The sequence below is a fragment of the Daphnia magna genome, linkage group LG2 (assembly GCF_020631705.1).
Source record: "Daphnia magna isolate NIES linkage group LG2, ASM2063170v1.1, whole genome shotgun sequence".
Lineage (NCBI taxonomy): Eukaryota > Metazoa > Arthropoda > Branchiopoda > Diplostraca > Daphniidae > Daphnia > Daphnia magna.
The window spans coordinates 137,914-273,232 of record NC_059183.1 but is presented as its reverse complement, the minus strand read 5'-3'; the positions used below and the strand labels follow the sequence as shown (position 1 = coordinate 273,232).

Below are 135,319 nucleotides of genomic sequence, written 5' to 3'. Positions count from 1 at the left end.
ACCTGTCATCATCAACGTTGTCATTGTTAACGTCCTCAGCGTCAACGTCGTCAACGTAATCGTTCCGGTGAATCCAAACGAAAAGGCCAGAACACCCGATACTTCCATCGACGAAGACTCTTACATCGAAGCTCTCAGAGAATCGCAAAGAAATCGCAATACAGGCTCAACTCTGACGATGACTCCACCGCATCCGCACAACCAGGACGAGAAACATGACGAGGCCCAACCGCATGACGGTCCGCACGTCGTCGGTCAAGTTGCTACGACGCAACAGCAACTCAACGGGTTTTACTTGACCGAAGTGCCAACGCACGGATATGTTTCAACAGACAGACCGTTGATGGCCATGGAAAAATATTATTTGCGCAGCTATGACGCTGATGAACTGCCTAAACAGCAATCAGTTAACACGGCCGGTTATAAACAAGAGCACCCCGATCGCAACGCTGGCATGGTTCAATTAGCAAGCGGGCCGTACTTTACGAATGCAGCCGACAAACCAGCCAAGATAGAGATCCTTGATGTTAACAAGGTTGCTGAAACCGGCGCTAAGGTGCGAGCCACTCCGAAACCGGAAAACAGGCCGCTTAAGGTCAGAGCTCCGGGAGCGATAAGCGCCATGACAAACAAAGCGACTAGCGCCGTCAGGAATCAAATCCGAACCATTGGCTTCGTCGCCATTCCGATACTAGCGGGTTTGGCCAGCACAGTCAACGCTTGGCTGCCAGCCATGGCGCAGCTCGGCCGTCGTAGAAAGAAGCGCTCGATGGAGTATGAACAATTCGAGGAGGAATGGCAGGCCAACCCGAAATTCGTCGGTATCGATGACCGCAGACGGGCCATACAAGACGCTCAAGTGCTGGCTCTTTTGATGGGCAAACGCTACATGAATGTCAGCAAAGAATCGTTGCAGGAATCTATCGATAATTGGAAAAATCGCGACCAGGAAGCAGCGGCTGGGATTCCGCCTCACACGACCGATCCCAACAAATTGGCCAGCACCAATCGACCGTTGTGGTTTCAATTCCAACGGCCCAACAATCCTCCAGTTGCCGCCGACTCGACCGCCATCCCGTCTACAACCACGGTAGCGCCATCTACTGTTAACCGTCCGATTTACTATGAAGAAGAGGATCCTCCGACGCAGAACAGCAACAACAACGAAAACGATTCGCCTTTATTCTACTCGGCGGCCAGCGCATTAGAGGACATGGTGGAAAACAGGGAGATTGTGGAATACGACGACACGGACAACGTTGGGCCATCCACCTCTTCGTCAGGTAGCACGGCGACCGAAGCGGCCGACTATGAAGAAAAGGAGACGCAATCAGAGGAGAATGTAGCAACGACATACCAAGAACCAGTGACGCCGCATATTCACATCCTACCCGACACTTCCCCATCCGGCGATGATTTCGACATAGTGGCCAATTTCGTCCAAGCGATGATGATGAACGGCAATAACAAGAACAATGGCATTCCACCGGCAGATGGACCGCAAAACAGAGAGGACATGGATATGGATGGACCGCAAAACAGAGAGGATGTTGATGGGCCGGAACATAGAGAAGACGTGGATGGACCGGAACACAGAGAGAACATTTTCTTCGTCAAAGCGGCGTCTATCGTCAACACTACGAAGACCAGTGGCTCCACCACGACCAAGCCAACTATAGGAGCTACTCGAATACCACCCATCGGAAGTGGAAGCACTCTTAGCCTCTTCGCGGCAGATCCGATCATGCCCAATTGGACCAACACTAACGAAAGAGTCACCAACAGTCCAGTCACTTACGTGGCCATCAGAGCCCCGCCGGTTCAGCCAGCCCCGCCTGTTCTTTCCAGGTTCCCGAGTCAAGGCACAACGACGTCCACGCAGTCGTACGATTACGACATTGGCGATGTAAACGATGGCAACGATCAAATGTCTAACGAACAAGTTTCGCCGCCACTTCAGTTCCACGAAGACGAATCGGGTATTACGTTCTTTGTCTCTAAAGACGTGCCCTCGCGGATTACCTCAACCGCGTCGTCAATCACTGCCGGATTGGCGGAAACGAAACCAACCAGCACCGGTAGGCCATCATCGCAATGGTTTAGCGATCCTTTTGAAAATGGACTTTTTGTTGGATCTGGTACGACCAATACGCTCCGGCCGGCATCATCATCTACGACTTCGACATTTCCTACCCAACCGGCCACTCGGCCGTCTTCATCATCGGCCGCTCCAACGACCACCTTCCAGTCCACCTCGCAGTCTACAATCCTGCCCACGTCCTCTTCGTCCATCACCACATTTCCACCAGGAACAAGACCAACATCGCCGATTTTCCAGTCACAGTCCAGTACTTCAACCCGCCCAACGACGTCGAGTCTCAATTCCCAATCCAGTAGTCCATCCGCAAGCCGACCAACGACGCCCACGTTCAATTTAAATTCGCAGTCTGCGACTCGTCCTGTTGCGCCGCCGCTCAAACTCAAACCCACTTCGCAATTTGGAAACCGACCGTCGGCATCCGTGTCGCCGCCATCCAAACCCCAAGCCGGACGACCGTCTTCGTTGCTGACCATGGCCAGTTTCACCGCTCCCCCTCGGCAGAAACCAGCGGTCCCTCCACCCGTTGACGTGTCCAATGCCAACATGTCGAAATACACCAAAGTTCCCAGCGCTGTGACGACTCCGCCGCTGCAGGATTTGAGCACTTTGACGGCGGATTCCTCGCTCGTGTCTGCCACCGTCGATAAGAACAACATTTTAGCTGGAATAGTCAAAGGAGCTGCACTGACTAGTCCGCTACCTCAGCAGTCAACCGGCCGACCGACGACCACCAACGCGGTGGGTGAGACGAGTGACGTCAACCAATTGTTTGGTAGTTACAGTAGCACGTCGAGTACCAGCCGTCCTGTTTCGACGACAGGCGTCTCTTCGGAGGAACTGGACACTACATTAGACAATTTGGTGTCACAACTGGAAATGGATGCGTCCGGCTTGGTGTCGACCAAACGACCGATTGGAGGACTCCATTTCGTCAACACGTCGACGGACGTGGTCATCATCAATCCTTACGACGTGACGCCGAGTTCCATCTTTTCTCCGCTGCAAATGGAATCGGCTGAAGCTGAAACGGATGAGGACACCAACGAATCGTCTGACGCAGTAGTCGTCGATGCAGAGGCAGGAAATCAGCCGGACTCGGTGCCCGCTGTTTCCAATCTGGCCAATTTCTTGTTCGCGCCATCTGGCAGCAGCTCGTCCGCATCGTCCGGTTCCTCCGCATCCAGTGACGGTACAGTAAGCGGGGCAGGCGTTACGACCAGCTCCACATCGGCCTCGTCAGTCGATCCGTTTGCTCTTTTCTACACTCTCGGATTGGCCTCGGCTGGCATTTTGGCTTTAACGTTGCCCATCTGGGTTCCATTGGTGGTGGCCAAGAAAAAGAGACGTACAGGTGCCTACGGGCCGACCAAAAATAAGGAGAAAAAGAAGAAGATTAAGAATCAATATCCAGCTAAAAAGAAGAAAACGTCCGGTTACGCACAAAAGAAACCGACCTATGGAGAACCACCTCCCAATCATTACAAGGATCTGGATGAAGACGTGCCTTATGAACGACGACGGTTATCCAGCCGTCCCGCCGAATCATCCGACGTATCACAGCACGACCGTCGAAGACTTGTACCGCTCTGGCGGTGGAGTCAATCCAGATTACTCTGACACGGACGTCGATCATTATTCGACCTTGTATCGTGATTTGTTTTCGTCCAATTCGGACGACGCTTTTCACGATCCAGGACCGTTGAATTCGGAGGACGTTTACGGACCTTCGACTTCCACTTACTACGATGGCAAAAAGGCAGCGCGACGTAGGCGCAGCATCAGCAGCAAAAAGTTCAAGCAATCATCACATCAAAGATTCCATTAAACCAACTCGTCTTTCACCAACGTCAAATACAACAGCCCATTTTTTATTCTTGTACCTCTCCTTCACTTGATAATTAGGTTCGCCCTTAACCCCTTGCACAGCCCGGCTAAAACCCTTTCCCCCAATATTAGACGTATATCTAAAGACTGTTGTGCATATATTTATTAAAAAAAAAAAAAAGTCTGATATTTATACCTGTACATTAATACGCCCCTAATCTCACCCACATGATATCCGACACCATCCAATCATTCGTGATACCTGTTGTTTCATTCATTATATTTTTCCATAGATTTTTAGTGACTTGATGACCGACGGACTGCTCTGAACTATATGCATGTCTTTTCGCTTTCATATCGAATAAACCCCATCGTATTTCGAATTCATTCCAACGATTTCATTCCTTTCCGCAGCCATTTTCCTTTGCATAATAACGCTGTATGCTAATGATTTGATTTTTTCTGATATTATTACCAGCTTGATCAATGGGAACAAGAGACTAACTCCCACGTCTGCCATTGCTGCAGTACAGAACGCGCCCAGTGAGGTGGAAGACACTACGGAAATGTTTATGCCCCAGTTGACCAATCCCTCTATTATTCGATCGGCGATTCTTTCTTCATCCCTTTCTTCTTCACCTGTCCCACCTACATCCTCCGCCACTCTTACCTACACTCTATTGAATCGCAGCAGGACACCTATGATTTTCTCGTCCGTTTCATCATCTTCGTCCTCAACTTCGACTACTCCACCGAAACCCCAGCGTTCAGCAGCCGTTGTTGTCAATCTCAGGCCAATTCCTTCCACCACATCTACGACAATACGACCTTCTGTACCTAATTCAACTGATGACAAGACGAACCCTACTAAGATTCAAACAAAAAACAATACGCTACAAGAACCGACAACGACTGCCAAAAGTGTCTTGCTTACTGGTCTTAATCAAACGAGTAGCAACGTCACGTGGATAGCCAACAACAAACTGACGTCACAACTCGTGACGAGCAATGCAACCTCATTTGACGACGCTGATTACGAATATTACGACTACGACGAGACTACGTTACAGAAAACATCACAGAGTACAACTGCGATTGCTAAGAGCACAACGAAGACTTTGACTTCTACCACTAGGGCTATTACTAGCCCACCGGTACAGGTAACTACGTTGACTTTACGACAGGATCTAGTACGACAAGCCACCACAGCAACGACCATAGCGACCACGACGACACTGACGCCTTTCCTTACCACTTCCACAGCAGCGCCGAATGTCGGAATCTTGAACGGACTGACACGGGCAGGTGGAGCCGGAATCAGCATCGGAATCGCATCGGCAGCTTATGCAGCTATTGCTCTCTTTGGAATCCCTTTCATAGGTCGCCGGAGGAGATCAATCAATGAGCGCAATTGGCTGTTTGCGTCTGATTACAATCCCGGCTATCGTCGTCAGTGGTTGAAGGTGGTGGACAACTAAATTTTTTTGAAACGACCGCTTTACTTACACGATTCAATCTTATGACCATATATGACCTATTTTTATTTTTGTTAAAATTTTGCGTGTGTTGGATCATTTTTGTGTAAAGTTGATTGTCATAAATGTATTAACGGTGGAGAGATCAAACTAACGGGAAAATACAGTAATTATATCTATACAGTATATATATCGAGCAGTTTGAATACCAAATGAATATTCACATGAACTGTGGCAATCTATTTTTAATTGTCAGTTTTGCTTGTCGATTCTCACGCCAAACAAAACCAGAACATTAAAGGAGGAGTTTATATCCGTATGTTTGCACTCATTGTTGAATTAATAAATGGGGATGCGCACGGTGAGAAATACACCCAGCTGGTGTGGCGGCTAACGTCAGAACTATCACCGCTCCCGCATGATAAATAATGCGCCGTCTATAACATCGGGAGCGTGGAAATTCCCGAAAACGCTACTTCAATGCGCCAATGAAAATTCTGCGAATCCAGTCACTTAAACGCTTGATGGGTTTTTAAACCTATGCACCCAAGCAAGGGCATTTACCTTTGTCCACAATAATCGCGGAAAGGTGCACAACCTATACCGTCGACTATATATCTGTACCGTCGTTATTTAGATGTTAAGTGGCCGAAAATATTTGTCTGACAGTGTAGGCGTATGAAAAGTTAACTCAATTAGGGAGCATTACGAGTTTAGAAACGGAACCAAAAAGGCGATTGAAAATCACAGATGAGCAGCAGCAGCAAAAAACATAAGAGCCAACAGCAGGTATTAATAGCGTGCCGGTCATTTGGACAGCGATACCCGGTCACAACCGACTGAACGCGAATTTTTACATCCAGCGGAGAGAATCATATCAGCAGTGCAACGATACATGTATCGTTGTATGCAGTGCCTATAAACAAAAACCTCCTGGTTTATAAAGTACAAATAATGCTAACGATGTTATAGTCACTATAGTCAGTCCCCCTGATTACCGTCTTACAACAGGTGGTTGACTGTTAGAACAAAACATCTCTTCCCTAGTCTTCCCCCCACCGGTCCGGAAATGAATCCTTTTTATCCATTAACCCGTTATTATTATTAAATTACTACGAGGAATCACAGCATAAGCGTAACATATGCGTGTGTTGTATACTGTATATACATGTGATGTAGCGGTTTCAATTGCTCGTTCTCTCTCGTTGGCTATGGATTCAAGCTTCATATCACCACCAGTGGCCACCACTATCCCAACAACATTAATTCGCGCATCATCGCCGGAATTTTTTTTTTTCGTTTTTTTAAATAGGCACTGGAGAGAAGCGCGTGAATTCAGGCGTGTCCTTACATATCACGGGGACGAACCGTTCATTTGTTTGGGAGCTTATTGTGTCCCGCGTTTAATATACAAGAACAAGGAGAAGAGGTGGCGGAATGGACGCGCGGCTGTGGGTGCGTTCCGCACGCAATCATTGAGCGTGTAGTTGTCGCTTCGTCATTGAAACATTGTGAAAATGAACGGAAACTTTCGATGCTGGCGGTGGGCCATGTTCGCCTCCTCTATGAGAGATTTTCTTGTAACTTTCAGTTTTTTCATGTTCGTTTCCACCATCCGTTATTTTCTTGCACCTGTGGAGAACTGTGAACGCAGGCGCGTGGCGTCTCTAACCGCTTCGACGACACAATCTTAATTCATTTTTTTTTTTTTCACTTTGTCTTTTTCTTTACCTTCCTTCTTTTGTTTTTGTTTTTTTTCCCTTTCCTCCCTCCTTTTACTTACAGTATCTTTGTATTGCCGCATGACCATCCCGGAGGAGGCAAACTGATAAAAAGCGAAGTGATTCCCTGATCGCCCGTTTAGTCGTGTCGATGATCAAACAGCTTGTCGTGCAGTGCAACAGCAGCAGTGCAGAATAATCCTTGCAACATTGTGCGTGAAAAACTAGCAACTTGACAAGGAACGCCGATGATTGCGAGTTGTGTCGTGAGGAGTGAAGTAGCAATCGAAGGAATTGAATTGCTAATACACCTTCTACTCAAAGTGTCAGACTATCGATAAAATTTCATCGTTTGAAGGCGGAATTTTAGCAGTGCAATGATGCTGCCACTGATACGGCCATTCGTTGTGACTCTGACGATGGCTGTCATCGTCTTGTTGTGTTTGATCCTGGATCCGACATCCGCAGCGGCTTTGGCACGGATCGGATCCCTTAAAGCCAAAATAAACAGAGACAAAAGTAATCCCGCCTTCAGCAGTACAAAACCACCGACAACTTTGCCGAAAGGTCCCGACACGACAACTCGTCTTTTCTTACCAACGTTGCACGTGCTGTTGGACGACGTGCCGGGATCGCGAGAATTCTCAAGTCCTTCTATTCAAAAGGAAACGTTTCGTCCCACCAGTTTACCGGCATCCAGTCGAGCTCCCCTTAAAGGTTTCAATTTGATCCTGGACGATGCTTCTCCTCTATGGCGAAACACGCAAGCTCCTGCGATGAAGACAACCCACCGATTTGAAAATGGCAATTTGAACGCGAACGAAGAGCGTTCAACAAACTTGGCCGATTCACCACAAGATGGCATTCAAATCACCAAAGGCCCGTTTTTTACCAACAATCCAAAGATCGAACATCATCATTTCCAGAATATTGACCATCTCCCCGAAAAATCCGACACGTCGACGATGAAGAATGTTGAACAAACAACGACCCGTCCATTCGCCCCTACGCTGAACTTGGTGATGGACGGGCCGCAGGATCTTTCTTCGCCAAAGGATCGTATGAAAAGCCCCACCACAACTCGAAAGCCGCTTCTTCGGCCGATCGATTCCTTGTTGTTGCAGTACCAACGCGAAGAAGAGCAATCCAACAAAAAGAAGAGGCCGCAAGATAATCTTTTGGAATGGCTAGTGATGATGCAACAACCTGTTACGACTCCCGTCGAGCCGGTCAAGAGTTTCCCGATCGAAGAGGTCAAGACATCCGTTCAACCAGTCAAGACTTTACCTGTTGAAACTGTGCTGACACGCGTCCAGCCGGTGAAGACTTTTGCTCTTCACGAAATGCCACCGATTGAGTTGAACCGTGACAAAGAAGGCCAGAAGAATGACGAATATGAATACGAGTACGAGGAAGGTTACGACGAATTGTCGGAAGTTGAAGATCAAACCGATGTGAAGCTGACGAGTGTCAACCTGCCAAGCAAGTCTGTGAACGAGGTGAGCCAATCCAACGATTGGAAACGAGTTGGCAGTACGTCAGGGATGAACGATCCTGACGAGGACTTTATCGGACCGGTCGTATCGCAACTGATGAAGCCAATCACATCTCCATCGCCTTTGAACAAAAAAACAGGAACTGCCTGGCCGACGACTTCGTTTGGAACAAAACAGGCCAGCAAACCTACTGTGACAGTTGGCTTAAGAGATTGGCCGGTCCAGGTGGGACTCCAGCGGCCGTCACCACCTGCCCAGGTCGGTCTACCAGAATGGCCCGTCCAGGTTGGATTGCAATCGCGTCCCAAACCGACCAAAGCGACCGTCAGGCCGGGCGAATATCAAATGGGTAACGTTTACGCCACCTCTGTGACGACCCCATCTTCGAACGGAATCAGTTGGCAGGAAAAAAGAAAACCGACCGTTGCAGGTGAATATCAAATGGGCAACGTCCAAGGTAATCAGATACTGGAACGTTTCAACTTGACATCTGCGGCCACTCGACGTCCGTCTGATAGTTCACCGGCAACGCGTCCTTCAAACATCTACAAAAATCAACAGAAACGTCCGCCGTTGACGTCACTGCCATTCGCCGTCGTCGAAAAAGAAGACATCAAAGAAAATGAAAATAGAAGGAAGGTCGTCAACTCGTATCAGATAGACGCCCGCGTTCCGTCCTACGGTCAATCGTCGTATTACCTGAATAACAATTCCCCGTCGTTTGGATCGTCCGGACAGCTGAACATGTACCAACCGCAAAAACCAGCTGCACTGGATATGAATAGCTATTATGGATATCCATCTAGCGGTGGTAATTATAAGCCCATGAAACCTTCCACTCCGAAATCCGGGAGATCAGCCATCGAATTTCGATTACACAGACGAAGAAGCAATAGGACCCATTAAGCCATTCATTCCTGGAATCGGGTTATTCGGGGACGGAGCCAACGTCATTTTGATACCGAAACCGACAACCACTGTTCGACCACCGTTCTTCAGCCCTACTGCAACTTCGAATCCAACAGGTCAGTTTAGCACGGAACGTCCTGGCGCGAATCAAATGTCGACCTCTGCCCCATTCCAAATGGAAAATCAGCAACAAATGGGTGGCTATTTCGGAGTGGTCACGTCTGGCCCATTCTGGCCACCGTTTATCAGCACAACGAAGAAGCCGATTCCGTCAGGAGAATTCTCCACCAGCCGGCCTATGAATCAACAACAGATCTCGACGTTTCGGCCTTTCGAAATGGATAATCAGCAACAAATGGGAAGTAATTTTGGCGTGATTACGTCAGGCCCAGCTTGGCTACCAGCGATGAGTACCACAACACCAACGCCCTTCACAATGGAGGAACCGAGCACAAACCGGCCGACTTTTCGGCCTACTAGACCCACGAGACGGCCAACTATGCGACCTACCGTGCGACCTACAAGACCCACTAGGCCGACAACACCAAGTACAACTACCAGTACAACTACTACCAGTACAACTACGACGACGGAACCGCCTGAACCGACCGACTATTTCGATGTTGAGGAAACCGACCCCGAATTCGGGATCGATTATCCAACCACCCAAGAAGAAATAGCCAACATTCCGGGTTTCAACCAGGATATCATAGGCATCAGTAACATGGGAAACGTTATCGTGGTCATGAAACCATCCACTGCTGGGCCGGGCCAGCAAACGGCCAGCACCACTGAGACAACTACGCCGTCACCCGTTCAGCAAATGATGAGTTCCAGTAGGCGGCCATCGACTGAGAGCCAAATGGGCAATTTCATCATCCCGTCTTCCAGCACAGTTGAGCCTCCATTCATCCCTGTTGTAACTTCATCTTCGACTGAGCAAACAATGGCAACTAGACCCACGACAACATCTACGAGACCTCCAACTACGGATGGAGCATTGCAACCTGACCAGATGATTGGAGAAATGATTCCAGAATTTGAGATCGATTACCCCGTACAAGAAGAAATTGCTAACCTCCCAGGAATTTAATCAGAACCCGATAGGAATCAGTAACGACGCCAACGTCATAATAGTTCCGAAACCAACCACCGCCCGCCCTACCCAGCGGCCACCTGTCGTTACGAGCTCATCAACCACAACATCCAGCCCGTCTGCTTCCCAGCAGCCATCCAATTCCAGCAATGATTTGAATGACTTTATGAACGCAGTCGGGCAGATCGAAGACCAACTCAATTTCGGTTTAGAAAACATTGACGTTAACGAAAACACTGTCATCACGAATCACCCTACTGCCCGTCCACCTAATATCATTTCAACCACACCGACCAGTCCGACATTTCCTTCGAGTCAAATCGGACTGACGTTTATTCCCAACAATATGCAAATGAATAATCAGCAATCTACCCCTACTCCGATCCGTCCGCCTGATTCGTCAGTGACATCCGGACCGTTGAATAACAACATGATCCCCACTGTAAATCCTATAAGGCCATCAACAACAACGACGAGTACCACCACGAGGCCCAGCATTGTCAGTACAATAGGACCCATATATTTAGGCCCAGATTTCGGCTATCCAAACGAGCCGATTTATTTTCCAGAAGAAATATTAAGACCTAAGCCAGACACTCCTAAACCTTCTTATGGGGTTCCACCTACTCGCCCTTCGTACGGCGTTCCACCAGTTCCGACGTCAACGATCGGTACCGGCAATGAGCAAAACACAACAACGAAACCGGTGATCAAGCCACCGTTTTTTGTGTCTACCACCACACAGAAGCCGTTCAGTTTCCAGCCGATCAATTTGGCCCAACCGACGGACAGACCGAGCGCAACGTTTGAGAATCAAATGGGTAACTTCAACGCGAGTTCGATAGGCACAGGAGGAAGTAGTTCAAACGAGGGCTCGTCGATTGTTGTCATTATTCAGCCACCTTACCTCGGCCCTTTTTTCCCACAATTTAGCCCAAACAGACCTGTAACAACAACCACCACTCCGACGACGACCACGACTCCAACGACTACAACGCCCACCACGACGACAACTCCGACAACGACGACAACTCCGACAACGACGACAACTCCGACAACGACGACAACCCGACAACGACGACAACCCCGACAACGACGACAACCCGACAACGACGACAACCCCGACAACGACGACAACCCCGACAACTACAACTACACCCACAACAATTCCTACGACAAGCGAACCTTTTGATTTGTTTCAGCAACAAATCAAACCGATTCTACCAACTGATTTTCAAATGGGAAATGGTTTCATTCCACAACGTCCTAACAACCAAACTCCATCCGCTTCGGGCGGATTCAACATTTCCGCTTTCTTAGATTCGTTCGCCACCTACTATGGAATACCTTCCTTCTTATTCCCCGGTTATTATCAAATGGGTAATTATTATCATTTTTCAACCACAACAACATCAACAACAACAACAACAACCAACAACAACAACGGAGGATAGCGATTCAGCCATTTTGAGTGTCGTTTCACCATCACCCATTTCTCCGGACAACAGCAGCCTGCCTTGCATTCAATTGTCAACCTCAACGGCCACAACCGAACCAACAACACTGGACAATCAAGCCACGTCGACAAACGAAGTGGAAATCGATCAGGAATCACCTCAACTACCAGCAGTTGTAGTTTCATCCCCACCAACGCTACCCCCAATAGCTCAATTCTTCGTCCCCGTTTCTTCCGGATCGTCTTCATCTTCATCTTCGTCTTCATCCGATGGATCCATTTCGTCGGGTGGCATCATCGGCGGCGTGTCTTCGTCCGGCAGCTCCATCAGCCTCACCGGATTCTTATTGTTCTTCTTCTTTATCGCATTGCCCATCATCTTTGGCTGTTTGACTCTCTTGGAAATCCCTTACATTGTCAGCGGAGTTTTGATACTGGCAGTCGCCCCGCTAACCCTCTTACTATTCTTCAAAGTATCGGGCGCCTTTCACGGACGCAATCATCAAAATTGGCACATCGATTGGCGTCGGATCATATCGAAACCTGATGCTGAGCTGCTTGCAACTTGAACAGGACGTCCTGGCCATGCTGGATAGTTATCCTTATCGGGAGATGGAGACAACGACAACTTACCATTGGGATCATCTCGAACATTATTCTTATGACCGTTAAAATTATAAATTCAAGGAGGAAAAAAAAAAGTGGGCAGTTTAGATATGAGAACTAACACACACACACACACACACTCATTGTGCTGGGAACTAGTCAGCTTTGAAGTGAAACAACAGAAGGAAAAAATCCAACGTAACAACGTCGTTTACATAAATGGGTGGATGCGTTTTCAGGTGGTTGCATTTTGGGGTAAAAAAAAAAAAAAAATAATTTTTCGCTTTTGGGTTTGCACGCGCGGCTTGTATTACTATGATTTTTGTGGGGAGTACCAATAAGTCACATTTGTATAATATTACAGCACATTTCCGTTTGATTGGCAAGATAAAAAACTAAAGCACAGTACATCTTATCAAATACAACATTTAAAAAATTGCATTCGCACATATTGCGCAATATAGGGCGTGACATGAGACGCAGCGTCAAAACAGCAGCACCTGAATAATTACATGGCAAGTGTATCAAGATTATGAATAAGTAGGTTACTGAAGGTTTTCATTCCAAATCTAACCGACATGTAATAGTTGTTGCTTATTGCAGTGATGTACTCGGTAAACTCTCTCGCATTCTGTGTTCGTATATAGTTATTATAAACGATATCGTGTTTTTCGATGTTATGCCGCATGAGAACTTGCTGCTTTTCCTCTATAACATCGCATTTCAGTCTGTTTCGACTCCATATTTTTCGAGTGTGCGTGTAAAATTGCGTCGTTGAGGCCATTTACCTCGACACGACTCGAACTATTGCAGACAACGGCACAACAACATGTAATGAAAAATGCAATGAACATATTGAAACAATCGAGGCAATACAATATCTAAAATTCGTTCACATTGCAACTCTCTCTCTTAAATTGCATGAAATCTAGAATTGCAATTCGCCGTTTTCCCCCTTTTTTTTTATGTCCACTTCACATTGGCTAAAAAAACATAATGGCGAAACAAAAAAAAAGGACAATGGAAAAGCGGAAAACAGGAGAGCCCCGTCGTGTCACAGATTCATTCGAGACAAAGCGGAACACGCGGAAAAGAGACGCATCATAGACGGAAAATAGCCAATTATCTGCTGGCATTAGACATGATGCTCATCACAAACAAAAGAATGTTGTCTTAGTAGCACGCAGCTGATGGTTATAGTTGTTATAGGCCGTTTAATCCAGCAAAGAAGGCCATCAGCCCAATACACTTGTTTCAGCTTGTTTGTTATCCATTTGTAATTAATTCTAGTTCGGCTTTTCTTTTCTAGTTATCTATAAAAGAAACATTCTTGTGGCTTCGTTTCACCATTTCAAATGAGTCGTTATTATATATCCAACCACAGCGTGCACCAACGATTATAATCAAGCTTCCCGTTATTAGAAATCCGCTGAATCTATTGAAAAAAGCGCATCTCTAAATGCTGTATGCGAAGCGATGTTGATGTTGAAAAAAATCGTTAGTTTATTATGTCTCATTCAGTGTTTAATTATAACTATGGGTATACTATTCGCGTCCCTCTGCATTCTGCTCTACTAAAACATAGTTAGCGATTTCTTATTTGAAAACAATTTCTAGTTCATGGGGTTGGACCATTTAGCAACAGCAAATTGTATGGAACTCCTTTCTATCCTGGCCTGATTTTGATTGAAATCAAAAGAAAAATTCAGTAAAGTGTATAGTGCTGCTGCTGCGTATGTACATCTAGATGTTCTGAGAGCTCTCGGTTAGCACCCAACGCTGCACATAAACCGCAAAGGTCTTTTCCCCTCATAGCTCATCGTTATTCTTTTTTAGCATCGTACATTATTGTTGACTGAATAGCCGTCAACAGCCAAACATCATTTCGAACAAACCGGGTGAACGAACAAAGAATTGCACCACAACGACTATTTGCATATTATGCAGTTCAAGAACGTCTGATTGTTTTGCATTGGAAATGGAGTCTCGGTCAACTAGTTTTACGCACATCAATACAACCCAATACTACACGCACTATACACAATATACCATACAGTGTTAGTGCGCTCGTTTGGTGGAACGTTTTGAAATGCGAGTTGCGCAATTCTGAGTAAACAGCGTAGGAAATGCACAACACCATCGGTGCATCCCATCCCGTCTTACACCTTTCTTATGTACGTCCAACCGCAAAGTCCGACAGCTTCCCCTCTCTTATCTTTTATTTATTGCGCATTGCGGTCTATTTAGTCTTTTAAGGCAGATGTCGGGCATGACTGCACCGCTCCATGCTGGTCTTGGCGTCAAAACTACCAAAGTCTTTAGAAGACGATTCCGTTTTTCGTCTCCTCCTCCCTTCGTTTTTTTCTCTCTCTCTCTCTCTCTCTCTACATGTTATTATTTACGCCACTCTGTCGCGTTTTTACTTGCATCGCTGATGCGCTTGCATTATATAGGTAGACGTCGTGATGGGGCATATCTCATTTGTTGCATTTCTTTTCTTGGTTGGCCATCCGTTTGTGGTCGTCACGCTCGGCCCCTTGCCGGTTCCTTCCTCTTTTGACAAGCCAACAAATCACTTTAGCGTTTCTGCTACAAGCACATACGGAAGCAACAAAAGAAGAATGATTAAAAAGGATGTTGCAATGACGAAGGCAACGGGTTCGTCACGAACGCATCCGTGAATATAACTATCAAGTTTTATTGTATCGAACTACGTGGCGACGTCATAGATTCATAACTGCCGCTTTTCACCACGGCAATTCGCCGAGTGACGAGGAAGATGTTTAGCCATTGTCGCGTTCTAGTTTTCTCCTCGTTTTGTGTCAGTGAAAAATTCATTGAAACGATTACGCGACAATACCATCATGGAACAAAAAAACAGCAAAAGAAGACGCTGGTTATGTAGTTGCAGACACACTCCAATCGTCTTTTCTCTCGTTTAGCTGTGGATAATATGAACACCACCTGTGGTTTTTTTCGGGCTGTTGTTGCAGGGGAAACGGCCGGATGGTGGGGTCAAACACCGTCCGGAATGGTGTCGTCGTCGTCGTCGTCGGCATCATTATATATTTTTAAAAAAACTATTATCGAAGGATGTGTGAATTAGGCCGTCGCATTAGAATGCTGACCAAACCGACCGCGTCGTTTCCGATCACTTGCTGCGCCACCACCCACCAAGTGTCCAACTATATACACATCATCCCCCCTCCTTTTAGTCCAACAAAACACTTTAGCTCAAATGCTAAATGAGGTCTTTTGTCTCTCAGAACACGTTTTCTTTTTCTACATTACACGAAATAACACAAACCTTTTTTGTTTTTCTCTCTTTCCCGCGGGTCATCATCGTCCGTTTCTTCTTTCTCACAAACTGGACTGTGTGTACATAGTACTAGAGTGGGTGTAGTCCCCTCGCGGGAATGATTATTTGCCGATACTTAAAAAGAAAAACAACAAAAAAATGAGCTGCCAGTGTGGTGGTAAAACGAGGAAAAACGATAAAAGGAAAGAAAAACGAGGAATATTTAACGACCTGCTCGACTGTCGCATGCACTCGGGGACATGGAATATGAGGTGCATCAGGATATAGGACGACAAAGTATGGGAGAGAGAGAGAAATAGAATAACCATATACACCACAGTAGAGTATATGTAGCTATATGTTAGTTTGAGAGCCTAATAATTGCGCGTGCTTTGCTTCAGGTGTTTTACAAAGTGGATGATACTACATCAGGGACAGAGGCGCACAAGTCTCAGCAACGTCGTCACCGTCACAGTTCCGCCGTCACGGCTCGACAATTTTCCCTGTGTTTTTTTTTTTTTTTAATCTCCATAGATAAAGGTATATACAGTAGATAGACTTGTAGAGAAACAGAAACTAGCCGTCAGTTATTCCTCAGAGAAGCGGAGCACTAGTGAAACAGCGGGGAGTCTGTGTGTAGCATCGAATTTCATCAGTGAGTGGAGCTTCAGGCCAGTCGCCGCGTTTCAGTTTTTGTGGCTGTGTGAAAGAGAGATCGCCAGATCGAGATCACCAGCAGAGAAAGCTGATAGACCTTTTGGTAGAAGTAGAAGGCAGACTTCAGTCACGATGGATCTGCACTGGTGAGAAGACACGCAAGTCTCTTGGCCGCGTCCACAAGCTCTTTAGCGCCGTCTCAACTGTCTAACTGTATAACCACCGCTAGTGATCGTCGTCCAAAAAGAACTTAACTGTTCTTGCACGCTTCTTGTTGTTGATTATTGTTAAATTAGCATTTTCACATTTTTCTGTTGAACCCTCCCGAGTTGATTTCGGCCGAATCCCGTCACACAAATAGCCGAGAAAAGACAGGAATCATGGGCGCTCCTGGTTCGAAAGCCACCGCGAGATCCTTGCTTGTGTTCTTCTTCTTCTTCTTGTTGGCCATTGCTGCCTACGCATGGGCCGATGAATTCGCCGTAGAACCGGCCAACGAAGACGATGCTTACGATGCTTTAGTTATGCAAGAAGAACAAGCGACCACCGAAGCCGGACGCGACGATGGCCAAGGAGATGCCGTAACCGAAGACGAAGATTTCCATCAACCGACGATGACCGGCATCGACAACGACAAGTTTTTGCGCCGTTTGGTACGAGTCCAGGCATTCTCCCGACCGATTCGGACCAAAACACGTCCCGTCTGGTACAACGGCCAATCGCCGGTCTCGTTCAAATCCTCTTCGACGACTGCATCGACAACGACCAAGCCGTCGACCAGCGTGCAACCCATTTCCGAGACGATGCCGACCACTGACATCACCACCCCTCCGTCGGCAACGGAAGAAGTTAACAAGACTGCGGAAGCGACCAACACGACGCCGGTCGACGACAACAACAGCACCGCAATCGAGTTGAGCCAATCGCAAGAAGAGAGATGGCTGATTGAAACCTTGGAAGAAGTGGCCCAAACGGTTCAAGATTCTCAACCGTCTTCGGATGATGGGTCTCGAACAAACGGCGGCCACCGAAGCGCCAAAGGTCCACGAAGACAAGTTGAACGAACAGCAGAATAGTTTGTCGTATTCGGCCGCCAGTTCGCCTGAACTCATCGTGCACGACAGCGTTACTAGCACCCCGGTTCCAGCTACCATCTCTTCGGCTCCTGTTTGGATCTACCGGCCGACATCGGCGCCCAGCAAGGAACCGGCTAGTGTCCTGAGCCCAGCCAAACGTGGCGGAACTCAGCCTCCCGCCAACACCAACGGATTGAGCCGATGGGGCGTAACGGTGAAACCAGGTGTGGCCGCTACCGTCTCGACGACGGTGCGCAGTTTGAAACAGCCCAACCCCATCGGGTTAGTCACGGCCTTCTAAACCTGTCGCCGACGTTGAACGGCTGACGACCACTGCCCATCACAAGGTGCCCAGATCGACGTTGGCCAGCCAAATGCTGAGCAAAACGGCCATCCCGTCTACTCAGCAAACAGCAGATTGGTGGGTCACCAAACCCAATTTCCAGTTCGACAATTTGAGCGTGGAAGAAGCGGATTACGGCCTAGGTGAAAGCAGCCAAACAACAGGCACATCAGCGGAATTGGCCGAACCAAATGCCGAACTCCCGCCACCGAAATCGCCACCTCATTTCAATATCTTTTACGCGGACGGACAAGAAGCTCCGAGTAGCATCAAAAACCGACCTGCCACCTTTTACCAATCGACGCCTCGTCTTCCGCTGTCTGCCAATCCTCTGGTTATCAAAGCGCCTCTGGCCACTAGGACGTCCACGGTGAGACCCAAAACGACAGGTAAGCCAACCACAACGACGACCACTAAACGACCGTCGACGACTAAAAGGGCCGCGCCAACAACGACCACAACAACGACGACTCCAAGACCGAGGACGTCGAGGCCGAGGACGACGTCGACTACCAACAAACCGAAATCGAAACCGACGACCGTGTCGACGAGGAAGCCGCCCGCCACCATCCCGATCCGACAGACGAGCAACAGGCCGGACAGTGTGCAATTTGTTCGCGTGCCCCTGCCCAATCTTCGACCGCCTTTCCCGGTCGATTCGGGAGTGACGGACGAACCTGGAAATTTCCAAGAGTTTGTTCGCACCACAACCGAAAGCCCTGAAGATCCGTCGGAAGTGACGGACGTGTTTGAAATCGATGTCGGCGGTACAGAAATCCGGCCCGTATTTCCGCCCGAATTCGAAGCAGAAGAGGAATTTGGAGCCAACGGTGATCTCAGCGATAACACGGCTGAAACGAACACCAGTACGACGGACAGCAGCAGCAGCAGCGGCGGCAGCACTGGATCGAGCGGAAGCGAATCAAACAATAACGGTTTGATTGATGAGCAGCAAATTCCCATCAATTTCGTTGTTGTCAATATTTGGAATTACGTCGGAGGGCAATTGACTTTGGTTGGCCAGCAAGTGGTTCCCGCTCAAGTCTTGGCCGGCATCAACATCACCAATGGAGCCACCATCCAGTCGTCCAGTTTGCCGGAGACCATCCTGAGTCAGCTGACTAATCTTTTGGGATCTACGACTCCGTTGACTACACCATCGACTACGACGACAACGACGACTCCCAAGCCAACACTACCTCCTCGTCCTTATGGCGGTGTAGGCAATCCTGCTTTAGTGGGAGTAGGTCCATCCGTCGTGAAAGGACCAGACTACGGAAAACCCAGTCAAACTTACGGCCCACCAAAAGCCCCATCGACGTCTTACGGCCCTCCACCCAAAGCTCCGTCAGCATCTTATGGGCCACCTCCGACAGCTCCCGCTCAATCGTACGGGCCTCCACCACCTTCGTCGTACGGACCTCCACCTCCGGCTCAATCGTACGGACCTCCACCTCCCGCTCAATCGTACGGACCTCCACCTCCCGCTCAGACGTACGGACCTCCACCGCCATCGTCGTACGGACCACCTCCGTCTTACGGGCCTCCACCTCCGCCATCCATTTCGGATCCTGCCCAATATTACGCACCGCCAACAACCACTGCAGCTCCATCGTATGTACTCGCTGAACAGTCGTACCAACCACCGTCTCCAACTCCGCTAGACTTGGAAGCCAACCAATATCCGACGACGTCTTACGGCCCTCCGCCAACCACAAAAGCTCCCCCTACTTCTTATGGTCCTCCCGTTATAGCCGCTCCTACCATATCGTATGGACCTCCACCCAAAGCTCCTTCCACATCTTACGGACCACCACCCAAAGCTCCTTCGACGTCTTACGGAGTGCCTTCCGTCCTGATCGGTCAACCCATTCAAACGTCGTACGGTCCTCCACCTACACCGAAGCCAATCGATCTCGAGTCTTACGCCGAGAAACACCATCACCACCATCACGATTATCATCACCATCAAGCTTCCAACATGGATTATCATCCTGACCACCGCACAACAACGACCACAACAACCACAACAGCATCGCCAGTGACGATCTCCGCATATCGCGCGCCGTTGGGACACAACCACCAATTTTCATCGGCTTCATTTTCTCAGTTGCAAGTGAAACCTCCGCAGAATCCACCAAACCCACCCGAGATCAATAATCACGTGATCGTCAAAGGAATCGCCAACGCCAACCAAATCAACAGCAACAGCAACAGCAACAACAACAACAAGAATACGGGCAAAGGAGGTGGTAGGAGGCCGTCCAACAAGAAGAAGCAGGGAGTCAAAGTTGTTAGCACGACCTTACGCACCCCGCAAGGCAATTTGAATTTTGTCGACATCAACAACGGAGCTAGTCCAGGCCCGTTTGTCAAAGGAGGCAATCCATTGGGCGCACTTTTACCTGATTTCATTCTGGAGAGTCTTGGCCATCCCATGTCTTTCTTGCCGCACGAATTTTCGCACAGATCCGGACACTTCGCCCCACGTTTCGAGGACTCCCCCCCGCAAGGTATAATTCACCATCTCTTGTATTAGTAGCTTATTAGGTTAAACGAGTCCTCTTTATGGTACCAGTCATTGTTCCCTCTGTTTAAGCTACAAAAGACAAAAAACAACCTACTTACAAAAATTGTTTAGTGAAACTTTCCCCAGCCCCAATTGGTTTTTTTACCCGTATCGCTGCGTGTTTTTGAACTAGAATATCCGGCTAATTGGTTGATGTGAACAAAGCACAAACAGTCTGGCCATTTATTTGTTTTCATTCTTCTTCTTCTTTTTTTAGTCGTTCATAACTTGCATCAGTCCAATTCCCGCTCTGACGTTGTGACATCAAGCCGAACTGGAAATGACGGAGAGTCGATTACTGGCCGCAATAGAGCTCAACCATCCATTCAAGGTTATTTTAGTCCCATATGTTTACTATTACGCGCTATTGATTCAACAACCCACAAGAAAAGAACAAAAATGAAAAAAAAACAAAAAACGCTCATAAGGAAAAGACGAATTTTCGGGAAAGGGGGAAAAACAAGGAAGACAACAAAAAGAAACCGGAAAAAGAAAAAAACAAACAAACTACATGATAAATATCTTTGTATTATGGCTTGCAGGTAGCAAAAGTAATAACAAGGCAAAGAGTCCCGTTAGCGATGGCGTCACCAGCAACCCCACCAACAAACAATCCAAACATTCGTTTGACCCACGGCCGCCATTTACCATCAGCCGGCCATCACCGTCTGCGATGGGTACGTGAAAACTCGTTTTATCCACGTCAAATGTAGAGTGCGAAATGATGGCACAATGTTGATTGTATACGGTACTATACGGTCGACATTTGAAATGTTTAAAAATGATTTAGATCGCACTCTACCGTGTCTCGAATGATTTACAGTTAGTTCAATTGCGCTGTGCAAAAACGTTAATTGCATGTACATAGAAGCATATAATCTCTAGAATGAAAACGAATTGAATTATTATTATTAAATTGAACGCGCGATGGGACGCAGAAATCGCTTTCGGTGATGCGGTTGGCAAGAGGTTAACGCCAGTTGCCCATTATTCGTCCGCGCAACAGCCGTCTGGACATCCGTTAGATTTGACCCACGGCAGCCGTCAAGGTATGTTAGCTCCTAATCAAAAGGATGATTGAGGGTGACTTCGAGCGACATCTTAACGAACTGCTCCCTTGTTTTCTTCTTCTCTGTCCCTGTTTTGGGATGAAACAATTCAGGAATTGCAGCTGCCGAAGGCTCGATGAGAACAACGACAACTGAATCAGCCAAATCGGACCGTGGACGATTCAACTTGCAAAACGGAATGAAGTTCAACCTTCCGGCCGCGGCCATTTCTGCTGCTGCCTTTTCTCTGCCGATTTTAGTTGGCCGCAAACGACGACAAGTTGAGTCCAGAAGAGGTCCTTATTGGCAGTTGAAAGAAGAAGAAGAACATGACCACGAAGCGGAGGATGCGTTCGTCCGACATTTCACGGCTGAGAACGAGCGAGAGATGCGCAAAAAGAACATTGCCTCGTACAATTGCCGACAGCTATCGGTGAACGATGAAAGTGCTGGCGCTGCTGTTCCCGGCCGTAGCGTCGCCACAACTCTTCACCATCTGCTCGTTTGTCCCGGTCGCCAATCCCGAACGCTGAACATGATCTTGCTGGACGGCTTGACCATTCGCTGAGTGCTGCACGTCATCACCGACGTTAAATAAAAATCGCTACTTTTCCCGTTATTTGACTATTATCTCTGGCCATAAGCTCCTTTTGAATTGCTTTCAATCTCTGTGAGCTGGCTCTCGGAGAACGAGAAAGAAAGAAGCTGAAGACGAGATTAAGACTTACTTTATTCCTCTTTGCATCCGTCCTCCCATTTCGTGCGTCGTTACAACTACTTATTAGAATTCCTCAATTACAATTAAGAAGAAAAATGTCACCATTTTCGCATTTCTCTTTCATCCTATTTTATTTGTTGTTTTGTTAAACTGTTGCTTTCATGTTTTATAATATTATTTTAATATACATACATCATTTAGAAAATGTATCGATTCAACATCGTCCATTCTTGTTTTGTTTGAGGAAGCGATCGATTTTGCAATCCACTGAAATAAATCCTATTACACAATTCAACCAAATAACATCCGACTTCTTTTTTATATTCTCTTATGACAATCACAATTTGTAAGCGTGGCGTTAACATTTATGAATTGTATACGTCATGCCATGTTGTTTCTTTCGTTTTTGTTCTTCTCTTTCTCGGGACATTCCTTCAAATAAACACAATCAACATTGCACCAATGTGTAATCATAGACCTACTGTTGTGAGGCAAAAGGTCTGCTGTGTCACCTCGACGCCTTTCGTCGTATGCGCGATAGACCGTGTGAAAAATGTTTAAGCAACCGAGCAAAAGCTCCATTCTGTATTCATTCTCAGACCATTGAATTATGATGGCGGTCTCGCTGTGTTGCGCAGGAAGAATTGCGGAGCGAACGAGAAGATATCGGTCTATAACGGGACTTTCCAAAGAAAGAGAAAAGAACTTTCTTGGTGCATACGACGAGGACGTTCACATCAATTTATCGCCATTTCCAAAGAGGCAGGTGCAGTTACCTGAAATGGCAGCCTCAAAGATCGGCAATTCCCTTTTTTTTTTCTTAATCACAGAACAAATAAAACAGAGAAATATCAAACAAACAATGCAATAAATGCAATCATGTGTGTGTCTTTAAATTATACTTTTTTTTATTTCAACTCGATTTTTATGAATTTTTGATTTAACTTTCATATTGTACGTGCGTTCGATGGCGGGAACGTTTGGCTGCCGTGAATTTATTTTAAGAAAGAAGTAAGAGTTAATAAGTAACATTCTTTTCCCTCGGTTTTATTAACTTAGCCCAGGCTCTTTACATGCGCGGGCCATCAATGCATTCGGCACGATTCGGCCCACTGCATTCCAGTCAAGGCACTGCGAAACGGCACAACCAGCGGCACACGACCAAAGATATTAAAGGTACAGATACCATTAGTATCCAAATGCAAAGCCATGTGTATATTTCATAGCACGCACGATATTGGGCCTACGCACTGCGGTCAACAAGACATCGATGGCACATGGCTGCTCTATTAGCAGGCGATTCGAAATGGAGGAGAATGTGTTTGAAACACTGTTAAGTGGTATAGCTACTACGTGATCGTTAACAGTATAGGACCTCGATATACCCGCAAGACAATATAAACGAGACCTTGTCATTGGCTGGGAGTAATTCTCATACGAGTAGTAGGGTATTTATCGACCGTTGGAACAGATTATGACGTGGTGGGAATACCGTTCATCGCCTATTCTGATTTTGTCAACCGTTTACTGTTTCCTAATTACAACAAAAGGAAAAAAAAGAAGAGAATTAACACTTCCGATCAAATAAAATCTTTTTCTTTTTTTTTTACTGCTGGGAACTTCCTTATATGTTTCTATAATTACACGAATCGAGTTACGAGATAACGGGATATATATCGTTTCCCCATTACACAGGTTTTTCACGCATGCTCGTCTTGTTTCGCTATTCATGGCACCTGAACGGGAAAAGGAATCCCTTCTTTATTGGATTAGAATTATTTTGAATATTACAACAGTCCCATAATACCTACATCTGTAATAGCATTATCACCCGCAAGCCAAATCGTAATAATGTTTTCTCGGGGCATTTTAAGAGTTCCTCGGTCGTATCTGTCGTTGCTATCAACGAGAGTCATAAACCAACATCGCCGAAAATGTTCTTTTTTAATGGAGAAACAAATTTACTGCAACTTTATTATTTCAACGATATTAAAAACCCCCATTGGAATACAATTAACAAATCCATATGGCAAAACAAAAGGTTTTTTAAGAGCCCATAATTTCACCTGAAGATTTGGACAAACCAATGAAGCTCAAAAAACAACAACCGAGATTATGAAACTCGTTATTTCTCACTTTTATAACCATTTTTGCCATCCCGACCTGAGAGCATCTACAAGTAGGATTTTACTGCATTGTTGGCATTGTGACTGCAGCCTGCGTGTGGGTAACATCCTGTTCACGCCACATTTGGGTTACCGTTTTCAGCTGAGTGTAGAAATTGATTCCCTATGATGAATAGAATTTGTTTTAAATGTTAAAGCAACTGCTTATTACTAGAATAGCAAAAAATCCATCTTACTTGTTTGCCGTAAAAGTTGGTATCACCGCGGAAAGATCCACGTGAACCAGTGAACGAAAACATGGGCAAGGGAACGGGAATGGGAACGTTTACTCCAACCTGTTTCGATAAAAACAAGTTTTAAAAATCTTTCTTGTTAGATGAAACTGACTGTTTTCGGTACCTGACCGACGTCAATATCTTGAGTAAACTTCCTTGCCGTGGCTCCGTTAGTAGTGAATATGGCCGTACCATTGCCGTACATGTTTGAGTTGATTGTGTTGATGGCATCATCCAAAGTGTTTACCTTGAGAATCACCAATACGGGACCGAAAATTTCTTCACGGTAACACTCCATAGAAGGCTGAAAAATCCATAAATTATTATATATTTTTTTTTTAACAAAAACAAAATGTAACAGTTTGATTATACCGTGACGTCAGTCAAAATGGTTGGCCCAACAAAGTTGCCTTTCTCGAATCCCGGAACAACAATATTGCGACCGTCCAAGATACAATGGGCTCCCTCGTCGATGCCGGATTGAATCAATCTGTGAATACGATTCTTGGCCTCAGGAGAAATGACTGGTCCAAGATCGGCATCCGCAATGTGACCTTGGTTAAAGGAAACAAAAGGAGATTAAATAATTTGAAATGCGTTTTACAAACAATTCTAACAATGAAATATTCATCAAGGCGGGAGGCATAGAAGCCCTTCCAGTGGATTTAATTTCATCCCAGACACATTCCAAGGCATACCTGCATTGACTTTCAGTCTCTTGGCTCGTTCGACAAGATCAGGAATCCAATTGGCAGCATCGCCAACAAACAGAGCCGTACTTAGAGCCATACAGCGTTGGCCAGCAGCGCCAAAGGCGGCACCGACCTAATCAACAGAAGGATAAATACGTGATCAAATATAGAGCAATTGCATAATCAATTTACCAACTGGTTGAGTGTGTTCTCTTTATTCGCATCAGGCATGATGACTCCGTGATTTTTGGCCCCCATATTGGCTTGAACACGTTTGCCATGTCGTGATCCTCGTTCGTAAATGTATTGACCCTGTACAACCGACGATTATGATTTCTTTAACTTTTTTCTTTAGCGAAAATGAAATTGGTCGACATACGGCTTGGTCGGATCCCACAAAGGAAATGGCTTTAATGTCTGGATGGTCGCAAATAAAGTTGACAGCATCGTGGGCTCCGTGGATAACGTTGACTACACCGTCGGGTGCACCGGCTTCTCTCAGCATATCAACAAGCATCATGCAAGCGCCAGGATCTCTTTCGGACGGTTTGACGACATAAGTGTTGCCACAGACGAGGGCAACCGGGAACATCTATCCAACTTGCAATTTAAAGTAGATATTCGTTTCTCAATTTCTGCAATTTCGTACCCAAAGTGGAATCATTGCAGGGAAATTGAATGGCGTGATTCCTGCACAAACACCCAAAGGAGTCCGGAAAGATAACGTGTCCATGTCTTTGGCAATGTTTGGCATTGTCTCTCCCAGCTGAAGACTTGTCACACTGCAGCAATGCTCAACAACCTGAAGTCCTCTAAGTACATCACCTTCTGCATCCACCATTGTTTTGCCTTGTTCTGTAGTGATGCTTTTGGCCAATTCTTTCTGCAACAGACATAAATGGAAATCCAGATTACCCAATGTATTTCAATATTATTCAATAGATAACTTTATGCATACCATATTGTTTCTAATGATGTGTTGGTATCTCAACATGACTTGCTGTCTTGTAAGAATGGAAGTTTTTGACCATGTTTTGTAGGCCGCTTTAGCTGCTTCAACGGCATTTTCCATCTCTTCCTGAGTTGCCTTGGGAACTTTAGTAATTACCTTAATTTTCATTCAAGTTATTATTATGAGGGAAGAAGAATCTAAACAGCTCAAAATAGTACTTCATTGGTGGCTGGATTACAAAGATCAATCCAGTCATTGGTCTTTGATTCCACCATTTTGTTATTAATGAAGAGTTTTGTTGTGGGGACAGCACAATGGTTTCCTCGTAAACTGACATGTTGAAAAGACTTTGGGATCTAAATATATCAGAATGACAAAACTGTTTGGTTAAACATCCAAACCGAAATATTAGAAAAACATTACTGCCAACAGCCCATTATCTCAACACAACTGATTATGTAATGTGATTTCATGTCTTAAATTAAATTTTTTTTTATTTTAAATAAAAAGTGAATCAAATTTACCAAAGAGATGTTGCGCAGCATGATAGCAGCCATATTAAACCAAATTCTTTCTATCACGTCCACGAACGAGATGCTGACCAAAAACAGTAAGACTAAAGATTTCGTGTAATGCGATTTAACAACAGGATTACACGAGTGAAAACGGTACCGCCATCTAGCGATCAGAAACAGAGTTACAATAATATAGATGAAACATCTGGTTGGCAATAACAACTTGGGTTGGCGGTTCCAAAACCCGATCTTCTCATCATCGGGGAAACAATAAGTTCAAAAATAAAAAAATTTATAGGAATGAATATATCTTGATAAGATCTGTACATTTCTGCAAAAATGTGGCTTAAAAAGTACTTATTGGAAGAGTAACCCGATTTGCCATTTTTCCGGTAGATCGGTGCGGTTTAGTGGGTATCCGGTAATCCCCCCCCCAATAACACGTAATATTTAAATAATTTTTTGCGGGAAAACTATAAGACCAAAAATAATAAATTTTACAGAAATAGATAGCTCTTCATAAGGGCTATCCATTTCTGTAAAATAATTAAGATGATTTTTATAAACAAAAAAATTTTGGACAAGAAGTTTTTTTTAGTTTTTGCGCTCTAGAGATATACTCGATCCTATAGACTTAAGTAACAATTTTCATTGTTTTTGAAACTTTTTTGGGTATGAATATTTTTTCAAAAATTATACTGAAGTAGATAGCCCTTATCAATAGCTATCCATTTCTATAAATTTTTTTATTTTGGTCTTATCGTTTCTCCGCAAAAAATTATTTAAATTTCACGTTTTACTGGGAGATGGGGGGTTACCTTAGACCCGTTAAACCGCACCGAACTACCTGAAAAATGGCGAATCGGCTCCTCTACGACAAATGCGGAGAAATTCTTTCTCCATGCCTGTATAGGCTGATAACCGATCATCGACTAACAGGACCAGTCCACTTTGATTGCTCGAATAGAGCGAAAGAGCCATTCTTCCAATTTTTCTTGAATCTCCTTCTCGGCGTTCTTGATCGAATTTAATACTAGAAACAGGTAAGACTGAATTTCTGTTCTTTTTCCTATTGTTTCAGCCCAATAGACCAAGATCGGATGCTGAGTTGCCAAGGCTGAATTCCGACCTGCGGTATTTGTCCTCTCGGGCCCTATAGGAGGGAAATGAAAAATAATATATTTAATTAAGTTGTAGTTAGTTTTATTACAAAATCTTTTGGAATCGTGTACTATACCTCTGTGCTGATATAATACAAAAAATTTCATCTCCAAAAAAGCTGTTATTTTTCCAGGAAACTTTTTGAAAGGTACTTGTTTACCTTTCCACAACACCCCCCCCCCTCCCCGTATTACAACTGTAGAACAAGAAGCAGACGTTTTTCTAAGTAAATTTCTGTTTCCTTATGAATAAGTCCTTTAGCATAATCAGATAACTTAAAAAAACTAATTGTGTCAAATAACTCATTACCGACATCACAAACTACACTACTCATGACATAAAAAACGAAAACAGTTTGACACTACAGTCACTAGTCACAGTCAATCACTTAACGTCTGCTACAGTACATTGTAAACAAGTGCCTTTCAAAAAGTTTCCTGGAAAAATAACAGCTTTTTTGGAGATAAAATTTTTTGTATTATATCAGCACAGAGGTATAGTACACGATTCCAAAAGATTTTGTAATAAAACTAACTACAACTTAATTAAATATATTATTTTTCATTTCCCTCCTATAGGGCCCGAGAGGACAAATACCGCAGGTCGGAATTCAGCCTTGGCAACTCAGCATCCGATCTTGGTCTATTGGTTTGTCGTCGATCCTTCATTTCTTCCAGTTCAGCTTGAAGCTTGAGTAACGATTCGTGTGATGCTTTGTTTTGGTTTTTCTCTCGAACAAGCCGTAAGGCGTAGTTGTTGCTCGGCAAATTGGCCACATCACCTGAATGGGCGTGAACTTTCCGACAGAGTGGACATTGGATCTGCCGATTCCGTTGAATTTCCTGTGTTACATACAATTATTATTACTCATTTTATTATTGTCATTTCAATTTGAATACTTTCGACTTACCGCGAGACACGTAAGACAAATGGTATGTCCGCAAGGTAAGAATTTCGGTTTACGGTTAGCGTCGTCGAATTCGCATAAACAAACGCTGCACGTAACCAGATCTAAAACTTCGGCATCATCGTCGCTAACGACTGAAGACATGGTGCATCACGCCTTACACACGACTGTGGGTGAGACGAGAGTACATGCGTTGCCCTATGGGATGCTAATAAAATTTTTTATCTGCAGGATATCATTTGATTTTGGGGTCAAAAAGACAGATTTAAAAAAAATTCGTGATAACGCTGTCACTTTATCTACTCAAATTAAATAAAAGTACCGTGTCCATTGTTGTCAATTTTTTTTTTTTGCTATGTAGCGTTACATCGCTGAACCCGACACAAAACCATAAATAAGAAACGGGAGGTAATAACGAGGATTTGTCGTTTTTACTCGACATGCCCACGAGTGTTTTCAGCTAAAACTGTCGGGACTAAGGGAAGCCATAGTGTGGCAGACCGGCATCGCCGATGCACATTTGAAAACTATACCGGTAATCGATAGAATTGCTAACTTGCTTTACGGTTTTGCAGTCTATACTTCAAAAACTGATGCTCTGTTTTCATCCTCATGGTGTCAATGTAAAATGAAACTATATTGTAGGCATACTGATAAGGAAAACTCATCATCAGCTGGCTATTGGTATGCATACAAAGTACTTTGAAGAATGACCGATTTCAAGATGTCGTCATTTCGCTTTTGTACGTTTGATAGAAAAGGCCAACGGGACATTAGTAAAATGAAAGTCATTTTGAATATTGATCAAATTAATAGCTGCACAGATCACGCACGCATTTGGAAGTTAGAGAACATCGCCGACAAATAGTTAAATGCATGTATTCTTCGTTTAAAATTCGTGTTATGTAGGCGAAATGAAGAGCGGACTTTTTCGGTTTGTGCTATACCGCATGGTCTCTATTGAATTCGGATGCTGGATCAATATGCTCTAGATGCAACGGTTGGAAAGGTGAGTAAAATGCAAGATAAATAGCACCAAGGTCTTGAACATGCGATGCATTCGAAAACAACAAACTTCTTGAGGTGTGTATATACTGTAGATTGGATTTTATGTGAGTTTACATCATGTTTCTATTGACATTGCTGTGTAGGTGATGCTATGGGCGATCGCAGAAAATGAGATATATATTGGGTTAACCTAGTGACAGCGTCTTATTTCTTCGTGCCCATGGGTCACTGAAAGGAGTGCCCCATCCGTTAGATTCCCAACAACTACGACAATTTGGTGAGCTGCAATAGACGCATAAGCCAATTATCTCCGTCCCTTCTCGTTCTCTGTAACGCCTGCATTTTCAGCGTGATTATTCCATTTGCACTTGTACGACAACGTACCTCGTCACAGTCGCCCCCTTCGTCAAGAAAACCGGACAGTGCAACGTGTGCAACTCGATTTTGTGTTAAGTCCGCCAGTACAGTTTGGACATCTGCATCGGTCAATCAAAACTCTTTGTCCTCCGTGAATCTGCATTAAGGTATGGTTTCACTAACACAGATGGTTGTCTTTTCATCAATTTATTTTTCTCCTTCCACGTAGCTCATCGATCAAACTCCGATTTGAAACCACTAAAATGGTGAAACGCCAACAGAGCAGCGGAAATTTATTGCCAAAACGTTCCGTATCTTTCGATCATGGGATCACGGCGGCTTTCCTTCTCATTTTTGGTTGTTTCGGTTTAGCGCTCGGTGGTACCATGACGGGACTGTCCTACGGCTACGAAAAGAGAGACGGCTTTACTTCAGTGGTACTTAGCTGTTACGTGGATACCATCTCGATTTGCATTTTAATTTTACATTTCATTGTTACAAAAGGCCGAGTCTTATAACCTGCGTTGTGACATTGCCGGTCCGGTCCTATTGGCCAGTGGTGGAATCGGCGTTCTCTTGGCTTTGATTCTGATCTCAGTTTTTGATGTTTGCTCTCAGCCGGAATGGTCAAGTTGCGAAGCTGCCCCGTCAGTGCCTAGCGTCTCGCACGGTGTTGAAATTCATGTCGATGGGAATAACAGCACATCAGGTGGACGCCGATCATATTGAAAATCGGTTCTCGGTACCGGTTGATTATGGTCTTTTATTATTGCAATTGAAAAATGTCTGCCCTGTTTGCAATGTTTCGGTAATTTAATTAATTAATCTCCTTTATTTTTTATTGCCACTAAGCGTAGCGCAAGAACTCGATTCCAAGAATTAAAGAAAACCTGATTTCGTTATAGTTTTGCCCAAAAACAGCAGAGAGAGTGGTTAATTGAAAGATAAATAAATGGAGAATTTGTGTATTGATGGTAAATTTCTTTCAACCATAACAGTATAGTACAGTATGCTGGGCATGGGAATGAGTTGCTATAAGGTGGGGATTTAACTGTGCATGGTTAGAAAAAATGTCATAAATCAACCCAATTATTAGACCAATGACAACAATTTAACTGATGCCTCACAACTAAATGAAGGTAACCAGTATATACGCAGAAATACTCTGTAGATGGATTGAAATTATTGGTTAATGTAAGTACACACTGCTTCGGACGAAAACTGAATAACAAAATGAGAACGAGAACCGAGTAGCTCGACTAACTGGACGTTTAACAAATATAAAATCAAACTAAACCGAATCCTTCGCTGCCTTCGTTTATAGCTATCAACAATGCTTTTTCGAATTGTTCGTAGTTTTCGTAGTCAGGCAGACATAGCTGATTGAAACTAAATTATTAGATAAAAAAGGTGTGAGTCACATATAACTTGAGAATTATTAGGTAAATGGAATGTTACCAAGTGTGAGCAGTAGGAAGAGTACCAAAACAAGGCGAAGCTGCGATTTGAAGTTTGGGTGAGAGTTCTGCCAAACCACCAGGAGGTAGCTGCGAAGATCCCGTGGTGAATTGAAGTAATCGTGACATTTCCTCCGTACCAAAATTGGTGACCGCCGTCCAAAACCAACAAAGGACTTTCTGGAATTCCGGGGAAGAACCAATGGCTGCATGGTGAGCCTTCATTTCGGCAACGCTATAGTCACTTGTGCCGCAGACTAGCAGCTAACGAGCAGCACACAATGACACACAATGAACATCCAGTGATGTAAACGGTTGCGATTTGGCAGTACCTCAAGTTCGTTTTCATCAAAGATGCTGAGGAGGTTATCCGGCACCAGTTCAGCCAACCCCCGGGTAAAAGCATCTACTTGATCTCTGACGGAATTTACTAACCGATGCTGAGCTAGAGCATCAAGATATCGATGTTTGTTGGCGTTGTCTACGGGTATCCTTGCGCCACCTGGGATCAACTCCACGGTCTATAGAAGAGAAATTCTTAACGAAAGAGGCCGGACGAAAATCCAAATATCATTGGGTAAAAAGGCCAGGTACCCTCAATAGTTTCCCTTGTTCGTCATACTCTTCTTCGGCGAATACAAGTTCCATATCCGAAACGTCGTTCTCTTCGATGTACTTAATTTTCGATAGGAACAAAGGCGGATCGTCATGCTCGAAATATTTGTAATTTATGCGAAGGCCTATCAATTGGGCAAGAAACGATCGGGTAAAACGCGCTTTAATAAGCTGGCGATACGTCGCTCCCTTCATCAAAAATAGTTTTATAATAAGTATAGATCTAGCTACGTTGATGATTTATGTTTGACATTACCAGAGACGACTCATAGAGGCATTTACCGACCAGTTTGCCGGCAAACTCGTAGTGCTTTAGCTTACAAGACGTGGGTATCGTTGGATTGGGGTGAACTAAGGCCTGGCCATCGTCAGAAAAACTTGTAAACATACCGCTCTGTCTTCGATCGAAAATGGAAACACACAACAGTTCGATCCATTCACGACGTAGTCCTCCCCAGTCAAGTCCTAGTGGGAGGAACGAAAAGGATAAAGGAAAAAATGAAACGAAAATTGTATAACATTTTTACCTTGTTCACCGATGAAACTAATTTCAAAGTTTCTGCACCAGTCAGTTATACTGAATGACTTGGTCAGTTTCATCGACTGCAAAAGAGTTTTAATTAGGAAACCAAATTGCTCACGGTGTGAATTAAACTACATGTATCAACAATGGGATTCAAACCCAAATGAAAACAACGCACCGATTCCAAGATCTTGTCTCTTTCGACGCGGAGAAGCAACTTCTCGTGGGGCTTCTTCTGGTGAAATTTTCGAATTTCTTGATAGAAGAAACCTTGCTTGTCAGTGAAAGTTTCCGAACCACCTGCAAAGGAGAAATTATATTGAAAAAATCCAGTTCCACATCCAAAGTAAAAAAAAGGCAGGTTGACCAATATTTTTCAACAGATAATGGGCAAAAGATGCAGCCATGAGATGAGCTTCTTTGCTAGACAATTCCACGACAAACTGTGCCCCGTCTTCAATAGTCAGCACAGGGAACTCCTGTTTATTGGTACTTTTAAGAAATGTGACCTTAACGAAAAAAGGGGTGAATAGTTTCAGTCACTCAGCGAAACATGATAATTCAATACTTTCGTTGCTGGGCATAAGCGAAAGGTGGCCAATCGTTTTGGAATGATTCCAAGAATATATTCTTTTAAGGCGATTTGTTTTGGTGAAATGGCACAAAAGACTTTCTTGTTCTTGGTCCATTTTTCTCCGTTGATGGACAGCAATTTCGTTTCATACGTGGCGGTCCTCGCTCCGAGAGCCTTCTCGACTTGAATGGTATCACTCGTCGACAGCGCTATCATATTGAATTCTCCTTTACTAATCACACTATCGTCAAGCTTAAGGCGAACTCCGTAAATGCCTTCTTCGTTGAAAGTAACATTGATGATGAGCCGATGCATTAACTCAACCCAGAGCCATTGAATAAGAGGTCGTACGACGTCTGATGAGGTTATCGAATACGCTTCACATGAGAAAGCGTCTAGAGCTTTTTGCTGCTCCGGAGCATCATGATTCCAAGAGCAATAGTTGCCATATTCATCGCGAGGTTCTAGCAATACCTGGTGAGGGGATCTGGCAGTGCATACCACCATAGATGTCGGACGAACAAGAGTAGTTTTGGAGGGATCAGGTGGTCCTGGTCGGACGTATTTGACGAATGGACTACCACGGATGGGAATAGACCCCAAATTCACATCGATATGATATTGCCCAGCTCTGCGAACAGTAAATGTTGCTCTGACCAAATTGGCATCAGTTTCCAGCGAACCCCCAATCTGTACTGCAGCAGCAATTTTGTTGGCTCCCTGCCTGATGTTGATACGTATAGAATCGGCGTCGCTAACCGGATATGGCCTTCTACTCCAGCGCTGAAAAAACTGTCGATCAAGGTTTTTTTTTAATCAACAGTTGAATTCGCAGAAGCAGATATTAATTTTGAAACACTGTACCTCAACGGTAAAGGAAACTGTGCTCCCAACCATCAGAGGCTCATCCCAATAGAAAACGATTCGAGCACTTTTGGCCAGTGCCCTGTTTCCACTAAGCCACTGCAAAAATGTTTGTCTGATATCCGCATCGATGAAAAAGTCGATTATTCCATGAAAAAACGTGCAGTTCAAAGAGACTGGACAAAAAGCTCGAGTCCAACCACAGCTTATGGCCAAACGGCTCACGCCCCAAAGAATAAGTAGTACCACTGCGACTTCTTTCACTATTTTTGAAATCAAAGATGTATAGTAGTTTTGAATGATCAAAGTGAGCCTAAACTTATACCCCATTTCCAAGCTGCCTGATGCGCAGACCCTATCAGGACTTTTTCTTTTAGTACCGGTAACTTTTGTATATCATCGGGAAGAGTACTCCGGGCCAACAGCCATCGCTTTGCATCGTCAGGGCCGAGAAGGGTTTGAATTTTGAGATCCTCTAATTTGTAGACATCTTCTAAGTTTTTCACTCCCAATTCTGGCAATCTAACCATAAGTAACAAGAAAAATATTGATTAGATAGAATACAATAATAATTGATAAATTCAAAGATGAAAATAAAATACTCTAGAAATTTACCTTCCAACAAGATCAAGAAGTTTTGAATCTTGTAGCCACATACAAAGAACATTTGTTTCTTCCTTATTGGTCCCTTAACCAATGAGATTATAAAATATTGGTTAGTCAGATGGCATAATAAAGGAATACTTTCATTACAGCCACATATTACCTTGGTTCTCAGAACACTTAAAAAATAGGTTATCCAGGTTATTTCTTGTGTTCTTGTTTGCTCCAAAATAGACTATCACTGCAACTATGTAAGCCACTAATATCCACCAGCCAATGCAACGATAGTCGAGCGGCATATTATTCCGTTATCTAGCTTATAAATTTCATGCAATGAAAAACTTTTCTCCACTCTCCATGTTCTTTCAAACCTTGAACATTCGTCACACTTTTGTACGAACGTAAGGAATTCGCTACATTAACTAATGTTGGACAGTGGCACACAAGTGCAAATGTTAGAATTTCAAGAACGTCTATTTGGAGAAGACTGCTGTTGAAGCATAAAATTTAATATAACGGAATGATAATTTCAGGAATCAAATCAAGTCACTTGTTGTACAGTACGTCTACTTCGGACTTGGAACATCCAGACGACAAAGAGATGTTTCTATTTGTTGTCAAGTTTAGTTCAACGCGAATCCGGTAGGAGACGGTCTCTCTGGCTTCACAAAACCACATAACGGCACTATCTAATATTCTTCTAAAGGTAATAAGAATTGTTGTCACGTAAACGCCTCGGATTTTTTATAATGTTTTTGCATTTTTTGTAGCTTAGAACACGGCCGATGACTTGTTAAATAGATGTCAAAGAAAGCCGCAAGCTACTCATAGCTCTACTTGCTGCAATCCGGACCAGGGCCTTTCGTTAAAATTTGAAAGAATAAAGGCAAGAAAGAAAGTAGGGCCATAGCTATGCTGAATGTGTACCTTTTACACATTTTAACAAATATCTCTTAGCTTAAACCTAAGTTCTAGCTTTCGCTACACGTCATTTTTAATCGAAAGTCCTTTATTTCCATGAGCAAGGTAAACTTACATTTTGATAACACAGTAAAATGGTTTTGTTACAACGATTTTGGTAGCATAGCTTGCATAACACAACAATGTAACAAGCCGTTTAAAATATCTTTCATGAGGAAAAGTCATAAGTTTGGCCTCTTTCGCGGTTGGTGCCGATTACTCTCGTTCAGGGAAAGGTTTTTAAATTCCTAAGGTGAGCTTCCGCAAAGTTTGTGAGTCGTGAACACTATTCAGTGCAACATTGCCGAGTCTGTCAGTATTTTCATGTGATGGTCCTACCCCAAAGGCCCGAATTGTCCGAAACTCATCTGATTGTTATTGAAGCAATCACAACTCGAATCCCATTTTTTGCAACAGTTACGTTAAGAGAGAGTCACTGGCAATTTTTTAGTACAATTTCTGTGACGTGAACCTGCGTATTTGCTTCCTTAGACTATTGTCTACCGTTATCGTCCCAAGAGTAGTAATAGTCTGCTGCGTTCGTTAAAACCGCGATGAACTTGGAAATGAGAGGTGTGGCTATTTCTTGTCGTTAATATCTCATTATTGATGAATATTTATTGCCATGTATTTTCAGTTTGCTATTAGCTGTCTGACTGTTTTAACAATTTGGTTTTTGTCCATGTGCCTCATAATCCAGCAAAATGAATAAGCTTCTTTTCTGGCCTTAAGTGATCAGCGTCTGTCATCTAATGGCAAGAAACCTCTTCAATATTTGGTGCTTGTGTTCATGATTTTGGATCACATTGAGCTCCACCAAAGAAGATGTTCAGTAAAAAGGCAAGCATAGATGTCAAGAAATCTACCCAAAAGTTCTTGGACGGGAAACGTGACATTCCTACAAGGTTTAGGCATCTGAAAATTGTTTTGGGTAAAACCTTATATCTATGGAAGTGCCACATAAACTGATTTAATCTTCCCTAATCAGATCATGCTGAACCGAATGAAGCAAAATCACTGCTTGAAACATACTACAGTCCAGTTTTTCACATTTTTTATGATTCTTTTACTACAACTGAATCAACCCTAAAGCAAAAAAGTAAGCTTCCTTCAGTTGGTTAAAATATCAGTTTCTTCTAAATAAAAGCTTTGCAATAGGCCATAGAGTACAAAGAGAGGAGGTGGACGCAGTACTAGTCTTGCTTGAAAAGATCTTATTGCTTCTTCCAGAACTACTGCAGAAAAGATGGCAAAAACATGCCCTTACTCGCTTATTCAAGCGTCTTTTGCATCCAGCCAACTATACGAAACTCCGGAAAGATTCAATGAAGTATTGATATAATCATTTATCTGGCTCTGAATTAATTTTACAAGTTTCTGACTTTTGTGTAGATTATTTATTTTGTGGTATCAGATCCTTGGGGATCAAGCAGATGCTGGTGTCCATTCAATGTTTGCCTGTTTAGTTCCTGGATTTCCTCATCAGCCTGCTTGCTCTTACCCCACCAGTGCACCAAGTGAGTACTTTCTCTGCCTTGAATTTATAGCCACATTTATTTGATTAACCTTTCTTCTTTTGTAAATAACGAAAAACGTAGGCGTTGCAATTGCGACAGAGCTCTTACCACTCATTCCACCACAGGCCGGTGAAAAAGGGATAGACGACTCTTGCAGATTTTATTTGGACTCGTTAATGGAGTTTATGATAACCCAGGTAAATCTTCATCTCTCCTTTAAGGAAACTGTGTCAAGAAAAGCCATATATTTTTTTTTAGGTAATGCGGATCGAATGGAGAGATAAACATCTTGGTCGCCCCCAGCGTTGTTTCTCATTTCTGCTTCAAAAATTTCAAACATATTACCTTCCACATATATTTCCCGAAATTTCTGAACGTACTAACGTCTATCGGCCTGATTTGGGTGAGTTGGTATATCGCTTATTACGCAGATTTTTTTTTTTTTTTTATTAAATAAAATTTATAAAGTTTTTATTTATCTATTTGTGTGTTTGTTTTTTTAGACATAACGAATCTTCGGCGCCTTGGTCCTAATGACCCAAGCAGCAACGCTAAACAGCCTTTCATATGCTGTCGGGTTGTCGTGCTGAAATGGCTGGCAAATCTCACCCACGTCCCTCAATCAACTCATCATCAAGATGCCCCCTTTGCAACTTGCACTGCAGTTCTTCCACAGCATCTCGGTTCTCCCGCTATGGAATCTTCTTTCTACAGTCAAATCTCAGAAAAAGAAGCCCCTTCATACATGAGGTAGATTTGCTTTGTTTAGTTTGCAGGCGCAGACTAAACAATATTATAAATTTAATTTTTCTTATGCCAAAATCAGTGAACAACACCGAAACGAAGTAACAGTTGTCCAAGATGTACTCTTTGGTTCTCGAGAGAACGTTAATCTTGTGGTGGAGCTGTATCGGCAGGCATTTTTATTGCCTTTACAACAGTCTCCCAGCATCCGAAAAATTCTATCTTTGTATCGGGATTGGATCCACAGAAAGGTCTAAATTTTTTTTTTTTCTTTCCTCAATTGAATAATTTTGACGCAAGGATTTTTGGTATAGGTTGATGCTCCTCCTTTCATGTGTGAGCCGGTAGAAGATTTAGGACCGAAACGCAATATTTCAAGAGAACAAACACATGTTTATGCTGGGATGCAAGTATGAAATTCGCCAAAATTCGAGTTGTTTTAATACGGCCATTAAATTGTATCGGTGTTTTTTCTATTTCAGAATGTCCTGCAAATTTTCATTACGCAAGTGGCTAGTGTGTTTATGAGTTGGGTACCTCAGGGGTCTTTGGTTTTCCTGGAAGAGCAGGTTGATATATGCAAACGGGTTTTGAACATATACCGCTATATGGTCATGAACTCTCCAATGGAACAAAAAACTTGGTAAGTCCAATCTAATATTTTGTTTACCTATTCTGAAAGAGAAGTAATGCGCGTACCGTTTCCAGGGAGCAATTGCTTCTCGTACTGCTACAGGTCACCTCACAAGTACTTGGTAATAAAGTACCTGACAAAAAAGAAGATACACTAGGCAATCGCCTAGCCCCGGCATTGTTCCAGACGCTCATTGTCACCTGGATACGCGCCAACCTTAATGTCATTATTACGGTAGATCTCTGGGATCAGTTCGTCCAGACTCTTTCAGGACTCACTGTTTGGGAAGAACTTATTCGTGAATGGGCGGTAAATAATTAGACCAATCTAACTAAGAAACAAAAGAAAGTTTTTTTTAAATTATCGATTATTTATATTTTACTATATTTATTTGTTACTATTCAGAAAACGATGGATATTCTAACAAGAGTTTTGGCAAAAAATCTGTACCATTTGGACCTGAGTGATCTTCCGTTGGATCGACTGAGCGAACAAAAAGCCAAGAAGAGAAGAGCTGGACGTGTTGAACTACTCTCTGGCTTAGGGCCGTTTCCTCAAAACATTGTGCCCCGGAGCGGTCAAGTGAATACTCCAGCAACAACTCCAGTGTCTTCGCCACCCACGACAAACGTCGATGCAACTGGGCATCATTCTGGTAATGCCAATGCAGCACAAGAAGAGACACGATCGGCAAGTGGATCCGTTAGGTCACGAAGTTCCATCATGACTCCCGGCCACTTTGCTAATCAGCAGCGTACGCGCCATAGCAGCTCGGGCGACACCTCGTTAAAAACTGCAGACATGTGGAATATTCCTCGCACTGCTAAAGTCGAGCGAAGTCGCAGCGAGGGCAATTTCGCGCGCAAACATCGTGTTGGTGGAACACGAAACCGTTGCAAACGCTACGATCACATCACAGTTCCATGTAAGCCATCATCCCTTCATTCAAAATATTAATACGCATTGGTGCTTGTCGATGAACGGTGTAGTGCCAAGCCATTACCTACCCGTGACAGACAGTCACCTAGAACATGGTGTTGAAGCTTCCGAATTGTTCTCAAGATGTAAAACATTTTGGGCCGAGAGCAACCGACAAATTGTCATTATTCTTCAGACAACTGTTTCCTTATTTTTCTGATTTTCAATTTTCAGCCTTGCCTTCATCCGTGGAAAATAAAATCACGCGCATGCTGACGTCAGAATCTCTCTCAACGGCACAACTTTTGCGGCGTCCTCTCCAGCCTCGAAAACAGTTTCTTCGTAAGCGTTCTCGCTCGATGAATTCAATTAAGCATTTAAAAGGTGAAAAACAATCCTTATGAACCGAATTTAGTTCAATGAATTTCATTGGCCGTTATTTTATAGGATTCGATGAAAGTGCCCGGTATTCAGATTCTGAAACTGAGTCGCGTTCACCTTCACCTTCCAGTGGCGTCGAAACGAATTCTTTCAAAGATTCGCCAATGCAAATTGATGTCATGGGTTTGGATCAAGGATTTGGCAAGTTCATTAAACCGTCTGTAAAAGCATGAGTAATTTATTTAGTTTTCATTGCTTCTTGTACGATTAGACGGCGTTGATGGGGACGCCTCACACACTCGTTCGGTTATGTTCGGCGGAAAGGCTAAAGGCTGGCTTCCAGATGTGGCTGTGGTTATGTGGCGTCGGATGCTTGGGGCTTTGGGCGATCCAAATGAAGTCCGCAACCCTCATATCCACGCTGCTATATTTGATTATTTGGTTGAATTGGGGTTGTATCCTAATTAAGGTAATCACTTGTAAATCCTAGCTTGATTTTTGAGGTGCGTAACGTCGTATTTCAAACATGGATTCTTGTTCTAGATTCGCCAAAATCAAGGTGTCAGCCTGGACAATGTGTCTACGCCGCCTCTTCCCACTTTCGTTCCACCCGTCTTAATTCTTGTGCCATGGTGTCAAAAGGTGCGTCTCATAACGTGCCATAAGTTAATACCTCGGTTAAATTTTACCTTTTTTTTTTCTGAATAAACTACAGGCGCTGGCATTACCGTCCTCCTATCATAAAGGCAAGACATTAGCACTACGTCTACTTTGCACAATAGTAGTCCGGATTCATGATATTCCTCTTCCACGGAATCAACTGTTGCTCTTCTATCGGGCTATCCACCATGCACTCGTTGGACAAGATCAGGTAAACTGTTTCTACCGGTTTTAATTTTTAGTTATTCATGGCGTGAAATTTCTGTTTGCAGGATGCCATCAATACAGTTCTCAAATTCTGTGGGGCGCGATTCTTTTCACTTCAATTACCCGGTTATTCGTTGCTAATGTTGGATTTTCTTCATGCCGCAAACACCATCATTTCTAACAACGACCTTAAGGGGGTAAATGTTACATTAATTTTTTAATGCTGTCTATCAACTAACAGTGAGAGATTTCTTGATCCAGAGCTCGCGCGTTGAGGCTATTTCGTTAGTTGGCTCGTTGCTCTTCTTCCCAGAGACTCTTCCCGATTCACCGGTGCTTCAACCGATTCCCAACGAGTACAACCTTGTCAACTGTAACGATATCAAAGTATAGAATGATTTAGTGCCCAACAATCCAGCTTTATTTATTTATATTGTAAATGTATGTTCCCGATAACAGGAACATGTCGTGGCTTTGGTACTGAAATCGGCTAAACGCGAAGCCACAAGCGTCGGCCGCTGCGTCGCCATATCCAGTTTGGCTGTGTATATTTACTGCCAATTGGCTCATGGCACAAAGCACGCTAAAGTTAAGGAAGCTATTGCCGTCCTTTTAGCTGTGCTCAAGGTAATGAAAATCATTGGCACCTTTTTTGTTTCTGATATTTCTAGTCTCACGATCAGGTGCCTTATTTGCACCTTACTCATTTTATTTCTCAATTTGGCTTGCTTTTTGCTACGCAGATTAATGCTTGACTCATTGTGTTTGTCTCCTTGTGGCTTTGATTGATGAATTTTGTTTTGTTTCGTATCCTTGCCCACCTATGTGTGTGTATTTGTCCGTCGCCGTATATGCGCAGCAGTGCATACCCACTACCCAACCAAAGTCCTCCTCAAATTCGGAGGTTTGTTCATTATTTTCATATAAGCATCTAATCCTCAAACCAAATTTTTGGGGTTTTTTGTTTTCATTTTGAGAACAAACACCCAATTAATTTGGCATATATCGAGTCATTTTTTCTTAGTTACTGTGATTTTGAGTTAGTTCTGTAGTCTGCTTGTGTCACGTAACTTGATTCACATAATAACAGCTAACATTAGTAAGCTGCTATTAACCTTTCCCAAACACGGCATTTATGCGACTGCCGCATTGGCCAATTTCGTCAAGATCCTGCAACTAAACAAAACAAAATATCCCGTACAAGTTTAATTGATAATCTTTCTGTTTCTATAGTTTAAGAACCGGCTTATAGGACAAGTGGCGTGTGATATGCTTCTTCTTCTCTGTGACCATGCGGATTATCTTCTCGAGCAGTATCCGGATGTTCCTCGTGCTATTATTGAAGTAAAAAGACGTTACATCTAAATTGTTCCGTTTTGAAATGAACTAATTTCATTTTTAACTTGTTTTGTTCGGTTAGGATTTGTCTCAAACGTTGTCTGCACTAACGGCGAATCAAGGCTGTAACGACCAGACAAAGCGATTGTTGTTGTCCTTGTCCATATGCCTGGGAGAGTGGTGCATGCGAGTTCCAGCGGAATCCTTGTTGAAACCGCTTGTCCAGCCGAAATCCCCGTCTCTGTTGGAAACGGTTTTTCGCGTCTTGAAATCAGTAGCCACGGGAAGCAATGTTGGTGGTGGAGGGCATGTAGTGGAAAATCGCCCGCTGGACATTGGTGATGCTGATCCAAGCATTGATAATGTAGGGGAGCATCTGTCTACGCTTAGCCCGTCTCAGTCTCCGCTCTCTAGTCCGACCAAGGACGGGTACAACTTTAGGTCAACCAATGCCAAGACAATCCCTTCTCCCGGAGAGAACGAAGCAAATATTCGTGCAGTTCGATTAGCTGCTCGAATGGTTGGTCAAATTTCGTGTGGAAAACAAGTGCTAGATAAATGAATTGAATTTCTTTAACGGTTGGACTGCCAGGTGATGGACCATTTGATCAATCACATCGGACATTTCCCAATGGGAATCGGTGCTGCCCGATTGAGTTCCATGGTCTGCGAGCATGACGACTTGCCACACTTCCAAGGCGATGAACTCTCAGCGGAACTCTTTCATTCTCCGTCTGTCCAGTTCTTCATGTTAAACAAGGATACGTTGATGTCGTTGGTGGAACTGCCCACGTTAGAAGCCACCCGTGGGAGCGCAATGTCCGGTCTTCGAACGGCCCATTCTCAGGTAAATTATTTACCCACACATTTTCCTCGCAAAATTTTACCAAGTTCGATCCCTTTCGTCTAGGTGCGAATCATTTTGAGAAACCTTGGTGGCAAATTCTGCTGGGATTCGTCGATATTGTATTCACTCAAGGATGATTCAACTCTGACACGTTCAACCAGACCGCCCCTACCGCCATTTTTTACCGCGCGCCCTTACCAGCGCGAAGAGTTGATGATATCTTCATTCATTGGAGGAGATGGAGCCATCATCCAGCCTTCTCCTCCGCGGCTTTCAGTGCGGCATCGACCTCCTAATTCCATGCCCAAGTGGGAGGACACGGCGGAAGATATGGATAACCTTGAAGACCTTTTGCTGTTCATTGGACACACAAGTCCTGAATGTATTCCCGCCGGAAGGCAAGCAGACACGTTGACTACGCCTCCTCCTCCTCCACCGACCATGTTGCCCGAGCAAGAGGAGGAAGCGCTAAATGCACTGCTCCATCAGAAACACATTGAGCTTGATTTTTATCAAAAGCATTCAAACGAACAGTGGTAGGAAAACATGGCTTTCGGCAAAATATGATGACAATGAAATTTATTGAGCCTTGCGGGTGTTCGTTTTCTGTTTTAGGATGAGAGGACGTCCGGTTGAGGAGCCTATACCGGAAGATCCGCAATCCCCTTTCCAGTTCAGTCGGATGCTCTTTTCCCAGCTTGGTTTAACATCGTGGGATAAAAGAGGACAAGTCCAACTATTAAAGAAATGTGATAAACTTCTTCGCGAGTTAAAAAATCTCGATAGCCAGGTACAATCTCGTTTGTAATTACCAAGTACCAATTGAATGAAAGAGAATAGACATTGTGGCTTTCTATAGAAATGCAGAGAAACGCACAAGATCGCCGTCATCTATGTAGGTGCCGGCCAGGAGGACAAAAACTCAATTCTTACAAATTCTGGTGGGAGCCAGGCGTTCGAAGACTTTGTTGCTGGTCTGGCGTGGGAGGTTAGTCCTTTGGCAAACACACAAAAAAGGTGAATGACCTTTCGATTGTGGTTTAGGTTGAATTGGAAACGCATACTGGCTTTCTTGGCGGTTTGCAGCGGAACCGTTCCACCGGTGAAACAGCGCCGTACTTTGCCACTTCGTTCACGGAAGTGATTTTTCACGTATCGACTAGAATGCCTTCGCACAATCAAGATGCCCTCCTTCAAAAAGTAAGCGGTTGTGTTTACGAGAACTTGGGTGAAGCCGTTGATCCCAAGTCTCCGTTTCTCTCTGGTTGTATAGACGCGCCACTTGGGTAACGACGAAGTTCATATTGTTTGGTCGGAACATTCCCGGGATTACCGCCGAGGCATTATACCAACAGAGTTTTGCGATGTTCTCATCACCATCTATCCACTGCCGAATCAACTATTCCGCATTCAGATTACACGCAAACCAGACGTCAGTAACAAAAATCGCATGCAAAGTCAACAATGAATTTATGTGATTTATTTAATCTTCAGGTCCCGTTCGTGGGTCCTCTCTTCAACGAGTGCATAATAGACAAACGTGTGCTTCCCGGGCTGGTTCGTGCCACGGCTCTAAACGCATCTAGAGCTACGCGATCCACCATCCCATACTTCCATACTTTGTAAATTATTTTCCATCTTTAACTTCAAGTTTCAAGAAAGGTTTTCTTTTTTTGGTTTTTAACGTCAAATTTCTTATATTTACGTTTAGTTACGAAGAAAGATACAAGGCGTTGGAAACGATCACACAAAACCTTCAAGAACCAACGACGTTCGAAGATTTTTGTGTACAACTTTGCTGCCCAGGTATACCTATGCCTACAACTGGATCGTCTGGTAACTTGTCAGGTACATGAAAATATTTTTTAAACGCTGAAGGAAACGTTTTGGATGACATTGTTTCTTATATTTCTGAGAAGGCTCATTTTACAATAACATGGAATTGCCGGCGAATCCTCCTTCAGGACCTCCGTCAAGTTCGGGAGGCCATGTTACTTTCTCGTCTGATACTTCGTATGGATTTGCGACATCCCTCTTCCGTCAAAATGCTGGCCAAGAAAATAAACAAAGAGGTTTGTTGACTTGGTTTTCATTGAAGATGTTGCCATTTGTTTAACTATTTAGTAACTTTTCAAGAAATTATTTTTAAAGGATTTGAAGGCGCTGGTTTGTCTGTCGACATCGAGGAACCGCACTATGCTTCACCCAAAGCGAATAAACGACTGTCGTTCAAACACACATCACGTAAGATATCAGGTTTCGGTAACCCAGACTGTTGAAGAAACGAAAACAAAAGTGTCTTGATTGACGGTGATTCGACATTCCACACACATTTCGACGAACTAGATTGTACTTTACATACAGTATATTATGCAATTTTTCAAAAGCTTCAACGTTCCCCAGTTCACGTCTTTCATAACTTAAGAAATAGCGGTAAGATTTAAGGACACTGAATAAAAAAAAAAATGGACGTGCAATCAAGTGTATCGCGAGCTCGCTTCACACGACAAGTATATTCATCGCAGATCACAAGCTCAAAGGAAAAGGACACTTGTCAATATTCGTGACACTTGCTTCGTTTGATTTTGTTTTGTACCTTTTTTTTTGTTCTTAGTTTTGTTAAAGGCGTGGAATGTCTCGTAGTGTTAAGTAATCAATCCAGCTACCTCTCGTTCTTCCCTTATTGTTATCACCGTGTCCGTTACGTGCACGCGCATTTCTTTATACAGCAGTACTTTCGTCTCAGCTACTTTGATCCGCCTTCTCTCTACCACTTTTCGATTCTCTTTCTTCCACCGCTCACTTGTTTTTTTTTTTTTTTTTTTTGGTGTTTTGTGCCCATATTTATATAAAGAAAAAACCATTACTATGTGTTGTTTCTCTTATTGTTTACCTTTAATAAACAACAAACCCGTGACTTTATCGCCATGGGAACATTTGTTTGATCGTTATTTGGAGAATTGAGCTGCCACCGTTGGTCATAGTTTTTCATGGTTTTATTCGTTGTAGTCGAATTGCCGTGCTCTGTTGGCGTACCATTTTGAAAGTGTGTGTCATGCCGAGCGTTTCTAAACGAAATGATCATTCAGCAGCCTCAACGCGTTCATCGAGAACTGCCCAGCCGAAATTTCCCGGCGCCAGAGGCAACACCAAAGGTAGCAGTTCAGGTCACGAGAAGAACCCAGTAGACGACACCGCAAAGAGTGACGTACCTTCGAATCACCTCAGCGAAGTGGATCGGGAGTGGTTCAACATTCGAATCCGGGATCTCGAGGAGAAATTAGCGAGGTGACTTCATTTTTTAAACGTTTCATTTGTTCAACGCGATTCACTTTTGAAATCATTTATGTAATGGAGGCAGAGCTCTGGAGGAACGTCAAAAGTTTGAAAGGGAAACTGTAGCGGCCACAGATGTTCTCGATAAGCTGCGTTCGGACAATGAGGACATAATCCAATATTTGCATCGTAAATTGCAAGCTCGAGACGACCAATGTTCCGAACTGAAGGAGAGACTTAAAGGATTACAAATGGTGTTACTTGATATCTGAATGTAACTTTCCTCATGTCGTAAGTTTTAATAACGAGTTTCATTTTGGAAAGGCTCGTGAGAAAGAAAGCGAAGATTATGAACGTCAACTGGAAGTTTCCAATCGAACGTACGGCAACATGGAACAGAGACTGACTAGTGAAATCAAATTATTGCGTAAGTCGAATCAACTATGTTCCTTGTTTCGATCAAAAGGGCACCCATTTATCGTTTTATTCTTTCGACAGAGGGAAAATTGACGTCTCTAGAAGAATTTCGAATCCAAAAAGATCTCTTTGAAAATCAAATCAAAGAGGCACACGACAACCTAAAAAAGAAAGATGAAGAGTTACCCGTTCACCTGGAGCGTATGGAACGGCGGACAGTGTTGCGGATCGAAACGTTTGATGATGCTCGCGACATTTGCATTGTTCGATAGTTGACCAGTTATTTCTGAACGCAGGATGAAGGAGGAACATGCGAATGCCATCAAAGAAATTGCCAAAGACATGGAGAAGAAAGCCATGACCAAACTAACGGAAACATCGCGTAGAGCATTGGAAGAGAACACTATGCTATTGCGTCAAGTATACGAGTCTGTTATTGAGACGGTTAGCGATAAATCGACACCAACCGATTCTGACAGGTGGCTGTTTTAGGAAGCAAATTAGTGACGGTCGAATCCCAACTGGCAACGGCTAGGTACCAAAATCAAGGGCTGAAAGCGTTGCTTAGCCGAACAGAAGGCAAACACGAAGAGGCAACCAAACAGTTGGCAGCTGAGAAAAGTGTAAAATTATTGAATGGTCATAGTACCGGTATCTTGAATGCAATCAAATATGTAGTTGTTTTGTTCTGCAGAAACGAAAGACGCAGATGAACATTGAAGGACTGGCACAAAGGAAAATCGTAGAATGTGAAGAATTGGAGAAAAAGGTGAACGAACTTTGCGCCCAGAACGAAGATTTACAGAAACGACTAAGCCAACTGGAAGAAGAACGTTTCAGACAGAAGGAAACGATTACAGAGTTGAGCCACGCCAGTGAAAAGACTCGAGATTGGCTCTCCAAGAACAAGAAGAAATGTGAAATTCTTTCGCAAGGCATCCAATCGGCAAAACGAATTATGGCCGCGGTTTTGGAGGTAATCAATTGAATTTGCGACTATTTCTCATATAATATTAATCCCTTTTTTATGTTGAATGTAATACAGGCTGACAAAGATGAATTAACAGCAGCAATGGCCCAAGTGATCGACTTTATTAACGAGGATTTCGGTTCTTAATTGATTGGTTTAGAAATCGGTATTTGCGACGGTTTAGTTTTGCATAGCCTATACCATTATCATAATTGCGTTCAGATTGCTTTCCGTATCAATTGTAATTTCAATTTTTTTTTAATGTTTTTTACCGTCGTGGGAATATTCTATTCGGCCGACATAAATGATGACAACAGGATTGCCTAACATTTGTATCCTATTCCTAAATTGATGTTGAATAAATGGTGCAATAAAAAACAGAAGCAATAGTTATTGATTTCGCAAATCGAACAGATATTACGTCGCACGACTAGACCAACTTTTTGTAGGAAAAATCGGGCTTAAAAGGTCAAGCTTAATGTCGGGCAACATGTTTTGCCTTTTGCTGAAATCTAAATATAACAAACTACGAATGATTACGGTTTAAAAATTAAACGAGGGTCACGAAAATCGATTCCGAATAATATTCGAGATTTACGCGTTACAACAGTAAGTTATGAATTAAGCTAAAAAATGTTATTACATATTAGCCGCTAGTTTCGGAGTAGACAGTTGAAAAGCTGCTTTGCTTAGCAAAAGGTCAAAATGCCATTTTAGAATAAGTCAGGAAGCTGCTTCGATTAGCCTACATATGAAAGCTGGTGGCAGCACGCTTAATGCTCGTCCCAATTTACGCAAACTTCACGGTCAGGTTTTTTTTTTTAATGCTGTGAATTTCAACTGTTATACCTTTAAAGGGGTTACAGGATGCCACGCTTACTTGCATGTTTTGTTCGTGATCATGGCTTTGCGAAGAATCTGCGTATGTTCAGCCACACCTTTATTGAATTGTTGCTTTAGTTGGTTGTTACTATTTAGTTTGGATTACTTTAGTTGATCATTGTTGGGGTTCAAAATTGTGTTGGAACAACTACAAAACTGTCGCTCTTATCGCCACTGCACTATAGCAGCATCGATCACAATTGAAAGTTCTAATGTCGTTCGTGAGCCATCCAGTTCGGTCCCAGGTTGCCGCGGAAAGAAAGTCGCTAGCGCCTTGCAGAACTATTGTTTTCTAAAGAGAAAAATCTTTTTAATAGCTCTTCCTCCCACCCAGCATCTACTATCGTCCAAAATCCTGTAAATACAAATGATCAAAAGCATCAATTTCTTATGAGTGTTCCTCCATCTTGGATCCTAAGTTTAGATGCTTCAATTTCACTGATTGTTATATATACCTATTTCATTTCAAGTATGACATTTTTATTTGAAAAAAAAAAGTAGCTACCGTCGTTGGAATGTTTTGTTTAGGTGCGCGACATAAAAAACAGGACCGCATGATGACATAACTGTTTATCTTAATTGCACTCGTATATGCATGGATGCCATTGTCATCTTCGTCGAATCCTACAACATAATAGACGTGTCAAGGGCCATAATTGGAGCATTCTAGTAATGTAGTATTCTTGGATGGCGGATGATTTTCATTGTTGTGCCATTTCACGGTATAGCAAATGAATCCCAACCGTATTAAGCAAGAGATGTCGCGGGGCAAATACAAAAACTGGACAAGTTTTAAGTTTCATAGCACGTGTCATCCAAATGTGGATGGCATTGAAATAAATGCTGAAAAAGCACCACATGCAAGAGAAACACCAGAAAATGCGCATCGCATCAATTTCAAGAGAAGTGATGAGAAAAAAAAAACTAAACGAAAGGTGTGGTCGGAGTCCACAAACCTGTTGTTCAACCTTGGGAAATTCTAATGGTTTGTCGCCACATAGTTTTGCTACAAGGCATCGTAATCATCTTCGCCACCGATATGTATAATAATAACTTTGATTCAAATTAAGCGTCCTTGAAAAATCCCACAGGTTTGAACTCGATTTGAAGTTCCATAACTGGAGTTGTTATTTTAGGTCTTTTTTGTGTAAGCTCATTCCACTGAAACTTAATGTGTATCGATCCGGAAAGGTCCCGTGCTGTTGAAAACACGTGACCAGCTTTCTAACGCGAAATGAAATGTTTGAATATATTATACACTTTTCTTAACAAATAAGCCAAAGATTGCCAACACATGGGGATTTTAACAGCCTAAAACTCAGGTTTACCCCATGTTGGTTGCTTACGGTGCGGGAATCGAGCTGACGTCACAAGTTTGTTCAAAGAAAAAGAGAAATTTTCTCTTCCAAATTGAGATCTGGATCAACGGTGGGGCGAATAACCTCACCAGTCGATAGATAATGTTCATGGACGTACGGTACGTCACGTTTTCCATACCTAAACCACGTACCATTTTATACTTCAAGAAATGCCACACACACACAGACAATTATGATTCGCAAGAGTAATATTGCTGATGAACTATTTGAATGTTGACTGTATACTAAAACAATCAGACAGCACAAATTCGACGTCCAATGTCTTTCTAGCGAATTTGTATAGTTGCAGGAGATTGGAATTCCCAATTTGGCTTTCCTGTAGCGTGATACAAACTTGATCGTGTGCCGCTTTTTTTGTGTGTTGGCCAACAGTTTATCGAACCACTGCTGTACAAGTTTTTGTTTGATCATTTGAGTTGTTCCCGTCACTTTCTTCTTTTCTCCACTTGCCAAGTTTGTGGGAAAGTGAATAATAAAATTTAGCAAACACGCGGGTCAACGAAACATCGGGCGTCAAGTTGCCTTTATAAACCACCGGCATTCGAATCACTTCCCCACCAGTCGATTACTGAACAATCACACAGGAACAACAGCGTTCAAACGCACAGCGAATTCCAAAAAACAACAACACAATGACCAGCAGCAGGTTATTTCTTGTCGTCGTCATTACCTGCACGTGTCTCACCTTCTTCGTTTCTGCCGCTCCACGTAAGTGCATTCCCATTTCCTGTATCCATTATTTGTACACCGGAATTTCTGAACCGGAATCACTGAATGGACGCAATTTATTTTATGGTTTTAACGATTGGTTTCCGTTTCTCGCAGAGAACCGAGTGAGTCGCGCTGCTGCCTGGGGCTGTTATCAGCCAATGCAAAAAGGATTATGTCGAGGGTTTTTCGAGCGCTTCTACTACGAACCATCGAGCAGATCCTGCCAGTCTTTCATCTACAGCGGCTGCGGTGACAACGGCAACAATTTTCGCTCTTACAGCGAATGCAGTCAAGCATGTCAGCGTTGAACGAACGACGGTGCTGTTTTTTTGTTTCTTTTATGTTTTGTAACAAAATCAAACTGCCTTCTTTTTCATGTCTCTGTATTGACTCGTTTTAGATTGATGATGTTTTGACATATATACATGAAGTATAACTTTCATTTTCCATCAGTGTGCTGAAATAAAGATTATTTTTCACATTTATTTGTTTTGATGAAGCACACGGCACTACGTGTGTCTATGTACATATAGGCTAGCTAAATGCTGAAATTCACAGAGCCTTAATAAATGAACGCGACACTTCGTTGCACTTCAAATCGCCTTTAAAGGTGCCGAGAGACATAAATGAATAACAAGTTATATCTATTAGGTACAGTCAAATAAGCAGGGTGTGGTTTCATAAGATCAAAGATGAGAACAACAGACCTTGACAAACATTTGACCCATGCGCGTCGTAAGGGACAGGTGAGGAACTGGTCCCGTCCTCCTTTTCCAATGATGTCTGAACAGCGTAATATTTTAATCGCAATTAAATTTAAAGTCAAAATTATTTAAAGTCTTTGTACTGTTGTTTGAATTGCTTGTGTTTTGATTGGCTATCTATCATCATTAATCATTGTACGTAGTACGATGAGTCGTGCATCGATATTTTGTAGCTGCTAGGTCTTTGCAGGATATTGACCCCGAGTCTGGTGGGGCGTTTTCCTTCTTCGCCAAGTTTTCGTTTCTTTCAATGCCCTTTTTTTTCAGCACGAAAACGGCCGAGAAACAAGTTTTTAGTCTGCAATTCCGAACAAATCAAGCGGCTCCTTAAAAAATGTTTTATATCGAATTCCATTTTTGCTCTACGGTTTCAATTCTTGGCAAATTCCATTTTGCAGATTATACAACACTAATTGAATATAGGAAATTACGGCAAATGAATCGAGGTCTCAAATAAAAACGAAGGTAATTAAATGAATGTCAATCATTTTACCTTGAAATTGTGACTGCAATATCTGAACTTAGGAAATCAACCGTTGCATTAATAGGAGCAATGTCGGCAACAGTTTTAATTGAAATAATAGCTACACACTAAAAAACGAATTTTATCCAAGGATAAAACGCAACAACTGTGCCTTGAAAGGACAAAAATAATTTCCTTTTAGTTCAAAGTGTAGGCATGAAATTGAATATTGCAATATGTAAAAGGGTTTGATTTTCCGCTGAATTCCTCAGGCGATAATGGGAATATGATTCGGGAATTTAGGCACCAAGAACCTGTTCTACGATAAAGCTGCGAGGCTTTTGAAGACGCATTTTGGAAACCTACATATTCGCTCGATAAGGAAAATGCCCCTTTTCATCTTACTGCGTCGTAGTATGTAGTAGACTAGTCTACTCTGATTTATACATCAACCATTTTGCATAAAACTTAAATTCTATATAGCTTTCAAACTAACGAATCGTTCTTTACGCTCTCGATTCCAGCGATTCTTTTTCAAACTGGCAATAAGAAAATTTGTGTAGTCTATGCCGAAAACAGGAAAAACAACTTTAGGTTTTGTGCTGAGTTACATAACGTCATTTTCGGAACTGTTGAAAGTTAACTTTTAATAAATACGGTGCTGATGTTCTCCTTTAATTCCGATTGTATAGTGAAATAGCCTGTAGGGCTACGCGATAAGTTAAAATAATTCCGCAACCTACGAGATGATTTTTCTCTGGTTTTCCATTTAGGAAATGCTTTCCCGGGGCTATAGAAAGAAGCTACGCGCTAACTGTTTTCTCGTGAATAGGAGATGTTCGGAGATGTTGAAAACTTCAGTGATGCGGCAAACCAGTTTTTTTCCTTGATACGCATCTTTTCATTCGATCGAAACGTATGCTTCTTTTTTTTCCTTGTAGACGAGTTTTTTTTTTGTTTTTTTGCTTGTTTTTTGTTTTGTTTTTTCAAATATAAGCAAGTCCGATTTTTTTTGGTTTTTGTCGTTTCCCAAGGATGACTTTGCGAGGTCATCTGGAATTTGGCAGTTAATGAAATAGGTGTAACCAGCGTGTCAGCGGACCTATAAAGACCGACCGATCGGCTCTTCTTCTTCAGTCGAAACGCAGAAATTGCAACGATACAACCACTTTGCTCTGCCTATACTCGTTCAATTCCACAAGAAAAAAATGTCCAAGATCTGCATCGTTATGCTTTGCCTCGTCGGCCTGGCCATGGCTGCTCCTCGTAAGTTCTTTTACAAAAAATAGAATTCTAATTATAACTGATTTTTAAGGACCTTTCAACGAATGAAAACTCTTATTTTCAACAGAGTCAGCACCGCAAGCGCGAGCCCTCCAGTTGGACCCCGTCTGCCTCCTGTCACCCATTGCGGACCCGACCCAGAATTGCAACAATTTCTCCGTCAGATGGTACTTTGACGCTGTCGATGGCGACTGCGAGGACTTTGTGTATTCCGGTTGCGGGGGCTCTGAGAACGTCTTCGAAAGTGAATTTGCTTGCGAAGTTCGTTGCGAGAACGTTCATGACCGTATGAACAGCTTTGAGAGCGCTGAGAGCGCTGAAAGCGATGAGTTTCTTCGGGGAAAATAATCGCTCATGTCTTAATCTATGTGCACGTAATTGTTACCTGTTGCGAGGAATTTAATTTCAATTAATTTTAACGATGGCTTATTGCCAACTCATATTTGTTGACATCATAGCAATCCGTCTGTTTCCCTCACTGTAATCTGCTTAGCTCAATATTTTGACTAGAATACATACACGGAGTTTTGTTTTTAAAAACTATTCAAATTTGTTCGCGAATTATTCAGCCGCATCCCATTATTCAACAACGAGAAATAACATTGGAAATGATCAGGAAATGAAAATAATTCCCATGAATATGTATCCTGTATACATGCTGCATAATCTAAACAATTTCTTTTCCATTTCAGGTGAATAGTATACTATTCTACTACGTTGATGAAAAAAAATTGCGCAATGGATTTTTGAATTTCATTCAACAAACAAAAAAAGAAAAGAAAAACCTCCACGCCCGCGGGAAATGAACTGTTGATATATCCTAAACCGGATAGTGATATGCAATTTTTTTTTTATTTCGTTTACGAGGTCATCTGGAATTTGGCAGTTAATGAAATAGGTGTAACCAGCGTGTCAGTGAACCTATAAAGACCGACCGATCGGCTCTTCTTCTTCAGTCGAAACGAAGAATTGGCAACGATACAACCACTTTGCTCTGCCTATACTCGTTCAGTTCAACAAGAAAAAAATGTCCAAGATCTGCATCGTTATGCTTTGTCTCGTCGGCCTGGCCATGGCTGCTCCTCGTAAGTTCTTAAAAAAAAATAGAATTCTAATTATAACTGAAAGGATCGTTCAACGAATGAAAACTCTAATTTTCAACAGAATCAGCACCGCAAGCGCGAGCCCTCCAGTTGGACCCCGTCTGCCTCCTATCACCCATTGCGGACCCGACCCAGAATTGCAAAAATGTCTCCGTCAGGTGGTATTTTGACGCTGTCGATGGCGACTGCGAGGACTTTGTGTATTCCGGTTGCGGTGGCTCTGAGAACGTCTTCGAAAGTGAATTTGCTTGCGAAGTTCGTTGCGAGAACGTTCATGACCGTATGAACAGCTTTGAGAGCGCTGAGAGCGCTGAAAGCGTTGAGTTTCTTCGGGGAAAATAACCGCTCATGTCTTAATCTATGTGCACGTCATTGTTACCTGTTGCGAGGAATTTAATTTCAATTAATTTTAACGATGGCTTATCGCCAACTCATATTTGTTGACATCATAGCAATCCGTCTGTTTCCCTCACTGTAATCTGCTTAGCTCAATATTTTGACTAGAATACATACACGGAGTTTTGTTTTTAAAAACTATTCAAATTTGTTCACGAATTATTCAGCCGTATCCCATCATTCAACAACGAGAAATAACATTGGAAATGATCAGGAAATGATAATAATTCCGATGAATATGTAGCCTGTACATGTTGCATAATCTATACAATTTCGTTTCCAGTTCGGGTGAATAGTGTATACTATTCTACTACGTTGATGAAAAACAATTGCGCAATGGATTCTTGAATTTCATTAAACAAACACAAAAAGAGAAAAAAAAAAAACCTCCACGCCCGCGGGAAATGAACTGTTGATGTATCCTAAACCGGATAGCGATATGCAATTTTTTTTTATTTCGTTTGCGGTACTTGTTGATTCCCTTACCTGCGGATAAGATTTTCCGTTGGAAGGAGGGCGGTGAGTGATACAGCAGTTACCCCATCTCAGCTACAAGTGGTTATCATCTACTTGTAGACTATAGTCGTTATCTGATGCAATGCATGAACCATTTTTCCGTGTCACTATAAATACTGGCCATCCGACTCCTTCCTTCTTCACTTGAACGCGGAAAAAGGTCGACGAACGTCCAATTTCTCCCAGTCTACTTCGCACAACTTTAATTCAACCGACAATGTCGAACGTTTACGTTTTATTGCTTTGTCTCATTGCCTTTGCTTCGGCGGCCCCTCGTAAGTAAACATTTATTTACACGAATTCGCCAGTTTAACGTTGATTCGTACAACAAACGAGTGCATTAACTAAATTCGCCATTTTTCACAATTGAATTCACAGAAGGTTCACTTCCTCTATTCGTACAAGAACCGATGCCGATTAATCCGGTTTGTCTATTGGCCCCAATCAATCCAAGGGTACGTTGTAATAACTTCTCGCTCAAGTGGTACTACGATGCAAGGACCAGGGACTGCGAAAAAATTCTGTACTCTGGATGTGGTGGATCTAAAAATCTTTTCAACAGCGAAAACGCATGCGAGAGGCTTTGCGACTATGACAATTTCGACAGCTATGAGAGCGACGAAGACTTCCACGACTATTACCCGTTGCCCACCTACAAGTACTTCTCTATTGGAAAATAATTATTCGAATTTGTTCCAATTTTTTCTTTTTCCATCGAAAAAACTGTTGTTTTGTTTAGCCATAAATAATTTAATTTTACTTATTTTGCTGTTATATTGGTAACATGTTTGCCATTCGATGCAACTTTAAAATACAAGTGGCTTCGATCTCTTTGAATAAACTACTTCTGATTGCACGAAACAAACACGAAAATCTATCTAAATAAAATGTTCTTTCAAATCTGGTTGAAATTAGAAATTACCCTTTTTCTATTGCGAAAAAATCAAATTCATTTTTCCGGCAACGCCGCCTCTGCGTCTTTCTCCGGTTTTCATTCAGATCAGACAACAAGTCGGCTGCGGAGTCAAACGAAGCAATTTGCAGCCGTTTTAACACACTATTTTCTTACTCCTTCAATTGTAGATATATACTGACACAATGTACGATCAGGAAGAAGGTAAATAGAAATAGATTTTCGCTTAAATTTAGTGTCTTTATGCATATTTTTACGTAAGATCCAATCGAGGATGAAGATGGCGAGGAAATTTCTTCAGAACTTTGGCAAGAAGCCTGTTGGATCGTCATCAACGCATATTTTGACGAGAAAGGTCTTGTGCGGCAGCAACTTGACTCGTTTGATGAATTTATTCAAATGTCAGTACAGAGAATTGTTGAAGATTCTCCTGCAATTGACCTGCAAGCAGAAGCTCAGCATTCTTCTGGTGAAGTTGAAAATCCCCCCAGATATGTACTGAAGTTTGAACAGATTTACCTTTCAAAACCAACCCATTGGGAAAAAGATGGTGCACCGACGGCGATGATGCCAAACGAAGCCAGGCTCAGAAACCTCACCTACTCTGCCCCGTTATATGTAGATATCACAAAAACAGTACACAAAGAAGGGGAAGAACAGGTTGAAACCCAACACCAGAAGACATTTATTGGGAAAATTCCCATTATGTTGAGATCCACTTATTGCCTGCTGAACGGGATGAATGACCGTGATTTGTGCGAGCTAAACGAATGCCCCCTCGACCCAGGTGGGTATTTCATCATCAACGGTTCAGAAAAAGTATTGATTGCGCAAGAAAAGATGGCAACAAACACAGTGTACGTCTTCAGCATGAAAGATGGCAAGTTTGCATACAAAACGGAAATCCGTTCCTGCTTAGAGCACTCATCCCGTCCAACATCCACGTTGTACGTCAACATGTTGGCTCGTGGTGGCCAGGGTATCAAGAAATCTGCCATCGGTCAACGTATTATTGCCATCTTGCCCTACATTAAACAAGAGATTCCTATCATGATTGTATTCCGTGCTTTGGGTTTCGTGGCCGATCGCGACATTCTCGAGCACATCATTTATGACTTTGAAGATCCTGAAATGATGGAAATGGTGAAACCTTCACTGGACGAAGCTTTCGTCATTCAAGAGCAGAATGTTGCCTTGAATTTCATCGGAGCTCGTGGTGCCCGGCCTGGTGTCACCAAAGAGAAGCGTATCAAGTACGCCCGTGAGATCCTTCAAAAGGAAATGTTGCCTCACGTCGGTGTGTCCGACTTTTGCGAAACAAAGAAAGCCTATTTCCTCGGTTACATGGTGCATCGATTACTGTTGGCTGCCCTAGGGCGTCGTGAGCTTGACGATCGTGATCACTACGGAAACAAACGTCTGGATCTTGCCGGTCCTTTAATGGCTTTCCTCTTCCGTGCCCTATTTAAAACGTTGATGAAAGAAGTGAGAATGTACGCACAAAAATTCATCGACAGAGGAAAAGATTTCAACTTGGAACTGGCCATCAAGACACGAATCATCACAGATGGCCTTCGATACTCTTTGGCCACTGGCAATTGGGGAGATCAGAAGAAAGCTCATCAAGCTCGCGCCGGTGTATCTCAGGTGTTGAACCGACTGACGTTCGCTTCGACTTTGTCACATTTACGTCGCCTCAATTCACCGATTGGTCGTGACGGGAAACTGGCCAAACCTCGTCAGTTGCAGTAAGTTCTCTCCTTGATGAAACTGACCTGAATTGATCGTAATTCTTTTTTTTTTTTTATTTTTTTTTTATTTCGTCTTAGCAATACACTTTGGGGAATGGTTTGCCCTGCCGAAACACCCGAAGGAGCTGCTGTCGGTCTCGTAAAGAACCTGGCATTGATGGCCTACATTTCAGTCGGTTCTCAACCATCTCCCATTCTTGAATTTTTGGAAGAATGGTCCATGGAAAATTTGGAAGAAATCGCTCCGTCGGCCATTGCCGATGCCACCAAAATTTTCGTCAACGGCTGTTGGGTCGGCATCCATCGTGATCCGGAGCAGCTGATGGCAACCCTCCGTAAACTCCGTCGTCAGATGGACATTATCGTTTCTGAGGTGTCGATGGTGCGCGACATTCAGGATCGTGAAATCCGCATTTACACGGACGCCGGTCGCATTTGTCGTCCTTTATTAATTGTGGAGAACTGCAAATTGCTGCTGAAGAAGCGCCACGTTGACATGTTGAAACAGCGCGAGTACATCAATTTCAGCTGGCAAGAATTGGTGGCGACGGGAGTGGTGGAGTACATTGACACGTTAGAAGAAGAGACGGCCATGATTGCAATGTCGCCCGAAGATTTGCGCCAGGTATATCAAAAGGTTTTCAGTTGTTCAAGTGTCGAGCACTCCCTGCATAATCTTGTTATTAAAGGGCAAAGACGCGTATTGTACGACGTACACTCATTGCGAGATTCATCCGGCCATGATTTTGGGTGTTTGCGCTTCCATTATTCCGTTTCCCGATCACAACCAGTCGCCACGTAACACTTACCAAAGCGCCATGGGTAAGCAAGCCATGGGAGTGTACATTACCAATTTTCACGTGCGGATGGACACGCTGGCGCACGTCCTCTGCTACCCGCAAAAGCCTCTGGTGACCACACGCTCCATGGAGTACCTACGCTTCAGAGAGCTGCCTGCCGGCATCAATTCCGTGGTCGCCATTCTCAGCTACACTGGATACAACCAGGAAGATTCCGTCATTATGAACGCTTCGGCTGTGGAACGCGGTTTCTTCCGGTCCGTCTTTTTCCGATCTTATAAAGACCAGGAGTCGAAACGATCAGCCGATCAAGAAGAAACGTTTGAAAAGCCATTCAGAGATCATTGCCAGGTGACGATGCGCATCAGTTTGGTTTCCATTTTTCGTTTTCTGCATTTCTAATAGTTTTGCTGTTCATTTAAAATTAAATAGGGAATGAGGAACGCCATTTACGACAAGTTAGATGACGACGGCATCATTGCGCCCGGTCTCCGCGTGTCTGGTGACGACGTGGTCATTGGTAAAACGATTACGCTTCCGGAAAATGACGACGATTTGGAGAGTACGACGAAAAAATTCTCCAAACGAGACGCTTCGACGTTTTTGCGCCACTCGGAGACGGGCATTGTGGATCAAGTGATGCTGACGCTGAATGCCGAAGGCAACAAGTTTTGCAAGATCCGCGTGCGTTCGGTCCGCATTCCGCAGATTGGCGACAAATTCGCCTCGCGTCACGGACAGAAGGGCACGTGCGGTATCCAATACCGTCAAGAGGACATGCCCTTCACTTGCGAAGGATTAACTCCCGACATCATCATCAACCCGCACGCCATCCCTTCCCGCATGACCATCGGCCATTTGATCGAATGCCTTCAGGGCAAAGTGTCTGCAAACAAGGGCGAAATAGGCGACGCCACTCCATTCAACGACGCTGTCAACGTGCAAAAAATCTCCAATCTCCTGCAAGAGTACGGCTACCACTTGAGGGGCAACGAGGTGCTCTACAACGGCCACACGGGCCGTAAACTGAACGCCCAAGTCTTTCTCGGCCCGACCTACTACCAACGCCTCAAGCACATGGTGGACGACAAAATCCACTCTCGTGCCCGCGGCCCAGTTCAGATCCTCGTCCGACAGCCTATGGAAGGTCGTGCACGTGACGGCGGTCTCCGTTTCGGCGAAATGGAACGAGATTGTCAAATTGCTCACGGAGCGGCCCAGTTCTTACGCGAGCGTCTGTTTGAAGTCTCTGATCCCTACCGAATTCACGTGTGCAACCTGTGCGGCATCATCGCCGTGGCCAATTTGCGAAACAACACGTTCGAGTGCAAAGGCTGCAAGAACAAGACGCAAATCTCTCAAGTCCGACTCCCTTATGCGGCCAAGCTCCTTTTCCAGGAGCTCATGTCAATGAACATTGCTCCTCGTTTGATGGTCATTTAATTTCAAATGCCCCATCTCCCCCACTCCTTTTGGGTAGCCTATGATTGATGTGGTCTTATTCTCCCCCTCCTGCTATCGCCTGTCGGTTTTGATAATTATCGACTCGAATTTACCGAATAAAAATCGATGGAAAAATGCAGTCAAAGTGGCAATTCTAGATTTATCGATTTTTGGTTAAATCAATTTTTCCTTTTTTTATTCATTGATTTATTTTCCCTTTTTTTCTTTGTCTTTCAGGAATCTCTAGAGCCCTGCTGGAGGTGTGTGTGTGTGTAAAAATGTACCGAAAGGATGCCACCATCCTATTATGATTGCAGAAAGGAGCGGAAAATAATAACGACCCGGTGTGTGTCGTTGGCGGAATACTGTCGCCGCGAAATATCGATCCATCGTGTTGACCGGTAAGTGACTTTGTGTTGAAAACATTCTCGGAACAAAATTGTTGGTCCTGTTTGCCATCAGTCGACCGTTTTCGGCTTGTATTTATCAATATGTAAAACGGTTACGCAACTCTGACGGCCAGCAGCGATTTCGGATTCGATTTGTTCTCGGGTAGAGTTTGAACGAAATTTCCTGTTATGTTTTCCCCTTGTCCTGAAGTGTAGAGAGGAGTGGCGGAGGAGAGGCGTAAAAGCGGAGAGAGAGCATTAAAAATACAAATGTCGTGAATACCGAACAGAAGTCGTCCGTGGAGGACGTGACGACCGACGCGTAAGCCCCACCGAAAACTAGAAAATTGGCTTTTCTTTCTTTTTTCAGAGTTTTTTCTTTTCTTTTTTCCCGATGGGAAAGACTAGGAAACAAAACAAACTTTTGGAATGCCAATGTTTCATTCTCAACGCTTTTAAAACTTTTTCCTTCCTTCCCATCGGCTTGGCAAAAATGTCGCAAGTTTTGTTTACTGCCTTTCCATCTTGGGCCTTTGTTGATTGAAACTCGCTTGAATTGCCCAGCAAATTGTTGATAAAGAGTCTAGCACACGATTAAAAGTGCGTGGATGGATGTGTGGCGCCAGCGACGCAATGTTTGTAAACGACGCGATCGTGCAGGTACAGTGCGTCCATTGTCGTACCTGGAAACTCGTCCGAGTTGGGTGTGGCTAGTCGCGAAAGAAAAAAAAAAAGCGTTACGCATAGAGACGGCTGTCGCCAAGTCGTCGTTTTTTGTCTTGGCCGCAATGTTCGTGTATATGCAGTCAAAGAAGAAGAAGAAGAAGACCTGGAATAGCGCAGTGAGAGTGAGGCCATAAATCGTGTGAAGCGGCAGGCGGTGGCGTCGACACGAGCGATCGATGCCAAGACAAAAGAACTGGAGGCAAAACTAACAATTGTGACGAACACGAAATTTTGGCAAAAGCGTCAAACGAGGAATGTTTCTTTTCTCCAACAAAAAAACAAAAACAAACAAAAAAATGTCCAGCCGCGGTGCCAAATGAGCTGCGCAAACTTCCATTTGATGCGCTCCCCAATTTTAGCTGACGAGCCACACCCCTTCTTTTGAATGCGGCCATCGGACGTGAAGAAAAATGGAAAGATGAACAACTAAACGAAGCCAACGCCAAATATAGGTCAACAGTTGTCAAGTCGATCTTTTTCCCTCCGCCGCTGCCTGCTACGCGCCGCGTCAATCTAAATACGTCGAGGAGTCACAGTGGACGAAGATGTTCCAAATTCTCTCGAACCGCCGACAAGATGGAAACGACGCTGCTTGATAGAATCGAAACTTGCATGGCTGTAGCGACGCCCGCCCCTATAATATGTTGTGCGTGACGATGCCGATGCCAGCTGATGCCTGTCAATGTGACAGACGACGAGGCAATCCCGCGTCTGCGGTAATTCTGCTAGGCAGTTTCTTTCGTTCTTCCTTTATCCGTAAGAATAGGACACGCCAACTAATCTCTTTTCCATTCTTATTGGATGTACTATTCATGTTCGCTTTTGCGTTTCTCTTTTCATGTCCTAGCCATTTTGGAGACAAGTGGCACCAGCTGCTGATGCAAGCCCCCCCCCCAAAAAAAAAAAATAGGAGCAATTGACAAGACGGTTAGTGGATTTGCTTGCTCGCCTTTTAATCGAACACACGTCCTTATGCAAATTTAGCGTACGCGCAAGTCGATTTCTACATAAAAAGGCCACACAAAAAAAAAGAGAAATAATTCAGTGCCGCCAGTCTGCGGGATTCCGCCTGACGTCACCACGAGGCGTCAATGTCGTTTGCCAGCCCCAAGTTGCACAGCTGTGAAATAAATGTAAACTGATAGACGATATAGAAACGGAGAGGAGGATGTTGTGAAGCGGGGCGTTGGTAAAATTAGCGACACCACCCACGGGATTGAGCCATCGCCATGAATGAGTTGATTGAAAACGCACATCATCCTCGCCAGTCCTCGCAGAGAAGAAAACAAAAAAAGGGCAAGTTTATTCACATTTCTTTTTTTTTTCTTCATGTTTTTATATAACAAGTCGAACGCTGGTAGAGCGGGCAAGAGCAACTCTTTAGGATTCGGAACACAGACGGACCCAATTTTTATTTTCGTCTTCCCCAGCGCCTGTGTTAGCCAGTTTTCAGAAAAATTCTTTTTCCGTAAGTAAATCACCAGCATTTGAAGTGCATGCGGCGCCGTGACGCCATCACGTAATTGAGGTCAATGTCGGCTTCAGTGGAGACGGTGGTAAAATATAGAAATTGGGGACGAGCGATGCGGTAAATTAAAGAAAAACGACATTTTTCTTTTTCTTGCTTTTAACCCCCCCGTTCAATTAGTCAAATAGTTTGAGAGTTATTCGTATACTAATTGCAGCTGGCCGCACCCCTCACGTTGCCCGTTTCACGACTATGACGTCATTCAGCCAAATTGGAAAAGGATCAAAATTGAGACCTCCTCCCGCGTGACAGGAAAGAAATCGACCGAGCAAAAAAAAGGGGGGGGGATGCGAAGAAGCAGCCAAAATATTTAAAAAAAAAAAAAGAGCCTCACTTTTAGAAGAAAAATAGGAAGAGGATCCGCCCACCTCTGGCGCCCAGCAAAGTCCTGTCCGTCCCCTGGCGGGCATATCCTATTGGTCTATTCTATCCCGGTGCCCTATGTGGCGAGTGTGTGACTTGAAACACGTAAGAGATAGGCGGCCACGTCGTCTTTGCCTTTCTGATCGGTGCTCTTAAAACGGGAGGCCAAAATAAAAAACAAACCCTCCTGAGATAAAGAAAACAAAAATTACAACAGGAGTTGGGGGGTAAACCTCGACGAAAGAGGCAACAGCAGCTGATGGGCATTCAGTTGGTTGCGACCGCGGCGACTCGAATGTGGACCCGAAACGTTTGCCTCTGAAAACATTCGAATTTTTTCTTATTATTATTTTTATTTTTTTTTTCAAATTCTGAATATCCAAAGTGAGTCTGGTTCGCTTGTGGTCCAGTGTGTCGTGTGCTGCCCGATTGCAATGGTTTTTGCAACTTTTCTTTTGAATAATGGAAAAGAGTAAAAGTTGAACAAATTCGTCTTACGATTGGAGAGAAAAACCAGAAAAAAGGTAGACACAACACATTGATGAAAGATTTGCGCGCCCGGGGAGCTACTTGTACTTTTTTCAGTTGTTGCTGGGCCACACCGATACCATCACGCTAGCAAAGACGGACTCATCAGTCAACTCTTTTCCCGCTCTCTATCGGCCCTAATTTTATCCAATTTTGTTTTGTTTGATTGTTTTACGCTCTCTGGCCAGCAGTGGTGGCGTGTCCAGCAATTGCTTCCGAGCGGCATTGACGGATCGAAATCAACAACAAAAAACCGATCCATTTCCTTGCGTGCGGTCTCAATAGAAGAAAGTGTGTTTCCAATTCGATTTTTGGACGTTGAGGCACAAAAGGAAGAGACTTTTTGGCTACAGGCGAAAACAATGGCCGGACAATGGAACAGCAGCTGCTGGAAATGGCTCCTATACCTTTCCGTGTTGTTGGCCATTTTGGCTGAATGCGAAGGCCAACAACAACAGCAGCAGCAGCAAGTACAGCGGCAAGGGCAGCAAAGACAACGTCCGATCAGGGATGGAACTCGTCGCCAACGAAGACATCGAACGGACAAAGCCAAACTGATCCAGCATTACCTCAAGAAAAACGGCCGATTGGAAGGAATGGTCCGTCTCGTTGATGGTGTCCATGCCAACGAAGGTAACGGTCCAATTTTGTTTTGACAAAAACAAATTTTAATGAAATTTCATTAACAACAACAACAACAACAAAGGGAACGTTGAAATTCTATCATTCGGGCAAATGGGGATCGATTTGCGACGACGAATGGGATCTACGTGAAGCGACGGTTGTCTGTCGCGAGCTGGGCTTTTCCGACGTCGTCCTAGAAACGCACAACTCCATGTACGGTCCTGCCAGGTGTAAGTAGACGGGGATTTGTATTACACGCCATCGTTGCTTTTGTTTCCCCCCTTCCTGGCGTTTAAAAATAAAACAAAATCACGATCGAAAGCGTCAGCTCCCCCCACCTCCTTTTCTTCTTTCGAAATTGTGTTGCTTTCTTCTTCTTTGGAGTGATGATGATGATGACGTCAAACTGTTTTTCCAACTGACCGTAATAATAGATCCGTTTTGGATGGACAACCTCTACTGCGTCGGCAGTGAAAATAACTTGACGAATTGCCGGTTCGACGGTTGGGGTATCAGCGATTGCGAAGACTCGGAAGCCGCTGGCGTCATTTGCAAACCTGGCCCCATATCCAAATTGAGCGTTGCAACAACAACAACGACGACGATGAGTCCGACGACGACGACAACGACAACAACAACGATGAAGACAATATCAAATAGTAGCGATGGCAGCGCTGGCGATGCATCGGTGACGAAACGTTTGCAACAAGATATGGCTCCAGCTATGCGCATCAAGGTATGACTAATGGATCTATTCATGACAATGCCATCTTAAAAATAACGTACGACCTATTTGGCTCCAACCCTACATCACGCAATGCGTGTGTGTGTGTGTGTGTGTGACCCTAATAGAACGTGTAATTTAGAAGGAGGTTAGCTAGGGTAGACTAAATAAGGTACATACATACATAATCAATGGTCGAAACAAAACAAAACAAAGCCTTTTTCAAATGACCTGTTTATTTAATTTTGTTTTGCGATTGATTTCGTTTTTTAAAAATGTTTTATTGACATGCGCCAACAGGATGTTGTGGGCAGTAAAAGCAAGATCCGATTACGAGGCGGCCGTTCCAAGGAGGAAGGACGAGTTGAAGTGAAAATCGGTAAAAGTGAGTCTTTTCTTCATTTCTGAAGAACGACTGATCACGCCATTGATGCACGCAAACGTATCTTTAAATATGCGAGTTGCACGTTGAGCTGAAAACGTCCAATTGCAATTTTCAGACGCCAACGATTGGGGACTGGTTTGCGGCGACGGTTGGAGTTTATTTGAGGCCGGCGTCGTGTGTCGCGAACTGGGACTGGGCTACGCGCAAAACGCTTTGCAGACAGACTTTTTCGGAGGCAATCGCAGTTCGCTGGCCCTCAGCGGCGTCCGCTGTCACGGATCGGAGAAATCTCTCATCGACTGTCTGCACGATCGTTTCGGCGCCGTCAGCTGTCCAGGCGCCGCCAACAACATCGCGTCCGTCGTCTGCGCTTCAGGTCCGAAACGGTCCCAAGTGGACGCACACGCAGTCTAGCCGAGTCTAGCGCAAAACAAAACAAACAATCATTTTGATATTTTCGAAAATAAATAGAAATGGCTGATTTGGTACCGGACCAACACGAAATGATGCGGACGGCTCATTTGGAGGATCGCCAATTATTCTTCTTGCAATGCGCCATGGAGGAGAATTGCCTCGCTGCGTCGGCCTATCAAATCCAAAAGGACGATCCGTACGGTTGGCACCTGGAAACCCGGCGTCTCCTTCGATTTACGGCCCGAATCGCCAACATGGGCACGGCCGATTTTAAGCCGTTCATTCCCAAGCACATGTGGGAATGGCACGCCTGTCACATGTAAGTCTCTTGTTCCAAACCGAAAGGTGTGTCTATTAGTCCTCCCTTCGTGTGTGTGTGTGTGTGTGTGTGTGTGTGTGCGTGCCTGGTTTTGCAACGGAAACCTGAGCCGGCTATTATAGCACTTTGGGCGCTTAGCTGTCGTCTCCCGCATTTGAAAGGCCGCCTTGTTCTTTGGCATCATTGTGAGGGGTAGCGCTTTGTGATCAAAGTGGATCGTTCGGCTGTGCAATAGGAGTTTGAAGAAACTATTGTCGGCAAATGACATCATCAGGATGAGGTACAATGGCGAGTAACTCGGCCTTCAGCCTCTGTCCATTGCATTAACGACAATGGACATTATTAAGAGAAATGCTTAAAAAAAAAAAGAAATGTCGAGTTCTTATTGATCTTTACATCTACATCGAATGTTGCACAGTGGGGGGAAAGCAGAGCACGAACGTGGCTTTGGCTCATCGCAATGGAATGTTGCAAGTTGGAAGTGCACGGCGGCTGGAGAGGAGCCACTTTGGATGATTTAGGTAAAACGGCACGTGCCGTTTGACTCATTTAAATTGGCGTTGCTATGGGCAACCAACGGTCGTCATTCACCGGCAGCAAAAACGTTCAACAGAAATGTTTCTGTTGGCGAATTGCCTATTTTTAACGGCGCCTTATTATTTGTCGTTGCCATCGAAAATGGACCGAACTGCCGTTTGGCCCCCGTCCTAACTAAATTGGCGCAATTCCTTTCGTTAACTCGACTTGTTTAGTTACAGGCTCCACGTGTTTGGAGACAATTGACTTAAAAGAAGCAGCAACCACGCCCGAATGGATTGCGCATCAAAATCGATACCGAAGACTATTTCGAATCGGTTTACAAAATGAGAGTTTTGATGTTTTTTTTTGTAAAAAGAAGGTGATTGTTGTATAACATTCTCATTTGGTCTTGTTTGTGTGCGGCTATCGTTGCGCGACACGCCACTCGTGTGTGACTGTGACCCCACATACAACAAAAAGGCAAACAATGCAACTGATTTAATGACAACTTGCATTTTTCGACGTGATTCTTTTACGATTAAGTTTCTACACGATCACGCCATTTGTTGGCCCTTTTTTTTCTCGATTAATAGAAGAAAGGGTCAACAAGTTGCGACGACTAGAATCGATGACCTTATTCTTTTTTTTTGTGTGTGTGTGTGTGTGTGTGATGCAAACAGGCACTACCACAGTATGGAAGTGTTTGCCCATTTCGACATCATCAATTCGTACGGCGTGAAAGTAGCCGAGGGCCACAAAGCCTCTTTCTGCCTAGAGGACAACCAGTGCACTCACGACACGCAGCCCGTCTACAAGTGCGCCAACTACGGCGATCAAGGCATTTCCGTCAACTGCACCGACACCTATCACCACAACATCGATTGCCAGTGGATCGATATTACGGACATTGATCCCGGCATCTACACCTTCAAGGTATTTTGACTTTGAATAAGACTCGCAGGGTTCCTTCGGGCTATACTTCATTAGTGGCTCTCCGTCTATCGTGCGGACGATCCTTCGTCAACACGCATCGATTGGCTAGACTTTTCGCTATTAGTATTTTCTTTTCTTCAATGTTTAATCGGATCGCTTTAGCGCCTTCAACGTTGGCTTCAAGAACTACCGTCCGTCTCAATTATATGCACGACGGCCAGTGAAAGGTCTAGAAAGTTGTTTCATGCGGGAAAGCACTCGGCCAGCGCATCCGGCTAATGTATAACATGGACACGAGGGAAATTCCTTTCATGTATTTTGCCCTAATAATATTGTGCCGTGTAATTACGGCGTGATTGAGAAGTGGGGGGGAGTCGCTTGATAAATGCTCTGTGATTACTAGACTAGCCTACTCTAATGCATGGAGAGAGTCGGTGAACATTTTTGGATAATGTGTTGATCTCGTTGCGTGCAATATAGGTGGTGATTAATCCGGAATTCAAAGTGGCCGAAATGTCGTTCGATAATAACGCTGTCGTCTGCACGCTCTACTACGGACAACAATACGCCACGCTCTTCAATTGTTCACTCCAACGTCCTTGAAAATGTCTTTTGCAGTTGTTTTGTTTGTTTTATTTGTTTTTTTTTAGTTGAAAAATCAAAGAGGAAAGAAAAGAAAAAATCTGAAATGGAAGCGCTGCGCCATCAGCTGTTTCCGGTGCTCGTCCAAAAACAACAGTTTCGTTTCCGAGAAAGACGGAACAAACGGAAATGAGATGTCAAATAACTAGCGCACGCCCCTTAATTGTAGCGCACCTTTATTTCATTTGGCGCTACAAGAATTTAATTATACAACGTTAATCAAAGAAATTGTTGTTATTGGTTCGGCTGCCTTTTTTATATTTGCAATTTGCATGCGTCGCGTAATGCGCGCGTAGTTGATGCAAACATTCTTTTGATTTGATTCGTTGAATTTTGTCTTTATATTTTTGACTTTAATTAATGACGATGTTTCGCCGCAATGTGTTCTATTCTGGCCGATGAGTTTCCATTGGCGCCAATGTTGTCTACTTTTTCGAAAAGTCTTTTCTGTTCGCTAAACAATTTGTTTCAATGTGTTCATTATTATTGTCTGCAACTATCGATCGTCTCCCAGGATGCAAGGCGACGCGTTTAAGAACAATCGTCGTCTTTCTCATTTCGCCAACGAGAGAAACCAATCGATTTCTTGTTCTTTCAAATTATTTCGCGATTTGAACGCGTCGAATGACGTCCGTTTTTTTTTGTGCCAACTTTTTCTTCTTCATTAGGCTTGTTCTAACTACCTTTTGCGTTGTATTCAAATCCCGCGCCGTATGACGTCTTTTTCAATTTAGGAGACAACAATGTTCATGTTTCATTGTCGTGCTGTGTAGACGACAAATACACGCATCGTCTTCTCTTCTCTTTCAAAAAAACCCAAAAAACACATCAATTTAGATAGTATATATATTAAATTGACGTCTGCATGGAGAGACGCAACAACAATAGACATTCAGTGTTTTGGACGCAGAGTTGCTGTTACACGTGCGCTCTACATGATTGGGTCGAAATCAAAGTTTTTATAGATTCGCATCATCTACTGCTGGTGACACGTGCAACGGCGCCAGTTGGAGCGTGCTTTATACACACACACACATTCTTTACATGTGTATACACACGCCATGTATCTACACTACGGTACCTATTTAATGGGTCATATATTTATACAAGGGAGTCTAACCGAAGAGACAACGGCACCTCTTTTATATTAGATTTTTCTCGATCGAATCGCAACAATGTACTCCGTCCTTCGCTATAGGGTTTTTTATGTGAAGGAAAAGAAACAAATCGATTAGACGCAAATTCCTCGAAACCACAATCAAATCTGATATATTTTTTGAGGTGGAGAGAAGTAAAGAAAGAGCGCAACAAGAGTATAGATATTTACAAGAAGCCTGATCGGTGAACATGCTGTCCGTCTCTCGGGTCGTGTAGGCCGCCATTCTATATAGACAAAGCTCTTGCCCCAATTTCCTTTTACGTGGAAAACGTAAATATTTAGTGAGGCCGGCCAACGTTTCAGCCACTCTCCTGGCAACAGACATCGACAAAAAGCATTTGCAAAACAAAACAAACAAAAAAATGATACACAAACATCGTTGTTGAGTAGGCATTCGGAGAAATGTTGAGGGATTTCATACACCGAACGATTGCGCGTTGATTAAGAGGACAAGGTCTTTCATGGGAAAAGGAAGAAAGCCTAAAGAAAAATGCCGTTTCATAAGATGAGTTTGATGTCATTTTCGTATAGCTGAACCGAGATGAATGCTCCGCTGCCTTGTTTTTCTCTCGTCTGATCCCATTAGTTGCTCGTTCATCTTCTATCCAATTCTCACTCTATATATGCATCACCCTCTAGAGCGTCGCTTTTAGCCAAACAAAAGGGGAACTGTGGCGTGAAGACTGGAAATATTCTCGTGACCATTTGTCTGAAACTGGTTTAATTCCAAATTCGGCAAGAGAAATAATTCAACATTATGCAACGACTTGTCTAATATCAATTGAATCCGGCCAAGACAATCAAGGGAACGATGGGGTACGCGTCGGCGCACAGTTGCCCCGCACCCCTTGCCATGGAGGCAAATAGCCCGCAGAGACGGGGGGAGAGGTTAGAACGTGCGGTTGTCGTAGACTTTGACAGTTGCTTACCGACCGTTGCGTAACATTGTTCAACTATTGCAATTTCACGGCGCAATTCAATGTGCTCCTTTTTGTTTGGTTTTTTAATTTTTATAGTGGCCCTTTTTCGTTTGGAATTTGGTGCATAACTCAGAGATGTGCCGTTTGTTTACGTCAAAGTTAGTGATTGTGTACACGTCGTTGGTGTTGCATCGTCGATGTGTTTAGATTTTTGGCTTTTAAAGTGACGCATTCATCTAAGAAAAGATTTGCTTCTTTTTCTTTGTTGTTTATCAATCGAGTGAGACACACGTGAGCATCACACTAACGCACGGATTGTTTTGATTTGACGCCAGAAGTTGGCCCCCGTTTGACATTAGGAAATGGGTGAGTGTATTTCTCTAGGACACTATGCAGATTTTTGACATTTCCTTAGAGCCATTACCTTGCCAGCTCTTTTCGTTGCTGACAAAATAGGAGGCAGGGTATAGAAAGAAACTGAAAACTCAAAGGGGGGCGTGTTTCTTTCGTGCGCTTTCCTTTCGTCAAACGATTACGGAGTTTTTATTTGATCATTTTCTCTGCAAAACTGTTCCCTTCGTCTAACGTCTTTCTTCTTTTGCTTCACAATCTCTTAGAATAATGGCTGCAATTTTGTTTCCTCTTTTCTCGTATTGAACGCCGGAGAGAGTCATGTAGACTTGGAGCGCGGCAAAAGTTTTGTCGTCAAGCAGACAATTTCGTTTCCATATTTCTCTTGTTATCTAGAGACGCGTCATATTTCATTGCCACCCCATTCGCCCATTGCGTAACTTGACAAGTGCATTCTTTACGTCAAATCATTTATTTTTCTCATTTACTTAAACGGAAATGTATCATCCGGTCAGAGTGCAATTCTTAAAGATTTAGGCTGAAAAGGCACTGCAAATGTAGGAGAGAAAGAAACCCGAATTCATTTACCGGTATTATACCAAAGAGTGTGACATCAATCAGTCGCATTACCCCGTTTTTTTATTTACCAGCCGCTTGTCTTTAACGTTTCGTTTTGCGAGTAGATCCCGATCCATTGAGCAACTTCTATAGATACGATGCTGACCTCTTAATAGATCATCTATCCAAATAAAAGCCATTGGGGCTGTAATACTGCAGCACTCGTTGATTGACTATCTGCTTGCATTGTGTCCGCCTCTCTCTTGAAAATCCCTTCTTTTGACGGGCTTATATAAAGCCAACGCTTTGATGGAGGTCTCAACCGATCGACACGGAGCCTCCGTCCGAGGGTTCGATCGTCGCTCACGGCTTATAGAATCCACCCTTGAGAATGACCATAATACCGTATATAGTACAGTATCTATAGATGTAGGCTTTTGATAGTCTTGGTCGACGTTCTTTTTATATATACCGGTACTGTACGTATTATGGATATAATGTAGGAAGGACAACAGTCAAATGGCCATTGGAAGTGCATTTTTTCATGGCTAGAGGAAACTGAATTTTTATTTCGTCTTCTTCCTCTCCTATAGAGAAAAGTCGAGCGTGATGAATATATATTGAAGGCTTTTGAAAAGGTGATGTAGTTTAGCGTCTAGCTCGTCTAGCGGAGCATCAGTTTAAGGGATGATGGTTCTTAAATTGCTTTTCTTCTCAACAACAACAACAACAAAAATGAAATCCCTTTTAGCTGTGCGACGCATAGGCTGTTTCTTTGTTTATCTTTTGCTTTGGGATTTCGAGTCGCGGCCCCTTTTCGATCTTCACCCGCTTTAATTGGGTCCACCCCCTCCATTGTGCGCTGGGCCTCTATATAAATAGAGAGTCGAGTAGATAGAAGTCGACGGCATCTGATACGTTGCTATCGATTTTGAAATTCTGTCAACGTCGAATGAAATTGAGGGACACGCTAGAGGATGCAGAACGAGCCTCTGTCATCACTTTGATAACGCCAACGCAGCACGAGATGCCACAAAGTTTGTGTTTGTCTCTCTCTCTACGACCAGTTTCTCTATAGGCCTATATCTATTCTTTTAAAAGGACACAGTTTTTCCTTAAAATTCTTCTCTATCGTATACTACGTTTGATTTCATTTTGTTGGTTCAAGCCAGCAGTTTCGTTTGGCTTTTCTACCCGTCTCCTTATTTTTTGTTGTTGTTGTTTGGCTTTTTGTTCGACATCATCTTCTTTGACACGTAGCTTCTTTATACCAATTGAGAATTGAACCTCCGTGCGTAGACTGTCGAAAGACGAGGCTAATCTTCTTCTTCTTGGAAGGCCTGCAACCAATTTCAGCTGCTTTTCTTTCTCAGCTGTCTGTAAAGAATGAAGCCGTTTTTCTTTTTTAAACTTGCCTCTCTCACGACCCTCGATTTAAATACATATAGAGATTTTAGGATTCATTCAAAGTGTGTCGAAGCACAAAGTGGAAACAAACAGAAACGTGACGCAGCTGCTTCACGTTTATTTCTATATAGACGAGATGGTTTTATACTAATCTAAAGTTTTAAAAATCTGCATCCACGTCATTGAGAAATCAAGTTTAAAGAGCGACGATGGTAAGATAGACTAACCAACATTTTGGAGTGCAGCCTTTTGATGTAATTTCACATGTATAATGAGGCTAAGGGAAAAGTTTCGTTTTTTATTTATTTTTATGCATTTCTTGTTTGTAAAACTGTAAAAACGGAGACGGTTGTTGAGCACGCCCGTCGACGCTGAAGAACCAGCAGCAGGTCAATAAAATCATCAGAGACTTTCGGTCTGAGAACGAGCAAAAGAACTAGGAAACGTATCTTGGCTGCAGAGAGCACTAGACAGCCACAAAGAAAAAGATTTGCAATCAAACAAGTACAGACGTTATCTTCATTTCTCCTGTAAATGTACGACGGAAAAAGAAACAAGACAATATACAAGTTTTGATATATAATAATAATAATACAAACTTTGACTCTCCTCATTTATTGATTGTGCTTGCAACTCTTCTGAATACTCTCTTGTAATAAACAAGAAAACATTTTCGAGGTACGAGAGCGAGCGAGTCAACTTTTGTGCCACGTCCTGGAGTTTGACGTGATGCTCGGCACGTCTTGGCTTTCACGCTTCTTCTTTTTATCTTATCGAGTTTTTCTTTATTGCACCTCGTCTGTTCCTTCGTTTCCTTTAGGCGTGACGCATTATAGATGATGTTGATTTTTCTAGTTATCGAGTCCGCCTTCATGCATTCGAATAGCGAGCAGTTTTCTATGATTATCTATTTTGAATGCATGTATTACTGCTGGCTGACATCATAGATAGACTCAAAGACAGCACATGATTCAGCCGATGATTCAGACGCTATATGCTCGAAGCAACTTTGCTGATGATGGATCTGCGCATTTCTTTTCGTTTGATTTCTTTCGTATGTGATGTGTAGCTCTGCATTTGTGATTGATTGCCATTCTTTTCCTATATTGGAAAATAGAACTCGCGCCATTTTCTGTATTACTTGTATCTCATATGAGTTACTTTATATCAAGTAGAGTTGATTGGTTTTCATTTGCACAACATTGTCGACAACTTATTTAGACAAGGTTTTGCATTTTAGGAAAGGTATGTGACGTCATTTATTCTATAATGGGAGCAATCCGCCAACTTTGTGACGCTTCGCGTATCACTGCCATACTGGGCGCCCTCATTACGTCTGTCTGATTGTATTTGTACACATTTTAGAATGATGGATGACATGCTGCTTTGTGTATGTAAAGTTCGATAATGAAATGGTTGAATTGGTTCTGTTTGTTTTTTCTTTCGAAAAGCCAAGGAAAATCATCGCCAAGTGCATCAGTATATACAACAGCAGTGTTACATGTTATCCTATTAAAGTCATACATATAGCTATTAACAAACGGTAGCTTTATGGTCCTTTATAAAAAACCATTTGTTTCTTATATTTCGTGTATTTCCATCAGCATGTGTTGTCACACACACACACAGACACACGGGAGACATATTTGTTCTGTCATCACTGTCCAGCTGCAGCACAAGTTTTATAGCCGGCCCTGTATACATTTCTTTTATACAATGAGCTACGCTGTGTGGCGAGCAATCGAAAAAGAAAAGAGAGAAAAAGGCACAATGATTTCGTTTTACTGGATACGACTCCCCTGTGGACTACCTTGTAGCTATTTCTATATATCCGGCTGCTGCTGCTATATATTATTAGATACCCTATTTATATATAAATACTATGTATATAATACGGGAATACTGATTGGCCATCTATTTATCTTCTTCTTATATTCAGACTTTGTTCCAGCGTATAGACTTTTGAATCCATTAAAGGGGGTTGCTGTACCGCCCAAATCAGGGCTCCATGTAATCAATAAGAAAGATGAAACTTTAAGAGTCTGTAATTATCTAATAAATGAGCCGGACTTATTGACTCATTTCGTCGACTCAGACTGTACTACTCTATATAAACGTCCGCTCTCTATTGATGACATTTCAATCGACATTGTCGTTCGTGCTGTATTTGCCCATGACCTGCATATATTAGAAAGAGGCTTTACTTGTGACTTTTTATTGGCCGACACACACGACCGGAAATGGGTACATTTTCATTGCCTATATACGATACATTATGTAATTTTCGTGTCGTCACAGTTTTTGCTCACCATTTCCCTTTCTTCCATTTCCGCCACGATCCGTATAGAAACTCCATAATCGCATTAAATGTAATGCGACCAACAAAAAAAAAGGAAGTTGATGTACATATTGATCTTTGGATGTGGTCCAGCACGCAACCGTCCGCGTGTAGAATAAAGGCAAACTTGAAGAACAAAGTTAAAGAGAGAAAAAAAAAAGCTAGAGGTTATTAGGTACCTATAGAGTAGAGCCACAGGGCAATCGGATTGCATTATTAGATAATAATTCATGTGCAAAAAGATTTTTCGTTTTCATTTTTATTTTTCTCGTGTGCGGTGTGCCCTATATATATATATATATACTCATCCCCCTATACGAGCAGTTAACCAGGGCGATATTATACAAGAGGATCACGTCCAATCCGTAAAGTATATCCAACGTGCAGCTCTGCATACAGAAGAGTCTCAAAAGCGTTACGTGTTTAGCCAAGCATTTTTTTATAACGTGGTTTGGAGGTGGTTATATATCCTCATGAGCTCTGGCGCCAAATAGATTTATACGCCATCGCTTTATATACGTGTGTGATACAAAACTAGTATATTCTATATATACTGATGTAATATTATTTGCCGTTTCAGCACATCAATCAAATGCATTTTGCACGTCACGTCTAAGTATATACAGTACAGCACGTAATGTCTTTGTTGTATACGACATTTTCGAACTCTTTGTCTACATTTTTTGCTGCATAGCCCAATCAATATCGAACAAATGCGACAGTGTAATTTTGCGACGGGCCATGAAAGATGTAAAGAGAACAACAAAAATCTATGTAGTTTCTATGTATAGAAAAGGTCTTTTATTGAATGTAGAGCTATTATTCAAGATTTGGAATTGTAACAGGGGATGGAGCAAACTGATGTCTGGCAACGCAGGTTAATGATCCAATTGGCTTTTCTCTTATTGATTTGCTACATGTATAATAAAGCGCAAACTATATGCGTTCGAATTTCATGGGCTATTGTTGTGCGTCGCTCTGATTGGCTGCGACAAAGCGTAGTACCGTTCTTGAATATTTGATTAACATGACCAGCAGAGTCTACCCATCCGAAACAATTTCACGGCTGCTGCTGAAGACTCTTTTTTCTTTTTCTTTTCTTTTCAAATAACTCGTGTATTTTCAGATGTTTTATTGCGAGGCCTATAGGAGACTATACATGTTGATGTAATCAGAGAATATTTGCTGTCTTGTTTTTGTTTGTTTGTAGAAAGAAATGACGATTAGCAATGGATAGCCGTACACTCTATGCAGGTATTATAGTTGCTGTGCATCAACAGAGATCATTAAAGGCATATAGATCCATCGAGTATGATATCTTTCATGTTTTGTAATAGACGTGAGTTCGTTATCTCTTACTCTCTCCTGCTACTGTATATAGATTGACTTTAGGCAGCCCACTGTCTTGCATCAAACAGCCATTACGTGTGTTTGTTGTTTCACTAATAACGCATCAGCCCCCCCCCCAAGATCTTAACGAAACACGTTTATCCGTCTATTATTGTGATGATCCTAAAGGCTGGCTCTTGTAATATTATAAGGGAGAGTATACATTTCTCTGTTGTTTCTTTTTGTTGTGTCGTCAACACATGTAATCGATCCCGCGATCGTATTTTTCCCTCTTCTCCCAAGGCACGTTGCTGTGCTGTAAAGAGACTATTTATTATCCATTAACCTTTGCGTAACGTATTGAATGTTGGACTCGGAGCGCGCGGCATCCTGCTGGGATTTCTCATCAATGATGACTGACGGATATTGCGTGTTGAACTGTTTGCACACCCGAAACTATTTAGATATTTAAATGCCGAGAGATGATGGGTATATTCTTGAATTGAAATCACCTTTTTTTCTTTTTGTGTTTTCTTCTTCTCTGCGTGTGATTCAATTGCGAGTGAAAAGGGGCAGCAAAGAGAAGAAGAAGACGAAACTTTGTAGAGGGAAAACAAAAAGAAAACATTTGGCATCGATCCCAATGTCTGGCTCTCATCTCTTCTTTTCCTTATAAAAAGAAAATCTCAAAATGACGACTGAGCAAAGAACTTTTCCGCCTTTGTTCTTTCTCTCGCTCTCTCCCTCTCTCCCGCTCTCTCTTATATAGCCCAATTTAGTTGGAAATGTGGATCTAGCGAGTGAGGTCGGTGGGAAAAGCCAATAAACAAAAGAAAAGGACTTGCATCTCTCTCTCTCTCTATCCAACATTTTACAATAAACAAACTGCATTTTTAGGTTATCACACAGGAACAACGTTGGCCTCCATCTGATGAGTTTCGTCTAAACTATATTCTTTCTTTTCTTTTCTTTCTTTGGCTTTACAGTTTATCAATAAGAAAAGAAAAGAAAAGAAAAGATTTGTGGGCGATTGATGTCAGAGTGCTGATGAAAAAAAAATGCGGATGCACCAACGAATATCCAGCTGGCATCGATCCGTCCAGTAGGCTCCAGTTGTGTTGAATGAATGAACGGCCAACAGCCAAATCAGGTCCGTACAGCTGGAACAACGGTGGACACTACTCCAATCGCCAGAGAAAGTTTACTGGGTCGGCGACGTCAACAACAACAACAACGTGACGAAGATGGTGGTCGTCATCAAAAGATGATGGCCATGTTGACGATGCGCCAGCAGCCGAAATGCCATCGTTCACCTGCAACATCAAACATCGCAACAAGGCCAGTTCGAAATAATTACGTCGAGCGACTTTGCGTCCAACTACCTCCGTCCCTGCAACAACAACAACAACAACAGCAGTCGAGTCACGCTTTAGTCAATAATGAAGATGATGTTTTACGTTTGGTCATCCACGTTGAAGAGTCGCAACCGGATGAGGAAGAAGAAGAAGAAGAAGAAGAAGAAGATGAGGGGAAGGCTTCATTGAGTCTTCAAGTTGAAGGCCCATCGTTGAATAAAGACGAGCGTCATCAACAACAAGAGAATCGCCGGATGCTCAAACACATTGGACGACGACGTTCCGCTTCCGTTGAAATGAGAAGCAAAGACGAGTCGAGCGGCACAAGAGATTCTTTGGCTTCTCATTTAGTCGGCCGGATGTCATCAGACGAAGACGACGTGGGTCAGAAAACGAGACAAGCCGACCGGCCATGCGATCGATTGAGTCCGTGTCATCCGAACAGCAGCATCCGCTCGACTAGCCCAAGGTCCAATGCCGTCATCAAAGAATTCCGGCGCAGTTCGGAATTATTGCGCAATATTTTACTGAGTCTGTCGGCCTCTTCGGCCAGTAGCAGACGATCTTCCGATGGGTCCACCGTTAGTAGTCTTAGTACTGCCGTTGCTGCGTCTCTCGTCGTTGGACCTCAACAGCAACAGCAACAGCAACAACACCAACAGATGACTGCCGAATCGACGTCGTCCTATGTCAACGCTCTGCAAGCTCACCGCAAGCGACGCTGGGCCGTCCATCTGCAACAAGAGCCGCCGGCTACAATTGAACCAACATCAACGGCTGGCTCATCTGGTTCGATGTTATTATTTGAAGCCATCGCCTCATCGAATTGGACGTGGACGTCGCACGTGCTGGACGGCGGATTGGTGACGGACGTGAACGCCCCGTTGAACGACACCAACGGCTACACGGCCCTGCATTGGTGCGCCGTTCAGACGCCCGTCCCGTGGCCGGCCGTCTTCCTTTTGCTGGAACACGGATGCAAAGTGGAACAGCGCGACAAAGACGGCACCCAGCCCGTGTTTCTTCTACCCAATTTGCCCAGGGTCCAGCAACAGCTCGTCAACGATGCCTTTGATTACTTGATCCGCGGTTGCGGTCCAGATTCGGCAACTAGTGTCGCAGCCGATCGTAAAGGCGAAGCGGATGGAGACGAGGCCGAAACGGACGAAGATGCCCGCAGATGGACGTCAACATCGACGACGATTGGCGCCCCGACGACATCGGTAGGAGGAGTCAACAACATTTTGCGTCGTTTGCAGCAAAGCGCCATCATTAACCAGGCGGGTCATTATCTTCACCAACATCATCCTCACCTGCTCGTTAACAAGAAATCGCAAGAGTCTAACGTTTCGCCATCTGGCGGGGTGTCAGGTTCGACCGACTATTACGATTCGTTTGAAATCACTTCCATTAAGGTAACGTCTTTGGCTGCATGTTTTGTTGGGGGGATGGGGGAAAGAAAGGCTAAACGACATTGAGTTTGATTCGCTTTTTTTTGTGTGTGTGTGTGTGTGTGCGTGCAACAGTTGGCTGAATTAAGTCACCAAACGGCGGGCATGACGAATACGGCCATGAATAATGAGCCGGACGGGGCTGCCAATGGCAATCACTCGACGTCTTGGTCGACCAACGAGCAACAAACGCCGCCTAAAAGAGAAGAAGAATGGACTCAACGTCTGGTCCGCTCGCTGTCGGTGCTCGTCAAAATGGCAGCCAATGCCGAATGTTTGCCATTGATCCTTCCTTCTCTATCGGAACACGTGGGCGTCTTTGTGCGAGCCCTGCAGGATACCAGCCACCTGCCTTGCCACTCGATGATGTCTTCTTTTCTTCACAATCTCCTCAAGGTACTACCGGTGTATCATCGACAACTTTGCTTTATAGTAGTACAGTACATTGTACGCCTTTCCTTGGCTGCATACATCGTCTAATAATGGTCGATGTCGCTCTTTTGAAATGCGTGTGCGGACGCTACGAGAATAACAGCTGATGAGGCACAATCATTTCAAGCTCCTCCGTTTCATCTATCGTTGGAAATAAGTTGACGTCCACGACGACTGGACGCAGTAGACTGTAGTTAAAAGACCCAAGTCGCCACTCCAATTACTTCGCGCAAAAGCTTTTGATATACACAAGACTGCCGTACTCTCATGCGCTGCATCAATCTCATTATAGAGTCATTATTCAGCGCGCCCAACACCCCCCGCATTGCCGTGCATAAATGTCCGCAACTTGATAAGAAATTCATCAAATGTTCTCATGTTTTCTTGTTTTGCTTTTTTGTGATGTTTTGACGGTTGCCTTGTTTTGTGCTCGGGTTACGCAGTCTGCGTTGGAAACGGCCGTCGGTCCATCGGGAACAAAAGATTACCAGTCAATGGATTCGGCTTTAAGCAAATTGCTGCAGGTGGGCGTGGAATTGTTGGCCGGGACGCACAGTGTCCAGTTCACCGCGCTCGTCTTCATCAACAAAATAATTGACGTGTCAATGGCGACGAGTAGTAGGTCGATGGCCGATCGACGTCGTCGCCAACGACGGCTGGCCGACAGACGACCCAAACGGCAGAGAAGAAACAACACAGGCAAGCCGGATTCGACATTAATCAAAGTGCCATCAGCCATTGGCCATTGGACGGCCATAACTGCCAAAACGACAGCCGCATCTCGTTGCTCGTTTTGGAAAGAAATGATTCAACAACAAGCGAGTAGCGCTCCGTCCAGACCGGTGCATTCGAACGCGACCAACGCTGTGACGCAATTACTGTCGGACAAAGTTCACGCCGGGACGGTGCTCAGTTTAGTGTTGAACGCCATCACGCTGCATCGTCGTCTGGTCGTGGGCCAGCATCAACACGAGAGCAGTCGATTCCGGTGCACGCCCAGCCTGCGCATCCGTCAATGCAGCCACCACTGTCTGCAGATTTTGAGTGCCCGTCTTTTGCTGTACATGGCCGGCTCGTCCGCCTTGTCCAGGGATCAGCTGATGGCCGAGGCTCAGCTCCGAATGATGGTCGAAGCTTTGGATTACACGTTGGATCCCCAACTTCTTTGTCTCATCATCCAAACGGTGGCGCTTTTGGCTCTGCATTATCCCTACCAGCGACGGCTACTCGATTCCGGCATACCGGACGCGTTGACGCAACTCGTCCTTCCGTCCGACGAGTGGTACTACACCAATCACACGACCAGATTCTCGAGGATCGTTAAACATCACGCGGCCAGGGCACTCGTCTACCTCGGATTGGCTCGTTGTCTCGGCCCGCGCGTCTCCCTATTCGATTTCCAAGGTATTTTCAAAACAATTTGCATATGATAATCACGATCGATAGACTAGACTATACAAGTACTGCGTATAGCGATTCAACGGAAATCTCTCTTTATTGGGTTGGATGTTATCCATTGAAAAGGAGGGGGAGGCAGTGCTCTATTTTATACCGTACTACGTATAGGCCTAACTCTATACGGATCTGATGAAGATTGATTTCGCCATCTAACGGGGCTTTTTTCTTTTATTTATTTTTTCTTATTTTTTAAAATTCCGACCGGATAACTCGATTGGCTTCGGTCGGTTGGTGGAGCAATATAAGAATCTACGTCGTATCGACCCATCGTCGAAAGCAATTCAGTTGATGAGGTTTCACTGGTGGATGCACCATATCGAGCCGTATAGCCTACAACGTATATGGCATTCAATAGACGTCTGCTGGTGATCTCTCTTTATTTATATACAGCAAGGGAAAGGATGTCTCTATCCATTGATCCTCGACATCATCGTGCAGCACGACGACTCTCTTTGATCGCACTTAATATTGCCTATTCCCGCAGCTTATTAACACGCCAAACATGTTTGTATATTAGTATAGGCCTATTAGAAGGACAGCCTATAGCTTTAACATCGTTTGATGTTATTTTTGGCCATTGATTTGAAGCCATTATCATTAAGAGTTCATTTCTTGTTTGTAGAGTTCTATAGACGACAGTCCTGATCTTTATTGCCTATGATATAATGGCCTTTCTTGCTTTGATATTGATACGAACGAGAAAGGTCGATACGTAGCCAAAGCCAGTCTCATATAGACGTATAGACTATCCTACACATCATCCAGCGTAAGGTCTATAACTTTATAGTGTATATATGTACCTTGATGGGATTGTGTGTCGCAATGAATCATGCAGCGGTATCAGTCGAGCCATCGTGTCACGAACGTCTTTTTTGGCCTCGTGTGTTTCTGGGGCCCCCTCTCTTCCAAATGCAAACATACTGTGCAGTATATATATCTAACAAAAAACATGGTGGGCTCTTTTTGTCCGTCGAGAATAACGAGAGACAGAGAAGAGAATGATGGACTGCATTGAGAGCAAATGCGCCCTTAATACTGGTTAATAAAATTGCCCTCATGACGTATCCCCTTCCTTATCTTGTTTGCTTGTTGACAATCTCTGATCGATAATTTGAATTTGTTTCCGGTCGGTTAAAGAGCATTCTCTTTTTTTTTTTGGGGTGGGGGGGAGTAGGGGGTTGAGAGTTTTTTCAGACGATGGAAACAGCACGAGGATCGATAAATGGGTTGGCCGTAGGTCTATATACGTAAGGGTTTCATGAATAACGATCAGCCTCAGAGTTGGCGTGTTTGTCAAGTATAAAACCAATCGATTCATCGATTTGTTTCTCCTTCGAAAATGCACATTTTTCTTTTCGCCATCACGTCACTGCAGGATCGGGGGGCGAGTGTTGGGCAGAAGCTGCGCCTTCTTCTTCCCCGTGCTCTCAACAGCTGCCGTCGACCAGCGGCATCAACGAAACAGCCGAAGACAGTTATGTTATGCAAATGTTGACCAGCCCATCGTCGGTTATTCAAGTCGCCTCTTCTTCTCCGCTCAACAACCAAACGACAAGTCATCGCCCGACGACCGTCGCCATCAGCCCGGAAGAGGTCGCCATGCGGATGCTCGACTATCATACGGTATTTCGTTCTGATTGGGAATTATAGTTTGTACGATTCTTTTCGTGCCATTTAGACATCACAGGTGAAGCGATAAAATTTAAAAAAAAGAAAAAGAAAAAGAAAAAAAGAAGAGGGCAGGGATTATTGGAGCGTGGGTGTGGTCGACGGTGTGCATCGAAGCGATTGATGATGAAGGCGAACTGATTTTACTCTTTTTGAAATTTTTCCCGCGTGACTGATGACACGACAACGACCAACTTTAGGCTGGAGACGACGACGACGACGACGACGAAGTTGCCAAAGTGATGACTTTAAACAGTCTGCCCGTCCTTATCGATCCCATCATCGTTTTGAGGTTGTTGCATCACTGGATCTTGTCACGCAAAATCGTCCATCAGATCCATCAGATCCATCAGCAACAGCGCCAGCCGAAAGCGGCCACCAGCGCCACGAGGCCGGTGCTCGTCCGTCGTGAACTTTCCCTGCCGGCCGACGAGCGAATCATTTCTCGACTTGAAGCCCAGCTCTTACCTCACGTAATTCGTTTGTAGCCTTTATTGTACGCGATGGGACCGAGTCGAACGCAATTAAATCGTATCGAATTTCGTAGGTGGACATTTCGTTTGCGGATGACGACGACGGATCGACAGAAGATGAGATTCGACCTGCCGTCTCGCTAATCCAACAAATAGAATCGAAGCGAATCAAAAATAAAGACGACGACGACGATGGAAAGGAAGACGTTGCTGGACAGCGAGGGACGACAGCTGCGGCGACGGGCCGTTTTAATCCGACGGAAGCCATTTTAGCGACGATGCAATTATTGCCTCTTCCCTGTGCCAAAGTAATGGCTGGCCGAGGCCAGCAACTGCCACTCATGTTGATGACGGCCGGCGGCCAGCAGAAGTCGGAAAACAACCTGGCCGCATTGGCCATGCGTCGCAAATCCAAATCTCAAATGGGCCTCAACGACGCCCATCAGCAGATGAGATGTGGCTCCAAATCGCCGGCAGCTACGGCCCTGTCCGTCCGTGCTGGTCGGCCGGCAGGTGGTGTTTGCAACCAGCTGGACGAGTTGCGTTCGTTTCAGCGCCAACTGCAAAATTTCCCGAGCCTGAGCGAATTGCGACGACACCCGTTGGTGCCGTCGCAACCGAATCGGCTGGCCACCACTTCGTCCTACTCGAATAACAGGCGCTCCCTATCGCCGGCCTCGTCCAGTCGCTGGTTAATGGCAGCCGACCACCAACAGCAACGCCAGGCGGACGAGGACGACGGTAGGAAACGAGAGCCATCTGTTATCCAACAATCGTCTCCCGTCAGTCGATCAACCTCTCGGTCCAGCAGCAACGACGAGTGCCGCTCTGCTGCTGCTGCTGCTGCTGCTGGACGGCATCAGCAGCACAACACAGAGTCTTACGCCCTTGCCATTCTTCACATTCTGCAGGTAAATTGCATCGCAATTCGATTCATTTGTCACTAGGCGATTGAAAATGGAATCGATTCAAGGTTGACATCCTTCTCCTAATCGATCTCTTCATGTCTGTGTGTGTCTGTGTGTGTGCTCGTAAAAATAATGATGAATAAGAAAATGTGCGTCTCTCTATCAGGAATCGATGGAACAAGGCATTGTGAATGTGCGTTCCAGCGAAAGGACATGCCGCGAATTGGACGAGATGTTGGAATCGATCAAAGCCGCGGCTGCGGCTGCTGCAGCCGCAGCAACCAATCATAATAATAATAATGGCAGCAGTACGGACGGTGGCGCCAGTAATGAGTTGTCGGACAGCGTCGTTGGTCGTCAAGTCGACGACATCCGAAACCGATTCATCTCTCCGGTAATTTCAATTCATTTGCCGTTTTTTGCTATTTTTGCCAAAAATTCAAAATTCAAAATTCAAAATTCAGTTGCTGGACGGACACAAGGGAGCCGATAGTGCCGAGCTTGTTGTCGACGCTGAATACCATCAGGTGAGTTTCGTTTATTATCTACGTGTATTTATTTGTTGTTGTTGAAATTCCAATCACCGCCAATGAATTTTGTTCGTTCACCTCGCCCTGGACAAGAGAAACGATGTGGAAAAGGGACATGAAAAGGAGATAGGAAACATCATCTAGTTGTCTGATGCACGTTTTGTGATCAAATATCTTTGGCAAGAGTACAGTGTGTAACACGAGCGATTGAGCAACTTCTCTCCAGTGAGGAATGTGTCGAGCTCAGCGAAGCAATTCGATCCCGTGATGTCGTCTCGATTACAAACCGACCCGCCCGTCTTGTCTTTCCCAACGTTGCCCAGCTCCACGAGGCGCAAATCTGAACGCAATTTTAAACAGAGTTCATCGGACGCGTTCCGCTACGAAATTGCAGACCCCATTTTCTCAGGTATCTCGTTGGCTCTTTATCGCAATTCCTCGTTTTTGCGATTCGGAGCGCGTTTTGACGCTAGGTGGCCATTCCCCATGCCATTCCCAAACGTACGCCAACCTAATTAGCGATGTTTAGTTGCTAGTTTTTTGCCACTGCTCCGCTGTTTCATTTGTCTCTTTCAAGTTTCAACTCGCAGACGCACGAACAACAATTTGTGGTACGCGCGCGTGCAACGCCGCCGATACGCCGAAATAAACAAACATTCTTTTTCTCGGGTGGGGAATTCTTGCTTTTATTGTTTGTTTTGTTTCTTGTTTTTTTTGTTTTTTTCGGCCCTTACTGTGTGTGTCGACACCGAAAAACAAGAGTACACCTAGAGAAATCGCTGAAATTTATTATTTATAATAAGGTGCGTTGGTGTTGCCAAGTGGTTATTGATGTCGTTCTTGTTATTTTTCCTTGTTTTTTTTGGGGGGGTTTTTATTTGTTTGTCTTGAATTTCGATCGGCTGGAACTCTTCCAGGACGATTTATTACTTACATATCTGACATTCTGACAGTTGACATGCGAAGAAAAAAATAAATGTAAAAAAAAGAAAGAATGATAATATGGGTGGTATGTAGCCATCTAGCGAGCGAAACATGAAACAGGTGGGAATTTCCCGACAGGCAAATTTCCTTTTTCGTTTCATATCTGGTTGACAGGTAAAGAGACCTAGTGAGTGGCGAGTTTTATGATAGGATGTTTCCTGCATTCTAGCCAAATTTGGTTGGAGTAGGAGACTTTTAAACAATTTGCAATTTTTTCATTTCGCCCCCCCCAAAAATAAAACGGTGAACGGAATGATGCAGAATGTCAGACGAGAAAGGAATGGCACAAACTAGAAAAGGGTTAGAAAAAAAAAATACGACACTAAACGTTTGAAGACCTGTGGTAAAGAAATAACGGGGTGGAGTTGTTTGAAGGAGACGTGTACAAGAGAAAAAGGAAACGAGTGGAAACCGGGCCAACCATCGAAAAGTCGGTGCCTTGTGCAAGACACACACACAGAGTATATGAAACACGTACGGTGTCACCAGCCAAGAAAGAAAAGAAAAAAAAAAAAATATCCCTTCAACACATTTCCTTTTCTCTTTTTTTCTTTTTTTTTTCCTTCAACTGATTCGAGCTCACTCATTGGTTGTGTGTATACTCTAAAAAAGAAATAATAAATGCCCGTTGCCAGTTTTTTTTTTTCATTTTCCCCCTGTAAAAAAGGTTTTTTTTTTTTTTTTAGTGGGGGGAAGTCTTGGTGGTGCTGCTGGCTGGCGGTGTTTTTCCCTTTAGTTGTCGATGGATGACACGCTTTGGGGGCCAGTCAAACGCCAACAGCAGAGCCAGCGGCTTTTGTGCTCTGGCTGCCTCTTTTTGTGTGTGTGTGTGTGTTGTGTGTGTGTGTATGTGTTCTTTTTCAACCATAGATTTGGTATTTTTCTTGTGTGTTTTGTTGTGTCGCCGACGTAGGCTGTGTAGTTTTAACTAGTTCGTTTGTTTTCCTTTTAGTTTGGTCGAGTGAATGAATTGACCAGAAAGCAAAACAAAAGTTGGTTTGTGGCTTAAGTGTGTACCGGTATTGGCCGAATTCTGGATACATCAAAACCGCAGGCTTTGAAAAAAATCAACAAACATCTTGTTTGCATTATCGAGTTGTTTTTGGGTGCCATGGAAAGGCACGAGTGCTTTCGTTTTTTGTAGCCGACAAGCAACAACGTGAGTACCCGATTTGTACAGCTACAAGTATGTTGGCTCATTATTCATCATTTCCATGCCGTCCCCAAAGGAGGAGGGGGGGGGGGAAATACCTAGACAACAAAAACAACAAAACAATGTCCTACTACTTGTTGTTAACCCGAAACGAGTTTGTTTTCTGTTCATTTAGTTATCCTTCACTTACCCTGATTTTTTTTGTGGATCAATGCCAATGGATCATTTGCGTTATTAACAAAAGGCCATTTATTTATCAAGTTTCCCTAAATGTCGTCTGCTAGGCTGGTTGATTTTCGTTCCCATCATTCGACATTCGAAAAGATGTGGGCACCTGTTGAAACTCGAACTGTTCAAAGACGTGATGTCATTCCTCCTCCTGAAAACCGAAATATGAGTCATTGGTTTTTGTCCGTTCTTATTTTTCTTTCTGGGGGGCTGCTGCTGCTGCTGCAAAAAAAACGAGTTGACCTTTGGAACGATGACTTATTGCTACACTTTGCTCTAGAAAAACCAAGGAAAAGAAAAAAAACAAGAACAATGCCACCCAGAAACAAATGTTGAGGCGACGACAACGTCTTTTGTCCGGCATCATTTCCTTGTATTTGACAAGTGTCGAACAAGCAAAAAAAGCGACGCCACGACGATTGAGTTGTTACGAAAACGCCAAATTTTCTCTTTTTTTTTTGTGTGTGTGTCTGTTTGGATTTATATTCAAAAAGCAATGGGGGAAAGAAAAAAGGAGGAGGAAAAGCGGCTTGATTTTTATCTCTTTCTGCTAAATTAAAAAAAATGAAACGGAAAAAAAAAACAAAACAAGATTGGATATGCAATCCATCAGTCGATTGCATATCTCCATGGAAACGGATGCGAGAGAGAGAGAGAAAGGCGAAAGGCAACTTGATCCGAAAAGGAATGTTATTAATGCAAGTTATGAAAGGCGGCATCGGTGGTGGTGGCGGCGGCGGCGGCGTCTGTATGAATAATAAGGCGAGCTCCGGATACCTGCACGTGTTCTCTTCCTCAAAACAGCTGTTTTTATTTCTTTCCTTTCTTTTCTCTCTTTGGCTGGCAAGTCTCATTTCTTTGGACACCTTTACCTTTGAATCGTTTTTAACATTTCTTGGGCCGAATGAAATGCAGAAGCCCCGATCTGAATTTCATCAATAATTTGTGAACGAGCCTTTCTCCTCCCTCCCTTTGTAATAGTGGGCCAACCAATGAGGTACATGCAAACATCTTGGCTAACGAGATACAAGTCGAATCCGGTCCGTCAATGTCTTGGACTTGGGCAAGGAAGAAAATGAGAATAAAAACAAGAACGGGGGGAAAAAAAAAAGGTGAAAGAGAAAGGATTTTTTTTTTTTTGTTTTTTTATGATGGAAGAAACAAAAAAAAAACAAAACCTGTTTAAAAAAATAAAAATATATATAAGGTTTTTTTGTGTCCATTTGGTTGGTCCGTTTGGGTTAGTGGAGTGATTGGGCGGCCCACCCGTCATACAGCATCCCCCTCCACACCACACACACACACACACACACGCACTAGGAATTTTAGTTTGTTACTAGAGTTACGTGGTGTCGGTTTTCGATTGAGTTTGTTGCCGACCTATCGGTTCATTTACAAACTTAAGTTAAAAAAAAAAAAAAACCCCAAATTATTACCTTGTTGTTTCGACGTTGTTCCAGTGGAAATCCCCTTGTGATTGCGATAATGTGCGAATATCGGCGGATAAATTTGGGCGGCTTTTTGTTTTGCGGCTGGCACAAACAGCTGATTGTGTTGTGATGGAGAGCTAAAAATTGTTTTGGCCATCCACTTTTTTTTTTTTTTTTTCTCTCCATTCTCATCGTTGTAGGAAAGAAAAAAAAGAATTGGGTTAATGATAAGCAAGAAAACCGCGGGCGCGCATGGAACGATTTCTCTTTTTTCGTGTTCAAATCTGCCGGGCAAAGTGAACTCTTTTTTTTTTTTTTTTTTCTAAAAGTAAATCGAATTTAAATGTTTTTGCGGTTTTGCCAAGAGTGGAATCCATCTGGATATTTTGTCCTGTAATTTAAATGAGTGCGACGCCCATCCGATCCGCCAGTTGAAATCGACACGTTTGCAGCTGAAATAATCGCCTCTGCCTCGAGCTGATTGTTTGCCCTCCCTTTTTTCTCTTATTGTCAGAGCTACACAGACGAGAGAGACAGAGACAGAGAGAGAGAAAAGGGATCTGAAAGTGGATCACGTGGCTAAAAGAGAGAGAGAGAGAGACGGACATATTGAACAGCAAATGAAGGACAGCAAATGAACTATTTTCCGTTCTGCTAGAAACAACGGCAAAGAAAATCATAACAATCATTTCGAAAAAATGGAAACGTGAATCAAAGGAAGAAAGAAAATGGCGGTCGATGGGATTATGACGTCATCATAGTGTTTTTTTTTTTTCTTTCTCGATTGCGTTTTGCTTCCAAAAAGAAAAAAAAGAAAGAAAAAAAAGGGGAATCAAAAGTGCCATAAAAAGAAACAAGAAATGGGCGAAGGTAAGAGCCAATCTCCCGGTGTAGGTGGAGGAGGCAAAGTGCGCAGCCAGCAAAGAGCACGGCGTCTGGGCATTTGTCACCATTCCGGCTCCATTTTGCCGGCTCCTTTGCGACTCCTTCAGGATTTGGCCAAAGGAGGAGGTGCGTCGATGCCCAGCATCGTCATCTCGTCGTCCTCGTCCTCGTCGTCGTCGACGTCGGCAACGTTGCAGAGACGAAACGCCATCATCCGTAAAAATAGCGCACCAGCCAGAGCCAGGATTGAAATAGCCGGCCAGGCCGCCTCTAATAATTACGTCAGTCAACACGGACTTTTGCTCGACGTCAGCCAACAACAACAACAACAACATCAACGATGCTCTTTAACGGCCGTGTCGCAAGGATTATCCATCATCTCCACGTCGGCCGTTGTGGTGCTGTACGTTTCAGATCGACGTCCGTCCTTGTCGTCCCGCAATTTTCGACGATTCTCTCAACAGCAACAGCAACAGCAACAATCAGCTGATTGCAAGGACATTGGCATTGCACGCCATCAAAGACGCAAAATGATGACGAGGCAAAAAAATCAACGAGTTTCTTATCCGGTGGCTGCGCGTGGCATCCGACGTTCATTTTCTTCTTGCCTTTCGCAGGCCCGTCATCAACAACGACGACGTTGGACTTTGGGTCCAGCCACGTTTTGGATGCAACCCAGCGGGGTAGTACTACACGTTGTCTACTCTATAATGCGAGCACAAAACACACACACAGAGAGTTAACCATTTCAATAAAGATAAATGATAATAACAGACTCATTTTGTCCGTTTCGTTCAGTTTGGGCCTTTTGAAAATCCAACAAGACGCTGATAAATGTCCGTTGCAATCCTAATTTCATTCTTTTTGAACGCTCGTCTTTTTTGGAACAGTTGCAACGATTGGTGACGACGGGAGCTCTGCCGTGCAGCAAAGAAGAAGCGGCTTCTTTGGCGGCCATCCAGCTGCGATTGCAAGAGTGTTTGCCCAGCATTAAATTGGCCAGCTCCAAATATTCGTCTCAACAGTCGTGCAATCCGCAAACGCAACACAATCAGGTTGGCATTTCTTTTTTTGTGTGTTGACATTCTTTCTTTACATCCCACCGCCCCTGCCGCCCGCCCGCCCCCCTCCTGTCCACATTCTCAAGTTCTACATGTCAAAACGCAGGAAAGTGCGACCAGACTGGCCGGTACGGTGGCAGAAGCAGCCGCTGGATCCAGTGGCCGGCTGCTTCATCCACACCTGAAAGGGAACAAGGAGGACGTCGTTGCTGCTGTGCAAACAACTGTCCGTTCTTGTGATGATTTGTTGTTTCAATCGGCCAGCGATTTAGCCAGCAGGGGCCGATTCGGAACGGTGGCAGTCGTCCCTACGCGACAACAACATCAACAACAGCAACAACAGCAACACCGACGACGGCCATCGATCTTCCGTCGTTGCTACTCGTCGGAGAGCAATGCCATCGTGGTGCCCAGTTGGTTCTCGTCTTCGTTCGGCGCACCTTCCGCACCACCGCAACAGCAATCGGCCGGATCGACGGAACTGTTGGCCAGCAACAACAGCTCCTACTCGTTGGCCAATCCGATCGGCAACCAACAGACGGCCGATGTTTGCGTCGCTAATGCCGTGCTGGCCGATGCATTGGTCGATTGTCTTCCGCCCTACTATTGGGAGGCCAAACATATGCCCCGCCTTGTCAAAGTGAGTCGTTTTTCTTGATTTCACGTTTGTTTTATGGGGGGCCGATTATTTTATTTTGAACTGTTTGAAAATATTCCGAAAAACATGAAAACAAAAAGGAGACCAAGAGGAAGCTGTTTCATTCTTCCGTCTACGAGTCGGAGGCTCAATTGAAAAGGCTCTACATTCAGACGTGTCAACGATTGCCCGCCTTCAATTGCCACCTGTTTCACGTCCGCGAGATTATTAGCAATTTGCATACCAAGAAAAAGGTGAGTCTTTATATTAAACATGCCATAATAAAGTCATTGAAATCCACCATTCGATGGTGGTGCTGAAAGTTGTTGGCGATTAACAACTTTCACTGCCTTTTCCTTTTAAATGATTTATCACTTGAGATAACGAAAGGCAAAATTTATTCCAACGGTCTGTCTGTTTTTTTTTCTCTCGCTGGGAATTCCGTCACGCTTAAGATGACATTTCGACTTTCAACTGTCCAGCTCAGGGATTTTCCTTTTCAGTTTGAATTTAGTTTTTAAACAAAAATTAAAACATCGTTGTATTTTAAGAAAAACCCCGGCCAACGACGGACTCCCCTTGTTTTTCTACACGTTCATTTCCAATCATAAAACATTTTCCTTTTTCTGTTTCTATGAAAAAAAAAGTCGAATCGACTTTTGGCTCTTGGCCCGTCGTCCATCACGCTGCTGGATAGCAAGACTAGGATGCTGGCCAAATCGCAATCGACCAGCGATCTGATGCAGGTAATTGATCTAGTTGTTTTTATCCTTTAGACGAAATCAAAATAAATTTGAAATGAAAATCTAGTGGCAATTGGGCGGTGGTCGATCGCACGATCGAGTGACGTTTGAATTTCGCGCCACTCGCTGGAATGTTGTGGTTCCCTCGCCGTCGTCCTTGCAAGATCTCGGCGCAGCTCTTTGGGATTTGCAGCAGCATCTCAATCCGGCCTACCCCGGAACAGACGGGTCGGATTACAACACGGCTGGATCGCAACATGCGCACGAGAGCGTCAATCGAACGGGATCGGCGTCTTCTTCGTCGTCCTTGTCCGCTTCGACGTCGGCTCTTCCGCGACGGATGTTGGCCCTTCCGCCCTCCTTTCCGGACGAGCTCAACATCTTGCATAGGCTGTTGCCTTTCCCGGAGGAGGTGGCCCTGAAATTGACGGAAACTGAATACGAATTGTTCAACAGCGTCCCACCAATCGACTACCTCCGCCATTGCACCACCGATCTCACTGCCCGGCACCACCAAGCCTCCGCCTCCAGCACTAGCCAGCACCCCCATCAACCGTTTTCGTCGTCGTCACAGCAATCGGCCAACGCCCAACCGGCCGCAAATGGAGTGCCTTCCCTCATCCATCGTTTCAATGAGGTTCAACACAATTTCATATTTTCATTTTTTTTGATTTTTATTTTTTATTTATTTTTTTATTTTTTTTATGGGCTGGCGGCCCCACCCAAAAGTCCATACTCCGATTTTTATTTTTTTCATCTTTTTTTCATTAGCCAATTATTTTGTAATAAAAAAAAAGAAATACTTTGCAGAGAAAAAAAATAAGAAAACAAACACAAAAACAACCGAAAACAAAAGCGACGGAGCGCATACGCCGCCCAAGGGCCGTTTGCGTTCCGTTAAAACGTTAATCGTAAAAAAAAACACAAAAAAAACGGGAAAAAAAAAACTATAAAATGATTGTGGCCGGCACCGGACTTGTTGTGCTGGCCACTTTCTCCCCCCTGCGTGTATCTCTTGATATACGACCGACGCACGAACACGAAAAGAAAAGAAGAAGAAGTTTCCGCGCCGATGCGAGTTTTGCTCGTTTCCCATGAAGGAGAAATGAGAATTAAAAATTTGATTTGATTTTTGATTGCCGTGTCAAATTCCGTCCGTCGCTTGAGGGCAACAATGTGAGCTAGTGGAGAGAGAGAGAACGTGCCATTGAACATTTATAAGATTTGAGCAGCCCAATGATTGATGGCTGGTTTTTTAAAAAATCCTTCCGTCGAAGGAGAAGAAGGTCGTGCATTGAATTTGATTTCCATCTTTCTGGCTAATTTGTAGTCGTTTGTTGTTTTTAGGTGAGTTCTTGGGTGACGCATCTAATCGTCTCGCCGCCAAGTCACGACGAACGCAAAACCGTCCTTTCCTGTCTCATTAGGACGGCCGTCATCTGCTGGAACTTGGGCAACTTTCACGCGGCCACAGAAATCGTAGTCGGACTCAGGTATTGCAACTGGCAATTTCAAGGTCTTTCTTCTTCTGTTGAGAGCCGATTTGTTTGTGTTTGCTTCAGTGTGTCTGTGGTTCCATTCGGCTGATCAGCGGAATGTTGACGTCCATCGACTGACCAATTTTCTCTTGGTTTCTCTTTTGCGCGTCGGCAGGTCGGACAAGTTGAAGCCGTTCTGGCTGTCCATCACGGAAAAAGAGAAATTACCTCAACTGGATTTTCTGGCCAGCGCGTTGCTGTCGCGAGAAACGAGCCAAGAGTACAGACGGGCATTGGCTGGCGCCCTTCGACTCAAATGCAAGTCGACCAGTCGCCGCGTCGTCCCGTTTTTCGGCGTTTTCGTACGCGACCTCAAAGCCACGCTGTGCCAGAATCCCAGCATCATCGTCGTCTCCTCCAACGACAATGCCGTGCCCGTCTTGAGAGTAAGTTTTGATCAGTTTGTGCCCCTCTTTCATTCAACTCTTTGGACTCTCATCATTGGGGTTTAACAGCACCTGTCGGAGATCGGACGAGAGGATCAATTCTTAGCCTTTCATGGAACAGGCGGACTCTTGAATTTGGATAAAATCAGGGCCGCGCAAAAGGTTTTGGAGAAAATCGCTCGCTACCAGCGCCAGTCGGAGAAACGGCCGAAACGGACGCAGAGCCGCAGCGATCAAAGTTCCAGTGGCCAGTGTTGCAGCAGCAGCGACAGCGGTTCAGACTCTTGCACGACGAGCGACAGCGCAACCACTTCCAGGTGCAGCAGGGACTGGTCGGACTGGGACTGGTCGGAACGATCCCTGCGCCAGTCGAAAGCCGGCCCGGTCACCGATCACCGAGTGACGCTCTTCGACTTGTGCTGCCGCGACGCGGCCGGCCTCGACTTGAGGACGGTCAAGGTGTTGACCAACGGGACGACGGTCATCCACTGCGAAGCCGACGGTTCCAGGGGAGTGCCCGTCTTATTGCGCCTGGAGCGGAGTCACGGCACTCTGACGTGGAGCCGGACTCCCTGGAATGGCGGCAACGTTGTCGGCGGCGGGAGCAGCAGCAGCAGCAGCAGCAACAACAACAGCGGCGACAGCTCCTCTCTTTTCGCCAACCCCGATGTGGACATTACGGCCGGACTGAAACTCAAGTACGGATTGGGCAATGGGCCGTCTCCGTTGACGGCCGGCGCTGGAGGCATGGGCGGTGCCAGCGACGGCGAAGTCTGCGGGGGAGGCATCGAGGAAGGTTACCTGGACGTGGCTGCCTTGAAGGAAGTGGCCCTTTGCTGTCGCGAAACCGATTTCATTTCCATCGCCCGACGTTACGGTATTTTGGTTCCATTTTGCAACGTCGCACTCCTTAGTCATTACGTTACGTTTGACGTTACATTATTTGCGCCTTTAGCCATTCCGACGTTGGCCGACGGCCCTTGGTGCATTTCCTTGGTGTACGGCCGCAATTTGAGCGACAACCGCGTCACCGTCTTTGTTTGTCCGCCGCTCGTTGCTCGCCATTGGGCCTCCTTTTTCCAAGTGGCCCTTCAGGCCGTCCGCAGGCAACAAAACGGCGGCGATCGTCGACTCTTTTGGCTCAAAGAGCAATACCTTCAACTCTATTACATGTAAGTCGTTTAATTTTGCCACAACCGAATGACGTTCACGTTCTCTCGATGTTGGTCAAGGAACGGCGTGTGCAGCGGACCGAGGCAGTCAGACGTTCTCAAACTGTTTGGCGGAAGGGACGTGTTCCAGCAGCATCTCGCCCAGTCGGCTGGTCTTGGGGGTGGCAGTCTGGCCACGGCTGAGATGGCTGGCCGTGCAAGTCCGGCCTCTGCGCACAAGAAGAAACGTTCCATCGCCGGAATCGCCCTGGTCAAAGACAAGACCCTGCTCAGCTACCCCAGTTCGCCCGTCTCGGTCGCTGCAGCAGCAGGGGCCACCACGAGCGCCAACAGCGACGCCTGCTTGCCGTGCATGACCAGCCCGAAGAACCGGAGGCTGGAATGGGCGTCGGCCAACAACGAAACAACCGAAAGCTTCGGCTCGTCCGACAGCCTGGATATGCTGCCCGGCGTCCAGCGAACGCAACCACGGACCAACACCCTTGCCAGCCACCCTAGCGCTAGCGCTAGCGCAGCAGCAGCCGCGGGAGCGAGCGAATTTTCCAGCCAAAATTACTTGCTGCCCGCGAGGAACGACACGAAACGATTGACTTTCCCGGAGACGGTCAGTCTGTTCCAGTCGTTCAACATCGGCATGCGCAAGGATTTGATGGACCTGTTTTGCGAGTGGTCCATTCCAACGCCGGCCAACATCAAGTCGGGGGGCGGTTGTCCATCGACGGGTGGTGCAAGGTTGGCCGCGCCCACCAACGGCAACATGTTCCACGAACTGTCAACAGCTCTGGGACGAGTCATCACCACCACCAGTTTGATGCAGTTCATGGAGACGCAGCAGCACGAATCGTGTTCGTTGGAATCGGCCAAGGAGCTGATTCTGCGCTTTGAAACGGATGCGCTTCTACGTCGCAGCGGTCCGTTCCTGTCCTACGAAGGATTCGCCGCGTTCATGAACGACGCGGCCAATTTCGCCTTCCGCAGCGAACACTTGACACCGAACGAGGAGGACATGCACTACCCGTTGGCGCATTATTACATCGCCTCATCGCACAACACTTACCTGACGGGCCATCAGCTCAAAGGTGCGCCGGCCTTTTCTTTTTTTCCAATTACCGGCCCTCTTTTCAATTTTCATTTATTCCGGTTAATCAAATCCTCCGATTCACCTGTTGCAGGTGAATCGTCAGTCGAGTTGTACAGCCAGGTGTTGTTGACGGGCTGTCGTTGCGTCGAGCTGGACTGCTGGGATGGCGACGATGGACAGCCCATGATCTACCACGGGCACACGTTGACAACTAAGATCCCCTTCCGGTCGGTAGTGGAGGCCATCCATCGCTCGGCATTCGTCACGTCGCCTTACCCGGTCATCCTGTCGGTGGAGAATCACTGCTCGGTCCAGCAACAAGCCAAAATGGCTCAGATTTTCCAGTACGTCTTTGGAGATCGTTTAGTGTCGCGTTTCCTCTTTGATTCGGATTTCTCCGACGAGCCTCGGCTGCCCAGTCCCAGTCAGCTCCGCTATCGGATCGTCTTGAAGAACAAGAAATGGCACACGGAAATCCCGCCAATGGTGGCCAGTCTTCCGTCCACGGTCAACGTCGTCAACGTCGTCAACGGGCAAAACAAAGTTCTTCCAGGACGGCCCAGGACGGTAACCGAAGCCAGGTAGAACAAATCGGCCCACACTCTTCTCCATTATTTTGCTCTGCCAGTTCAATTTGTTTTGTTTTCTTTTCTTCCCAAAAAAATAAAAAATCCTATTGCAGACCTTGTCCAGCAAGAGCTGGAAGCGTAGCCTCGTCCACAGTTAGCGGGGCCGGCTCGTTGAGTGGCGACGTCAGCGACAACAACGAAGACGACGACGGAGATCAGATGGATTACCCAACTCGAACGCAAACAGCCGGCGATCATTTCGGAACGGCCGTCGCTGCTGCCGGAAGCAGCAGTTACGGCGGATCGTCTGAAGCGTCCGCACCTGGCACTCCTCAATTAGCCAATTGGAACAACACTCACACGCCGACGCATCGGGCCAGCTCCGACACGGAGAAGAGAAGGAGGCGGCCGGCATCGGTTCCGCTGCGCAAATCGCTTTCGCAAGGCGGAGTTCCCGAAGCCGATCAAGTCCATCTCCCGCGAGGAGGACCAGCAGCAGCAGCAGCTAATGGCGGAAGCACGTGCAGTCCGGGCAGCCTGGAAGAAGATTTATTGAATGACAGTGGCCAAAGCGGCGGTTCCAAAGTGAACAGCAAGAAATCGGCCAACGTCGGCGGCAGTCAAATTGCCAAGGAGCTGTCCGATTTAGTCAACTATTGCCAGGCCACTAAATTCAGAGGTCTGCGCTGTTTGCCTTCGACTTCCGTCGCTATCCGCCAAGTTAGCGGTCCGCTCAAGGTAAACATTATCTTTTCACTTTTTCACTTTTTTGGGGTTTTTTCCAACGTTTTCTTCTTTTCTGTTTTTTCTTCTTAATGAATCGATTCAGTTAGGGGCGTCTCCGCAAACGTCCAACTTGTCGCGCAAGTGTCGCCATCCGGTTTTTGAATGTTGTTCCATCAACGAAACGACGGCCAAGAAATTATGTCGCAAACAGGCCACGTCGATTCTGTACCACACGGAAACGCAATTGTTGAGGACGTACCCCGCCGGAATGCGGATCGATTCGTCCAATTTCAATCCGGTTCTCTTCTGGTCGTTTGGCATCCAAATGGTGGCGCTCAACTACCAAACGGAAGACGCTGCCCTTCACCTGAACACGGCCCTTTTCGAACAAATGGGCCGCTGTGGCTATGTCCTGAAGCCGGCCCTGATGCGGGACCGCACTCACGTCATGTACCGACGCTTCAACCCGTGGGGCAAAGAGTTCGACGGCCTTCACGTCCTCCACGTGAAACTGACGCTCATATCGGGCCAGTACGTTTGCCCAGCCAATCCGTCGGCTGGCAGTCCGCTGTTGGATGTCGAGATTGTTGGCATTCCGGCCGATTGCGTCAAACACAAATCCAAAATGGTCCAACGCAACGGAATCAATCCCGTTTTTCACGACAAATTTGAATTCACCGTCCTCTTTCGTGATTTGGCCTTCCTTCGGCTGACCGTGACCGACGTGGCCTCCAATCACGTTACGGCCCAGAGAGTCATACCCGTCAATTACCTGAGGCCGGGCTATCGGCACGTCCGCCTGAACAACACGCAGAACCAGCCGTTGCCGCTCTCTTCGCTCTTCATCCACACCAAGTTCGAAGAGGAAGGATACGACGTCGTTCATGCAAGTGCCAAACCGACCCTTCCATCGTTGAATGTGCCGCTTATCCCGGGCAACGAGCTGGACTCGTCCGCTGCTGATGAAGACCGAAGCCCCACAGCGCTCACCAGTCCCAGTCAGGAGGAGAATCCGGACGGGGGAGGAGGAGGAGGAGCCGTCAAACGGCGGATGTTCTTCCTCATCATTTACGGTGTCCAGAACGTGGGCGGTGCAGGAGCGCAGGCCACGGCTCCCAGCCGGAACGAGGAGGAGCCCTACGTGATCCTCAAAGTGACGCAAGATTGCACGTCCGAAACGGTCATACGCAAAGCGCTGAGTAAGCTTCCGCCGACGGCCAGTGGAGCCTCCGTCCCCCTTCAATTGCACGACTATCTCCTGCTGGAAGAAGTCAATCGCGGATGGGAAGCATCGGACAAACTCCTTCCGCCTTTACAAAGGATTTTGGATGCCCAAGAGCGACCGCTGGAAGCGCAGGCCAAATGGCGAGGTGAGGGCCGTTTCATTCTACGCCGCATCGGCGACGATCCCAGTTCCAGGGCGTGGCTTTCGTCCATCCTCAATTCCAACCAGAAAATGAAATCCCGCAAGGTATAATTTAAAATTGGGCTTTGGCCCAGCACAAAGTTAAGGCTTTCGTCCTAATTGTTTCGTCAATTTCCGAAAACAGATCAGTAAAGTGGCCGTCCGTCCGGAATCGTGCAAAGTGGAATTGAAAGAACGCGGCCGTTTAGAGGACGAAGACTCTGGTGATGAAGACGACAACGACGAAGACGAGGATGACGACGACGTCGGACTAGCCGAGGAGGAGGAAGAAGAGGAAGAAGAAACGTTTCTCGTCTGCGTTCACAATGTCTCGCCCGAGATTCCTTACGCCATTCTCAAGGGCCGTGTGACGGACACAGCCAAAGACATTCTCCTGCAGGCGCTGCTCAAGGTACAAAACCTGTTCGGTTTCCTTCCTCATGTCGGCCGATGGTGGTGTGCTTTTTTTTTAAATCTTCAAATGAAATTGAATTAGGCGAGAAAACCGCACGAACTGGAGCGTTACGTCCTGGTGGAAGAACGCGACTTGGGCCCGTCTTTGGGCCGGCATCGTCGTGTCCTTCGCGACGATGACAACGTGCACCAAGTTCAGGCCAGATGGACCACATTGGGTCGGTTTGTTGCTGTTGAAAGAGGCAGGATAAGGGCGCGCAACGGAAACGTTGACTGGAACGACAAAGTTGGTCCAACGACGCCCGATATGAACAGGAACAAAACGGGTGCAATGCTGCGAGCGTCTCTGTTCACCAGACGATTGCAGCAGAGCACGAAAAACTCGAAACTGCAGGTACGTCTCTCAGTCTCTGCTACCTGTGTCGTCCAAGGAGCGAAACAAACGTTAGTTTTTTTTTTTGCATTTTTCACAGGTGAAGGAGATGTACAGCGACCCGGGATTGGGCCACAGTGGCAGATCTCGTGAGCGGATTCGATCGGATTCGAGTTTAGCACGCGACGCAGTTCAACCGACCAGCAGCAGCAGCAATGTCCATCAAATGAAAAGTCCGTCTTCGCGGGACACGCTCAGCAGCCTGGAACAATTTTCACCTCAACGAACGGCGTATTCCGAAGGTGAATGGAATGCCGACGACACAGACGCCGAAGCCGACAATGGCGGAGCAGGAGGCAACCAAGTGGATTGGGAATTGCGCTCCACCGTGGCCAAATTGAAGAAAATGTCGCTGCGAACGTTCCGTCTCTGGCGATGAAAGACGACCACAATCAAGTAACTAACACAATACAACTTTTTAATTAGATCTCACGCCGCCCCTCCTTGTGTATAAACATCGTCGCCAATTCACCAGTCTTAATCATAGGAACAAAGTCTCTTTACATCCATCGAGTCCTATTGACTTGCCCGTGGAATGTAGCGCTCCCTTTTTTGATACTGTCTACATCCACAACACACCATCTTTGTTAGTTCGAATGTTTGTTCCAGTTGCTTTTATCATTTAAAAATAAAAAAAAACACACGTTTCTAATAAGTTGGTGATTCTAGTCCATTTGTCTAATTGACCTCTTTTCTTGGTCCTGTACATATTTCTTTCGTCGATGGACTTTGATATTGCTGATTCGTGCACCAAATGTTTTCTTGATTTTCGTCGATTTCTATTGCGCGAAACATTTGAAGAGAACATTTTTTTCCCCCTCCCCCATCTTATTTGCCAGGTGATTCCGTGATTTCCCTTCAGCGTCAATCACGGAACCCGTGGGAGGAAATCCAAGGCCGTAACTGGATTGGGTTTCCTTCTTCTAGCAACCTGAGCAAACATATCCAAATCAGTTAAAACTGTACAATCCGATATTGTTCATAATTCTTCCCCAATCTTTGACTGGCCCAATGACCCCCTTTTGTCGTCATTTTGACATGAACAATTGTGTTATGTCTGCAAGCTGTAAAACTTATTGACAAGAACGTCCAAAATAATAAGCTGATTCAAATGTCGCTATCGTATCTTACTATGTAAATCTCTCAGTGAGTTTCTATAGTAATAAAATCGGTTTGCTAGCCAACGGGTTTAGGCTAAATCCATTTTCTATTCATAAAAATTTACCTTGTTATTGCAGCGTTTTTGTTTTGTTTTTGCTTTTCTTGAGAATTGAGAAAAGCGCCATTTCAGTTACTTTATTATGGACAACCCCTATTCTCTACTGCATCGCCATCTGGTGACAATCTAATTAGGCAGATCAAATTCAAACTGATCGCGGTAAAAGCACTTTGATTCCATTTTATTTGAAAATTTACGTAATTTAAAGAAAAACAAATATTTTGTTCGAAATCAGCGTTCGATTTAGGTTATAGCAAGTTAGGTTTCATCAACTTCTAAATCAAAATTTTAAGCCCTACTATTTTTTTTTAAAGAAAAAGTCGGGTTAGTAAAGTGTATTTGAATAACTCATAATTATGATAAAAATTTAACGCTGAATGCGCGAAAAATATTTGTTTTCTCATCAAGCAGGTTGTTTTTTTAATAAATGTGATCAAGGAAAGGGCAAGGCGTTACTGGCGCGTCAACACTCAACACTGCCACTGCAGTAGTGCAATTGCCCAACACTCTTTCGTTGCAATAATTTTTACCAACTAGATGGCGTTGCTGTTCCGCCATCATGGCTGCTGATAGTTTAGAAGGAGAAAAAGGTGCGTCACCTGTGATTCTTAACTTTATTTATTCTATAACGTCTTTTAACTTGTTTAGTATTCCGTCATTGTGTGTGCAACTGTGCATTGAAAGGATAACACTTCATGCATGTTACCTTTTGAGGTAACACAGTTTCCTTTGTCATCAGCTGTAGAAGCCACTGTACCAGAGAATTTGGCATCATTCTCTAGTTCATACGAAGGTGGTGAAATTAAAAGCTCAATGGGCACTGATACTGAAGAAAAGTCAACAATCATCAACATTCTTTTGACTTGGACATCTACATCCAATTCTATATTGTTTATTACCTCATAGTCTCATGTTTTAGATTAATATAAAGAAATCTCAAACTGTCATTTGTGCGGATGACTAGAGTGTCTCATTTTGGTATCATTAATAGCCTATATTTCTTTTATTTCATCATAGTGATACTATTTCTTACCATAGAACTATGGGACCTTCATCTTCAAATGCCTTCATCTGTTTCCTGTCTGTGGTGCAATGTAGGCTATGCTGTGGTCTTCGTCACCTCACTCCTTTAGCCAACCAACATGCATGGATTCTAATGCCATCATCTGGTCATGGTATTATGGTTCTAAAACTAAGGGGTGTTCTGAATTTGAAAATGTAATTTCCTATTGCAGAATAGCAAAATGTTCATCTTTGTTTCTTTTGCAAATTTTCCATCTGAAATCAATCGTGCAGTCTGGGCTCGCTTATGGAATTATTAAGCTAGGTATGCTAGTATCGCATTATCAATTACGTTAGTAATGTAATTTATCTATTCGTGGTTTAGGTAGCGTCCATCTAAACTGATAGAGGGCACCGGCGGCATCCCGGATTAAGGACCCGAAAAAAATCCATGTTCGCTGGCTTACATTATCGTAGAACGCCGTGATTGTTGTGGTATTGCTTTTTTGTTGTTGTGTACTAGTTAACCCGAGGGCTGCTATCCCGTTTTCTCCCATAGTCTGGATTGTACCAAACTTACCACATCACCAAACCCAAGAGTGTACATGATGAAGAACTGGCAAGTCTTTTTGGGACCAGTTGTTGAATCTGTGAAAGGTCTTCATTCAGAAAATTTACGTGGATGGAGATGTGGCATTTTTAAGAAAGTAGTTTCTCGTCACCACTGTTTGCTGTTTCGTCCCGAAGATAAAAGTTTAAAATTTTTATAAATTAAAGTGTATATCTGGGCTCCCTTCTTTTCTGTGGCCCCGTTTCCCCTTGACTTATGATAAGCCCGTAGGGGGTCATGCCCCTACTGTGATCAGCAGCAAAGGTTGTGAGTGCGCTGTCCGGAAAGGGGACGTGGGGGTCCTCAAGTTCTATGAGATCATTTGAGGGCGAAGAGGCTACCCACAAATCCGAATTAACGGTTAATCGCTCACGTAAAAGCTTGTCCGAAACCTTCGCTCTTCTTCCGGCTTCTCTTAGCCACCCACTGGGTAATCTCCCCGGTGAATCAACTGAGGTAGTGTCTCCCCCTACCTTGGTTGATACTAAAGGTTATACATCAATACAAAATTGTAAAACAAACTTTTCAAAAGTTTTTCCTTGAAATTTCGTCTATGATGTGGGTTTACAGGTTTCTCATTCACCGAGTTCATTGTGGCAACTGATTCTCATTGGTTCAACAGTTTTGCGTGATTTATAGAAATTTCATTTATGCATGTGCATTAACATGTTTACCCTTGACTAACTAAGTCAACTGATTTTAATTTCTGTGTTAACTTTCTGTTGACTTGTATTATTAACGTATACACTGTTTGAAAGTGTTTTATTGAGTTTAGTTTATCTGAATAATTTACATTTCATTTCAGTTTGACTATGTAAGGAATCGAACCTTTACTTTACAGCATGCCTGGCCGAAGCTCAACCATTGAGCCATGAGTCACATTATTAACTTCTCTGTTTCGCTTTGTCATTTAAGGTGTGGTTACATTTAGGTGTAAGTTTACATAGTTTATATTATGTACACTTAGAATTATATTGTTAAATGGAAATTTTCAATGTAAATGAAATATTTTTAACTTTGCAGACTGTTTGACAGTTTGAGTGGCATGTTCAGAGCTGCCATTTTACTAAGCTAAACTACACATGAGCATGGTAGATATTACAAAATAGCAAGGCTATACATTGGAATCAAACTTAACAACTGTGACTTAACTACTAATTTGACTATATTCAATAAACATGCCTAAACTTAAATTCAAGAATACACAGGTTTGCTATTTGTTGTTTCATAATGCTTGTATTGATCTTTTCACAGACTACAAATACCCCTGCAGTCAACCACAACAGTGCTGCAATTGGTTGTCATAAGTTAGATAACTACGATATAACTACAAGAGCCTGATGAAGAGTTTTTACAAGGAAAAGGTTCAAAACATTTTATGAGAGCAATCTCTTTCAATTCCCTACAATTATCAATATACATATGGGAAACATGTAGCAAGGCTTAAAAAAACTATAATCAATCAAATGAGAACTTCATGTGTTTAGTAGTCCTTTTCATCATGCATCATTAAAGTCTCTTTCCATTTTGGAAAGGGATCTTGGTTTCTCATAAACCCACAAAAAAGTTTTGTTTCACTACCAACATTGTTAAACATTGGACAATAAAAGCAAGGCCTGTAGAATGAGGAATCAGAAGATCAGTATGGTTAAACACTTGACTTGTCCCTTGTCAAATCGGTAGAAAAAACACTTATTTTGCTTCTTTACTGCCATTTAAATTGTAAAAACCAATTTTCTTTTAATAATTCTGACTTACGTGATTACGTCAACGCGTCTCCTGAAGCAGATTAACTATTTCCAAAGCAGACGAACTCTTGACAAACTCAATTTTGCCCATTGTTTCGATAAGTACTGTCACTGGCATCGCCATCTAGTAGAAAATCCGGTTAAAAAATAAGCCCGACAAAATAAGTCCAACTTTTCCTTTTCTTTTTCTAGAAAAAATGTTGCTATAAACTTGCATGATTTGGATTCAAAATTCAATCGAAAATTTCAAAAATTTAGTGTAGTTAGTCAAAGTGGTTGCGATAAAACCACTTTGATTTCGTTTTATTCAAAAACTTCCTAATGTGTGGGAAAAGTAATATTCTATTCGTGAAACAGCGATTAATTTTTTAAAAGAGCAAATTAAGTTTTCGTCGAATTCCAAGTCAAAATTCTAGGCCTAGTTTTTTACAAAAATGTCGGGCTTACTTCGCTTTTGGAGAGGTGGGAGGGTTTCAAGTTTGGTTTCAAAGTGGGTGGTGGCTTAACCCCTACTGCATATTTTCAAGAAATCTAGGAGAGAAATAACGAATCATTTTCATGATAATGTCAGCTGTGCTGTCAGCTGTTCCATTTTGCATGGCGTCGGACCTGAGGATGGTAGCTCAAATTAACGTCTCCCTTCTTAAAATTTCACCGTCGATTTCGTGTGTTTGACCTGGATCTTGAGAATGAAACCCATGCTAAGTTGTGAAAGGTATTATGGCAAAAATGTCTGTCATAGAATAATTGTACCACACATTCTAAATTACTTAAATTAGGAGCATGGTTTGACTTCACCAGCATGTTTTTCATCTCCGTTAGGCAAATACACCCATCTTGGTACCAAAAGTGCTACATAAAGAAAGTAGTTCTTTAAAATGTTTTTGCAGGTGAGATTAAGTGATGTTGCAATTTATCGTTAACAGTTTAAATTTTGTAATTGTACTTTCAGGTCTTTTGGATGTACCTGATATGCTGTGGTGGCCGCAGAATCATTCTTTGACAGAAAGGAATGCCATCAATGTTTTGTTTTCAATGTAATAAAATAATTCCAATATCATTCTTGCTTTAGTGAATTATAAGCTAACATGCAAGAAAAAAGAGAAGTTCAAGATGGTCTTATTCTTTACACTTCTTACTGATCAGTCAAGTTAATTACATTGTGAAAGTCATTGAAAAACTTGAATATACAAGAATTGCCAACTTTGACTTGAAGATATATTAGTTTTTGTTTTCAGAAAAAAAATGCTGTAACTAAATGTGTTCGTTGGATTGTAAAGAGATGTTTACTTGCATTCTTGATTGACAGTTGGAGATTTAGTGGAACAAGTAGGTAGAATAAGTTATCAAATTAGAAGTTTTTACTTTCAGAAAACATTATATATTGTAAAGTGAAATACAAAACAAGAAAATTTTAGAATAAATATTTTTATTGTCCCGCCTCCGCCCAACAATTCCACCACTATTTTACATAACACATCATACAAATTAAAATACATGTTAACACATACACAAATATACATACACTTATACTAAGTTAACCCGTTGGCTGCCAGGCCATGCAACCCGTAGGTTGCTTAAACTACAGTTGCTACGCATCACGTCAGAAGGATCGCGAAAAAGGTGGGACTTGTCCGAAGACAAGTCCGGGCTGGCACGGTGATAGAAACCATTCCGGGAATGCACACCCCAGGAATCTATCACCGCACCGACAAAGAGAAGTCCCTACTGGTGCATTGCCTACGGCGCCTAAAGGCAGAAAGCCTTTAGGCGCGGCGACTGTTCCCCCCATGGCATAGACCAGGGGCAGAACAGCGCCCAGTCCCTACAAGCTAAAAAAAAAATGGGACGCAAACGGGGTGGCAGCCAACGGGTTAACTTACACACTACAATGCAAATCAAAACAATACCAAAGCGACGTTCCATGGTGACCTCTCTCCATCGCCGTAGGCTGTCTGCTGAGAAGCACTCTTTTCGGTCCTCTTTTCCGCGTTACTAGGCCATGGATTTTTTCTATTAAACCACAAAGATATTGGTATTTTAAAATTTCACGATGCAATATAGAATAGAACTTACGGATACATGGATCGTAGATGGCAATGGGACGAAGACTGCGATGAGGCGAAGGCAACAGCGTAGATGAAGACGGCGATGATGCGAAGGCGACAGCGTTGATGAAGACGGCGATGAGGCGAAGGCGACAGCGTAGATGAAGACGGCGATGAGGCGAAGGCGACAGCGTAGATGAAGACGGCGATGAGGCGAAGGCGACAGCGTAGATGAAGACGGCGATGAGGCAAAGACGTCAAAGAAGACAGCGATGAGGTGAAGACAAAAACAGCCGGAAGATCAAGAAATATAGTTCTAAACAGATGAAATGAGGAAAGAAAAAATAAGCATTCTTAGGTGGAAAATAAAATTTTTCCGAAATAACGATGAAAAACACAGCTTAACTTACGCATGTGATCCTGGGGCGAAACTGCAGAAATTTTCAGAACAGCAGTGTTTCACAGATGGAAGATTAATATTTGCAGTCCTATCACAGGATTTTATGTTACAGAACATCAATGCTCCACAACACGGAAACTTAAAATACCAATTGGTAGATATAGTCTCAAAGCCTATGCAGGTTTATAGCTGGCTTAGTAATGGTGAGGACCCGGCTTCTGGAAACGTGATGGATTGGTAGATGTTTGATGACGTTTGGTTATGGAATATTTGACTGTTTGATGATGGAAACGTGGATGTTTCCCAACACATATGACTATGCTGCAATCAACGGATGAAAAATAATGGTAAACTGTAGAGCGACCAAATAAACAGTGTCAGACTTAGGAGATTGTTTTCTAGTTTTACGAAATTGTGTTATAGTACACCTACCTACAGTGTCAGCATCCCTTGTGTGTTTAGGGTCATGATCTTGATAGCAATGAAAGTACTATGCCTAGTACACAGTGGCAAACCGAATGTGAATCCTCTCACTGGATAATAGGATGATGACGAGTGGCAGTCATAGCTTGCCCAAAATCATCTGGTTGCTAACTTTCTCAGATGACAAGGTCAACTGTTTATGAAGGGAAAAAATCAATGTGAATGTTTGCCACCCAATACATACAGAACAATGGATTCACTCAATTGAAAATTACGTACTGTTAATTTTTTGCTAAAAGTATTCTTTGAAATACAAAATTTAGGGGACGTAACAAACGTATGTAAACGCACTCACTTCCATATCACATGGCAATTAACGATGACTAAATTTTTCAAGTAGTCGGATTTTCAACCACTAGATGTTCCTTGGTTATAGAGTTCAAATTAGATTAATAGAATTCCAATCGAAATTTCGAGTCCGACAAAGATAAGCCCGACTTTTTATTTATTTTTTTTTTTTCAAAAGGTAGTCTTCGAGTTTGGTTTTACAGTGGCTTAATTAGTGAGGTCCTTTTCGCTAACAACACCTTGCTTTAATTTATTGATAAAATAGCTGGTTTAACGAGAAAACCAATAGCGTAATCGAAATCAGCGTTCAATTTTAAGTGTGCCGTATGAATTTTGTTAATTCCAAGAAATGTCTTTTTTTGCATATTTTGACATAAGTGGACACAAATGTTGTGGAACAAAATAAACTTGATTTTCGTGATTTTCATTCAATTCTGAAACGAAATCATGTATTTTAAGCTAAATTTGAAATTTGGCCAAAAACGAAAAATTGGGAAGGGTATAGCCTTTCCACTTTTGTCAAAAACTGCAAAAAACGATATATCTTGTAATTCGCCAAAAATCACCCGGAATAATAAAAATTAAACGCTGGTTTCGATTAAGCTATCAGTTTTCTCCTTCAACCAACAGTTTTTTAAATTAACGAAAATAAAGTGTTGTTAGCGTACCAATTTAATTTTTACTTTTTTACGTTTTCTTCAAAACCTAGAAGACCAGTGGAAAAATAAACTTGATTTCCATTATTTTCATTCAATTCTGAATCGAAATCATGTATTTTAAACCAATTTTAAAGTTCGTTCACTCTGTCGCTATGTCAGCTACACTATAAAAACTGCTCGAGAGAGACCGCATGACCACCGACAAACGTTTAAAACATTCACGAACGCTCCAGAAACCTGTGTCGAATCCCTATTACCACTTGCGCTATCTGTCGTAGCAAATGTTTGCTATAGCGTCCAAATGAATTAGAAGAAAACTGTCATCGTACCTACTTAGATTTGAGCATCCCATTTTCTACCATCCTTCGGAAAAAACCTCGGGAAATGATAATAAGAGAAATTAAAAGAATTTAAAATGTTTTTTTTTTTTTTAATTGAATCAAATGTATTTGCATACCTGCAAACATCAGAACAAAATCTGCACTGGATCAAAGTAAAACCCACATTTCTGCTGAGTTAGACAAAAAAATCGGTGGCAAAAATTACTCGTCGTTTCCCGTAAATTTTCGTGGGGAATTTTTGCTTTCAAAGCGACGCTTCTCTTTACGAGTCTTGGTGGTTTGGGCATCAAACGAATCTGCTACTTCAGTTTGATTATGATCCGCCTGTTTCTTCTGATGGTGTTCGTCGGATGGTTCTACATCCATTTCTGATTGTTTTTCACCTTCCTCCGCAACACTTTGGAATGATCCAGGACGGGCAGATTCCTCTTCTTCCGCAATTTCAACTGACCGGTTGTTCAATAGATAACTGTCAGAATATGGCCTCCTGTGATGTCCCTTTATCATCGCTCGAGATCCAGCGGCTCCATCACCATCTTCTTCCGGTATTTCCTCGTTTTCCGACAAACCCTTTGAATTGCTCTCTACCTCCACTGATTCCTTTGTCCCCGTATTCAAAATCGGGTCGACTATCGAGTGCCACATACGGCTGACAAGTCCAGGATTGGCTAGTGGCTCAACTGCATCTTCCGTCGGTAAGACTTTGTCAGTTTCTGCTTCCGACGTAGAATGTTTTGTGCTGTGTGGAGCCTCGCTGCCTGTTTCTTTGTCTTCCGGATCCTGAGCAGTTGCTTCGTCGTTAACCCGTTTTTCATCGTCCACTTCCTTTGGAGGGAAAATTGGATCCACCACGGCGTGCCACATGCGATTTGCCAATTGGGAAACAGCGTTTTGTTGTCCTTTCTTGTCTTTCTTACTGGGCAAGACTGGTCGAAAAGGCTTGTCATAATGGCTGCGAGGAACGGGTCTGGCTTTGAACGGAACCAGCTTCGCATTTTCCATGTCAGTTGGTTTCGTTCCGCTCATTGTGGTCTTGGTTACGATTGGCTTTTCCTCTTTTACTTTTGGCGACGCATTCCAATCTGGTCGACTTTTCTCTTGTTTTTTCAGTAATGGCCGGGTGATTTTGTCTTTGGGAATCACCGGAGTAATTGAAGTGGAGCCAAAACCTCGAGATCTAAATCTATTCTTCGCCAATTCTGGGGTTGTGAAATGCTGGGCGGAATGAGCTGCCGGGCCGTTCTGGCTTGGGATAGAGCTGAGGTTGGCCAAAGGTGGTGGAACTGATCTGGCCGTTCTCCAACAGTCGACGACTGGTTTCACGTAAGGGAATTGGTTCTTTGTTCCTGGAAGTTTCTTAATTGAAGCATTCATTTTCGCTTTGAATTTAAAATTTAGAGTCCAAAATGTATTATGCATATAACAACTGACCTCATATCTTCCAAAAAGCATCTACACGAACGAACGAATCATCTTCATCTCCGGTTTTCTCATTTGTTAATCAAGTTTATGGTGGAATTCCATCAAAACTATGAAAACAAAATTGTTTAGTCTATTATCAACTATGTTCATCCCAGTTTAAACATACAAAATGTGTTAGAATTTAGTTTAACAGGAATTAACGGTATTTAATGACATACCGCTTTGAATGAAAATGACTAAGCAGCACCGTGACGGTGTTAAGTAGAAGCAAGTGCTCAAAATCTAGTGACAAACGGGGAATTAACATTTTTTAAATCAAACTTGCCGTGTCTGGATAGTTTAATCATTGCCACGGCAATTCATTGCTACCACGGTCTTCTGAATACATCGTCGAAAAGAGATGCAGACAGTTCACCTTGAACCCTACCATAATGAAGATGATAAGCTACACCTTAGATTGAACGTTATCAATGGCTCTAGTCGATTAAACGAACAAAAATCACGAGTTAGTCGAATGTAACGTTATTCAAATGGCAGAAAAAAACCTTACAGAGATCAGGTTCTTCTCTTGGGGTCGAAGAAGTTAGCGAGTGGCTAAAGGAGACAGTCACCTGAATAGAACTGGTACATAACAATACAGCCGTCAGTCGATATTATGAACGATATACTGCACTGTTCATTGCAGCTCCAAAATTTGTCTTAGCTTGTTCCACGACTGTCAAGGGCCCATCAATGCTGACGATAAAAAAGAAAAGAAAGTTACGCAATTTTTTCGCTATTAAATGTAGCTCTTAATCAAGTTTTAAATTAACATACCCCTTCGCATTTTCTTTTGCGAACCACTTCCTCTCCATTATTCCATTAGTTGCATAGCCGATTGCAACAGCTTGGTTGGCCAGTTTGAATGCAATTGTGGATGACGAAAACCATGGAAAGGAAAGAAAGAAAAAAAATCTAAATGTGGACCATTACCAGCGATGTACCAGAATGGCAACCAGTTAGACCAAAAACATTTACGTTGACTTTCTCCTCCTGATGGAAACTTCAGTCGGGTTAATAATCTAACGACTCTAAGAAACTTTTTCTCTGATTTCTTATGAATTTATTCGGTTGTTATACCGCTCTAAAAATAACTTAACGAAATAGGATAAATTTTCGAATTTAAGATTAACAATTAAATAAATTTTGCAAAAAGCGTTTTCAAATTTGAATCCCTAAACAAAACGAACTCTTGAAACCTTTCAAAATGTAAAAATTTGGTCAATGTGACTAGAAGAGGTCAACGTTTACGCAGTTAAAGCTAAAGCAACTTTGTCATCTTCAGGAAATCTTTCTCTCAGTTCCGCGCTGGGGACGTACCTGCGGCCGTCGAATCGTTCAAAGTATCCGTTGCCTCCGAAATCAGATCCCAGCTGTTCATGAGCAAGACCGATATCACGAGGAAGCTCTAAAGTTTCTAAAAGTAAATGACAGAAAAAGGTAACGCTGACGGAACCATTACGACTGCTTCAATAATAGAATCCAGAGCCGTGTGATGAGAACAATTTACCTTCAGCAACGTTTAATCCGATAAAACCACTGGGGGCATTTTTTACCAAAATGTGGTAGAATGCCTGATCTTGCTGTTTAACGCCCTTCGGCTTCCTTTTCCTATGAACAGTCTTCCATTGATCGGATTTCTGAAATTTGGCGCTCCACGAAACAATGACACAAGGTTGGCTGTGGTTGAAGTAGAATTCGGGCATTGATTTATATTCCATGACGAGGCCGACTGCATATTTTACTGTTAGAGGCCGGTAACAAACAAATTTCTGACACAATTAAAATAGAGTTCGATTAAACATCTTGCAAAAACTATTTCAAGATAATATAGATTTTTACCGCCGCAATGATTAATATTTGATGTCTACACAGCTTTTCCACGCACTTCTTCATCATCTGATGAGCCTGAAGCCCTACAGACTGATTTTAAAACCATAAAATTAATGAATAGAGTTTAATTTTTAGTTAATTACACAAGTGTTCATACCAGAAGGAGTTGAATTGCGTCTTCCAGCTGAAGGCTTAAAGCTAAGCAGAGGTTTGCATATTCCAGGACTAAATCCTTTTCTCGGGGTGAAATAATAATGGCAAGTCGAATGAGGAGTCGAAAATCGTTGTCTCTTCCTAAGCCAGTGAAATTTAAAAACGATCCCCAATGAAACCGTAATTGTTCTATTATCGTGCTCATCATTTGATGGAACACTTTCTGGGCTGAAGAAGCTGGTTGACCCATGGCGGCTGGATAACAATGGCACTGCTTTAATGAATCATACGTCTTAGCACAAACATCAACGTAGTAAATTCTTTCGGCATCCACTTCCCTTTACAGACAAAAGCGACAAAACAGATTAATCTTCATTGTTTTTTCGTCAGGCCAAATGCAATTGACTTCAAAGAAAGAAATTTACTACCCTGGATCTTTGCTCCATCTTAGAAGTAGGTCCCTTTCTCCACTGAGTGAACATTCTCTATAGATTACAATTTGTAATGGAATACCAAGTTCCCTGGCAACTTCATGGAAGACTATTGTTAAAAGCATTTGACAGCCACGCTTTGTTTCAAGCACCTAGAATGAAAAATACAAGAAATAATACAACCATTCCAATGATTGTAGGAAGAAATAAACCAAACATACTGTAGCCTACCTCTGTGATAGAACAATAATGATCAAGAGACAACCAGTAGATATGACATGGTTCAAAGCCTATATCACGAAACATAACCAGATGAATCAAGTCGAGAATTTCTTTGGCTTTTTCAAATGAATCACATGCTTTGGCGGTTGGAAATAAACATTCTGCACTATACACCGTAGAATTGGTAAGTTTCCTTACTCTTTCGGTGAGGTCTTCAATAACTTGTCTAATGTCACCTAGGTTGGTTTGTTTAAGCTTGCCCATCTCAAACCACTGGGAAATGAGTACAGCACCGTCTATCAGGGATTTCTGAGATTCTGGTTGTGCCATCAAATCTTGTAATTTACGTTCTATCAGACGGCTTTTTACTTTGGTTAGAAGATCCCTAGCATAGTACTGTGTAGTCAAATTTTCATTTCTAATTGATTATCAAATAATACTTGTTTAAATAATAATACTTTAACGGTAATGGTGACAACAACAACAAAAGACACTCACGTGGTACTAGCCATAAGCTCAAGTTCATGTTGCACACATTCAGGAATGGGAGGTTGACCCAAATGACCCATAATCAACTTATCAGCTGCACTCAAAGGACTCTGGTTTAAAGGGTAGCACTGAAAGGAGATTTCTTGCAGAGTGTTGTGAACTTCTTTAACTGCCATTATTGCAAGAGCTACTCTTTCATACCAAATCCTTTCATTTCTTTCTTGGTGTTGAATTGGAATTTGAGGCCATCTATAAAAAGTAGGACATGCATTTTAAAGGAAGAGTTACATTGTAGGCTGAGATGAATCACCTTGTACTGAACTTTAGTCTCCACAATTCGTTCGAATTCCGAATAATACGATATAAAGTATGGCAGGAAAACATCAAACTCTGCAAATCAAAAATAGTAATTTCTGAAAATGAAAGTATGTGGCGTAATAACACTTCTTCGGGTAACTGATTTAGACTCATTTTAGAATGAAGATAAAGTATGGCATGGCACTCGAGCGTCTAACTGAGTCTCGGGGTTTCGAATTTGTCCGTTTTGCGGAAGTGCTTTACGTTGCCAGACTGTGAACGCAATTTAAATTTCATTAAACTGGCAATCGTTAATTGGTAGTTCATCATCAAATATTATAAAATAAAAGTTAACTAATTTATTGCTATCTTTGGTGAAAAAATAAGTAAAATATGTTCAATTTTGGAATATCTAAGATTGAATAAACATCCTGCTATCTGGAAACTAATAAAAACAAACATTGTCCAAACCATTTATCTCTATTTGGACAACAAGTTTAACTGTGTTATAAAAACTACAGGAAATATAAAGAATTGGTAATTGCCAAAGCTTGGCACAGTTAATGATGCTGCTATTAACACTTGAACGAGCAACTAAAATGGTTTGAAAGCAGTCTCAAAAATAATTCCATTATTCAAGGAGCTAAAAATAATGAATACGCAGCAGCAACAGCCCTGAGATTTAAACGTCAAGAACGTTTGCAACATCCACACAAAAGACCAAGTTTTGCAAACATGAAATGGCTCAAAGAAGAAATTCAAACGCAGTACATAAAAGAAAGGTAAACAATCATTAGAACACGTAGAATTCTAAAAATTTCCGGTGCTGGCAGAGGCGACTGATTTGTGATAGGCAATGTGACTGGCCTGACAGTCGTGCATCCCAGCCGTCATATTTTGCTCATCCTTTCCACATGTCCAGTTATGACAAAACGGACAAAATAGCAAAGGATTTCCCTTGGAACAAACAACACACAGAATTTCAAAGATCTTTTCAGTTTTCTTACCATTCGTTCGTGAATTTGGCTTCACATTATGTTTAGGAATTTGTTTAGTAACATAATCATTCTTCTTGAAAGCCCGAAAACACGGTAAACGAATTTCGGAACTCTCCGCTTTTTTACCTTTTTTCAAAGCGACGGTGAATTCTTTCAAACGAGACATTGCGTAATGAGCTAGAGCTATACAATAATAAGCATCGGGAACGTGAGCAGCATCAGGGGGACTACAAGAAACGTATTTCTCAAAGGCACTGACGACTTCTAAATCCGGTTTAACCTTGCTCAATCGAAGGAGATGTGCACGATCGTACAACCAGTCTGAATGCGCAAGTATCTTCAGGGCTACATCAATGGAACGTACAGCTCTTCGGTAGTCTCCCATATCGCCATATACACGGGCTAAGGAGTGATGGAAATCAGGAACAGATGGATCAAGCTTGACACACTGAATGGCCAACCAAAGTTTGTTTTCAATGGATGAACTTCTGTCTGAGCAGATTAACACATGGTAGGCTTCCGCATTGGCTTGATTATTCTTCAGCATCTCTTCAGCTGCATCTACAAACATTGAGGTATCGATGATGGGATAATCCCATTGTCTGCGAGCTGTAAATTATCAATCTAAAATGAGTAGGGTAAAATATAGGAGTAATATCATTTACCTTCTCGCAGCATTTTCAGTGATTGCACAGTCTGATTCCTAAGCAGCAATTTTTGTGCTTCCATGATAAGTCCATGAGCAAGAAAAAAAGATTGGGCTTTAAATGAACGATTTTGAGCTCTTTTCATCATCATTGGCATCCACACTTCAATGGCCGGCTTCATCAAGATTGTTTCTTTCGTCGGATGGCTAGTATTAAATTGGATGGCGGATTTAAGAAGTTCATCAAATCCATCAAACTCAAAGCTGGTATGGGATGTGAATCGTGAAAGTCTTTTAGCAAGGCTGATTCCTTTGCTATCGATATTGTTGTCCGACTCAAAACGCACCAAAGATTCAGCATGTTTTACAATCTCATCAACCCATCTCACGTTCTTGATACTTTTCGGTACAAAACCTTGAGCATGGGCCTTAAAGAACCACTTTTTGGCTGCTGGCTCATGTCGAGGGCATCCATCTCCATATATCAATAGGCGACCGAATAGGTACTGAGCTTCAACCACACCTTTTTCAGCTGCACGCTGGAGAAAAGGAAATGCTTCACAAGATCTCTCATTTTTCAGCAACAGTTTTGCAAGCAGCAAACTGGGTTTTACATGAAAAGTTGCGGCAGCCATTTTGAGGTTTTTCTCCGCTTCCACGTGATCTTCAACAAATCCATTATCACCGTAAAAATAGTTACGACCCACTTGGTAGAAATCGATCAGCTTTGATTTTATCGGCTGACATGGCAGAGATCCTGAAGATGCCTCCGACAGAAGGCGTCTGTATTCGGCGCACTTCGGATCGAGTTCAACCGCGTCTTGAGCATCTTCTACGGCCAACTGAAATTTTGACAAATGAAGTTCACACATGGCTCGACAAGAGTAAAGAATTCCTTCTTCCGAATTTAAACCAATTGCTTGACTAAATAGAACCAGAGCTAATTTCCATTCTTTCATTTCATAGTGATGCTTTCCTTCTTCTTCCAATTTGACCCAGCCTTCTTTCCTGCTCAAATTAATCGCCGTAGCATTTGGTATTGGAGGTTGATGAGGTAGTAGCATGCGAATTTCTTGTACGATATCTTCACGCTTAATGGAAGAGGCCATCCTAGCTAGACATTCCAAGTCATGTTGATGACGATCAATGTCGAAAGATTCTTCATCAAGTTGTGCCAGCTGGGGTTGAATCCCAAGAGCTCGCTGGAAGATTTTCTTGTATTTTGACGACTTTCCCGGTACGAAAAACGTCGACCAGCTGGCCAGCATAAAATCCACAAGTTGATGGAACAGAAACTTTGTCTTATGAACACCTTCAGATGAACGATGTTTTTGAATATGTTCGTTTAAAGCACCAGACAAAAGGCGCATTGACGTATGTATATCGTCATCGGGCTTAAACAGCTCTCGTTGGTCAGCAGAACCGTTGGTCACACGCATTTTTCCTAGACAAAATGTCAACAAATTGCTCAGGTTAACAATTAAGTTGCTTAACTATAGATTAAGAGTACACAAGGAAAAATGAAAGAGCTTAGCAAACCTATATTTTGGGGACTTTGTGGTGCTGTCTAACGAGGACTGTTGAAAAAAGGAGAAATTAAAACAAAAAGTTATTCAAACAAACACATGTATGGACAGGTTCCTTGGGGTAAGTAACCAGCTAACTTATAAGGTGGTATATCTAAAGAAGACTGAATTTTCAATTTCTTGGAAGTTGTTGAAAGTTAGAGCTGAGCTCGTTCCACGAGGTGTCTGAAACTTACTTACGATTTGCCAAATAACGTAGATTGATTAACCGAAAACACTACTGGAGAGATGGAGTAATCTTGCACAGTAATTACGTAGTGAAACAAGTATTACAATTAGAACAGTAATACAACCCCCTTAATTCCAAATTCACAAACGTATCCTTAAAGATCCACATGTTCTTCCAACATGTGCTCGTCATTAGACCCAGACGGTGTTTGCTGGAAACGGCTGAAAAGAAGTCCTAAAATCGCTAACTCCATTCTCCATCTAGCGACATTACAACTAACTTTCCCAATAATCAGAGTCATAGACCCCTGGTTCCTCCACCATGGATATTTTCCTTCTCAGAAAAGGGGTACCCTCTTGCGGGGATTAATGTTTAAAAAAAAACGGGGGTTTTGGGTCGGGGCGAAAGGGTGGTTTTCCGTTCGGAGGGAGCGCCTCTTGCGGGTGTGTTGTTTCACTCCACGCAGAAACTCATTTGTCGACAGATGAGGTCTATGATGGGGTCTATGACTCTGGTGAAGCTAACATTGTTCTCTGGCGTGGCGAAGGCGCGAAACATGAGCACCAGTAGCACATCCTGTAAAGAGCGGGAAAATTCTTAGTTGAGTTGGCACTTGGCAGTTTTGAGTCATCGGCATCGTTATTTTGTTTCAGGAAACCCCTCGTTACCTTTCGTTTTATTAAACTCCCTCGAAACGCTACGAAACGAAGAGCTCGAAAAGTATCTGACTAAAGAAGTTAGTTATCCAAGGTTTTTTATTCGCCACGTGTTCTTAGTAGATTTAAGGACCTTGGGAATAGAATGTAAAGATTAAATATTAAGACCACATTTGGAGTTAGTTGAAGAAGATTCTATGAAAATAAACTGTATGCCACTGCAAATGGGAAGGTAATATGTTTTCTTGTTAAATGTTAAATTCTTATCTGTGTGATTTTCATTGCTTTCACATAATTGACTTTAGTGCCAGGAATGAAAGTTGTCCAACCATGTTGAAGCAAAGAAGTACACAGCTACAAAACAAATCCAATGGAAGAATGAATTGAATGTTGTTAAACTGTGCAAAAGAGACCACTGGTAACTATATTTTCTCTAAACGTGAAGCATGGTCAGACTAGTTGCACCCAATTTGGTCCTTGTAAGACTTACTGTTTGTTTGTTATAATGCATTGTGAGATCTGAAAGGACTGATAAGAATTTTGTCACTTTCATGTTTTATGTAAGATCTTTAACAAGAAGAGGCAGACTGATTGTTTTTAATTGCCACCTTCTGTTGAAAGACAACTGGATTAGATTCCTCATTGATTCTCCATCAAGAAGAATTTTCTAATTTGTATCAAGGCATTTATCATTCTTTTGGGTAAAGAGAATCATACTTCCTTTGTATTCTGCTGTTAGTATTCTCGACATTTGCAATTGAAATGCAGATATATCTAGTGTTTTTCTGGCAATTAATTTCACGTCTTTGAAAACGGTTTAGGCAATTCATCATTCATCCGGATGGTTTTCTGAACGAAACTGTGACTGGCTCTTCGATCACAATGTGGCCAGGCGTGCCTGTCTCGTAAAGGACTAGGCAGCTTATTAGCGTTTGGATCGAGGTTAGTTTTTATTTTTTAAATATTAATTGCATCTACCTTTGCCCAGATATTAAAACGTGTGAATTCAAGTACATCTTAGTCTTAGTTATAGACAACTGGGAAATAGCTTAGCAATCATTCAGCTTTCAGAAAGCTGAGCTTAGAGAAATTTACAAATGTATCAAATATTAATATGAAATCAGCTTAGGGCGAAATTCATTTTATTAGCCGAAATACGAGCGGCCGGCAACTTAAATGCATTTATTTAGTTCATAATCTGTGAATGTCGCGTCATGCTGATCGAGCCCTTTTTCTCTTTGTTGCCAAAAGGAGAATTAAACCTTAGTTTATGTTTGTTTGGAACTTGTAAAAGTCATGCGTAGTTTTGGCCTTCCCTTTGTCGTTGCCTTCCAAGCACGTAAAAGAAAAAAGGTTTTTACAGTATGGTTTCCGTGGTGAAAGCCGTAGGCAATATGCAGCTTGTGTTTTCAGAGCGTAGTAGACGTCTCACAACCTTTATTATTTGTGCAAGTCATGCTGACGATGCACCCAAGGAACTTGCAGGTACACGTGAGTGCTGAGCAACTTGTTATGTTCTAGTAGCAGGAAGTCATAGTAAAATAAACAAAAACAATTGAATTCTATTACAGTAAACATCTCACGCATCGCGTAAAGTATTTCAGAAAAGAAAAAAAAAAACAGTCGATAAGTATTCTAACGGGATCTTGCTGAATTAGGATGCTATTCTAGACTGGACCAAAACCAAACGGTGGCCATATACGTATATTATACGTCTTTGGTCGACTAACCCAAACTGATACAGCTGTTTCAGTCGTTGCATTTTTATCCAAGTAGCTGTCGTCAAAATTCCTTGAAAAAAACAAAAAAACTTGCGGTAACCGAACGAGTTGCGATAATTCACGTGTTTGCTGAGGTAATCGCAACGACTTTTCGTCTTCAAGAATTCAAAATGCGTGGGAATTGTGTTGTTTTTTCTGCTTCTTACATTTTTCGCTTCAAGAAAAAGACCAGTAGGTTAGAGAATCTATCGACGACCTCGACCGGGGACACATTTCCTGACCGTGTAGCTTCCTTATTGTGTTGGCATGCCTCCAAACGAATTCTCGCTGCGCTTTGATTTACAAACCATTCGTCTTCCATCCGCAGGTTGGTACGGATGCGTCTAATAAGAGATACGTACAAATTTACTCCTTTTACATTCGATGTCAAAATGACATTGGATTACCAATAAAAAGAAGAAATGTTGGGCTTTCTTCTGCCGTTTGTGTTGAGTTGACAATAATACCACTGCAATAATACCACTGAAAAAAAAAAAAAAATGAACAAAACGAAAGGCGATTTCTTTTCTTATCTGCAAATCGACCAATGAGGCCGATTGTCAATGGCACCGGAAGAAGAATGTCGGGATTTTGTGGTTTTTCGTATTCTTTAGCTTGCCCGCAAAGTTTTGTACTACATCGCAGTAAAGTAGCGTCTTTTGCCATGTTCTACCAGTCTGATGGCTTTGTAGGTTAACTTATTACCCGCTAACACCCACCCCACTAAGTAATGATAATTTATTATATACAATTCACAACCTTAACTTCCGAATGTCTTGTTTACGCCATCGGTTTTATTTTACTTCATCATAGTTTTAGCTAAATGCCGTTGCATAGACTTTTTACACATCAAGTATTCGTGCGTGAATAAATTCAGTTGTTTGTTTTGAAGGCATTTACTGAAAAATCGCAAGTCATTTCCCATATCAGATGTAATCAGAAGAATCCACTGGGCTAGTAGCGGGACTTTCGCACCTGTTGCGTCACAATCTATTAAATAACAGCGGCTTTTTCTTCTCGTAATAGGCCATTTATACTAATGTGCGCAGTACCTGTACACTATTGTAAGCTAAAAATCATTGTGCATTCCCTAGAGGCGCTAGCTTCTTGATGTGTCCCATAGAATAGTTGGATTTAAAAAGAAGAGCCTTAAAGGCTTGATGCCAAGCTCTCACCATGTTCAGTCCCGATTTCTATTTTAGCCTGTGCAGGTTGTGCCTGTTAGGGCGGATAGAGTTGACTTGATTTCCGTATCACCAGCCTTTTTTCCCCTTGATTCATTCTTTGTTTTTATGGGCGACGTATCGCATAGAAAAAGTGTGACGTGATTGTGAAGGAAACTGGACGGCATGGTTTTGAATCGACTTACTTTTTGCTGGCTTGCCTTAGTGACCATCTTTCTTAAGTGACGTCAGTTACAGTTCAGTTGGACGCTTTCGGGATGTGTTCAATGCCAACATGTTGTTGAAAAGTTGGCGAAGAAAAGCGGAAGAACAGCGTGTTAGGTTGTTTGATAGACTTCCTCAGAATATTGAGTCGAAATATACGACAGTAATTAATTTTTCGTCAGAACTCGTCGATGTTCTGTAACCAATTTTTTAAAATTATTATTATTATTCTGTTTCATGCAGCCGCAAGTCATCGCCAACCGTGGATATACATCCGAGACTCACCATGTAACTACAGACGACGGGTAATGATTTGAATTATTGTGTTTTACTATTTAATTGAGAACTGAAATTGAATTTTCATGTAGATATATTCTGGAAATTCATCGAATTCCACCCAAGGGTACTGCCAAGAAAGTGGTATTTTTGCAGCACGGCGTATTGCAGTCATCCGGCACGTGGTTGGTCAATCCTTCCAGTCGTTCACTTGGTAATTAAGTTAATCCAAACATTGGCATCCGAATAGGTTTTATGGTATTTCTAGTTATTGCGTAGGACCTGAAAAACGATAGGCAGGACTCTAGGTCTCATTCATTCAATCATCTAATCGAATGCAACATTTCGCGCTTTTTTTTTTGAGCACACCGTTTAATGTGTTGGCCCAGTTTTTGCTTGGTCACAGTCTGTGGGGGAAAAACGGGAGTTTAAAAAGAGACCGGAAAAGGCCAATGCCAAACGAAGGTAGAGGTATTGTGCCTCTGTGTTAGCAACACAGTAAACGCACAGTTGCTCCCGCTTTTACAAATGTTTTCCCACCACCAAAACCGTTCCTAGCATAGTTGTTACGACGAATTAGGCATCAATTCGAAAGCATGTGCTGCGTATCAGTTTCACCTCAATTTTTTTCACCTCTTTCGTTACCACCTCCCAATAGCGATGTTCAGAATGACATGAATTTACAATTTGTTTTGTATCCCTAGCAATACTGCTGGCAGAACAGTCGTACGACGTGTGGCTGGGCAATTTCCGAGGCAACAAGTATTCAAGAAAACATGCTACCCTCGACCCAAATTCTGACGAGTACTGGAAATTTAGGTAATTTTTATTACTTTTAATCGGCCTCATAATTGAATCACGTTGTGACTCTTTAGCTGGGACCAAATAGGAAATTACGACATTCCTTCTGTAATCAACTATATTTTGAAGACAACGGGCCAATCCAAATTGTCCTACGTAGGACATTCGCTAGGGTGCGGAGTGTTCTTCATCGCCATGATCAAGCATCCAGATCTCAATGCCAAAATTGAACTGATGGTAAGAGATCATATTTAGCCTGTCTTAGTGTTAATAGTATATATTAACGGTTTCGTTGAATTGCTAGATTGCTCTGTCACCGCTATCGTCGTTTGCTAATTTTAACGCCATCTTTCGGGCTTTGACTCCATTCACCGATCCTATCGAGGTATGTCATTTCGCAATTGTCAACTAGAACATTTGAGATCAATTTTCACGTTTTACATGTTAATGTTTGAATTCTCTAGAATTTCCTTAGATTGCTTCGCACTCGTGTTTTCTTAGACAGCGAGGTTGCCGGAGATCGTTTGTTTGATATCGCATGCGAACAAACTTATAGCCAAGCGCGATTCTGCAGAGAAGTGTTCATTTTAGTTTGTGGACCCAATCGCAAAAACCTCGATCCCGTATGTTTCATAGACATTCTGTAAAGGAAATCAATTTAAAAGCCAATCATTTAGGCTTTGATCCCATTGATGAACGCAAACTTTATGACTGGAACTTCCGTCGCCGTCATAGCTCAATTCGCTCAAAATTATAATGCAGGTAAAATCAGAGGTACCCAGTATAATTGTAATAGGATTATTACCTAGGTTTCCTATATGCCCAGGTGAGACTTTCCAGGCTTATGATTACGGCACGGAAGGTAATCTTCAAAAGTACGGTTCGACGAAACCATTTGAATACGATTTGACAAAAATCACAGCTCCGGTAATTAGTTTAAGTACATTTGGATTACGCCCCGATCTCATCCACTGTAATTTTCTTTATGGGACCAGATTTATGTCTTTTCAGGAGCAGTTGACAGAATCGTTACAGCAAAGGTTTCCATAACCATTTTCACGTTTATGATGGACTGCTAATGATAAGACGTTTGGTGTGTGTGAATTGATTGTTTAGGATGTCGATTGGCTGCTGACCAAGCTAAGAAACCTGAAGGGATCTACTCGTTTCAATGAATACAATCATTTGGATTTCATATGGGTCGGTAATTTGGCAACGTCTTTTCTTTGCTGTATTTATTATTTTGATTTTCAAACAGGGGACAGATGTCAAAGAGAGGCTTTATGACAAAGTCTTGGACCTTTTGTCATCCTCTTAAGCCAAAACAGCTCATCAACTGATCAATAGTTTGCCTTTGTGAAACCTTAATCTTATTGAAATATTCATATTTATTAATAAAAGAGTTTGATCATTTTTCTTCTGATTCTTTAAATGTGAACAGGGATCATTTAGAAGCAGCAGAAAAACATCAATCTTTTGAAGATTTTTGCTTCAAAAACGGAATTATTATTTTTGTTTACATTTTCTAATATTTTCCATTGGATTCCCTGGTTTATTTAGGCCTGACGTCTGCTCTGTCGGTAGGTATGTTGTGGGGCTCGTCGTGTATTCCTAAATCCCCTACTCAAGAAGGTATAATTGTAAAGGTTGTAGGACAAAATGTCTCAATTGCATTTCGGTATTTTGGTCAACCCATTGCCCTGGCCCTTACGATACTGTGAACTTTTAACGCGAATGATTATTTTCATCGATTAGGCTGCTCTAGGTGATTTTCCCTAGATACTGCCTGTGTACAGTTAAGAAGAGTTTATAAATCCATGTGGCTTCGATCAAGCGCGGACTGTAGGAATTGGAGGAGTTTTGGGTTGACTGTCTTTGCGATGTTGCAACAAATTTTAACTCGTCCTACGCACTTTGCTCAAACAAATGTCCTCTTTCACCTGCTGATGATTTTCTTCTTGTACAGGTGTTGCCACGCAGCCGTCAAATAGCTGTGCATACTTTAGGTTATTCGTGTTTACTTGGGGCTTTCATAACAAATTTCGTGACGTCATCATTTCAGTTGAGAGGTAACTATTGATATCATAGATTGCAACTTCCAATTTCCTTGTTTTCATTTAATCTTTTTTACATCCTATTTCTATGTGACTTAACAATCGGAGGCTATAGTATATGCGATCGTATTGATATCCGGTTGAAAATGGCAAATTCCACTGTGGAACGTTGCGCAACTGGCAGTATAGCACAATATCCTATTCTCTTCCGTGCCGTCATAGCGTCCTCTATTCCCAACGCAATTGGCTGTTTGTCGGAATTCATTTGGAGAATGTCCAGTCTGCGTTACGTAATGTTACGGTCGGTGCACTCCATCCCGATAACATCGTCATAGCATCGATGACAGTCACCGATGCAATCGACGTACTTTCGGTTTTGGAGAAAAACGAATGGAAACATCTCAAGGTAGGAGACTTTCCAAATGTAAATGAGTTGTGCGATAGTTAAAACTATTAATCCGCGCATTTAAATTGTTATTTGTTATTTGAATTCACGTGCCAAACTGCGTCGCATTTCACGCACCTCAAAGGTGTAGTAGCAACAGAAATGTCAATTTTTATCGTTAGATGTCGTACGGTCCATTTATCAAGAACAAAAAGGATGGGCCAAGATGATGAAAGAAGCCCAAAAGAAGGAGAGAAATCCCGACAATATTGACAGCGGGACGAGCTCTCTTTGAAAGGCGAAATCTTATCCTTCGTCTATCGCCTCCCCTCCTCTTTAGCCGTACCCGTCTTCTCGGTGAACGATTGTCGAATAGAAAAATTGATTCATCGACCTTTTCTCTATTCTTCGACTACACAGCCGTGCGTCCACCCCTCCCCGTTTTTCTTTGATTTCCTTTTCCTCTTTTCTTTTGATTCCTACTTTTGCGGATCCCGGTGACTCGCCGCTGCGTTGCAACGATGTAGGATCCCTCATATTGTATACAAGTAGACATTTCCTTTCGTTGCGTCGATCGTCCGACCCATTGAAGATGTGCCCTTCCCCCGTTTTTTTTACATTTCTGGTCAACCGGATTCATATCCAATATGATACCTCTTTGGAACCAAAGAAATGAAAAAAAGATTGAAAAATAATAATCATAATATTTCAGATATTAAAACATTATTATTTCTTGATATTTGGTTTTCGTAGCGTATGGTTTGCCGATACATTTCTACGTACGTGATTGCTGCTCGACTTTGAATTGTTGTCGGCTATTGAGGGTCGAGGAGCAAAGCAGCACAAGGTCTTCTTTAATATACGATTCACTTTTTCTGCTTTGGTACTACGTAGCCGGACGTTTGATCCGTGAAGGCCTAGTCGAACATTGTTACGTCACCTACCAAAGTTGGGTGACCCCTTTTATTTTGTATTTGTTTCTTCGAAAAATCGAGTAAACTAGTTGAATTAGGCGCCAACGTCATTTTCCGCATAGAGACACGGCGGTGCGTGCGTGACGAACGAGTCATCCGATGATCTAATAATCTTTGATCCGCTTCTAATCATGTATCCCTATTTTTGGTGCTTCGTTAAGACAGATAATTGAGCAAGAAAACAGACGAGTCACGTAGAGCCCCCAACGATTACCTGCTTTGACTATTAAGCGTCCCATTGTTAACATTCCCATCAGTCAAAAAAATGATAAGACGGTGGGGAAACAACGAGAAAAGGAAAAAAAAAAAAACGAGTGTCGGTCACAACGAGAAGTGACACACAGACCGTTGAAAATCAAAGTCAAATAGCGCTAGACGATTACGCGCACGCAAAGAGAGATTATCGTTCTAAAGTCGAAAAAATACGTTGTTGATTTTGGGAGATGTGGGTAATACGAGGGCAAAAATTTTTATTATTTTTATTTTTTTTGATTTTATGCTTAGCAACTGAGGGGGATATCGACAAAAGTATTTCGACCGGATGGCACTGGCACGGATTGATCGAGATCAACAACTCGCCAATCTAATCATTTTTGTTGACCATCTCTCAACATCTTTACGTAAAGGTACTTTTTCTTGATTTAAAAAACAAAAAATGATAATAATCATTTGTCCTCGTGTCCCGATGGTTGCCGGAATCATTTGGAAGGATTCTTCATTTATTATTTTCTTAGCGCAAGTCTTACAGATAGAAAGGTGGAGCTAAAATGGAGAGACTCCTCCCTTCCATCTGTAAACGTGTGTACATCTCCACTATGTACAACACACACATACACACACACACAGACAGACACAGAGAGAAGAGGGGGGAGGGTTGCGTGAATGAGGAGAGGGTGGTTGTCCCGGTGCTTTTATATGCCACCCCTCTTGTCTGACGGAGGCAGAAAGATTCAGAATGAAAGTAGTTTCAAAAACTTGGTCTCTAGCGCGTGACACCGTCAGTGAGGTGATACAAACCGGACGGGTAGGAACCGCCAAACCGCTCGCGTGTCCCTCAACACTCTGATTGAGACAATAGAGACATGCTGGACAAGAAACGAATCGCAAACGATTAAAACACGCACCTCACAAGTGAATTTGAGATTTGTGGCGGTCCATGTTTGATTTCAAGCCGAAGACATTCAAACAAAACATTGTCGGGATATGAATGCCGAGGTGGTTAGCGTGTCCTCGGCCGTCAGCAACGACAAGGTGCCGCTGTTGAATCGACACATGGCTGAATCGTCCATTCAGACGGCCACATCCTCCAAAAATAACGCGCTCGACGACTGTGTAAGTTTTCAATGTTCTTCTCTTATATAAAGATGCAAAGTATTCATTAATTCATTTGACTTCATTCGAATTCAAAGCAGGACAGTCAACTGATGTCGTTATGGCGACCCATAATGTGCCGGACGAGTCAAATGTTCCCTCCACCTGCACCGCCGACGAGGAGTTCATCGTCGGTCGCAACCGACCTGTCCGTCTTGACGGGCAGCATGTCTTCGTATTTCCAGCACGCCAGCCAATCTGTTGGCGGCAACAGCGATGCTCTTAAAACGCCGCATCCAAACAACAGCGTTAAAAACTGTTTGCCTCCGAACAACAACAACAACATCAACAAGATGGACTCGCATCAAATGGCTCACCCTGTCAGCATCGCGTCACCCACAACCATTGGTACATTTTTGATTGGTCTCTTTGCTTCGTCGCATTGTTTAAGATTTCTTTGATTTTTGATTTTTTTTTATCGGGGCAAACGAAAAAAATCGAAAGTATTTCATTTGAAAAATGGTCGAGTGTGATGGGGTTCGAGTGTTAAAAGGTCCGTCTGCCATCATGTGTGCGCTCGTGATTATTCAGCAGCGTCTATTTACTAGTGGGGAGAGACATGCTGCCAAAAATCCGAGTGAGAGAGGATTTTGATAAAACGCAACTATCTACAGCTGGGTGGGGGAAGGAGGGTAGTGAAATAAGAGAAGGCCAATGGAGCGAGGGATTAGAGATGGTTTTAGAGTTTTAAGCAGATTAAGAGCTCAGCACCCAGTTTCCTTTTTTTTTTTTTTCTTAAATGTTTACGTCGTCGTTCGCTGATGGTCTGGCGGGGGTTATAAATATCTTTAAAAAAAAAAAAAAAAGAAGGTAATAACCGACCCGTTGGATTAAAAAGAAAGGGGAAGGGTTCGCTTTTTTTTCCCGGATAAATCCGTCGACAGGCTGATTTCATTTTATTAGATATATTTATATATAGTAGTGGCTGTTACGTCAAAAGCTGTGCAGAACGTAGATTTTTCTTCAGCTAGGGAGAACGTTAGAGGATTTCGGATAAAAAGGAGATGGGGGATTATTCATCGAGCGTTATTGTGAAAGCAATAGACGGGGAACGGGGGGAGGAGGGGGTAGTGTAGGGGTGTGACGAAGATAGTCCCCTTCTCTTCTCTATAGACGACGAGATATTCTCAGTGCGATGATTAGGATGAAATCCAGCACCCAGCAAAGTTTATAGGATGTGATATCTAAAATATAGATGGCGGATGATGTGTAGTAGTTGTACAGACGATGTATAAATCCTTGGGCTCTATGCGTCGCGCACAGACTGCTCAGCCTATACACACGCAGAAAGAGAGAGAGAGAGAGGACCTCTGTGTGTGTATGTGTATAAGCGGATTATGGACCCACAGAACTAGCGAAGGACATGTTTCAAGCTTTTGGCCCGGATTGAGCTTGGCGGATGCGTTTTGCCCAACCGGGCGCTGCTCGGTTTTTTTTTTTCTTTTGCTTTCTTACAATCCTCTTTTTATTCTTCTTTGAAATTTTCGGGTTTATCCTGTAAACTTTATTCTCTTGTGTCTCTCTCCCTTTTTTCTTTTTTATTATTGTGTTTTATATAGAGAAAAAGAAAGAGAGAGAGAGCGGCGTATAGATTAAGAGTGACACCAGAACGGTCGTCAGTAGATACATAAGCCGATAACCGAGCTAACCAGTCACGTATAAATATCCATTCAACAATGCGTCTATAGTTCAACTTATCGTACATGCAGCACTCAATTATTCATTTCTCTTTTTCTCTCTTTTTTCTTAGGAGGTTGAACGAAATATTTGGCTTTTATTATTTGATTTTTTTTTTAAATAGTTTTTGCATAGTTTACTATTCATCCGGCTATGTGGATGTGGGAGGCCTTTTAATTCTTTAGCTGGTCAAGAAGAAGCCATTTGAAGTCAAGTAAAAGAAAAAGTTTTATCTTTTAAGAAAAGGCCAAAAATGAACGAACCCATAACACGGACCAAGTATTGAGAGGATTAAAAATCTACGGTACATGCGTCGTCAAGAAAACTGTGATGTTAACGTAGTCCACTCGAACGACGTAGGGAACAAAAAAACAAAAGTCTTGCAACATTTGAATAAGAGGGAAACCCCTGTTTGGCGCTCCATCCATGCGTCATAGTGCTGTCCAACCTCTTCCCCCCCTTTTTTTAAATATTTTTACTGAACTAAACTACAATTCAAATGTCACACCAACATGGATCTCTCTCTCTCTCTCTCGTTGTCCGTGTCATCTCTCGATCTCCCTTTTTCTTTGGGCCTTTTTCTGATTGGATTTGCAGAGTCAGAGAGAAGCTTTTGCGCCCGTCTCTCTCTGCTTTGGCTTTACTTAGTAAAAAGGACTAAAGTGTCTGTTGAGCAAAAATACTGTACAAGTACAAAAGACGGACCTTTTTCTTCTGTAAACATAAAAAGCTCGTCACAAGACGCTAAAGAGGATTAGCCATTTCTTATAGACTTTTGCTGTGGCTCTGCCATTCTTACGTGCATACACCAAAGAGAAATGCTATGAAATCGCTTTTAAAACAAAAATACGATTGGCTTTGATGCTTCTCTCCTCTTTTTGTGTGTGTGCGTGTGCGTGTGTGTGTGTGTGTGTGTGTGCCAGTCACCCCATGTGGTCGCCACGCCCCAAATGGATTTCAATGTAGAAACACGTTGGAATGTTTTTCTTTTTAGCCTCGATATCATCCACTTTTACTACTCGCCGTCTCTTTCTTGAAATAAGAAAAATAGGCGAGCAAAGTGAGAAAGTCTTTCATCTTTTGTGTGTGTGTGTGTGTGTGTCGGTTCCATGTTCTTATGCGTCCACGCCCTTGCCAACGGAACACGAGCAGGACCTTAATCGCTTTTTATTTTCTTCTTTCTTTTTGCTTCCGTGTTAAGTCACTTTGACTCTGCGAGAGAAGGATTCCTAATCCGGAAGCCGTAGTGAAAGTGGTGTTGCAAAGTCAACGGAGAAGGCAAAAGAAGAGGGGGAGGAGTAGGCAAAAAGAGAGAGACACTAGAAAATCCCCTTTTCCTTTCTTTTCGGCTGCAGACGACATGAAGGTGCAACTTATTTATTTGCCTCGTTCTTTTAATATATAACAAAAAAGTCACTTATCTCTTGTGACTTAGTCTCAAATAAATAAGTGGTTTACCTTTACAACACTCTCTCCACTAGAGCAGACCGGTTCCTTTTTTTCCACGTTACAAACGCAAAAAAAAAAAGGTTTCTTCTTCTTTTGCAGGATTTCAACAAAGAAAAACAAATTCTTTTCATGGATTTTTTTTTTTTTTCTCACGGATAATCACATTTATCGCTGACGTTTATCTTTGTATTTAATAATCCGATAATGGGACGAAAATAATAAATAGTTCAATTGCGTCTTTGAGATTAGAAAGGGAAAAAAGGAGACGTTTTTCCCGCTGTTTAGCAGAAAGATTAGCCTCAAGGTGGAACCACTGTCTTCCCCCCCATCCCGTCGTCGAGGCCTGCTGGCTGGGGAAGGAGGGAGAGAAAGAGAGTCTTGAGGTTTAGCAGACGACGTCTTAAAGGCAGACGCTGTGTGCCCTGCTTGCAAGCAGGTTCGCTTCAAAATTCGTGTTGTCCTCTCCGTTTCCATTGTGCGTTTGTGTTTCGTCGTTGCAACAAGAATCTGTGTTGTTGTTTACGCTGAAAAGAGGCCTGGATGTCATGAAGAATTCCGACATGCGTGTCGAAATGGAGAATCATTCTCCAATTTTTGTCGAATGTGGTGAGCATTTTCATCTACTTCTCACTACTGCCAAGGGCTTTCGTCTTGCATTCGTCAATTCACCTGCCAAGCTGTTTATTGCATCATTTCGTGAATCACTTCACTGTGGTGGATGAACGAACAAGTTGGCCACACAAATGGAAGGGAAATTACCCTGAAATGCTGCATTGAATGCATTGTTTTGGCCAGTGTCAAATCACTGTGTGTAGTGTCGAGCAGCGCCACCGCTATCGCCAAGCAAAGGCCCCCAATCTTGAATGCATTGGCATCGTAGCAAGTACGAGGCAAAGAGAAAGAAAAGAAGTAAAAAAAAAAAGAAAGAAAAAGGTGGTCTCTGCTGCTGCTATTGAGAAAGGAGGAGGAAGGGGGAGGATGTGCTCCCACTCGGCTCGGGAGGATTTGAGAAAAAAAAAAAAAAAAAGTGGGGGGAGGTGGAGGGAATGGCGAGACGAGAGCGGCTTTGGGGGATTTGGCTTAAAACTGGGCAGCTTAAAAATCGATAAAGCTCTTCCATCCGTAACCTTCCCTTCCTTCCTTTTTTGTTTTTTTCCTCATTCGCCATCATCTCCCTTTTCCCCCATGTCTACAAGACGCGACCCGTTCGATGGCATAAAATCACGTGTTTAGGTCCATCGGGGTCTTTAGGTACGACATTTTCCGGGGTGGATTCATTATTATGCATACACGTGAATTAGTCGTAAGATGGCGTGCCTTTACTCTTTCAAACTTGCAACTACGTTTAAAAATTAAATGCACATTTATCGTTTAGTCGTGAAAAAAATAATAACTGTGTCATTGTAGAGGCGTTGTAGCAGCGTCTCTCTCAGTTTCCTCAGCCCGCTCGATAAATCCTCGTCTTACAACTCCCTTCTTCTACGGATTTTCACCCTCTTTCTAATTCCCCCTTTTGCCGAAGGGAACGGACCATCTCGTAGGAAATAAGAAGACATTTTTTTTTGTTTTTGTTTTTTTTTTTATCTCGTTCCATTTTCATCCGACGTCGAGTTCTATCCATCGGGATTAGTCTAATCTCCGGCTGCCGTGACAGCTCTCGGAAATGAATCCCTTCCTCTTTCTTCTTATTTTCCCTCGCTTCTTCGCATTTTCGGTTTTGAGTTCTATTTTTATTACTTGGCATCGATGTTTAATGTTCAAACTTTAATTCGATTGGGAAACAAAACAAAAATAGGTAAATCGATTCCTGTGCATTGCGTGGTGATGAACACGACGACGCCGTGTTACTTGGCCGATGCGGCCATGATTTCGACGCCTAGCGCAAGTGGTGGAATCGAAGGAGGAGCAACGACTCCAACCAAAGCGACGTGCAACAGTGGCCATCAAGCGGAGGAATCGGTGGACGTCGACAGTTACGCCATCATTCCGGCATCGACGTTATTCAATCAAATTGTGCCCGTGGTCCTCCGCAAACTCGGATACACCGAAGACGTCATCTTTAATGCAACCGGTTTGCATTTTTTGTTTTGTTTTGTTTTGCCAATGCATCACAATGCCCCGGCGCTGATTGAAACATTTTGTGTCCAACAGGTTGGCTGATGATGAAAAATTGGCGTCCATTGAGTTTGACTCAAATCGCCAGCAGCGAAAGGGAAACTGTTGGCGGAGTCCTTGGCGAATTGACCACCGTTGCCACACTCCGCATTTACGTCAGAAGGTATTTCCATCATTGCGTTCATCTTGTTGTTTGTTGTTTTGCGTACACCATTAAATCTGAATTGAAAAACACAACCAAAAATAGGAATTGTAGCAGCAATGTGAGCAATCACCAATCAGAGATGAAGAACAAAGTGTTGAGATGGTTGATGACCCAGAGCCAACATTTAATCAACAATACCCGTTTCCCTTTGGACGAGGTAAAATCATTAACTGCCATCTAATCGACAATTAAATTGACGTGTTTTTAATTTAAAAATAAAATAAAATAACTGAAAGAAATGGCAACAAAAAGTGATGAGAGGAGAACGACCAGCTACGCCATCTGCTGACGCGCGCCGACAATTTGACGTTTGGTTCCAACAGGAAATGCTCCGTCCCAGCCCTTCGACACCGACTCAGCAACACCAGCAGCAACAACAACAACAACAGCAACAGCAACAGCAGATGATGACTAGATCCAGTAATGAGAAAATGAATCATCAACAACGTCACAGTCCGAACAGCAACAATGATCAAGCGCCCGGATCAGAGAATAACAATAATTTATGCATGTCGACTGGTCTTCATTCGTCATCGTCCTCGTCTCAATTATCTCGGGATGTTTCGGCCGTGGCCTCGTCGGCTGCGGTTCCTCGCGTCCGCATGAGGACCACCTTTGATCCGGAACAAGAGTTGCCCCGTCTGCAGCGTTGGTTTGCCGAGAATCAACACCCGACTCGCTTCCAGTTGCAACTCTACGTCCAGGAGCTCAACGAACTGGAATCGAGGCGTGGACGTAAGCCGCTGGATGTCAGCAATTTGGTGTATTGGTTTAAAAATGCGCGGGCCGCCTTTAAACGGGCGGAAGTGCGAGGCGGAAATCATCATTTGGCTGGCGGAAGAGAATCCAATGGATCTTGGATGACAACGGGCCATTCGATGCGTGAAGGAGTGCATCTTTCCTCGTCCGGCCGGTTGGCTGGCGAAGACGAGGAGGAGGAAGAAAGTTCTGACGGCGATCGTCTTCGCCACCGCCGCCGCCATCATCATCACCACCACCACCACCACCGGATGATGGCCGAGGAAGAGGATGCCATCGACGACGAAGAGGAAGAAGACATTGACGAAGATGATGAAGACGAGGATGCCAATTCGTCGGTTTCTGATCGCTCGAGGCGAAGTTTCTCTTCGACGCATCCATCTGTCGTCCTTCCGCTGAAATTGGAGCCGCTGGATCTCAACCGCAGCAGCAGCTGTGACGAACGGGACACGAAAATTCAACACGAAAATCATGCGGACGAGACGGAAGAGCCGGAACGGATGGATCCCGTCATCCAGCCGTCTGCTCTTGCGCTCAACGGAGTCGATGATGGAGGTGGAGATTTGGACGATGACGACGATGTTGGATCTCAAGCGTCGGCCGATTCCGACTCTGAACTGGAAGATTACGCTGAAAATTTGTCGCTGTCGAAACATCCGTCGGACGCAATGGCGGCGGCGGATGGAAGCCATCACAACCACAAGAAAGTGGATCCACTTCTTCAACACAACACGAGCGGTTCATCGAGCAGCCAAGATTACGCGGCGGCGGTGGCGGCGGCGGCAGCGACAGCAGCGGCGACGACGTCGGGAACGGGATCGAGCGGAGCCTATTCGGGATTTTCAGGTTTGAATTTGAGTCACGCACAACTGAATCCGCACGGGCTAGTCTACATGACGTCACCCTATTTACAAGGCATTGGATCTTCGCTGCTGCATCACCAATCGGCGGCCGCAGCAGCTGCAGCCGCCGCCGCGGCCGCTGGGTTGGCTCATCACCTCCACCACCACCAGCAGCACCAGTCGTCTTCTTCGTCGTCTTCGCGCGGCCCAATCGGCATGGATCCATTGAGTTTGACCTCGTCGTCTGGCGTGGCCAATTGCAGCGATGATCGGCGTAAACGCAATCGGACGTTTATCGATCCGGTGACGGAAGTGCCCCGTTTGGAGCAATGGTTTTCTCTCAATACGCATCCGTCTCACTCGTTGGTGCTCCGCTACACGGACGAACTCAATCGCCAGCCGTATCGACTGAAATTCCCCAAATTGGAGCCGAAAAATGTCCAATTTTGGTTTAAAAATCGACGCGCCAAATGCAAACGGCTGAAACTTTCGCTCTGAGTCACGTGAACAAATTGGCAAAAAAGTTGTCCACTTTTTCTATTTTTTTCTTTTTTCGAATCATTTTGCTCGTTGAATCGTTGAAATTGTAATCTGATCGATTGACTTTTTGATATTTCCCTGTTTTTGTTTTCTCGCGCGAGCCTAGTCGTCATTTTGTTTGCCATTTCTGTGTTGCGTCATTTTCCATCCCCCCGAAAAAACAATGAATTCATTTGTTTTTGTTTTTGTGATTGTGGCGTGTGTGTCTTTGTTGTTCACATCAAGGGTAACATCATGATACCCTTTATCTTATTATTCTTGCCCCTCCCACTGTATCAATGTGTGATTGTCATCGTTGTATTATGAAAATAACAACAAAATAATCTCTTGTCGCAATTGTCTAATGTTCTTCCACCCCCTCATTCCTTCCCTTGTTAAAACAAAAAACAAAACAAAAAATTGGACAACGTGTCGTGTGCCATCCGTTATTTCCGTTCATTTGTTTTTTGTTTCTTTTAATTTTTTTTATGAAATTCCCCAACAGAAAAACAACACAAATAATAAACGTTAAAAAACATGTCTCGGCTTAGTTTGGAATTTAAAATGCATTAGCCATTTTAAAAAGAAGATTTCAGTGAGAAAAATGAAAACCCTATAGGATGAAACATTGAAACAAGTATTGATGATGCTTAATAAATCTCAAGAGGCTATAAGGAGGACACGCGGTAGATATGTGAAATGCGGATTAAAGGTAGTCGAGGGCAGCTTTTCTTGTGGCATTTTGTGCATTTCTAATGACAATTTAACCAAAGTTTATTTTAAAAAAAAACGAAATTCTTTTCGTACACGTATACGTACGCTGTAAATAGTAGCCTAGAAGACGAGTGCTGGTGTTCAGGTTGAAACGACGCAATCCCAAGATTTATACAACGGATTGGCTTTCTAATCTTTAAACTCAGTTCAACAATAATCATCATCTCATGAAATCGTTGGGCGTCAGCATCCATCACGCATCACAGACAAAGCCTGTACTATATTATCGTATTAAATGATTGGTCTAAACGTATACAGTAAAGCCCGTCTCTCTCTTCTAAACACGCCCGAAAACGGTTGACTTTTACAAAAGGATTAAAAAAGCGACTGGATTCTTTTGAACGCTCGTAATGAATTGAACGCGCCCTTAAATCACGCAGCTGGCCAGAAAAACTTGAAAAATCCTCAAGTCTGAAATGATGATGAAAGATGGTATACATTAAAAAGAAAGGAGAAGAAGCCAAAGAAAAAAGCCAAAAAAAAAGAAATAAATAAATAAAAAATAAAAGGGATAAATGACGTTGATATATTTCACATTATCCCTCTATATATTTATTAGACGGAAGCTGTGCTCGCGCCGTTGCTGCGCGCTCACGGCTAATCCTCATATATCAGCAGCTTTATATTTGTAAGTGAAAAACAAAAAACTAAAACTGTC

The 135,319-nt window shown here is 43.4% G+C and overlaps 20 protein-coding genes and 3 long non-coding RNA genes across 45 annotated transcripts in view; 16 read left to right on the top strand and 7 right to left on the bottom strand.

Moving 5' to 3' along the window:
- Positions 1-4,312, top strand: part of LOC116915343 (nuclear pore complex protein DDB_G0274915) — a 10,513-nt gene extending 6,201 nt beyond the window's left edge. Inside the window, 2 exon segments of the mRNA XM_032920435.2 lie at positions 1-3,609; positions 3,611-4,312. The exon segment at positions 1-3,609 is cut by the window's left edge and continues 682 nt beyond it. Coding sequence (XP_032776326.2) covers positions 1-3,609; positions 3,611-3,926 — 3,925 coding nt within the window. The 3' untranslated portion in view covers positions 3,927-4,312.
- A 179-nt stretch (positions 4,313-4,491) lies between these two features.
- On the top strand, positions 4,492-5,403 carry LOC116915437 (uncharacterized protein PB18E9.04c). Its single transcript, XM_032920578.2, has one exon. The coding sequence runs from the start codon at positions 4,492-4,494 to the stop codon at positions 5,401-5,403; it is 912 nt and encodes a 303-aa protein (XP_032776469.2).
- Positions 5,404-7,276: 1,873 nt separating this feature from the next.
- Positions 7,277-13,574, top strand: LOC116915342 (mucin-17). Its single transcript, XM_032920434.2, is given in 6 exon segments — positions 7,277-9,468; positions 9,470-10,615; positions 10,617-11,706; positions 11,708-12,055; positions 12,057-12,635; positions 12,637-13,574. Coding segments are annotated over 6 exon segments (5,247 nt in total). The 5' UTR covers positions 7,277-7,498; the 3' UTR covers positions 12,751-13,574.
- A 2,876-nt stretch (positions 13,575-16,450) lies between these two features.
- LOC116915347 (mucin-5AC) lies at positions 16,451-22,851 on the top strand. Its single transcript, XM_032920445.2, is given in 7 exon segments — positions 16,451-17,643; positions 17,645-18,010; positions 18,012-20,571; positions 20,845-20,958; positions 21,170-21,304; positions 21,566-21,676; positions 21,790-22,851. Coding segments are annotated over 7 exon segments (4,365 nt in total). The 5' UTR covers positions 16,451-17,019; the 3' UTR covers positions 22,245-22,851.
- Positions 22,852-24,350: 1,499 nt separating this feature from the next.
- LOC116915391 (probable methylmalonate-semialdehyde dehydrogenase [acylating], mitochondrial) lies at positions 24,351-27,124 on the bottom strand. Its single transcript, XM_032920508.2, has 11 exons — positions 26,964-27,124; positions 26,658-26,795; positions 26,446-26,595; positions 26,137-26,370; positions 25,867-26,079; positions 25,680-25,799; positions 25,494-25,620; positions 25,168-25,349; positions 24,920-25,099; positions 24,757-24,855; positions 24,351-24,683 (listed from the first exon to the last, which is right to left on the bottom strand). Exons 1-11 carry the CDS (start codon positions 26,994-26,996, stop codon positions 24,582-24,584), a joined length of 1,578 nt encoding a protein of 525 aa, XP_032776399.1. The 5' UTR covers positions 26,997-27,124; the 3' UTR covers positions 24,351-24,581.
- A 1,522-nt stretch (positions 27,125-28,646) lies between these two features.
- On the bottom strand, positions 28,647-29,230 carry LOC116915509 (E3 ubiquitin-protein ligase RNF182). Its single transcript, XM_032920667.2, has 2 exons — positions 29,026-29,230; positions 28,647-28,957 (listed from the first exon to the last, which is right to left on the bottom strand). Exons 1-2 carry the CDS (start codon positions 29,164-29,166, stop codon positions 28,688-28,690), a joined length of 411 nt encoding a protein of 136 aa, XP_032776558.1. The 5' UTR covers positions 29,167-29,230; the 3' UTR covers positions 28,647-28,687.
- Positions 29,231-29,931: 701 nt separating this feature from the next.
- On the top strand, positions 29,932-31,357 carry LOC116915511. The gene is made up of 4 exons (XM_032920670.2): positions 29,932-30,105; positions 30,174-30,554; positions 30,617-30,824; positions 30,892-31,357. The coding sequence occupies exons 3-4, from the start codon at positions 30,651-30,653 to the stop codon at positions 31,114-31,116; spliced, it is 399 nt and encodes a 132-aa protein (XP_032776561.1). The 5' UTR covers positions 29,932-30,105; positions 30,174-30,554; positions 30,617-30,650; the 3' UTR covers positions 31,117-31,357.
- Positions 31,337-35,637, bottom strand: LOC116915364 (apoptosis-resistant E3 ubiquitin protein ligase 1). Its single transcript, XM_032920465.2, has 14 exons — positions 35,395-35,637; positions 35,187-35,335; positions 35,036-35,108; positions 34,746-34,942; positions 34,421-34,683; positions 33,551-34,348; positions 33,350-33,491; positions 33,161-33,282; positions 32,987-33,062; positions 32,716-32,924; positions 32,439-32,648; positions 32,177-32,365; positions 31,846-32,108; positions 31,337-31,776 (listed from the first exon to the last, which is right to left on the bottom strand). Exons 2-14 carry the CDS (start codon positions 35,320-35,322, stop codon positions 31,674-31,676), a joined length of 2,781 nt encoding a protein of 926 aa, XP_032776356.2. The 5' UTR covers positions 35,323-35,335; positions 35,395-35,637; the 3' UTR covers positions 31,337-31,673.
- A 649-nt stretch (positions 35,638-36,286) lies between these two features.
- Positions 36,287-46,180, top strand: LOC116915335 (ral GTPase-activating protein subunit alpha-1). The gene is made up of 34 exons (XM_045169377.1): positions 36,287-36,556; positions 36,684-36,914; positions 36,972-37,082; positions 37,142-37,313; positions 37,376-37,500; positions 37,582-37,697; positions 37,759-37,903; positions 38,004-38,250; positions 38,327-38,495; positions 38,559-38,654; positions 38,727-38,887; positions 38,953-39,187; positions 39,284-39,803; positions 40,031-40,180; positions 40,244-40,378; positions 40,449-40,632; positions 40,668-40,680; positions 40,721-40,819; positions 40,893-41,048; positions 41,110-41,241; positions 41,306-41,431; positions 41,504-41,671; positions 42,278-42,388; positions 42,465-42,902; positions 42,975-43,229; positions 43,293-43,765; positions 43,845-44,019; positions 44,089-44,217; positions 44,274-44,429; positions 44,503-44,661; positions 44,724-44,851; positions 44,941-45,077; positions 45,149-45,301; positions 45,381-46,180. Exons 2-34 carry the CDS (start codon positions 36,809-36,811, stop codon positions 45,506-45,508), a joined length of 5,808 nt encoding a protein of 1,935 aa, XP_045025312.1. The 5' UTR covers positions 36,287-36,556; positions 36,684-36,808; the 3' UTR covers positions 45,509-46,180.
- A 104-nt stretch (positions 46,181-46,284) lies between these two features.
- On the top strand, positions 46,285-48,275 carry LOC116915412 (cilia- and flagella-associated protein 157). Its single transcript, XM_045169376.1, has 8 exons — positions 46,285-46,517; positions 46,591-46,759; positions 46,830-46,932; positions 47,004-47,157; positions 47,219-47,342; positions 47,402-47,545; positions 47,617-47,898; positions 47,968-48,275. Exons 1-8 carry the CDS (start codon positions 46,285-46,287, stop codon positions 48,037-48,039), a joined length of 1,281 nt encoding a protein of 426 aa, XP_045025311.1. The 3' UTR covers positions 48,040-48,275.
- On the bottom strand, positions 48,154-51,224 carry LOC116915582. The gene is made up of 2 exons (XR_006643270.1): positions 50,103-51,224; positions 48,154-49,129 (listed from the first exon to the last, which is right to left on the bottom strand). It is a non-coding gene; the product is annotated as an uncharacterized LOC116915582 (long non-coding RNA).
- Positions 51,225-53,299: 2,075 nt separating this feature from the next.
- On the top strand, positions 53,300-53,723 carry LOC116915535 (boophilin-H2). The gene is made up of 2 exons (XM_032920695.2): positions 53,300-53,357; positions 53,443-53,723. The coding sequence occupies exons 1-2, from the start codon at positions 53,300-53,302 to the stop codon at positions 53,721-53,723; spliced, it is 339 nt and encodes a 112-aa protein (XP_032776586.2).
- A 575-nt stretch (positions 53,724-54,298) lies between these two features.
- Positions 54,299-56,227, top strand: LOC116915532 (boophilin-H2). Its single transcript, XM_045169378.1, has 3 exons — positions 54,299-54,460; positions 54,540-54,801; positions 55,845-56,227. Exons 1-3 carry the CDS (start codon positions 54,403-54,405, stop codon positions 56,068-56,070), a joined length of 546 nt encoding a protein of 181 aa, XP_045025313.1. The 5' UTR covers positions 54,299-54,402; the 3' UTR covers positions 56,071-56,227.
- A 125-nt stretch (positions 56,228-56,352) lies between these two features.
- Positions 56,353-60,436, top strand: LOC116915353 (DNA-directed RNA polymerase II subunit RPB2). The gene is made up of 5 exons (XM_032920451.2): positions 56,353-56,507; positions 56,566-58,051; positions 58,133-58,679; positions 58,744-59,205; positions 59,287-60,436. Exons 1-5 carry the CDS (start codon positions 56,489-56,491, stop codon positions 60,295-60,297), a joined length of 3,525 nt encoding a protein of 1,174 aa, XP_032776342.1. The 5' UTR covers positions 56,353-56,488; the 3' UTR covers positions 60,298-60,436.
- A 2,928-nt stretch (positions 60,437-63,364) lies between these two features.
- Positions 63,365-69,198, top strand: LOC116915379 (lysyl oxidase homolog 2). The gene is given in 9 exon segments (XM_045169375.1): positions 63,365-64,464; positions 64,538-64,554; positions 64,556-64,685; positions 64,890-65,191; positions 65,480-65,558; positions 65,680-65,940; positions 66,036-66,297; positions 67,497-67,749; positions 68,230-69,198. Coding segments are annotated over 9 exon segments (1,698 nt in total). The 5' UTR covers positions 63,365-64,193; the 3' UTR covers positions 68,353-69,198.
- Positions 69,199-70,477: 1,279 nt separating this feature from the next.
- LOC116915328 lies at positions 70,478-100,757 on the top strand. Its single transcript, XM_032920407.2, has 25 exons — positions 70,478-70,836; positions 77,440-79,223; positions 79,335-79,655; positions 80,135-81,095; positions 82,525-82,772; positions 83,018-83,290; positions 83,365-84,201; positions 84,365-84,592; positions 84,663-84,725; positions 90,299-90,463; positions 90,576-91,109; positions 91,208-91,360; positions 91,754-91,852; positions 91,917-92,486; positions 93,197-93,342; positions 93,503-93,773; positions 93,843-94,650; positions 94,729-94,945; positions 95,006-96,024; positions 96,118-96,607; positions 96,709-97,333; positions 97,425-98,792; positions 98,872-99,138; positions 99,223-99,534; positions 99,614-100,757. Exons 2-25 carry the CDS (start codon positions 77,580-77,582, stop codon positions 99,950-99,952), a joined length of 11,958 nt encoding a protein of 3,985 aa, XP_032776298.2. The 5' UTR covers positions 70,478-70,836; positions 77,440-77,579; the 3' UTR covers positions 99,953-100,757.
- A 633-nt stretch (positions 100,758-101,390) lies between these two features.
- On the top strand, positions 101,391-102,664 carry LOC116915573. Of its 2 annotated transcripts, none has more exons than XR_004390140.2 (5): positions 101,391-101,770; positions 101,831-101,967; positions 102,028-102,119; positions 102,180-102,289; positions 102,354-102,664. It is a non-coding gene; the product is annotated as an uncharacterized LOC116915573 (long non-coding RNA). The 2 variants fall into 2 exon arrangements; XR_006643269.1 differs by having other exon boundaries at positions 101,408-101,506.
- A 1,955-nt stretch (positions 102,665-104,619) lies between these two features.
- On the top strand, positions 104,620-105,361 carry LOC116915546. The gene is made up of 3 exons (XR_004390055.2): positions 104,620-104,867; positions 104,932-105,042; positions 105,105-105,361. It is a non-coding gene; the product is annotated as an uncharacterized LOC116915546 (long non-coding RNA).
- A 257-nt stretch (positions 105,362-105,618) lies between these two features.
- Positions 105,619-107,463, bottom strand: LOC116915560. Of its 5 annotated transcripts, XR_004390108.2 has the most exons (6): positions 107,303-107,448; positions 107,033-107,216; positions 106,749-106,952; positions 106,611-106,688; positions 106,229-106,516; positions 105,619-106,165 (listed from the first exon to the last, which is right to left on the bottom strand). XR_004390108.2 is itself a non-coding variant. In XM_045169372.1 (5 exons), exons 3-5 carry the CDS (start codon positions 106,715-106,717, stop codon positions 106,051-106,053), a joined length of 510 nt encoding a protein of 169 aa, XP_045025307.1. In that variant the 5' UTR covers positions 106,718-106,921; positions 107,033-107,216; positions 107,303-107,463; the 3' UTR covers positions 105,619-106,050. The 5 variants fall into 5 exon arrangements, 4 of the variants coding, with proteins under 4 accessions (XP_045025307.1, XP_045025308.1, XP_045025309.1 ...); XM_045169372.1 differs by having other exon boundaries at positions 106,611-106,921; positions 107,303-107,463; XM_045169373.1 differs by having other exon boundaries at positions 106,611-106,952; positions 107,037-107,216; positions 107,303-107,463.
- Positions 107,464-108,443: 980 nt separating this feature from the next.
- On the bottom strand, positions 108,444-113,561 carry LOC116915382 (F-box only protein 21). Of its 9 annotated transcripts, none has more exons than XR_006642812.1 (15): positions 113,271-113,560; positions 112,970-113,209; positions 112,481-112,889; positions 112,247-112,401; positions 111,823-112,156; positions 111,675-111,755; positions 111,343-111,604; positions 111,153-111,249; positions 110,610-110,679; positions 110,462-110,528; positions 110,344-110,404; positions 110,221-110,269; positions 110,012-110,075; positions 109,803-109,900; positions 108,444-109,727 (listed from the first exon to the last, which is right to left on the bottom strand). XR_006642812.1 is itself a non-coding variant. In XM_032920492.2 (8 exons), the coding sequence occupies exons 1-8, from the start codon at positions 113,429-113,431 to the stop codon at positions 111,080-111,082; spliced, it is 1,812 nt and encodes a 603-aa protein (XP_032776383.2). In that variant the 5' UTR covers positions 113,432-113,561; the 3' UTR covers positions 110,946-111,079. The 9 variants fall into 9 exon arrangements, 2 of the variants coding, with proteins under 2 accessions (XP_032776383.2, XP_032776384.2); XR_006642813.1 differs by having other exon boundaries at positions 110,467-110,528; XR_006642810.1 differs by having other exon boundaries at positions 110,344-110,528.
- Positions 113,562-113,721: 160 nt separating this feature from the next.
- Positions 113,722-116,885, bottom strand: LOC116915375. Of its 5 annotated transcripts, none has more exons than XM_045168669.1 (4): positions 116,664-116,885; positions 116,441-116,478; positions 114,921-116,345; positions 113,722-114,864 (listed from the first exon to the last, which is right to left on the bottom strand). In XM_045168669.1, exons 3-4 carry the CDS (start codon positions 116,338-116,340, stop codon positions 114,068-114,070), a joined length of 2,217 nt encoding a protein of 738 aa, XP_045024604.1. In that variant the 5' UTR covers positions 116,341-116,345; positions 116,441-116,478; positions 116,664-116,885; the 3' UTR covers positions 113,722-114,067. The 5 variants fall into 5 exon arrangements, with proteins under 5 accessions (XP_045024604.1, XP_045024603.1, XP_032776373.2 ...); XM_045168668.1 differs by having other exon boundaries at positions 116,668-116,885; XM_032920482.2 differs by having other exon boundaries at positions 116,441-116,885.
- Positions 116,886-120,233: 3,348 nt separating this feature from the next.
- On the top strand, positions 120,234-122,950 carry LOC116917773 (lipase member N). Its single transcript, XM_032923373.2, has 12 exons — positions 120,234-120,623; positions 120,704-120,765; positions 120,829-120,950; positions 121,441-121,555; positions 121,612-121,774; positions 121,842-121,922; positions 122,002-122,160; positions 122,215-122,299; positions 122,364-122,464; positions 122,533-122,577; positions 122,654-122,737; positions 122,796-122,950. Exons 1-12 carry the CDS (start codon positions 120,531-120,533, stop codon positions 122,853-122,855), a joined length of 1,170 nt encoding a protein of 389 aa, XP_032779264.2. The 5' UTR covers positions 120,234-120,530; the 3' UTR covers positions 122,856-122,950.
- Positions 122,951-122,991: 41 nt separating this feature from the next.
- Positions 122,992-134,427, top strand: LOC116917772 (ubiquitin carboxyl-terminal hydrolase 36). Of its 6 annotated transcripts, XM_032923371.2 has the most exons (10): positions 122,992-123,606; positions 123,700-123,997; positions 125,455-125,576; positions 125,660-126,282; positions 126,360-126,669; positions 131,243-131,518; positions 131,599-131,725; positions 131,810-131,924; positions 132,004-133,372; positions 133,442-134,427. In XM_032923371.2, the coding sequence occupies exons 4-10, from the start codon at positions 126,154-126,156 to the stop codon at positions 133,864-133,866; spliced, it is 2,751 nt and encodes a 916-aa protein (XP_032779262.2). In that variant the 5' UTR covers positions 122,992-123,606; positions 123,700-123,997; positions 125,455-125,576; positions 125,660-126,153; the 3' UTR covers positions 133,867-134,427. The 6 variants fall into 6 exon arrangements, with proteins under 6 accessions (XP_032779262.2, XP_032779260.2, XP_032779261.2 ...); XM_032923369.2 differs by having other exon boundaries at positions 123,707-123,997; positions 132,004-134,427; XM_032923370.2 differs by having other exon boundaries at positions 126,363-126,669; positions 132,004-134,427.
- Positions 134,428-135,319: the final 892 nt, after the last annotated feature.

What these genes read in the sequence shown, in the direction of transcription:
- LOC116915560 (XM_045169372.1), bottom strand. Translation starts at nt 106,717, where the DNA reads ATGTTCTGTAACATAAAATCCTGTGATAGGACTGCAAATATTAATCTT. An exon ending in TTCGCCCCAGGATCACATGC is followed by an intron (nt 106,517 to 106,610) that starts GTAAGTTAAGCT and finishes TCATCTGTTTAG; the next exon opens with AACTATATTTCTTGATCTTC. An exon ending in CATCTACGATCCATGTATCC is followed by an intron (nt 106,166 to 106,228) that starts GTAAGTTCTATT and finishes GTGGTTTAATAG; the next exon opens with AAAAAATCCATGGCCTAGTA.
- LOC116915437 (XM_032920578.2), top strand. Translation starts at nt 4,492, where the DNA reads ATGTTTATGCCCCAGTTGACCAATCCCTCTATTATTCGATCGGCGATT.
- LOC116917772 (XM_032923369.2), top strand. Translation starts at nt 126,154, where the DNA reads ATGAATGCCGAGGTGGTTAGCGTGTCCTCGGCCGTCAGCAACGACAAG. An exon ending in ATAACGCGCTCGACGACTGT is followed by an intron (nt 126,283 to 126,359) that starts GTAAGTTTTCAA and finishes TCGAATTCAAAG; the next exon opens with CAGGACAGTCAACTGATGTC. An exon ending in CCCGTTTCCCTTTGGACGAG is followed by an intron (nt 131,925 to 132,003) that starts GTAAAATCATTA and finishes AATAACTGAAAG; the next exon opens with AAATGGCAACAAAAAGTGAT.
- LOC116915382 (XM_032920492.2), bottom strand. Translation starts at nt 113,431, where the DNA reads ATGAGTCTAAATCAGTTACCCGAAGAAGTGTTATTACGCCACATACTT. An exon ending in GAGCTTATGGCTAGTACCAC is followed by an intron (nt 112,890 to 112,969) that starts GTGAGTGTCTTT and finishes ATAATCAATTAG; the next exon opens with AAATGAAAATTTGACTACAC. An exon ending in ACGCAATTCAACTCCTTCTG is followed by an intron (nt 111,756 to 111,822) that starts GTATGAACACTT and finishes TTTTAAAATCAG; the next exon opens with TCTGTAGGGCTTCAGGCTCA.
- LOC116915535 (XM_032920695.2), top strand. Translation starts at nt 53,300, where the DNA reads ATGTCCAAGATCTGCATCGTTATGCTTTGCCTCGTCGGCCTGGCCATG. An exon ending in CCTGGCCATGGCTGCTCCTC is followed by an intron (nt 53,358 to 53,442) that starts GTAAGTTCTTTT and finishes TATTTTCAACAG; the next exon opens with AGTCAGCACCGCAAGCGCGA.
- LOC116915511 (XM_032920670.2), top strand. Translation starts at nt 30,651, where the DNA reads ATGGTGAAACGCCAACAGAGCAGCGGAAATTTATTGCCAAAACGTTCC. An exon ending in GAGACGGCTTTACTTCAGTG is followed by an intron (nt 30,825 to 30,891) that starts GTACTTAGCTGT and finishes TTGTTACAAAAG; the next exon opens with GCCGAGTCTTATAACCTGCG.
- LOC116915375 (XM_032920482.2), bottom strand. Translation starts at nt 116,340, where the DNA reads ATGCGTGTGACCAACGGTTCTGCTGACCAACGAGAGCTGTTTAAGCCC. An exon ending in ACTGAAAATGCTGCGAGAAG is followed by an intron (nt 114,865 to 114,920) that starts GTAAATGATATT and finishes GATAATTTACAG; the next exon opens with CTCGCAGACAATGGGATTAT.
- LOC116915391 (XM_032920508.2), bottom strand. Translation starts at nt 26,996, where the DNA reads ATGGCTGCTATCATGCTGCGCAACATCTCTTTG. An exon ending in ACATCATTAGAAACAATATG is followed by an intron (nt 26,371 to 26,445) that starts GTATGCATAAAG and finishes TGTCTGTTGCAG; the next exon opens with AAAGAATTGGCCAAAAGCAT. An exon ending in GAGACTGAAAGTCAATGCAG is followed by an intron (nt 25,350 to 25,493) that starts GTATGCCTTGGA and finishes CCTTTAACCAAG; the next exon opens with GTCACATTGCGGATGCCGAT.
- LOC116917773 (XM_032923373.2), top strand. Translation starts at nt 120,531, where the DNA reads ATGTTGTTGAAAAGTTGGCGAAGAAAAGCGGAAGAACAGCGTGTTAGG. An exon ending in TTGAGTCGAAATATACGACA is followed by an intron (nt 120,624 to 120,703) that starts GTAATTAATTTT and finishes TGTTTCATGCAG; the next exon opens with CCGCAAGTCATCGCCAACCG. An exon ending in ATCGCAAAAACCTCGATCCC is followed by an intron (nt 122,161 to 122,214) that starts GTATGTTTCATA and finishes CCAATCATTTAG; the next exon opens with GCTTTGATCCCATTGATGAA.
- LOC116915509 (XM_032920667.2), bottom strand. Translation starts at nt 29,166, where the DNA reads ATGTCTTCAGTCGTTAGCGACGATGATGCCGAAGTTTTAGATCTGGTT. An exon ending in TTTGTCTTACGTGTCTCGCG is followed by an intron (nt 28,958 to 29,025) that starts GTAAGTCGAAAG and finishes TATGTAACACAG; the next exon opens with GAAATTCAACGGAATCGGCA.
- LOC116915353 (XM_032920451.2), top strand. An exon ending in GCCAAACCTCGTCAGTTGCA is followed by an intron (nt 58,052 to 58,132) that starts GTAAGTTCTCTC and finishes ATTTCGTCTTAG; the next exon opens with CAATACACTTTGGGGAATGG. An exon ending in CATTCAGAGATCATTGCCAG is followed by an intron (nt 59,206 to 59,286) that starts GTGACGATGCGC and finishes AAAATTAAATAG; the next exon opens with GGAATGAGGAACGCCATTTA.
- LOC116915335 (XM_045169377.1), top strand. Translation starts at nt 36,809, where the DNA reads ATGTTCAGTAAAAAGGCAAGCATAGATGTCAAGAAATCTACCCAAAAG. An exon ending in ATGTTTATGCTGGGATGCAA is followed by an intron (nt 38,655 to 38,726) that starts GTATGAAATTCG and finishes TTTCTATTTCAG; the next exon opens with AATGTCCTGCAAATTTTCAT. An exon ending in CCAAGAAAATAAACAAAGAG is followed by an intron (nt 45,302 to 45,380) that starts GTTTGTTGACTT and finishes TTATTTTTAAAG; the next exon opens with GATTTGAAGGCGCTGGTTTG.
- LOC116915532 (XM_045169378.1), top strand. Translation starts at nt 54,403, where the DNA reads ATGTCCAAGATCTGCATCGTTATGCTTTGTCTCGTCGGCCTGGCCATG. An exon ending in CCTGGCCATGGCTGCTCCTC is followed by an intron (nt 54,461 to 54,539) that starts GTAAGTTCTTAA and finishes AATTTTCAACAG; the next exon opens with AATCAGCACCGCAAGCGCGA. An exon ending in GAGAGCGCTGAAAGCGTTGA is followed by an intron (nt 54,802 to 55,844) that starts GTTTCTTCGGGG and finishes AATCAATCCAAG; the next exon opens with GGTACGTTGTAATAACTTCT.
- LOC116915364 (XM_032920465.2), bottom strand. Translation starts at nt 35,322, where the DNA reads ATGCCGCTCGACTATCGTTGCATTGGCTGGTGGATATTAGTGGCTTAC. An exon ending in AACAAGGGAAACTATTGAGG is followed by an intron (nt 32,366 to 32,438) that starts GTACCTGGCCTT and finishes TCTCTTCTATAG; the next exon opens with ACCGTGGAGTTGATCCCAGG. An exon ending in CTTCCTACTGCTCACACTTG is followed by an intron (nt 31,777 to 31,845) that starts GTAACATTCCAT and finishes CTAATAATTTAG; the next exon opens with TTTCAATCAGCTATGTCTGC.
- LOC116915412 (XM_045169376.1), top strand. Translation starts at nt 46,285, where the DNA reads ATGCCGAGCGTTTCTAAACGAAATGATCATTCAGCAGCCTCAACGCGT. An exon ending in GACTTAAAGGATTACAAATG is followed by an intron (nt 46,760 to 46,829) that starts GTGTTACTTGAT and finishes CATTTTGGAAAG; the next exon opens with GCTCGTGAGAAAGAAAGCGA. An exon ending in ACACTATGCTATTGCGTCAA is followed by an intron (nt 47,343 to 47,401) that starts GTATACGAGTCT and finishes CGATTCTGACAG; the next exon opens with GTGGCTGTTTTAGGAAGCAA.
- LOC116915328 (XM_032920407.2), top strand. Translation starts at nt 77,580, where the DNA reads ATGAACGGCCAACAGCCAAATCAGGTCCGTACAGCTGGAACAACGGTG. An exon ending in GAAATCGTAGTCGGACTCAG is followed by an intron (nt 93,343 to 93,502) that starts GTATTGCAACTG and finishes GCGCGTCGGCAG; the next exon opens with GTCGGACAAGTTGAAGCCGT. An exon ending in TACCTTCAACTCTATTACAT is followed by an intron (nt 94,946 to 95,005) that starts GTAAGTCGTTTA and finishes ATGTTGGTCAAG; the next exon opens with GAACGGCGTGTGCAGCGGAC.